Source organism: Melospiza melodia, chromosome 2 (genome assembly GCF_035770615.1).
Source record: "Melospiza melodia melodia isolate bMelMel2 chromosome 2, bMelMel2.pri, whole genome shotgun sequence".
Classification (NCBI taxonomy): domain Eukaryota; kingdom Metazoa; phylum Chordata; class Aves; order Passeriformes; family Passerellidae; genus Melospiza; species Melospiza melodia.
The window spans coordinates 121,934,545-122,044,157 of record NC_086195.1 but is presented as its reverse complement, the minus strand read 5'-3'; the positions used below and the strand labels follow the sequence as shown (position 1 = coordinate 122,044,157).

Sequence of the window (109,613 nt, the reverse complement as noted above, 5' to 3'; positions counted from 1 at the left end):
TCGTGCAAAATATGCTTTACCCTCAAAAATTACTGAGGCAGGATTTGTATTTGTTACAATAAAATTGCATTTCAGAGGAGTTAACTGTTAACTACATTGTCATTTAATTATGTCAAACACTATGCTGAACCTTTCAACAAGTACTTTCAAGAAAATTATTGGTTAATGTAGCTATTTAAGTGAAACATTTTCACCTTTTTTAACTAAGAAGAAAGAAAGCACCTCTTTTCACAGTAACGTCTGTATTTATTTTTGTGGAGAAGGGTGATGTTTTTCTCTCTTTTCAAAACTTTTGTGGTTGGACTTTACTGTGAATACATTTGAAAGCTGCCCTTAATGCCGTTCCTTACTTCAGAACTAATTGCTTCATTGTGTAAACATTCCTGACACACAAATAAAATCAAGGGTCTTTTGCATGTCATCTGCAAACCAGGCACAGGAGCTAATGGAAGAGCTGCTGTTTCTAGCCTCGGAGATAGATGGGCCTTTTTTGCGTGACTCACCACTGCTTTTATTACAGAGAATTTATTTCTGTTCAAATTACTCTAACATGCAAACCTAGCATCACTATTTCAGAGTTTATAGCACAGCTGTTTATAATAGATTGTCCTATTAAACAGAAAGTTAACTCCAGTATGCATCCAAAATGTAGAAAACAAAACAAAACCACAAAAATAATGTATCAGGGAAGCATCATAAAATGCTATTTCTACTTGGAGGACCAAGCACCACATCTTCTGCCAAGTAGAAATGAAGCAGTTGCTTCTCCTGCAAGCATTACCTCAGCCTCTTCTGGACAGATAGGCTTTTATCCATATCTCCATCTTCATGAGTCACTGTATAAACTGTTTGGCTGCCCTAAGCTGGACTCAAGAGCGAGAAATGCAAAGAGCAGGTGTCAGCACACAGTGGGAAGCACAGCGCTCAGCTCCACAGTCAGCTTCCTAGAGGCACTGCCCCTCATATCAGGAGGGCAGTGACCAGCGGGGTCCCTTGGCAAGTGCCTCACCAGAGCCTCTCCAGACCAGAGGGACACAGCTCCTCAGACAGACCCTGCTACCAGTCGTGGCTGGACCAAAAGCAGTCAAGGAATTCACGGTTTATCTCGGTTAAAAGAAAATCAGTAGATGGCACTGCCCTGGGCAGCATCTGGAATTAACGACGTGGCAACAACAGGCAGTTAAGTGTTTCAGCTCCTGTGTGGAGGAGATTTTCACCCAGCCTCTCCACCAGACACTCCAAAACCAGGTGATCTGAGGTGATCTGAGGTGAGTGAAGAAGGACTGAGTGATTGTCAGTGATTGTCTCCCATCTCAAGTCACCAGGCCTTAAGTATTTCTAATGGTTTCACATCTTTCAAGAGATCTTAGTCATGCAATGATTGCATTGTTTGAATCAGTTTATTCTAGTCATGACAGGACACATCCCAATTTTCCCAGCTCTCTCATTAATGCTTAATGCCTCAATTCAGCCATCAATCCCCACTCAGCAGAACGATTCAGCTAAGTACATATTTAAATTTAAGCACATTCTTAAATGCTTTGCTGAAATGAAGCAGTCTTACAAACATGCTGACATGCTTTGCTGAATTGGATTTTCATACATACAAGAATTCACATGCTGTAGGCACTTGGGAAAGGAGCCTTCCTCTTCCTCATGTGCATTCATGTCCGAGTGCCTGGCTTGTGAAGGACACAGCGTTCTGTAATGTTAAAGCATTGGGTTTGTTTGGTTCTTTCAAGTGGTCTATTTCAAACTAAAGCTTAAAAGGTACCTATGACTGAAGATCTCTGCTCATAGTAAACTGATCAGATTTAGGTAATGCCTGATCATTGACATTATTCAGATCTCAAAGGAGGGGGAAAAGGAGTAAACTTTCACACAGATGTAATTTTGTCTCTGGCAGGCCAACTAGTAGAGATAAAAAACAAACAAACAAAAAACCAAACAAATGCCAAACTAATAAAATCTACTGACACAGTACATAAAATGTACTGACATTTGATTTCTCGAACTGGGATATTTGCCTTTGTCCAATGGAATTCTTTCAACTTTTTGTATGGAAAAGTTAATAATACGTTGCTCCAGGATTCAGTTTGGCGGGTGTGAGGGAAGGATTCTTATTTTTGACTTTCCTTTTCAAGCTCTTTTACCCATTCCTTCCTACATGAGAATGAATATACCCTCCAGCAGCTCTAGGGGAAACATACAATTTCTTATAGACACATGTTTATTGCTGCTAGTAGTGGTGGAAGCTGTAGTAGACTCGCTTGCTTTAATGACTGTTTCATACATACTTTTGCTTAAGTATTAAAAAATCTTATAAAGCACTTGTTTTTAAAATTTCTGAGAGATGTTTTTAAAATTTCTGAGAGATGTTAGCACTTGCCTTTACAAGACAGCTGTCACCAGCAAGAGCTCTTACATAATCTGTTTACCTTACAAGGCATCCAAATCTCCCAAGGTATCCAAATCTTCTCTTGAATATGGGATGGGGGAGCTGAGGGCAGACAGCAATCTGAACGGGCAATTTTGTGCTAAAGACACTCCTTACAACGTTTTGGAGATTACCTCAAAGTTTGGTTTAAATTTGTCCTAGTTATGGGTGAAAGTCAGAGGAAGGAAGCTTTTTTTGTACACCTTTTAATTAGTTCAACCATACTCCTAATTTTATTCCAAATCTTTTTTCAGTCAAAGCACATGTTCATTATATACTCTGTAATTTTATGCAAGGAGTATGTCCATGACAGCAATAAAGAGCTTTGCAGCTTTCAGCTTATGCAAGAATAAAGACTTACTACAGCTTGACCTAATCTATATCCACCAGTCCTATCTGACTGGTTTAAGCTGAAGAAACTGATTTCAGGTTTTCAACCAAATTCTTCTAACAGCCTGGCATTTAAAGTCAGAATCTCGAATCTCCCTTCTCTCCCACTCACTCTCCCTCCTGCCAAAAAAAAAAAAAAAAAAAAGGAAAAAAAACAAAAAGCACATGTTAAAATTATCTGAATTATTGGAGAGGTGAAGAGTCATTTTTGGAAAAAAATGGGAAAGCCCTAATGAAATAAAAGTGTGTCAAGGCCTCAACAGCACACAGATCTGTCTATCTCATTATCTGCAAACTGGGCAGGAAAAATGCTGTGACCTAATTGGTATCTCTCAAGCCATGGACAGTAACTGGACAGGTTTTTTTGTGCAGCATTTGCTTCTTTTCACCAAAACCTTTCTGAGTATGAGGTGCTGTCCAGTGACTTTCTGATCTGTATCATTTCCCCTATTTCAGTCTGTTACCACAGTAATATTCTATTTATCATTCTTCAGTTTTAGCTAAGTTGTAGATGGTTTTTTGGGATTTTTCCTGCTAAGGTGTTTTTGGACCTAGGGAACTTCCCTATGTAGAGTTTCAGACAGCCCCAAAAAGTCAGTTGTTGGTGACGAACTAAGAGCAGGACTCAGAAGCACATGCAAACACATAAGCAAGCCATGTGTTGGAAACTGGAGATGAGGTTTCCTCTTCCTTAGGTGCATGGGCACTGCTCTGAGTGCAGAAGGGACAGGCACACCTGAACTGGCAGTGAGTGTCCTGGGCAGCACCTGCTGCCAGAGCTGCTGCAGAAGCTCCAGCAGTATTCATATGGCAACACCACACAAGCCTCACAGCTCTGCAGTATCACTGTTGTTAGTTCTTGCAACAGCTACTCCAACCTGAAAAGCTTTTGCTCTCCAGTATTTGCAGGAGTATTTGCTGTCTAAATGTCCCACAGAGGAGGTCAGTAGACTGCAGACAAACAAAATCAAGACCAAAACCTGCAGCTACTGAGGGAAGCTCCCACAATCAGCCATTAAGCACAGTTATAGATGGCAGACTGGGCTGGTTACAATGCATATACTGACACTAACTGTGCTTTTGGCAGACAGCATTTTCAAGGCTTTGGTTCAGGGGCCCTTGTGTGAGCATCATCTTCCCATGGGCTTCTCAACACAGCATGAGGCTTCACAGATTCAAAGCAACCTGTACCATACATGACATCTGTGTGCACTGCTCCTCAAAAACAAGGTACATCAAGGGACCAGAAAACCAGTAACCTGCCACTTTAAATTCCCTTTCCTGGCGTCGTGCTCCCTACCCCCACTTTAATACTGCTGTCTACCAACGTGTAGGCTTTGGTCATACTGTCATAAGGAAGGAAGCAAGCCAGTCTGTGTCACACATGGGGATTTCAGGAAGCTAATTAACAGGAGGGAGCTGTGGGAGTTTCTGAGAAGCTGAGCTCTGATGTAACCCAAAGCCATGGACTAGTACGCTTTTAGATGCTCCAGCCATACATAATTTATGTTTGTCAGTCACATGGCAGCAAAGCTCATTTTGCATAATGGATACTTGTGATGGAAAAGTGCTTACAGGGTTTCAGCAGAGGAGACAGACCTTTCATCTATCTGTATCAAAGAGAAATTAAACAATTATGGGAGTTTGCAGCATCCCTGTTGAAAACTCTGAAAGAAATGCTTTAAAGATGTGCAAAACCTTGTAGGATGGCACTTGTGATCACAGAATCATACAATGGCCTGGTTGGAAAGGAATGGAATCAAATCATAGAATGGCCTGGTTGGAAGGGACCATAAAGATCATTGAGTCCCAACGTGCCCTGCCACGGGCAGACCTTCCACCAGACCAGGCTGCTCAAAGCCCCATCTAACCCGGCCTTGAACACTTCCAGGAACGGAGAATCCACAGCTTCTCTGGGCAACCTGGGCCAGTGCCTCGCACCCTCACAGTAAAGAATTTTTTCCTAATACATAATCCAAACCTACGCTTAGGTTGAAGCTATTCCCTCTTCTCCTGCCACTAGGTGATATTCAGAAGTAGCGCCGCACGATCGGCTTTCCGATTTGGACAGAATTCCTTCTCTCGCCTGCAGTTCCTACAAAAAAACCAAACCCATCAGGCGGCGGAGCAGCGGGCGGGTGCCGGGAACGCCGCGTGGCGCCCGCCCGAGCTCTCCGCAGGGCGCGGACAGCGCTGCGGGGCCGTGCGGGGCCGTGCGGGGCGGGAGGGGCGCGGACAGCGCTGCGGGGCCGTGCGGGCCGGGCCGGGCCGGAAGGGGCGCGGACAGCGCTGCGGGGCCGTGCGGGGCCGTGCGGGGCGGGAGGGGCGCGGACAGCGCTGCTGGGCCCTGCGGGGCGGGAGGGGCGGGACGGGCCGGGACGGGCGCGGACAGCGCTGCGGGGCCGTGCGGGCCGTTCGGGGCGGGAGGGGCGCGGACAGCGCTGCGGGGCCGTGCGGGCCGTTCGGGGCGGGAGGGGCGCGGACAGCGCTGCGGGGCCGCGCGGCAGGGTCGCTGGGCCGCGCGGGGCGGGCGTTACCGCCGTCCGTTACCCGCCGGCCCCGCACGCCCCGGCCCCGGCCCCGGCCCCACCATCGCGGTCCCAATGGAGGACGCGGAGCCGCAGCCCGTCCCGGAGCCGGCCGACATGGCTTACTTCGGCCCCACCTCCCTCACGTACCTCCCCGTCCTGCAGTGGTGGGTGCTGGCCCTGCCCGCCGCCCGGGGCTGAGCGTGGAGCGGGGAGGCGGCGCGGCTGGCTGGGCTGGCCCGGGGGGCTGGCAGGAGCTGCCTCCCACGGGGAGTGCAGGAGTCCCGCTTTGAACTCTTCTCGAGGTTTCGTAGGGCAGGAGTGTGGCTTGCTGCAAAGGCCCCGTCATCATGGTGATGCATAAACGGTACCAAGCAAGCAGGGAAATTTCCCCAAAAGACCACCTAGTGCCTCGAGCCTTGGTGATACAGAGGTGGTTTGACATGGGGGAAACGGGACTTTGTCCCAGCCTGCCCGCTGGCTGGGATCCGGCCCCCGGCAGCCATCCATCCATCCATCCATCCATCCATCCATCCATCCATCCATCCATCCATCCATCCATCCATCCATCCATCCATCCATCCATCCATCCATCCATCCATCCACGTGCTGGGATGGCTGCCGCGGGAGGATCCCCCCTCCGGCTCCACCACGTACTCCGCTGCCTGGTGGGCTCCTGGAGCACACAGGTGGCTGCGAGCAGGTGGCACACGGGCACTCGGGGTGATGCTGGATGTTCGACATTCTCCAAGGTTATTTTTTCTTGAGCAGAAGGTCGAACTCTTTAATGAGACATTTTGTGTAGTGGAGGAAGGTTGACACAATTGTTTTCTTGGGCTTTGAGAAGAGCATCATCTGCCATGTAACAGCCACAGAGAAACCAGGATTACTTTGCTTGTCTCCCCAAGCACAAATGAGTCCTGCTCCTAAATAATGTTAAAGTGAAACAGTAACAGCACATACAAACTTTTAACTCATCAGCAAGTGATCCTAAATAATTTTACTCCCCCCATCAGTCATACCTGAGCAGTGGGAGTTAGTCTGTGTTTTCCCTGGGATATAGATACCACTGCTCCCATTTTGAAAAGACTGAAGGAAGAGATTCCTGCAAGGTCATTCATCCAACAGGTCTGAGACACAGCATAAAACTGAATCATAAGCAATCCTTGAAAGAATGAACTAATGATTCTTTTCATCATGACAACTTTCATTTCATGTTTGGAAAAATTTTGAATGTTCAGCTTCATTTTACAGTTGGTGCATTTCCAGCAGCAAACCAGATTTTGCTCTAGAAATGCTTTAACAGCAGATTTGCCAACCTGTATGATGGCCTGGCTGCTAAAAGTTCAAATAGAACAGGTGGCAAACTCTAAACATTTGCAGTCTATGTGAGGTCCTAAAATCAACAGGATAAAAAACCCTTCAAAATGTGTGGATAGACAGTAGATGAATGGAGGAGGTCTTTCCCCCTGTGCTTTTTCTTTAACCTCTACCTTTCTGCCTTACCACACTTTCATTTTTATTTTTTTGTCTTTTTTTTCACAGTTTTGTTTTGATGCATGCCATAAAAACTCAGGTTTTGAACACCTTGCGGCTAATAAGCAAGAAGAGGAGTGCTGTGCTCTTTTCTGTGCAGATTGCTTTCCTGATAGAAATATTTTTGCATTATGTGTCAGCACTAAGAAGGTGTTTGACTTATTATTTCAAAAAGACTGGCAGCTTAATAGACAAAAAAAAAATCACGAAATGGATTTCCCAAATACTTTGTTGCTAAGTAGTTAAATGCTGAGGAAAAACTATTGGCAGAAACCAGCTACTGGAGCATGAATTAATTTCTGATGCACTTCCAATGATTCTTGTGATGTTATATTAAGGATGAATCTGAACTTAATATTAATCTCCTCTGAGACTGCTCAATTGTGAAGAGTTTTGAGATGCTCTAGAAGAAAAAGCACTTCTGCCTGCTGGAAAGCAGGACGCTTATGTAGAATGAATTTCATTTACCTTTTAGCCTTTTAGATGATGGGAAACGCCCTATTAGAGCAGCAGATCCCCTGTCCTTGGGTGCAGGTTCCTTCTCAGGTGTAGCCATGAAGCCTTTGCTGCTGGATGGTGGGGCTGGAGGTGGTGAGGAGCTGGCAGGGAGCCCAGCAGAGCCTCTTGGGTTGTTGGGTGAGGAGATGTCTTCAAGGAGGTGTAGGTGAGGCTTTTGGGGGTCTTTTGCTAGGGAGAAGGAAAGCTGGGGGAAGCAGATAGCATTCTTAGTGGAAAGAGGGGAGGAGGCACAAATAACAGTGAGGTAAACATCATCAGCTTCTTGCTCAGTCTGTTCTAGCAAGCCAGTTTGCTGTAGACCTTCTCCACTGTCTTCTGACAAAGCAACTAAGATAAACAGCTGGGGTGCCTGAAGTGAGGGTACTAAAGCAGAGGATGCTGACTTGAAGTCCAGCTGACTTATCACACCTGGTGAATTGAAAAGTCTGCTTCCCCAATGAGCTCAATTGTCAGTAAGGACACAGTGAGTAACTGGCACTGTGCTGCGCAGGCATTCAGCTGATAAATTAATTAAATATGCATAAATAATTTGCTAGAAGGGAAACAGAGTCAGAGCAAGAAAGCGCCGTGATACGAGCAGTGTGTCATGCCTTGAAAATTAATCCCTCTGCCCCTTTGATTCAGCTCTGCTCCCATATTTGTACTGTAGCCTGTTATCTTCTGACATCAAAACCATTGGCATTATTTTACAATTAAAGATCATTTTTTTCCTGGTGAAAGTAATACTTAGGCTAATAAGTAACCAAGTTTGCATTTCCCTTACCTTATTCACATGAGTAGTTGCATTTACATGACTGTGACCATTCTGATTAGTAGGATGAATCAGGGAATTGACAAAAGGATGGATGTTTAAACAGCTAAGCCTGTTTCAGTCCTGGCAGTTCTGTTATATAGTAACTGTGAATTAAAACTCTGTTCTCCTATTAAACTTGTCCTAAAATCATGAAAACAGAATGTGGTCCTTTATAGTTTGTGCACTCCGTCCCAGAACACCATATTTAACATTTTAGGTGAAAAAAATGCTCATATTATTATTTTTGGTATAATGGATACCCTTCTATTTAGAAGACTGAAGTTAGATTCTTTGATATAACAACATTTTGCATATGAGAAATTCTAATTCTGTCTGTATTGGTGTTAATGTTATAATGGTATTACTAAGTTGTATTGTTTTAATTTAAAAATTATGAGAACTAGTTAATTTCTTAGCAGAATCTCACATGACCTCTTAGATGTTGAAAACAAGGAAAATAGGGCTTTAAAAGTTAGAAATAAACAGAGAGTATACATGTCCATATATATATGAAAAAGTAATTTGTTTCCCAGGATACAGAATAACACAAAGGAAGTAGCTCTTTTTGATTCTATGCTTCTATAAAATCAGAATGACTGTTACAGAGTTCACTGAAAATCTAATAACTATAAAAATCTAACAATTCTTTCTTCTAACTCTGACATAAACCAACTAATGATTTTTGTTTTAAAGGCTAGCTGATAATTTCTATTTGTGTGGAGGATGCACTGTACCCTGCCGGCTACTATATGAGCTGTATATTGAAACCTGCAATCCAGATTTCAAGATTCAAGTACATCCATCCACCTTTGGAAAGGTACAAGGTAGATAGGATATACAAGATAAGAAGTAGGGATGCCTAAAGAGAAAGCCTGATCATCAATTTTACACACTGCATATCAAAAGACATTAAATAACAAGGAACAATGAATATGTAATGAATTATGCTTTTGTGTTTTCTAATGCGTTTCTGCTAAGCATTCATGTAGATGCATTTCTACCAAAAGAAAGGGTATTGTTTGGGTTGCAGTTTATTTTCTTAAGGGAACTGGTGCATGATACACTAGCAAAGATTTCTTTTGCCAATATATTTTAGAAAGTTTTACAGTTTTCTTTTTTTAACAGCAGAAAGTTATGCAACTCATTCCAAGGAGATGATTCTTCTGTCTTTAAAAGACACCTTTGGTTGTTACATAATTTTATACTTTCCCTTTTCAGTATACTTGAGGAGATTTTGCTCCAAACATACCCCAAAAAGTTGCTACAGAATCATCCAAGCAAAACAAATGCAGGTGTAGAACTGAATCTCCTTCTAACAGTTCCACTTTTCTATTACATAGAGGTTGATATAACCCATGGAACAACTGACACTTAGAAATCCAAATTGCAGTCAACACCATAGCTATTCAAACTTTTTTAACAAATTAAGGAAGATATTGTGATTATTTGTTTAAGACTCCTTATTCAGACTTCAGAATTTCCTATTTTATATGGCTAACTTTCTGTTAATTTCCATAGTAAGAGCTACTAAGCATTGTTTTAACACAAGCCCAAAATAATTTAAGTACAAGTTGTACCTGAAGTCAGTTTCATTTGTATAGCTAACCCCATTCTATGAATCATTTATCTCGATTCAGTTGAATCTAATTCTTTTACTGGATAAGTTAAATCACTTTTGCTGAAAATTAATATTTGAGTGAATGATCCAGTGTAATTTATTACCACAGCTTAATGGATCATCGCCCATCAGCTAAGACCATGGATAGAATTTGCCTGGTTCAGCATAGACATTGGCCATGAAGCTTGTCACCTTAAAAGTCTCTAGGTAGCCACTGGAGAGAAATAAGTAGCTACACTACACATTTCCTCACACTAAATGAGTCAGCTCAGACAGCCCAGATGAAAGGGGCCTCTGCCCTGCCATTTGTTTTTCCCATTGACTGCAGTGAGTATCTTAGACTCCTCTGCCTTGTAGCCATGTAGATGAGATTAATGCTCCTCCTGTACCCTCCCAGTGCTCCAGCACGGCTGAGTTACCACCTGTAAGCCAAGCCTTGGTGTGGGTTACCTTAATGTGCTTGACTTTTAAGCTGGGACAGGCACAGATGAAGTGTGAATCTGGTCACATGGGAGAGCTGAGCCAGCCAGAGCTGCTGTGGGCTGGTGCTTGCAGCTATTTTGCTCACAGCCTCAACCAACCCAGTGCATTGCAGTGCAAGTTGGCACATCTCAAAGCAGCAACCCAGTGCATTACAGTGCAAGCTGGCACATCTCAAAGCAGCAAGCTGGGCTGCGGCTCCCCAGTGCCTTGAAATGGTGTGGCTGGCTTTCTGCAGCAAGAGAATGGACCTTGTAGCAAGAAGATGAGTAGAGCAGGAGCTGCAGCAATCCTGGTTTAACCTGAGTGCATGTGTAATCACTTGCCACAGCTTATAATGGGCTGAGCTATTAATAATTTACCAAGCTGTAGTAACCTGACTGTGCTCCATGTGTGTGGACTACAAGGGCTTTTGCAGCCCAGCCCCATGTGGATCAAACTATGGTGGTTGAAGGCACTGCTAGTCTCATCTGCCCTGTCCCTCGGCCCAAATCCATCACTGTCTCTGTAAGGAATGGCAGTCTGAGGAAGGATATGTCTTGTGCCACAAAAACCCCAGTTTCATAGGCTGCTCTTTTAGAAAAATGGGATTATGCTAAGCTATCACCTTGAGAAAGGGAGCAGCTGGGGTGGGTGCATGCAGAAACATGCAATGAACAGGTCAATCATAAACCCTAGAGGTGCATGTTGATGGGTTCTTTATCAGGCCTTTGGACCAACAGCACACTGTGCAGAGTGCAAGCTTTGTGCTGCTGAGTGGAGACTCTCCTTGTTCCCCACTAACACAGAGTAAATCCTCTGTTCCTGCTATATTGGGAATATTAGAGTGTCCTGGGTTAGTCCTGGACCCAGGTGTCCTGAGTTAGTCTCTGTTAGTCTCAGGACAGCTCATGCAGAATAATCGTAGTGAAGTGGATTATAACCCTGACAGTATCTAATTACTCTGTAGAGCCCAGCCTTGGCAGATGCTGCATGACCTCAGTTCACACCACCACAGTGGTCAAAAGGTTGCTTTGCAGCTTGATGATTCTTGTCCTTTTAAGACAGATAAGTCTGGCCCTATCCTGTCAGTACACCTTCCAAGAGTATGTGGATAGGTGAAGCCTTGTGTAAGTCCTTCTTTAATGAGTAAGGCTTGAAGGTCTGGCAGAGTGTGGGACCATCAGGGCACCTTCAGGTTCCCCCAGCTGGTTGATCCTGCCCTGGCTGCAGGGGGTCTCGGTGTGAGCACTGTTTTCTAGTTTTAATAGTTAATAGTGCATAGTTAATAGTTTTAATAGTGCAAACTATTAAAAAATTCTTACCTGAGAGAGGTAATCCTTTAAATTATTAAGCCTTGGATCCACAAATGCCTGATTGAGTTTAGTTCAACAGTTACCATTTGAGAGGTATGTAAGAACAGGTAGCCTGGAAATTATGAAAAGCAAACAAAGTGATTAAAGACAAAAAAGTGTGCCAGATACATTTTTGGATCTTTGAATGAATTTGCCAAGTATTTTTAATTTTCTGTTTGTTTATACAGCTTATTCAGTTAGTTTTTCCAGGCCTGGTGACAAGAAAGCGAACCACAGCAGGGAGCATCAGGTACTGGGTTTTTGTCCTTTCTTTGAAAATGTTATTTATAACTATTCTAATAAAATTTTAAAGTAAGTAACTTAGCAGCCCCAGCACTGTAGTATGGCAGCTGAATTGTTGATTGCAAGTCTGTAACACAACCCAAGATCCAGAGTAATTCATGGTGTAACCAAGGACATTAAAATAAAGTTAATTCCATGAAAACCACCAGATCAGATCTGTTTTGGTAAGGCATGAATTCCAGATTGGATTGCTTTTTAAATGACCTTAGTGCTCCAATTTGTATTGGCCATTAACAGCATGGTTTGCATGAAACATTTGCCAGACATCACAGCCTTACTGAGAGCTCTTCAGACACTGCATCTCTGGGCCTGGAAAGACTGGCCCTGGGATGCACAGGGGTGGTGATTAATGATTAATTATTAATGATTAATGTCTATATCGTGCTTTTTGTCCCTGCACACATCCATGGAGTGACCCAGCACATACTGATGGTCAATGGAGATATTGTACAGTTTCAAACCATTTAAATCAGACAGCTTCAGGTCCTCCTCCAAAATGTCCTTTCTTTTCCCTTCCCTCTCTTCTAGAGCACAGAGAGTTTTGTGATTTTTCATATCCAAAGTTATACTTGCACACTGAATATCCAGACTAGGAAAAGAGATGTTTTAATCTCGTTGAGGCTGAATAATTTTACAAGCATTTTGTGTAGCTGTCAAGTATGGGCTTTGAGAACAACATGCCCTGACTTGTCTCCACAAGTCTGGACTTGCATTCAGCTTGAGCCAAGAGAGCCTTGTGGGTTTTGGGGAGTGCCTCTCCTCAGACACTCGTAGGCTCCTGCCCACAGCAGGCAGGGATTGGGATGGTGTTTGGTGGCCTCCATGCTCTCTGCTGCCGTCAGCAGGGGGTTCCCTGCTCTGGCTGCAGGTGCCCCAAAGCAGGCGCCGCTCCCCTGGCCCGCAGCTGGCAGCACCCTGGGAGCAGAGGTGGTGCCTCTGTTTCTCACTGCGCTCAGATAAATCTTACACAAGGTCTGGCAGTTTGCTTGAGTTTTAGCTTGCCATGACACTGATGGGCCATCCAGTCACTGAGCTGCTGTGAATGGCCGAGGAACAGCTGCACTAAGCCCTTCAAATTCCGCGGGGATATGGGGACCTCTGCCTGCTAAGTCTGTTTCCTGACTTCACTAACTGTCCTGTACAAATCTGAGGCACTCCATTCACTGGCTTAAGTTTTATTTCATTTAGAAGAGGGTATTACTGCAGGGCAAAAACTGTTAAAGGGAGTTTGGAAAAAGCTTGTGTAATTATTTACTGTTTGGGAAAATAAACATTCAACAGAATTTAAAAGACAAATATTGCTTTTCCTACTTCATCTTTTCTTGATTAAACAATATGATCATCTGCTTTCAAAAAAGGATTATGAATTTGCTGACTTATTGAAAATCATACAGTTAATATTTTTTTAATTTTCTAGATATCATTATGATGGCATAGCTATCAAGAAGGAGTCTTCCTTTTATGCACGTTTTTGCTGTCTTCTGTATGAACAAAATTATCTCAGGTTTGTTTTTAAAAATGTTGTAATCAAAAAATGACACGACTGTCTATATGTTTTCTATCCATGGAAATCTGTAAATCTTCTGTTGAACACTGACAATAGCATTATGTTTTTCTTCTCTTTATAAACACTGTGAAAGTGCTGTGCCATTAAGTGCTGTGCCCTGATAGACAAGCTGCGTTTTGGAAACAGACACTGCCTAATTAGACTTCCAAAAATTGGACGTTTTAGCCACATAGATCTTAAGAGCTGGAACTCATGCTGAACCTAAAAGAAAAGCTTAATATGTTAAGACTCTAAATGGGAGCTCAAAAAAACCCATATTGAAATGGCTTCTTGACATTCTATCACCTTCCTCATTAAACAGCAGGCTGGAGAAATGTATTACATTATAAATGACTGTGCTGTTTTGAAGAGTCCTACACACAATCTTGTTATCTGGGGTTTTACTGCTTGAAACAGTACTTCAAAAATACTTCATTCACTTGCTTTTAAAATATCAGATTTTAAAATCACCTCTTGTAAGAGAACATCAATAAGAAAATGTGTAAGACAATTAAAAATGGATTGCAAAACTTAAAAGATAAAGTCCTAAAATGAATGTAAGACACTATGGTAGGTTAAAGGGTAGACAGGAGCATATTGTGGGCAGGAGAGGAAGAATTCTCATGGTTGAACTCATGGTTCAGATAAACAAACTACAGGCTTGAATTTCTTCCCCCCCAAAAAAGAAAAAATAAAAGAAGAAAAAACGCTGCCATTCTGCAGCAGTTTTACTCTCATTTATACTGAAGAAAAAAATTAGGTGCAGTTTGTGCCTTGGACTTTGAAGACCAGGTTTGTATCCTCATTCTTACAGTCTTGTACATTAGTTTAGTGTGTATATATGGAGATACATCATTGTTCTGTGGCATGAATGCTAGGGGCATACAAATCACTCTATAAGGACCCAGATATCCGGTGATGCTGAAACTGTTTCAGTGATATTTTGTATAATATTTACTTAATTGAGTGCATGCTTTGGAAGAACATGGAAAAATTACACCCATAGGTTTGTTGCCTTTCTTCACAGGTTTTATGGCAGGTAATGTTGCAGAAGTCCATAGAGGGACAAGGATAAATGTTGAGACAGGACAGAGGATCAGGTTCTGTAGATGATTGACTGGCAGTCTGTTGTTGTGAGACTAAACAAATTATTCATAGGAATTTGAGGCTGGTTTCTCATGTCACACTTACTGAAGGGGGATATCCTTCACTTCCTCTGTACCCAGTACCCAGAACAGGCCTAAGGTTTCACATCCACAATGAGGAAAGGTCTTGTCCACTGTTTAAGGGATACTGCGGGTCTCTGGCTAAGTTTCTGCTGGTCTTTCCTTTTCATGGAAAGAAAGGTGTTTCCCTGCAGCATCACTTAAAAATAGCAATTTTGATGGGCATAAAAGGAAAGCTGATTGCTCTGGCCATATGAGAGCTGAAAGAGAACAGAATGATTTGAACTGTTGCTCTTTTTTTCCTCCCAGTGTAGAAACATGAGAGAAAAAATGATAAAGTAGGAGGAACCCAAGAAGCAATGTTAGCTGAGTTTGGGGCAGGTGCAGAACGGAGGACTTCAGCCACTGCTGGGAGACAGACACAGCACATCTGCCAGCAGAGCTTCTGTCTTTGTCCCTCCTCATGGAAATGAGCCATCTCCTCTGTGGGCTGGGGAACACCCTGCAGGTCCTGTTAACCACAGGGGAGCTGCTGCCCTGGCTGCTCCAGGCCTCCTCCTCCTCCTCCAGCAGCTGCAGGGGTGCCTGCCCAGACACTACTCCTAAAAAACTGTGTTTAATTTGGCCAGGGCAAGGAATAGGATGTGCAATGCAGGGAAAGGACTGACATCAACCAGCCACCTACTGATCTGATTTTGGCTCTTAAGATAAACACCTGTCCTGTTGAGAAAGGCTGAGGGCTGGTGTTCCTCAGCCTGGAGAAGAGAAAGCTCCAGGGAGGCCTTAAAGCACCTTCCAATACCTAAAGGGAGCCAACAGGAGAGCTGGGGAAAGACTTTGTACTGAAAAAGGGTAGGCTTTGGTTGGATATTAGGAACAAATTCTTTATAATGAGGGTGGTGAGGCACTGGAACAGGTTGCCCAGAGAAGCTGTGGATCCCCATCCTTGGAATTGTTCAAGGCCAGGCTGGATGGGGCTCTGAGCAACCTGCTCTAGTGGAAGGTGTCCCTGCCCTTATCAGTTGGACTGGATAACCCTTGACAGTCCCTTACAAACCAAACTACTGTATGATTCTGTAACTATGCAGATTAAAAGAAACCCCCAAAATATAAAGATCATATTCAGAATAAGATCATATTTCTAGTGGCAGTAGAAAAGTCTCTTAACTACAAAATTACCTTGTCCGATGCTTCCTTCATTAAACACAATTTTAAGAAGACACTAAAATGTTGAGGCAAGCCAGACAGCTGAAATTAGAACAGCTTCCATTCTAAATTCAGCTGTCCCAAGCCAACATGCAGGCCCACAACACCTGGGCAGATGGGTGTCACAATTACTTCTTAGTGTCTCATATAGCACAGCAGGAGAAAACAGAGAGAAAGCAATAGAAAAGCACAAAATGCAGCCGGAGGAGGATGAGTAGCACGACTCTGAAAGAAATAATTAGGTCACATACTAAAAAAACATCTGCTTCAATCAAATAAGTGAGTTAGTTTCCATTTGGGTGGAGTTTTGTAAATTTTTTGCAATTAAGTAATGAAGGCAATAACTCATCTTTGCTGTCCTATCAGTAGGGCTCAGTACTTTTTGAAATCACCAATAATTTTTCATGATCCAATAAAACTGATAAAACCAGCATTGGAAAAGTCTACATTGTTTTTTACTTAAAAAATTGAAATTTAGAAAAAGTAATTAAAACTTGATGACTCTTTTACCTGCAAGAAGAAATTATGTTCTTATATAAGCAATCATATGTGTAAACACAGCAGGGTGTTTGACCTGTAATGTCAATTTTTGAGAGTGTATTTGTGTGGAAATTTCCAAATCAGAGTGAAGAAGATTTATGATGTAGCATTTCAGTGCAGTCCAGTGCCAGTCTGCTGTCCAGACCCCTCTAATGGGATAACTTCTCTGGCTTGTTGCCACTTGCCTCAGGCAGAGGCTGGGGGTATCTGTTTCACTGGGGAAGGTGTCCTAAACAGCTACTGTGCCCTCCCATGCCTGAATAAATTCCAACATGCAGATGCTTTTTCTGTCACACCTACCAGCCAGGAAAGTGCATCCCTGAGCCCAGCTGAGAGACCACAGCATCCATCGGTCTGTGGAATGGCAAGGAAAAGAATGGCTCCAAAATTGTGGACTATTTCTAGTTACTGCAAAGGATATTTCTTGACCATGATAGCCAGCAAGTGACATGGTGCTGGTAGTGAGGAACTAGGCTTCTGAAGGACCTGACAGCCTGGGAGCTGTGCTTGTGGCTGTCACAGAAAGGGCAGTAGGATTATAATGGTTTGCCTTTAAATACAAAGAAGGTGCTTGTATTTTGATGGTGAGTGGGACCTTGGATGTGTCAGGGTTGGAACATATCCACATAAGGGCTGATGAGGATGGTCTGACACAGCACCTGTGATTCATTTAGAAATCTTCAATGCTTTGAAGATATGTGTACTACTGCTCTGATGATGGTGCCATGAAAATAGTGTAAATATATGCAGCTGTAGTCAATGAGGTCCACAAATGTATTGCAGACATGAGGGAATATGATTTGTATTACAACAGAATGTGTTCCCTCTTGGAATGGGAGCTTTGAGGACAAGCCCTCCCTGCAATGGTACCTGGTCTGGCTCAGAGTACAGCAGCGTTTAAAAAATGTCATTGAATTCTGGTTCTGTAAGAGCTGGTTTTTTCATTCTAGTAATAGGCAAGGTTTAGGCTCCTGACTGGCTAGTGAAGCAAACGTACTAATTTTTCATTTAAAAAAATTATTTTGCTTCTAGCAAATTAACTTTTCTAATCTCTGTGTAATCTGACAGTCAACAGCATGCACATTCACCTTCCCTTCTTTCATTTTTCTTTTGTTCTTCCCATTTGCATCTCTGTCATTCTTTATTTCATCCCCATTGTTGTATTTCCCATTTTAGCTTTAGTTCCCACACCATAGCATCACCCAAACTCTGCAAGAGAAATGGTGAAACTCCTTGTGATTTTTTTGTCTCCCATTTTCCCCTTCTCCCACCCACCTCCTCTTTTGTGTGTTCTGTGTGTACCCAGGCACTGCTCTCCGGGGGAAGCGAGCATCTCTGATGTGCAGCTAAGCACCAGGTGAGTCCCAGCCCCTGTGGTAACAGTGGGAGGGCACAGAGCTGTTTGCCAGGGTTCCATAGGGATTTGCCCCTAACCAGCACCGAGCTCCTGGCTGGCTGCTGGGGCACTCCCTGTCTGTCCTGGGTGTCCCTGTGTCAGGGGCTGGGAGCCAGGCTGCCCAGGGAGCCGAGGCACTGGAGGCGAGCCGTGCTGATCCCTGTTGCCATAGCAGCAGCAGCAGAAGATACAGCTGGCTGCCTTCTCAGGGAGAGCAGAGATGGAAAATATTCATTAATTTTATTTCACAGGCTTTAGAAATCTTTAGGAAGGACCTGTTTGAAAGAAGTGTTATGAAACATCTCTGCTTACATGTGTTTGCTTTGTCCAGTCACCACTTCTAAAATGTTTGGGCAAAAGAGTCACCAGCTCTACCAAACATACTCAGCATGGATGTGGTGCCCTGTGTTGGGCAGCCAAATTGGTGGCTTTGCTGGAGCACAGTTTTCATGACAGAGTAGGGCAGAGGGAAAGGGGGTAAGGGCAGTCCTGTGGATGGCAGAGAGTGCAGAGGAAGCATTTCAGTGGCTGGAGTTTGCAGGAGGATAAGTTGTTGCACTTGTCCCCTGTCCCTTCAGGGTGTATGGTGGTAGCCTGGTTTGTAATGCATCCCAGCAGTGAAACGCAGCAGCCAGGTTCTGATCAGACAGCCTGCCACCCTTCCAGCCAGCCGAGTCCAGCAGGAGCCTTGAGTCTGAAATGCTTTCATGGACACTGAGCAGGGGTCAGCAGCAGATGGAGGCTTGACTGGAGACATCCAGTTTTTACTGGCAACATTGCCTCTGCCTCTGCTGCCATCAGCCTCAACAAAAGAGGCAGGGGGAGAGCTAGGAGACAGCCCAGCAAGAAAGCAGCCTGTTGTGCCTGCTTTCAGCAGCAAGCCAGTGGTCAAACCTTCACAGGTCTGGGTAAATTCTGGCTGTGTGGAACACCACGGGCAACTTGAAAAGTAAATGGGAAGCAGTCAGAAACAAAATGCCATCTAAACTTATGTGTGATGCAGAAAATGTAATAACTGTGAAACCTAAGCAACAGGATTATAATGTTTTTGTTATTTTCATATTTGTAATAGTTATTACCATTCCAAACCAACTGCAACTAGAAATACAGACCCATGGTTCTGGTGCAAGAAGTTCAAAGACTGCACTTTTTAACAATCAATTGTCTTTAAAATTAATGGTTCAGTTTAATCTTAAAATTCAGAATTCAGAAAAATTGGTCCCAGATTTGCTAGAAAATCACGGGATTACCAAATAACAGGAAAGGGAGCAGGGTTTGTTTCCCAAATACAATTCTCCAATCGAGTGTAGTCTATCCAGTTTGAGCTCATTTTCTTGCTAAATACAGAATGAATCAGTGAGCTTTTGAATGTTTGCTTTTTTCTGTTATTTATTTTGTCACAGTAGAAGTTCCTGGAGTTCTGAAAATGCAGCTGATTACAAGAAGAATAGACAAAAAAAGGGAACAGTGAGTTTCAGATACCTTAGACATAACAAAATGTCTATCTGTGTGTTTAATTACAACTTCTATCTAATATGTTCCGGTGAAATACAGCTAGCCCATCTTCCTCAAAATAATCTTGGTCTGTGTAATCTCACTACATGCTTAGTTCCCTCACTCCTATTTCATCCAATAGCTAAATATTTTTGTTGTCTTAACGTCAGCTCAGATAATTTTTTCTGTACTGAGAGCAGAAATTGTGGCTGACAGATGAGGTTTTGAATATTAGGGGAGTTAGTGGGGCACAGCCTTGCTTGCCTGAGGCCCACAGTAGCAGACCCTCCTGCTGTTGAGAAAGTGTCTTTCCAACATGTCCTTTCTTACTCAACGGCGACATCAGCGTGCTCGGAGTTTATTGTCATGAGAAGTATTTAAATACTGGGAAATTATTAAGAAAAAAGAGCACAATCCCTGCCCGCAGAAAAGGGCAGATGCAAAACTAACCTGTGGCAGTTCTCCCCTCAGCAAGCTGCCATGGGATGACCTGACACCAGGCTTGTTGGATGTCAGCCCGCAGAGCATGAGCAACAAACTTGTGTGGACAAAGTGAGGAAGGCATGAGAGGCTGGATGTGTGACTGACTTCCACCGAGTGCTCGGGTGCAGTCATGAGTGCTGTGGCAAGGACAGCCGGTGGGAAATGTCCTGTCAGCCCCACAGCTGCAGCCTTGCGCAGAGGGTTACAAGTGTGACACAAATGCTACAGAAAATATATATGGATGATATGTATAGAATTAAATATTTACTGGTTTTGAACAGAAATTCATGTACAGTTTAGGATTTAAACATTTAGGCAGTCCTTCTTATTTTTTTCACCCACCTCTATTTCCTAAAAAAAGACAAGCATTTCTCTAAAGAAATGCATCTTATTATAAAATCATGTCCTACAACTTCAAGAAAATACTTAACACCTTTAACCAAACAGACAAAGTAATTGCAATCTTTTTTTTTTTAATTGTCCAAAATAAATTCTGATGCATCAAGAGTAAGAATTTGCAGTATTATCCATCTGTCATTTATCTGAAGACTGAACAAGAGACTTTTCATTACCTTTCTCCTGATTTCAACCAGTTCTTCTTTGGAGAACAAGCACAAAGTGAGACATACCCCTATGAACTGGTACGTTGAAAGTGCACAGCCATAAAACAAGTTAGCTCTTTTCCTGTGAGATCATTTTGTACCCTCTTTTTGGTAACAGATTGCACTGCTTGCCAATGACTACTACAACTATTGTCAAGTTATTTTACAAATGGTGAGAGAGACCAAGCTTGACAAGGTATGCTTCTTCTTTAATACCATTTACTCTTGACAACAGCAAACAGCTGTAAGGGCAAAATTGTGACTGTGTATCCTACTTGATGGTTTGAGCCAAGGTAGATGATGATTTATGGACAAAAGGAGCATTCAGTCAAGTTATTTTAAAATTCTGAGTTAACACAACATGCTCCAAGAATCTGAGTTTGTACACATATCCTGAGCCCTCCTGGCACATGTATAAGTCTGACCTGAGCACATTACAATAGCCATGGATACATATCTTTAACTACATCCTCATATCCATGGCACAATTCTTTGTTTCTTCCCTCTTTTGTACACTGCCTGGTGAGGTTCAGCTTGTTGCTGCTTCCCCAACTTGCTTCCACTTCCACTGGAGGCCAGCCAGGATGGGCCAGGCAAAGAGCCCATCTCCACAGCCATTCCTTTGCTGCTGTGTCTGTGTGTTGCCTTATTGAATCATACTTCACAAGTGTAAAATCAGTGAAAATTCATAAAGGGCTTTGTGTGACAGGTGGAAGATTGTATCATGTCATTCTGGACATCTCTGCAGCCTGAAAGAATAGAACTGATGTGCCTGCCAGATGTGTGCCAGCTGTTAAAAAGCTATGATAGGTATCTATTCAAGGTACTGCACACACATTTCCTTGTTGTAGCTATGCTATTGTGTGTTTGTCTCTTTTTGGTAGCTCTAAGGAGAAGGGCCCTCTCTTTCTTTTATGCTGTACAATGGGATTTTTGTTTATTCCTCAACTCTTATCTTTCTGCTTCCTCTGAGACAGCCTGGTATGGGTTTTGGTTTTGAAAGGAGACAGTAGAATTTGGGATGACTTTCATTTTTCTCCTATATATTAATTTGTAAGTTCCTAATATCAGTGGACTGTGCTGTTATAAATGTGGTCTGTGGTTCTGGCATGAGGTTATGTGACTGAAATTTCAACTGATGATGATTTTTCAGATTATGAGAGTTACTTTTCCTTTGAGAACACTACTGCATTTCTCAGTGACCTTCCACATAGAAATATGCAGTTTTCTGATAAAAATAATTTGCTTATTTCCAGCAGGTCATTAAGTATGGTCTAGAAATTAATTCAGGTAGCAACATTTACTCTTAGGATCTTTGACCTTCTGCTAAAAAGTTAGCTTAGCTCTTGCTTATTTGGAAGAAAAAATGTGTTTCTTTACACTTACATTTAAATTATCAATATAATTTTATTTCATGCTGCTGTAAATATCTGTGGTACACCAGTCAAGTGCAGCAGCATGAATTTGTATTCTAGGAGTTGGAGAACATCCTACTTCCTGATTTCCTGGAGGAGGTGCCTGCACAACATATAGACTCAATCAGATCATTCAGTGAAAATGTTAAATGTTGGATGCTTAATCCTTTGGGAGGTTTTCCATTACTGCTCCAAACATCCAAGTCTAATGGTAGGTTTGAGTAGGAGAGATATTTTCAAAAATAATCTTTGGTTAAACTGCAGAGAAGATTGTATTACAAAACTCTTAAATTATTTTAAAAAAATTTAGCTGATGTAACAGTGATAGTAGCAACAATTAGAGTTATCTGGGATACAGTTAAAAATAAATGGTCTTGCATAATGTGTGAGAACAAACTTAAGCCTAAAGTATTCCTAGTTCATTGAAATTGAAATGTACTGAAATTGAAATGTACTTAAAGGAGCATTCAGTCAAGTTATTTTAAAATTCCGAATTCCGAAGTCTCTTGCCATGATTGCTTTGGCCATGTAGATGACCAATAATATGCAGCATGCCCTGTGAAACTCAGATATTATTGGGTCTCTTCCTCTTACAAGTAACTTTATGCTGATAAATTAATTAATGGCTGTAGCAGTCCAATATAAAAGGAAAAAATCCATAATCCCATAGGGAAAATATGACTGATATTAGAAGATGTTTGGAAAAAATCTGTTCTCTACAAAGCTGTGGTATATGTGTGTGTTTGTAAATACCTACACACACACACACACATATTTATACCTATTAAGCTGAAGATTCTGCCTAAAACATGATGCTGCTTCGTGGATCATTGAGTGAAGACCAACTCCCCAGAGGTAAAGCAGGGCTCCTGTGCAGGCAAAAGTTTGTGTTAGGATTCATATGCTCAGTATTGCAGACAGACTTAATTTTGCCATTTCTTACATTTGAATGCTTGACAGAGCATTAATTAGGAAGTATTAAATGAAAATAATAAAATATTGAAAGACTTTTTCCTGCACATCATGGATTAATAGATTCACAGTGAAGGAAGAGAGGTGAGCTGGGCAGCTTCTCTTTGCAAGCTTTGACTGCAAGGGTCCCCAGCCCATCCCATATTGCTGGCTCAGTGCCCCAGCTGTGCCCTCCATTACCCTCCAAATCTCCCCTAGGGAACTACCTTCTAACTTAAAATATGTCTTCACTAATATATTTTAGACTGTAAAATATTAATGATGTGAAACATCTGTCTCTTCTTCTTTAACAGAAGCGAAAGAGTTTGTAAAAAGGCTCAGGAGACAGACAGACCTTTGCAACATGGTCAAGGTATGTTCCAGAATTCATGGAAAAAAGAGCCATGAATGTCATTCCTGTGAGCTGTTTGCACTATTTTTGACATGCTGCATTGGAGAACAAGTGCACAGCGTGGATGTTCTTAACTGTACACTGACATGTCATGCTCACACTCCTTCCCATCTCTTCCCTCACTGTTAAGCATGCTGAGGGGACATTTTCCTCACTCTGGATCCTTCTGAAAGCCTCTGAGGTGTAGTTGATGGCAGCCCATGGAGAGGAGAACACAGTAGTTCTGTGTCAGATGACAGCTTCCAGTTTCTTTGCCCATCCATGCCAAAGTCAGTCAAGAGCACATGCTGGAGCATTCCTTCCATTGGTGCCCTTGGATCCTCCCAAATCTTTGGGTTTTGAGGTGGTCTGGGCTATAGCAGAAAAAGGAAGGTCACAAATAGGGAAGAAAGCAAAAGAGAACAGGGGATATATTCTCTCCTTCAAACATGTGAAAGTTTTTTTTACATTTTTCCAACATGCCATCTGATTTGAATCATTACTCTAATGGAAGAAGGGAAGCAGGGAGAAAATAAATGAGGGAGGAAGGGAGGGACAGAAGGAACTGCAGATTCTTGGACCACTAAATGTAGCTTTTCTTTATGGGGAAACTTCATCACCAGCAGCATACCAATACTCCCTCCTCTTACTTAAAAAAAAGAGTAAAAAATAAAAAGCACAGACATGTATAAAGGTGACTACCCACACAAAAAGTTGACTTCCACGAAGTACCGAGCACTCACAGTTTCCACTAACTGCAGCAGCCCTTGGAGATACTCATACCTGAAAATCTCAGCTTTATGTGCTTCTAAACAGGGCTTCTTATGCATTGAAGAGCAAGATCCAGCAAGATCATGAGTGTCACCTATTCCCAGACATTTGTATTTGATTTGCATACTTCAAATCACCCTTCTTGTTTTCAAGCCATGATGTCAAAGGGCTGGTTGTAGCTCTTTCAGTCTTCCTTCCCTATTCTTAATGTGTGGGAAAGCTGCAGAGTCAAAACTGGATTTACACCCTCAAGATTTAAGGCAAGAGAATTTCAGCAATTGGGGGAAATTCTTTAGAAGAAGCCTCTGGGTGCTCTACATCCCTTTTGCACTGTTTAACCCACACAAATTGAACACAGCAGACTGAGAATCAGGGTCAAATTTATACTTCTAGCTCTCACAAGAAAAAGTTTGTACCTTCTCTAGAGCCTCTTCAAAATAAGAGAAAAGTAAAAGAGTTTACTGCACTTGATATTTTGGGGTAGTAAGTTTCAAGGTATAATTATTTGTTGTATGAAAAAATACTTTCTTTCATTATTTTAAAATTCCTACTCTTCTTCAAGCAATGCTTCCCACAGACCTGCATCACATCCTGCCTCAGTTATTTCTCTCTGAAAGTCAAGTTTATCTCACCTTCTCACACAGGAGTAATTTGTTATTTCTAATCAACCTGCTCAGTTTTCTGTCTAAAATGCATCTGGAATTTCAACTAAAGACTGATGGTCAGAGCAGGCAAGAGTGCTCCTGATGAGAAGTGCTACAGAGGCACTGTGCAACCTCTGAACACTGTAACCACATCATTCCTTGTAGAGCACTTCACAATAATTCAGCCATCTGGTGAGAAAGTAAGAACAATTTTGGCAGGGTCAACATTCAAAAGAAAAAAAGTAACTTTCCCACCATGTGTAGATAAAGCAGGCTGACAGCTGCTACTACCTGGACATGTAGAAATAATTAGAGCATAAAAAGGTGCAAATTCCCTGTGAGAAAAGGACGTAAATGTGATGCTTGTCATTTTCTGGGGCTGATTCCTGCCTCTGGTAAGTTGTATTTGAATGTTGAGAGGGCTGGCTCTCAGTCATTTTGGAGAATCATATTTAATATAGTGAAATCCAATGGCTGAAGGGATCAGTCCAAAGTGTTGGGTATGGAGTCAGGTATTAGCAGCCTACTGAAGGTGCTGCCCTGGTAGTTCCCAGCCCTTGGGTCATGTGTTCTTTTTGCAGGCTCTTTTTCTGTCCCTGAAAGCTCCAAGTCAAATAAGAAGAATGCCTTTGTCTCTAACTTCTATGAAGGAGATTGCTAAGTGAGAATCAGATTGAGTTTGGTATTTAAAAAAAAAGTTAGCAGAGTGATGAAATACAGCTTTATTGATAATTTTTGCAAAGAAATGGTCAGCTGCATTTGTTGCTGCTTGTGAGGTCATGTTAAGCACCTGGTAAATGGGATTTGTTAAAACATGTATGAATTCTGAAGTCTTCTGGAATTTTACAAACCATATTTTTCCTCTGAAAAGCCCAACTGGATAAGAGTTATTTACAGAAAAGCCTGAAGTCCAAAAAAAGCTTTAGAATCTTACTGATTTCAGTATGAAAGACTAAACATATTTGTTAACAAAATTTAATGGATTCAGATTTAGTTTCCTTGACTGTTTTCATCATTTCATCAAGAATCTTAGTGACTATTGTGTGATATTAGCAACTAATTTTAAAAAGTGAAGAGATTATGATAAATGTTAGTCTGAAAATTGTTTGCAATATCTCTGCAATACTTTTTTAGACAAATATGAAGACAGATTTATTCACAAATGACTCATAAGCAGATAAATGGGATAAAAACCAACTAATACTGTTTTAACTAATACTGTATTTCTAATGTTATATTTACTCTCTCAAAGGCTTGAGCAATTTGAGAAAACTTGCAACAATTAAATTGCAACATAAATTAAGGACAGATAACACTGAAGGAAAGTCATCCCTGATACACCATTCCATGCTTTAGACAAAATATCATTATTTATTGTAATTATAATAACTCTAGGCAAAGCCAATTGCCCAGGCAATTGCCCAGATAATTCAAGTATGTTAGCTTTGTCTGCTCCATCACAGACAACACAGAGCATCATTGAAAAGGACTTGTCCCAGAACAAAACTCTCTTGAAGACAACTTCAGATTTATCTCCTTTGATCCTATAGCCCCCCACACCCCCAATTTGGAGCCTGGTCATATGAAGTCTAGTATTGAATAAGGGAAGCTTTCCTTCTTCAATTCCCTTATTTGGCTGAGTTATGGGCTTGAGAAAATGAAAGGCATTAACTGTTTTTTTATTCTGTCCAGACAGTAAGAGCACTCTTGAACAACAACAGCACAGTCACTGTTCTGCGGTCAGGCTTGCATGCCATCTTCAATGAGAAATCTCTGGATGTGACCAAAGACCTCTTTCAAGAGAAGTTTAGGAATCCAAAGAAGCGGCAGAAAAACATACAATTAAAATGTAATTAATTGTTGCTATTTATTGTCTTTCCTCTTAAGCACTAGGTTGTCACTGTTAGAGGTCCAGCATTTCCTCTTGTTTATTCATGACATCTGCCTTACTGGCATTTACAGTCTTCCTGTAACCTGAAGGGCTAGAAAAGAGACAATAAAATTGAGAATCGAGCATGAGGTAAAATCCTCCCAACTTTAAAGTTTAAGAATGAAAGGCTTTTGGTTCTGACTCTCTTAAAGCTTTTTGTGACAGCAGGAGTGGAGTTTGTGTTACTGAATTATGTATTTCCTAGAAGGTTGACAAGCAGGGATATTTTTTCATGCTTTGTTTTGACAGGAAATATGTTTTCAATGATTGCATTTTCCTCTGTTATTAGTTGAAGCGCACAGAATAATTTCTTGTGGCCAGATTTTGAAATGCCGTATGCTGAACTGGACAAGGCCTTTTAGCTTTTGTGTCCTTTTGCTGTATTGTGGCCTGTGGGATCAATGTGGAGCTGTAAACAATAAAATACACAGTTTGTGTGCAGCCATGACATAATGATTTGACATATTAATGAAAAGGAATAGAACAGCAACTTAATTTTTAGATTAATTTTCTGCCATTTAAAATATTAGGAAGAGATAGGCAAGTTGGACTAGGCTGTGCACAGAACTATCCAGGGGAACCTCAGCTCTTTGTGCCTGGTCCACTCGTGCACTGACAAGGGATTTGTCACAAATCCCTTGTCAGTGCCTTCTTTGACTGCTTTTAGTAAGAATAATAACTTGCCTTTTTCACAGAACCGTCAGGATAACAATTTCAATAATATGTATATACATATTAAACCCAAAACCACTGCATAGAACACTCAGTACATTTTTCTGTTATATTATTGATTTTCTTGGTCTTCCCAAGGTGGTTTTATTGAATTCTCTGTTTTCACTGCTTTTCCAAACTGTCATCTATAATAAACAAGGTTTCACTGAACTTATCCATATGCTTTCTTGAAGGGAGAGGCCTCAGTTAGAAGGATATAAAGTCAGGGAGGTGCAATTTACCTTTAGGCATTGGGTGGTAGGTGCCAAACTTTTGGGCCAACAATTGCACTGATATGTGGCAGCATTATCCATATTTATGTTGGTCTACAGAATATTCTGCATTTTCTGCTTTGTTTTCAAAATTTTTTCTCCCTTCAACAGTGAGACCAAGATTTTTTTTCTCAATCACATAAAATCTCAGATAAATAAGTTAGTATTGCCACTAACCAAATTCCAGCTTTCTCTGTGGAACTGTTTTTTCTTGCCACCTTTGCCATGATGACTAGGTCAGTGCACTTATGCTGGAAATGGAAATACACATGAATTCTGACTGATTTCAAAGTAGGGTACTATTCCTCACTAAAGAAATTGTATATTAATCAAAATGCTAGAAACAGATGTCTTAATCTATTTTAAAGTAAAGATAAAAGAAAAAAAAAAAGCTTAAAACTGCAGAAACAAACCAAAAGGCAGACCAATCACTTCAAGTAATGATCTCCCTTCTGTATTTCACAGGTTTGAAGAACTTCATTTCTTCACTGGCATCTTCCACAGATATTCGGGATCTCCTGAGCTGTTTGTCTTCAGATCTCCAGACTTTTGTTATTAAGGTATAAAATTAATAATTTCAGAATAGGAGGAGGGACCACATAATTTATCCTGCTACAAGCTGACTGTCACTAGTCTGCAGGAGGTACATGGCACACTAGCAACCTGACCAGACTGCAGATTTGCATAAATACAATTTGTGCATGCTGTGGAAAAGGGGAGAATTAATTGACATACAAAAATTCCATCTGTGCAAACAACTACAAGCATATTTCTGTGCACATATCCACTCTAGTCATTTCAGTATCTGCTCTGATTTCATATACACATATTATCATAGCCCCTAATAAACCAAAATTCAGAAGTAATATGTTGGTATAAATGAAGAACATTTCATGGTTCCTTAGATCCTTGTTTCACCAAGCTGTTGACTTTTAGCAAGTACTAAGAACTTCTAGCAGAAAGTCTCTAGCTCTTGTGAAAGATTCAAGTATGACCATCCTCACATATGCACCTTTCAATAGATTACCAATTCTACCACCCCTCCTCCTTCACTGACTCACAATTTGTGTCACTGTGTTGGTACTGCTGCATTTGGTTGGTTACCATAACTTTAACTTGGGTTTGGGTGGTACTTAGAGTTTGGGGTTGTTTTCTCCCTTCTGAAGAAGCAGAGTAAGCTGTGTTCCCTTGGCTTAATTATTTACTCTTATTTTTTTCTTTTTAAATGAAGACTAGTACTTTGCAATTCTGTAGTGCCTCCATCTTACATAAGCCTCAACTACATGATGGGATGGTATAGAGAAGATGGAGTGGGACTCTTTCTGAGGGTTCATAGTTATAGGCCATAAGGCAATAGACACAAGTTGCAGCAAAGAAAATTTCCAATAGATACAATGAAAAAAAAATTACCCTTAGAATAATTAAGCATATGAAGGGGTTACCTGGAAAGTCTGTGGAATCTTTATCCAGTAGATATTCAGAACTTGGCTGGACAAGGCCTGAACTAAGCTGGCCATGCTTTGGACATCAGAATAGGTAATATCCAAAGATGTCTTTCAACCTAAGACATTTTAGGATTCTAATAGAAAAAAATGCTTGTTGCTTTTTTCACCTTTGTATGCAGTTTGTACAGGGAAAATGGTCTGACACACAGAAGGGAATTCCTTTAACCAACTTTATCATAAACCAATTTTTTTCTTTATCTGCAGCCAAGCAAGAGTAAAGAGGCATTTAAAGAGCAGGCATCAGATTTTATGTTGAAATGGAACCTCCTACTGAGCAATGTAGGCAAGATTCTGACTATCAACAGGACAGACAGTTTTGGTAAATAGGATCTTTGTGACTCTAATTTGATATGCCCTATTTTGACCTGAGATAGCAGAGGCAACAGATCCAAAAGTACCTAAAGGGGGCAATGAGGGCTGGTGATGTAATGACAGGACAATGGGGAATGGCTTTAAACTGAAAGAGAGCAGGTATGGACCGGATATTAGGAAGGAATTCTCTACAGTGAGGGCGGTGAGGCATCAGAACACGTTGCCCAGAGAAGCTGTGGATGCCCCATCACTGGATGTGTTCAAGGTCAGGTTGGATGGGGCTTTGAGCAACCTTTGGAAACTGTATGGTGGGGGTTGGCACTAGATGGTCTTTAAGGTCCCTGCCAGTCCAAACTGCTCTGCACTTCTGTGATTCTATGATTTTAACTGATATAAATGCACACAACATTTAATAGAGGCATCTCTTCTCCTGCTCCTTCCCTTTCATCACCATTTTCCGGGTGATGTGGCTAGAGAAGTCAGGGAATTGAAGTGATTACCACGTTTTGACCAAACCAGCTCTCTGAGCAAAACTCTAGGATGAGCATAAGAGAGGGAGACTAGGAGCATGAAGCTGTAGATGGCAGGAAAGCCAGAACTCCCTCTTTTGGCAGAAGTTGTACTTTGTGGGGAAAAGGGAACTGCAGCCTGAGGTGAGAGCCTCTGCTTTCCCTCCATAAAAGAGGTGCACACCACAGCAAAATGGTTTGATGGAGATCTTGGGCCACTAATATTCCAAACCATAAGCATCCCAGACATCTCAAGTGATAGCTCTGAGCTCCCCAGGTTCTTTGTGTATAATACAGCCAGAGCAGAAACACTGCAATAACTAGTTGCCAAAAAAGCAGCTAGTTCCTCTGACAACAGATATATGCTCCTCTTACTTAATGTCTTACACTGACATAAGTTCTTGTCTAGCCAGCAGCACACCTGTTGAAGGTATTGAACTGACTGAAAAGTAGCCTGAAAATAGCCTAAAAAACTGACTGAAAATTAGCTGGGTTGTTTTTCTTTCCATCTTAGGGCTCTAAGGCACTTAGGACTCTGAGTTGTCAAACATCAAATCCATCATACACCAGTGCAAGGTGGGAGAAGGGAAGGAGCTGTGCAGTTGTGTTCACTCCAAGAGGCTTGAAGTGATACAAATATGTCTTAAATCAGTCCAATCTCTACCCTAACTGCCTTTCTTTTCACTTGTAACACCTTGCAAAGGTGCCACTTCTGCAGAAATGTATTGTCTCCTGTGAGTTGCATCTAATCCCAAACTGTATTAAATGCCTTTTAGATTTTCAAAGGAGCAACTTCATATTTTTAACTTATCTGTTGGATGCAGCTTCATACAAATAGCCAAAGAAAACCTCATTATTTTCTTTGAAATGCTCCTTGAAAACCATGGTTTCATGAGTTTGCTAAAAATATGTAACAAAGGGGTATATCAAAGTTGCTGCCTTTTGTGTTGTTCAGTATTCTTACCCCATTAATGCCTGTGCTTGTCCATGTATGAACACACTCTTCTTCTGCATCAAGCTGCTGCCTTTTGCCTTCTGTTTGCTTGTAAACTGTCTGGAGCAGGATCAGAGTTTTGTTCTGTGTCTGCAGGGAACATAACACAGTAGGGTCCCTCGTCCCTCAGCTGCTGCATTACAGCAAGGGTAAAACAATCAGTCCTTTCTCTCTCTCCAGAGGAGTTCTGCACAAAACTCTCCAATGTCATATGCAGTATTTTTGGCAATGAATAAACTGAGAATGCATTCCAAGAACTGCACTGGAAGTATAATGTTTATTGAAATCCCCCATGATGATGAAATCCTCTTCCGTCTTTCCACCACAAGAAGAGTTTAATGAATTGCCTCCCTGTTCTGCCGTTGTGTTGATGGATGGGATTCAATGGATGGAGCACATCTCTTGGTCTGCTGAGGCTTCGTTAAACTAATTACAAATTACATTTTTACCCATTTTATGACAGTTTTCCTACTACAATAACACTAAAATTGCATTTATTTCAAATATGAGAGAGTTAAAAATATTTTTTAATATTTTGCTGTGATGCTTCAATAATGTGGCTATTATTATCTTTCTTTGCTCCTTAAGATGGTGTATTTGATCTATCAATGTCCCTTTTTTTTTTTTTTTTTTTTTTTTTTTTTGCATGTTTCTATTCCTTTAGGACACTGAGTTTTAGCAGACAGGCTGAAGCAGTTCTGTTAACAAGCCATCTGGTGTAAAAGTTCTGTACTTGGGAACATTGCTTTCCAGAAATGTCTTTAATCTCAGCATTTCTTCAAAATATGAACTATGTAGCATCCACACTGAGGAAACACAATTACCTGGGAAAATGTGTGTCATGTTAATCCAGTAACCAAAACAAATCTTGCTTCTGACTTGACCTCTTGCCTTCTAGCTTGCCACATGCAGCAGACATAATACACTGGCATCTTCACACCTCTCAATTTGGGATTGGCTTTCACCCTTTTCCAGCCCGGCCCCACTTGGGGGTGCCCAGGTGAGATCAGAGGAGCCCTGCAGTTATCCCTGCTGTAGGGCAGCAGGGAGCAGGTGTGCTGGAGCATCCAGGGCTAATGGGAGCTCTACAGCTCCTTCAGCTTCGTCTCCTTTCCAGAAAATGTGTCTCTACACGCCTCCCTCACAGCGTTTCATGTCAGCTCACACACCTCTGCTGCCTTCCAAGGCATTCAAGGATGCACTTCCAAGCCATGGGGAGTGAGTAGTGAGCTGTGTATTCCTCTTCTGCAACAAATTGCTTCAGCTTGGTTCCTCTTGAGAACTGTGTTCCTCTGGATTATCCCAAAAGACAACTGGAGTGGTAGCTTTGGCTTCATGCTTACTCTTAGAGAATATATTGAAAACACCTGTAAGACTGTTAGAAACATTCTTGAACTACTATTAAAAAATCAATATAGTTTCAACTCTAACTATAAAAATCCCTTTCCTTGTTCCATAGGTAAACAAGCACTTCCTCCTAGCTTAAGGATCCTCAAAAGGATGAACAGCAAAAGCAGCAGCTTCTTAGACACATATAACATCAAAAGAATATTTTTCATTTTTAAGGATCTGTAAACTGTGGTCATTAATATAAATTGTGATCTCTCCTTGTTAATGTCGATATAAACTAGTTTGTGGGATGCAGAGCTTGATGAATTCTTATGCAGATTTATGGCATGGAAGATCTAGTTTTTACTGTAAGGGCTTTCAACCAAGGTATGATTCAAAAGTCAATGGCCTCAGTGAGTCCTTCTGGCCTTTTATCACTTATGGTCCAAGCTGCAAGGTGGGCCATTTAATGTCATAGATATACACACACAGATGTCTGTAGGAGGTTTCACTTGGGAAGAGGTGGAATGATTTATCTGTCTGAGGGGAGAATGGGGATAATATGTGGTTATTGATAAGCCTTGTCGTAGAAGTGAGTGGGGAGGAGGAACTTGAACAGGAAAGTGAATGAACACAACTTTCCTCTCTAGTTAAATAAGGGAAAAAAATTTTGCATATATTTTAAACTGCTGTTTAAAAATAGCAGTGGTGCTTATTTTTCTGGGATATTTGGAAGTACATAATTTTGTAAGTACTGTTTGATGAGTGCTAGTCCATTACTTTGTCTAGCCTATTACTATAATGAAGCCCTTCAAAAAAGAACACATCATAAAGATATGCAAATGCAGAGGTTGTCATAATTATCTTTGTTTTTCTTAAAACCTAGGATCCTGGCTTTTGTTGAATATGCTACTTGTTGATTTTGCGGCTCACATTTTCCAGTCCTATATAGAAGAGGAGAAGGAAGAAGGAAATGCCTTGGTTGCAAAGCAAAATGAGGTCCCTGTTCTGTGTGTTTATGAGCCCAGCCATCTCTCAGCCTGTTTTGCTGAGGAGGAACCTCAAGCCAGCGCTCCACAGACAGCTCTTGTGATGCAGAACCAGAATAACTTTGCATTAAGCAATGCTTTCCAGAGTTCTGAGTTGTTTGGTGAACACAGCCACTGCCAGCAAGGTGAAATTAACATTAACTTAAAAGAAAATGATGGGGAAAATGTTATAAATTGGGCAAATTAGGACAGATTGGGAGGTGTGTGGCTGATTGGGGTATTTTCTGCATGTAAAGTAGAACTAATGAAATCCAGGTTTGCATGGAGCTGTGTCCAATGTCATGGAAACCTCAACTCACAAAGCGTCCTCCACATCCTGCTCCCATCCCACAGTGATACCAATGGATTGTAATCTCAACATCACCCACCTCCTCAGCACCATAGGTTCCTGGTTCTTTCCTTAGGTTTCCAGCAGACATCAGGAGCTCCTTCTGATTCCCCAAGTGTTGTCTAAGGAAGAGCAGCGCTGTTCTGGTGGGTTGGGAGCAGGCCATAGGCTAGCTGACAAACAGACTGCATATATTTATCAATCAAAAATGAGAGGGCACAGTGTGGTCTTTCCTCACTTTTGGAAGCACTGAGAGGCTCTCTTCCCTCCAATTATCTGTTACTTTTATCAAAAGATATGAAATATCTTCAGAAATATGAAATCCTTGAGACCCTTCTGCTCTTGATTTTCTTGCAGTCAGTCCACTGCTCCAAACTCACTAGCATAAGGTGTGACATACAGGTAGAAAACAAGATAAACTCTAAGTCTTCTAGAATACAAGGCTAAATACAAGAACACATGGGAATATGGATCAAGCCTCTGTGGTTAATGCAAGTGATGAATTAGACATTCAGCTCTTTTCATATTTCTCTTCCATGCAGTAAGAGCACTTGTCTCATGTCTCAGAGAACATTGTGTTTTCCAGAAAACTGAAAGAAAAATGTTAATGGCACCAAGACTCACAGAGAAAACTAGGTTTTTTGGGTGGCACTACTATAGTTATTCCCAAGAGGTAGTCAGTTTCCATTCACTAGCACAGGAGTGGAAATTGACTGTTTTAAAAACATCTTTATTAATTATAAGGCCCTGTAAGGGACCCTAATTTTTTTAAAGTATGCTAAGACTAGTCCAGCAAAGAAAATTGGAGGAGAGAAAGCAGTCACACAGAGGACAAACCAAGAATGATTTATACACGTGATGGCTGTGTTTGTCAGCTTTTGTTATTTTTCTAATTGTAAAATAAAGACCCATCCTGCCATACTACCTTTATATAAAAATGTAAACTGTGCTAGGTGCTGACAATTTGCAAGAGAGCTCTAAATCAGTGATGGCTAGAAATGAGGAAATGAACCACTAGAAATTTTATTCAATATCTGCCCATGTCCTGTGCTCTTCTCTTCACTGTGCTACTTTTTGTATGTCCCATGCCCATTGCAATGCTTTTTGCAGGGGTCATCAGACAAGGGCTTGACCCAGCTTTGGTCTGTGGAAGTGATATACTTATAAATATGTACCAGTTTTGAATTTTTTGTACCTGATCACAAGAACAGAGCAAGGCTGATTAGAGAGAGGGATGAGGAATCATCCCTTTCAGAATAAGAGGGGAAGAGTGTAAAATGTGAAATGAGGAGTATGAGGACTTGGGAGAAGGTGTGCATGAGGGAAGGACACAGTGAACGACTAAGAAAGTGTAGGAGTTGAGGCATCAAATAACCCAACAAATGATGGATTCTACCAGTCCATGTGCAAGATGCTAATCACTGGGATGAAAAAGATATTCTAGCAAGCACTTGTTATGTTGTGGTTGAAGTGTTTACAGTTTGTGATGGAGTTGGAAAATGTGAACCTGCAGCTCAAAAGGGCTCGGGAGCTGTGAGAGAGTGAGTGAGCACTTTTGCCTGCTCATGTTCTTCAGACGAGTGCTGCTCCCACCTTGACCATTGCAGATTCTTTCTTTTGTATATCCACACTGATGCCACAGGTTGCTGAAAAACACAGCTGCCAAAAGCATCTCTGTCACCCACTGCTTTGTTTGTATTGTCATCTCTGTAGTTCCTCTGACTAGATTTCCATTGCATGAGGATTTTTGTTCTGTGACTTTTGACCACTAAAAGTCATCATTATGCTTCCCAGGAACCATCTGTCCCTGCTCTTGCCTAATCCCCCTTTGGGCACAGATACCCCATTCTGTTGGGTATCTCAGCAGCCATAGCAGCATCCACCAGCCACACTGCTGTTTCCTGGACCACATTTCTGCTGCCTGACATATTGCTCAGGTTTATTTCATAATTTTTGCTTTTAATTCCTTCACCTTAGGCGGGCTTGGCAGGTTTCTGTAACCCAGAGCTTTTCATCAGTTCCCATCCTCCACTCCATCCATTGCCAGCATCACCCAACCTCCGTGGTTTTTAATCTTGCTCCACAAGGCATTTCTATGCCTTCTCTACAGCCTGTTATGCTGTGGAAAAAAAAAATCTGTTCATCACACCTCCCCACTCAGCTCATTGAAATCAGTGCTAACCACTTGGTCTTGCTACAAAACCCTGGAAAAATATGAGGGAAGACTGGTAACACGAATCAGAAAAGAATCTCCCAACCTTACCCTGATATCAGCAGCACCAATATGTGTGGCTTAGCAGATCCTTTCCTGATCTTTTAGTTGTCACCTTTATTCTTCCTCTTCCTTCTCCATCTGTTTCTAGTCTTCCATTCCTAGTTGATGCTGAATATAAATTAGACTCCTCAGCAGGGACACCATCTTTTCCCATTTATTATGAACAGTGCAGTCCATTTATGAATCTTATCTTTAAATATAGTTTAAATAATTAATACATAGAATTAATAAATAGAGTTAATACTCTTGAAAACAGAATACATTCCAGGTTGGTGGCAACTCCTGAGGAAAACATTGGTTTTATATGAAAAAAAAAACGCAGAGGGCAGGGGGCAAGATAGTAGAAGATTTGTACACACTGGCTTAGCAGGGAAGTGTGGCAGATGAAACGCCATAGAGCCAAACACACATAGTATGAACTTAAAATTGATGAAACCAGTGGCAGGAACAGAGATGCTCTGAATAAGCCATAATCTATAAAAGTGCAGTTCAGAGAGAATTGGCCAGATCTTTATTCCTTATCACAGAGCTTGCAGTTGCTTTCTCTCAGCATGAATAGCTTTTTTTTTCATCTAGAAAATCTCATTCTAGGTTTCTGCTTTTTTTTTCACTTGTTACCAAATTAAAATCCTATTAAGCAGCACACCTGCAGTGGGTTCATCTGCAGAGCACTGTGCTGTAGCTTTTAATCCAATTCCACACCTTGTAACATACAATATACTGCAAACCTGGGCACGAAGAAACTGAGGGTATGCTATTCCTAGCTCTGTTGCCAGAGAGCAAATCAAACACTTTGGTTTGTTAAAAAGGGAGAAAAAATAGGACATAGTTAACTACTTGACTTGTAGGAATGGTAAGTGTTCATCTGAGAGGTCTGTATAAGCCAGGATACAGAGATCAAGTGAAATCATTAACTAAAATGATCAAAAAATGAGAGCAAAAACATGACCCTGCTTGAATTCAGTGTCAAAACTTCTGCTGACTTTAAGAAAGCCAGAATTTCAGCATGAAAAAGCAGTCCCCATCAGGGGAGAGGCTGAGACTGTGTGTCAGCTGTGAGCCCTTCTATTCATTTTCAAAACAAATAAAGTGTGAATGATGTATTCAAAGGGGATATGCCCTTCTGCCAGACCTTTGCCACCCTATGATGAACCCCAATGTGTGCTTCCTCTTGTTGGGTTTATTTGATGTAAAATAAGGCTGGATATCTATAAAATAGCTCAGGTTCAGCAACTAAGAGTAGAGAAGACTTTTTTGTTCAATGAAGGGAGAAACAAATGATTTACAATTCCTACAGTCAAAACATTTCCATGTTTCTTTTCTAATTTTCAGCACATCCAGAAAATTTAGGAAGAGAAAATTATTATATCATGTACTAAGTTGGATCTTCAAGTTGGAAAGGAAACATTTCTTACTCAAAAAGATGAAATTATATTTCTCTGCCTCCAATGAACTGCAAATCTTCAGAGAAAAGCATCCTGGCTGTAGCATTCTATATGATATGCCATTCTTACTTTTTGATAAAGTTTAAGAAACACTGTTTTCATTCTCTTATACTAAAGAGCTTTCTTTTTTTAAGACAAAATGCAAAACTGGGCCGGCAATGCAATTATTTTAAGTTGTCATGTGATTTGATTTGGATTATTTGAATAAATCTTCAGATGATAAAGGTGAAGTACTCGTGGCTTGATTTTATGTATTTCTTGTATATTTCTGTTGTCAGTAAAGCTGAAGACCTACCTGAGGTAATCATGGTAAATTATCTGGAAGCTGCAGTATGAATGAATGACTCTGTGTTAATGCTGCTTTGTGTCTATGGTGTTTAATTAAAAATTTATATTTATTGAATATAAAACCTAGCACTAATTCCTGTCTTTAGAAATTCCTGCTTTGTTTACCATTTCTGCAGGATAAAAGACTCAGTATCTCACATATAATTCTATTAACCAAAATAAAATAGGCTGTATAGAATGTTACTATTTTATTATGTTAAAAGCTAGGTTGTTTGGGCTTGTTCTGTAACTAAAGTACAAGCAAAGACATTTATAAAGAGAAACCCTGGCATAAATTCATTGAAAATTGTAAATACAAATGATGAGATTTGTATCTTGCATGCATCAGATTGTGTGAGGAAATTCCCTGAAACACCATGGAAATGGGGGTTTTAGCTATTTCTGAAGAGCATGCCTGCAGTGAGTTGTCTGTGCCTGGTTGCTATTTCAAGAAGGGACAACTGCTTCAATATTTTAAGAAGGGACGTATCCTGAATCAGAGAAAAGCACTTGTCAGGAGCTTGGGAAGCTTTCACTCATTTTGGGTTTGGAAATCTACATTGATTTGCCACTTGCATCTCCATTCCTCTGTCTCAGCTCAAGCTCTGTCTGAAGTGGGAATCATTTTTCAAAAGTGTGGTATTGCAGCAGATGTAGACAGGGCCATGTGCTAAATGAAAAGGTAGTCATGTATTCAGCTCTGCAGAAAAGATTAAGAGTTTGGTGCCAAAATTATATTTTCTTGGGAAGTATCTTCACAATCAGAAAAAAAATTAGGGTCTTAAGGCCCATTATACCCATTTCTACTATTCCTTAGGTTTTATAGTGGAGGAAAAAAAGGGAACAGGGAGTGTAGGAAAAAATAAGCTAAAAATACTCAGTATTCTCCGGTCCACTTTTATTTATAAGAGTTTAGATTCTAGATTAGATATACCTGTTCTCATGGCACAATTAGGCAGAAGTTGTATCAGTAGACTGATCATCTATTCTTCACAGATATGAAAAAGTAAGATGTACCTTAGAACATCTTTTAGATGTACCTGAGAACCTTCAGACAGGCAAAGGTTTCTGAGAGATTCTACTGATTCTGAGAGATGCTACTGAACCCATGTTCCTGAAATAATTTGCATTAATGCAATGGAAGTTTACAAGCATATGTTTTAAAGAATTACAGCTTTGCATTGCCATATTGATGAGGTCTACTGCCAAGAAAGGAACTGTATACACATGTGCCTTTATTAAATTGGGCTATTGATATAAACTCATATACATGCAAATCTTTAGCTAATTAAAACCTTGCCTGGAAGACGTTTAATAGCAGCTCCCTGGATTTGCATATCAAAACTGCATCCTCACAAGCACCAAACTAATGCTGCCTGCCACCCCGGCCTTGGGGCCTTGCTGTGACTTGACCCCAGTGCCCAAAGGAAGCTTTCCCTGCAACGGGAGGGTTCACACGGACACTCTCCCTCGTGGATAGTCTCCTCTTTAATAAACGGAGAGGTCGTACCGCCTCTGCCCGGACAACTCTATCTTCTTGGCTTTGTGGTGCGCGCAGAGAACTGAATACGTGAGATACCTGCCGGACCGTGCGCCTGAACCAGGGGCTCCAGCGGGCTCCCAGGAGCCGCGCAAGGGACACGGGCAGGGTTACCCCGCAGGGAGCTGCGCGTGGGCTGGGACCCGGCAGGGGCTCCGGGCCGGGGGCAGGGCACCGAGGCGTGACGCGACTGCGGGGCCGTCGGGAGCGGCCACGGCCGCCGCGCGCGGGGCGGGGGCGCTGCGGGAGGCGGCGGCGGCCGCGGGAGGGCGCGGCGGGAGCGGCGCTGCGGGCGCTGCCGCAGAAGATGTCGGCGCGGCGGCCGTGGCCGTGCTGGCTGCTGCCGGCGCTGCTGTGCGGCGGCGCGGGGGGGTACGTGGTGGTCAGCTCGGTGTCGTGGCCGCTGCCCGAGGCGGGGGCGGCGGCGGACGAGCTGCACAGCTCCTCCACGGAGGAGGCGCTGCCCGCGCTGCTGGAGGAGGCGGGCGGCCTGTGGAAGCAGAGCTACCCGGCCTCGGCGTACCGCGAGGATGCGGCGCTGGGCCCGGGGCCGGCGGCGCGGCGGCCGGGGCAGGGGCAGGGCGCCGCCCCGTCCAGGATGTTCTCCTACCGGCGGGAGGGCGCCGCGGCGCCGGGCCGGGCCGGGACCGCCCGCTTCCTCGCCCGACACAACGCCTGGGGCTTCGTGGCGACGCGGGCCGCCCGAGGAAAGGTACGGAGCCCGCGGCGGCCGCGGCACCCGGTACCCGCCCCACCACGGAGCGGCGCAAACTGCGGAGGAGAGAGAAATCGTGCTCGGAGCTCAGGCAGGGAGGATGCACGCGAAAACCGCACCAGAGAGACACCTAAAATAGCAAAATGTCAAGGCCAGAAAGCAGAGCTGCATCGCAGGGTTTGGAAAGGGGCTGTTTCAGGAGGATGAGGAGGAGAAGGAGGAGAGCCTGCTGGGCTACCACAAAATCTGCCCGTCCGTCCAGCTATACCAGCTTAAGGGAGGATTTCTCTGTCAGGAACAATAAACAAAATAGCTGGGCTGCTATTGGGGTCATTCTTTTCTTCAGCTTTAAAATATTTCCTTTTTTAAAGTGAAACGTTCGGAAGAGACACAGCATCCAGTACCACTCAGACAAAAGGGGGGAAAAGAGAAATTAAAAAAAAAAATTAAAAATACATTCTTAACTTTCTGTTGAAAGTATTCACAGATTAATTAGCTTGTGATTTTGAATTAAATTTAGAAGCACGTAAGTCTTCAGAAAGCTCGGCTGAGTTAGTGGCAGTTAATGTTATTGTGAAATACAAAGTAACAGATTGACAAAAAGATACTACTAAATTAATTTGTAGGCAGACAGAAAAGGCCTGTAATTCTACATCAGCTTTTGGAAATCCTATTAAACCATATGATCGTAACTCTTGGTTTATGCTCTCACCAGAAACCCTCAGTGGAATTATAGCCGTAATATAGTCTGCAGTTATCTGCCTCCAGACAGAACACAGAAGTAATACAGAAAAATCTGATTCATAATAAAATTTGAAATTTGGAGGGTGGTGTTTGCTGCTTTGAATGCTGAACTATGCTGCCTGTGATCACAATTATTTTTGAGAATCCAGAGTAACATTAACCTTGCATGACAGACTGAATATTTTAAGCAATAGGAACACATCCTGCAATATTACTGAGAGCTTCTTTTTAAATCGTAACTCTTAATAATAAACAAGGATTTGTATTTTCTAAGTTTTGTAATATCATTAAAGCATTATTTCTAAGGGAAGCCAACAAAGACCATTTATAAGCGCTATAAGCATTAAAATTTTAAAGGCATATAAACATTAAAAATCAGAAAGTATGCTACCCAGGTAACAACTTCATCCAGGATTTTCTTACTAACTATTCATATTTAATTTGATTTTGTTGTAAAAGATTTAATGTATTGACAGATAATTTTACTGTTTAACATTTAATAAACCATGATGAAAAAATATCTGAACACATGAAAAAAGGAGCAATTAACTGAATATCTGTCATTGCTATTTATTATGGGATGAAAAGCATAGTAGGAGTATATGTCATTCTGAAGCATATTAATGAGTGTCACTACTGGGCAAGGACATTTTGCATGCATTATAACCACTGTGTGTACATAGGGCAGTGTATGGGAGAAAATATTTTTGAAAACTTGGCTCCTTGGTGTCCCTTCTCTGCCATGAGAGGAGGTTCTACTTAGGCTGGCTTGGTAGTTGAGACACACCCCCCCATCACGAACTTGATGTTCCTGCCCAGGAAGCTGAGCTGATGTCCAGTTTGACTTCAAACACAACTCTAACTCAAATGCTTTCTTGTTTTTGCAAACCGATGCAATCACACTGCAAGTCAAAACTAAAAGAGGAGGCACTATTAGAGTAAAAAGCAGGCTAAATAAGGCTCTGTATCCTTTTGGGTTTAAGGAAAGATACCAGCAGTGGTTTAGAATAAATATTTCCTGGCATGAATGGCAGCAAAAAAAGAAATTCATGCACTTAAATATTTTTAATTTGGTAGTTCCTTTAAGCTTAGTGTAAGAGAAGATGTTCCTGACAGTGTCATGGACAGGACCAGAGAGAAGAAATAAAAGAGAGATCTGTTTTCATAGAAGCATGACAGATCTAAATTAGAAGAAATGCTCTCATGATGATAGCAGAAAGTGGGAGCAATGGGGCTGGCTGTCCTCTCTGCTAGAGCCCTTGAGGGAATCCCCCCCTTGAGAGCTGTCTATGTGCAAAGAGGTAACCAGCTGCTTATTTGGATTTTGCAGATCCAAGGTATGCCCTACGGGAACTGTTTACTTCTCAGCGATGGTCCCATCAATAACAGCACTGGAATCCCTTTCTTTTACGTGACACCAAAGGACAACACTGTGACAGACCTTCTGAAGAATCCCATGGCTTCTCTGACCCTTCCAGAGGCAGATGGAAATTTCTGCAGGTAAGTTTTATCTGCCTCCTACCACCTTCAGTGAGAACAGAGACCTCAGAGCAAATGCTGGGTCCCCACCTTCAATGTCCTGCATTTATTTTTGACTCTCAGAATCAGCTACATTGGTTGGGGGTTTTTTGGATTTTTTTTCCTAGTAAATTCCCCTGGTAAAGCATAGTAGAGAAAAGCAGATGTGTCACTGAAGTATATTGTAGCATCAACAGCTGGAGTGGCTTTCAGCTTGAACATTAACATACCTAAATTTTAATCTCTTCTTGGATGTGCCTACGTAAAATCTAGGTGTTCAAGATCCTATAATAGTCTATAGTTATCTAGCCAATAAAATCCACAGAGTTTTAGAGGCTATCCAATTCACATCTTCCCTCTGCTGAAAACTCTGGTGGCCCTGTTAAATGCCTTGACAGGGCTCCAGCTCTCTGGGTTCTGTAAGAGGATCTCAGGCCTATGACATTCTGTCTGATTTCCACCCCTTCAGAGAATATGATGGAATGTGATATCTTTGCAACTTTTTTACACCTTGTATATCACGAACAGTCAGTAAATGACCCCCCAAACAGAGAAATCCACGTCTGAGGTTTAGCAATCTACATCCAATCCCCAGTGCTTCTCTCCAGAGACAGCAGTGAGTTGACTTCTTCTTAATCATATCGTAGAATCTTAGATGGCCTGTGACAGTGGTCACAGGGGTTTTCAGGTGAAGACGAGAATGTTGACTCCATGTTCAGAAGGCTTGATTTATTATTTTATGATATATATATTACATTATAACTATACTAAAAAGAAAAAGAAGGACAGATTTCCTCAGAAGCTAGCTAACCTAAGAATAGAAAAGAATGAATAACAAAGATCTGTGTCTTGGACAGAGAGAGAGACCCAGCTCTGCCATGAGTGGTCACTAAATCAAAACATCCACACAAGACCAATCACGGACCCACCTGTTGCATTCCACAGCCGCAGATAACCATTGTTTGCATTTTGTCTCTGAGGCCTCTTAGCTTCTCAGAAGGAAAAATCCTAAAGAAAAGGATTTTCACAAATGATGTCTGCGACAATGGCCCTTACGGTTTCTTCCAACACAAGCCATTCTGTCATTCTAAGTCCAACCCCCTGCCACAGACAGGGACACTTTCCACTATGCCAGGTTGCTCAAAGCTGCACCCAGCCTGGCCTTGGGCACTTCCCAGGATGGAGCATCCACAGCTTCTCTGGACAACCTGCTCCAGGGTCCCATCACCCTCACAGCAAAGAATTATTTCCTATCATCTAACCAAAACCTACTCACTCTCTTTTAGTTCAAATCCATTATCCCTACATGCCCTTGTGAGAAGTCCCTCCCCAGCTTCCTTGCAGGCTCCCTTTAGGTACTGGAAGTTTGCTTATAAGGTCTCCCTGGAGCCTTCTCCAGGCTGAACAACCCAAAATGCTCAGCCTGTGTTTGTATGAGAGGTGCTCCAACCCTATGATCATCTTCATGGCCTCCTCTGGACTTGCTCCAACAGCTCCATTCCATTCTTTGCATATAATGAATAACTTCAGATCCCCAAAGCCTTACATGTGTAAAATATATCTATGTAACCTCAAAGATGACTCAATTTCCCCCTCCATTTTTGTCTCCTTGAAAAAGACATATCTCTACCATATGTTTGTTTACAGTCAATCATGTGGCAAACTTGGCTGGGTCAGCCTTGTGTGAAGTGTTATTTACAAAGGCCTCTTTACGAGACGAGGTACATGACACCGAAATTGTGTCAGACAGAACTCTGTTACCAAAGCAGGTCTTAGCTGACATTCCAAGCAGAGAGAGAGAGAGAACTGGTAAGAACAGACTCCTTCAGAAAGAAATGGCATTAACAGTTTTTATTCCACCTTAAGGTCATCTTTGGGGAAGGAGAGGTTTTATCTTAAGACTAGATTTCCCCAGCTGAGGATTGCCTTGAGTATCATCCCAGCTCTCAAGCCTGCTAGCTGAGAAGAACCCTGGGAAAAGCAGGGAATGGCAAATATAAAACATTACTGTTCCACTTATCTGTATTTGTGTTCAGAATATATTGTTTTCTAGAGAGTTATATGGTGGAAAAATGAAATGTTTCGTAGTCTGAAGCAGTACAAGTAATTTCAGGCTGACATCCTGTTCACAAGGAATAGAAATCATGGCTTCCTCTTACAATGTCAAACACCTAACAGGAAACTGCTATCACCAACATTTGTTAAGGTAATTCAGTCTTGAATGCTTGAGGAGGTCAGTGAACTAGTGAAGTTAACACTGGAATGATTCTGCTTATTGCTTAAATATTTTCATTAAATTTCATTTTTTATTAATAATTTAGAAAATAAACATATCCGTTCTTTCACTGCAGGCTTAATGGCACTTATTCCTGCTTTCTGAGCTTTTTCATTCAGTCTAATAGTTAACTTACTATCCAGACCAAGTGCTTAAAAATGTATTTTAAGTCCTATGTCCTACTACCTAATGCCCTATTTTCAGAGGCCCAAGACTCAGAGCAGCTTCCATTGATGATGTGTTAATGTTGAGCACTTCTGAAAACCACACACCCACTTAGGCACTTAAGTGTGGCCTTTGATCCCTAACTTTAAACAGCCACTCTTGAAAGTCTTTGCCTCTTATGGCTTAGCAACATCACTGTCCTATTTACCTGTTTGGGAAGTGCCAATTCACAACAAAAGAGAAATGCTGCATGATATTACAGAAATATGAAATCCGTATACACCGCAAACCTTTGAGGATATTTATTCGATGTCTTTTTATTACATCACTATTAATTTCCAAATCCCTACTCTTTTGATCAGTATCCCACATATTTGGTGCTGCTTGTTTTGCAGGCAGGGAACCCTGGATTCTGTCACCTGACTCTCCCATCCCCTCTGCAGCCTGAGACTGGGCTCTCTGGTGAGAAGAGCTCTCTGGGCCAAGAAGCTAAACCTGGATTTCCAAAACAGCTTAGTCCAAACTAATTACCATTTGCCACATCCCTGCTCTCCCTCCCTACCACCAGTCATGTGCTACCCTGCCCCCCATCACTTCTGGGTTTGCCTCAGCCTGAGCTGAAACATAAATGTGAAGAAAATTATCCTGACAGCAAGAATAAGTTTTTCTGCTGATCCTTCTTCTTTTCATCCTGTGGCCAGTACTGCTCCTGGCCTTGGAATCCCATCCCCACCCTCCAGCTGACCATATGGTGGGCCTATTTTTGCTCAGCAACCCAGTGGAAACCTCTTGGTTTGTTGTTTTTTTTTTTCTGGATGAGATTTCTACTGTCTTAGTGACTTGAATCAGCTCTTCAAGAGCCAGAAAAGAACAAAGGAGAGGCGAAAGGAAAAGAGAAGGTGGTGGAAAATAGAATATTCTCACTTTAGCATGTAACCATACTCCAAAAATTGAGCTTACTACTGAATTGAGTACACAGGTTCAGAGTTTGATCACTGTTCCATGCATTATTTATTTTACCTTCAGTTTCTTTTTCATTATTTCTGAAGTTCTCATCTGGAACAGATGTTGGCTTGCATTAGTGCAAAGACAAGCAATACAGACAATGAAAAGCTGTGTCTTTACATGAGCTACAGTTTTTGTTTTTGGTGGTATGAAAATGTGAGCAAGCTTTGAGGCTGTCTCTCAGCAAGAAAGGGTATAGGCAATGGAGTTTACCTTTCTTCTCTCCCCTTCCCCTATAACCAGGGTCAGAAATTAATGTATATATTAAACTAGGAAACCATGAGTGATTTTTGCATTTGAAAGCAGCACCCTCTGAAATGGCAGCCCAGCACAGCACCCCACTGTTACCCCTCTCAAAGGGCCTCTGTGAGCAGTGTGACACTGAAGAAAACAGCAAGGTGTCCAGGCCCTACTGCCAGTGCTGGGGGTGGCCTGTCCCCAGCTTCAGTGTGCACTTGACCAGCTGAGATAGACAGGCTGTGCCATGCAAACAGCACGCAGCAGCCTCAGTGCAGAGCTTTATGTGATGGCTCAAGTTTGGTGCAGCAAAAGTCTTCTTTACTAGCACTGTATGAGAGGCAAGACCTTTCCCTCTGTGAGACCTCAGGTCCTGCTAGTATTAAAATGGTATCTGTGAGGTCTTCTTGGCAAAGGAAAGTGTCATTCTTGTCAGACATTCTCTTCAATTGCATCAATAATTGTTTTGGTTTCAAAATAATTATGTAAAATAGCTAAATGAGTAATATTCTATGTGAGAAAGTTCATGTCCTTGCATACTGGCAATGCATTTGTAGCTTGGTTTCACGTGGAACTTCATTAGAATTCCATTATTAATCTACTCTGAGTTGCAAGAATCAAAATAAATGTGAGAGCTGATCGGTGCCTGTAGCCAATGCTCCTGGGAGTATTTGGCACTCTCCTGAAAAATGCTTCTGACCTATTGCATGCAAAAGAAATCTCTGGCCTTTAGAAAGAAAACATAGCTGACATTTCAATGTCTTCGTGTACCTAATGAGTTTCAAGTGACTTGTGTACACCAATTTGATATTAAATTTATTTAGTAGCAAATTTCATTTGTTTTGTTTCAGAACAGACTCAAGTTCCAAACCCCGACAGTGAATATTTTCCCTTTCAAGGATGTGAGGAATACAGACTGGCCTTTATGGTGCTCCAGCCTCAATATTTAATCAGCTGGAGAGAAAATTTGAAAACCCTAAACTAATAAGAAAAATAACATTTAATATTGAAAGAAAGAGAGCTGCAATGCATCTGACTAGGCACTAATTGCAAGACATTTTAGTATTGCAGCTACAGTTTGGATTCCTCATCTCTGACCTAGAGATTACCATTTCCCAGAGGGAGATGGGCTGCCCCTCTCTGAGAAGGCTCTGATGGCCAGGATAGAGACAGCATTTGTTAGTAACTACACAGCATTTTATCTGAAGGCTGATAAATGGATAGTAGAGGCAAGAAAAATTAAATGGTTCAGGGCTATAAATAGACTGGTATGTCTATGCCACTGACAAGCTGAAAAGATTGAGTTCCATTCGTGCAGCTTTCAGAGGGAGCAAGACCAAGCCCGACATTAAAGCATAGAGCAGCTATTGTTCTAAACACATTTCACAACACACAGGCTGCTCAGAGGATTCCTCTTTCCAAGTAAGCTCCTCAGTCTGCCTCATTACAGCTGCAGCCTGGAAAACAGGCAATTAATTTTAAACGTGTGTCACCTCCTTGACATCAGGTTCAGCGCATTCACAGGGACACACTGCAGCTTTCTTAGAGAAGGAGTGGTTACATGGCTGCCATGAACTGGTTTTCATACAAGGGAAAAGCAGCGAGCTTTGGAGTCAGTCCACCTTCGGTTTTTTTCCTGCTATTAGTTCAGGATGGTGTTTCAAATCCACACTGCAGACCATGAGTGATTTTCATGAATTCACATTCCCCTCCTGATTTATGATCTCCATCAGAGCCGTTTTACCCACCATGCTCATCTGGTGCTGGAAGTAGCAGATTGGCATGATCAGGCAGATGTCTTCAGTGGACATAAGCTGACTCTGTAGGTTTCCTAAATGCTGCATGGAAAATGTTGGCAGGAAGTGCTGAGCCACCAAGCCATGGGAAGTAAAGAGGAATTTTGTGGGTCTGGGTTCCTGCTATGTGGTGGATCAGCAGCATGCACAAATATCCAGCTTCATTCCCTGGGCAATTCTGGGGCACAATAAAGCTGCCATGGGTGGAAGGCACAACCTTTGAGATATCATATGGCCACTCAACACTCAACTCCTGCTAGGTTTGTAGATCCTGTTGTTAATACAAGGATTAATATAACAAAGAAATCTGGTACTGTACCTTCACACAATGAGAAATTACGCATGCAGAAGACAAAGGCTGAATTCAGACATCCATTATTTTTTGAGATCCACCTCCTGATTCTGTGGCACAGATATATTTCTAGTTCTGGTATTTATATTGGCCCTTTTTAGTCATATGCAAATAATTATGTCAGTAGTTGTTCCTAAAAATCTGTACTTAAAAAAATCTGTATTTCAAAAAAATTTAAAATGCATGTACCAAATTAGAAAGTCAAACATGAAACCTTCTATCATCATGACCCAATGCACACAATACAGCTCTAAATTACTGTTTTCCCGTATTCTTAAATAGCCAACTTCCTAAAATCCCTTTTCTAGTGAAATAGCGTTTCTCTGATTCTGTTTACAGAAATAGTTCATGCTGTGATTCTTTTTTTTCTGCATGAATTGTCTATGGTTAAACTATATAAAAGCTTCCTGTCTGAAACACAGAGTTCAGCTGAAGAAATGCAGATGTTATTGTCAATGGAGAGAGGCAAACAGACTGGCTTCACATAACACATTGTAATTAAACCATTTTACAAAGGATTATCTTCTAGAAAGAATGAAATTATTTAAAACACATTAACTATTATTAACATTATCACATTAAATACATTAACATATTAAAACACATATACTAGGAGCACAGGCTCACTTAGATGAATAGAATAGCCACTACACCAATACACTTTAGCTCCCTGACTTGACTTCAGATTCAGAACAGAAGACTTCTTCCAAAAGCAAAGATGTTCTAACTAACTTTGCTGGCTCCCAAACAGGGCTGTTAGAGAAATTCTTGTGAAAATCAGAGCAGGGCAGATCTGCCTAGCCATATCCGGTTGAAGGCCAGCAACAGCTTTTCAGATTATGAAATTGCTTTCAGTGGAGATTTTGTTTGACGTTCATGCCATGCAGATTAGCAGCACCAATACATTCTTTCTGCTTCAGAGACTCTGGTAGTTAGTGGTGAACAGATGAAATGAATGAGAAGTGCAACTTACTTTTCAAAATTAATCACATTTATGAATCAAAATTATATGCCCTTTACAGTAATTCTCTAAGGAATGAACATTCCCTCCCTTCCTTTTTGTAGATTTTAGGGGACAAAAATCCTATGATGCATTTTATATAGCAGAAAATAACTGCCTTTTCACCTTGTGCCCAGTTTGAGGCCACGTGAAGAGGAGCCCGGTGCAGGGTATGACAGAGTCACCTACCTTGCATCCATGGGAGGTGACAGGCATGAGCTGTGTCAGCAGCCAGTCCCCATCTCCTAATTACATAGGTTTTCACGACTGCTACCATTATAGGAGAGCTTAGAATGTGTGGAAGCAATCATTGCCTTTATGCCACTCATGAGCTGTGTGCTTTAAAGTAGGAAAAAATGTAGGGAAATTGTTTTCTGGGGCTTTCTTCTTGGATTTCTGTCTCTTCTTTTCTGCAATAGGAGAAAGCTCTTTCTTTCCCAACTTCTTTTCTCTTCAACTCTGAAGAAGTAGAGGGATAAGAACAGTGATTTCTCACATGGCAGTGAGAAATGTGTTCAGGGGACATATGTGTATCCTCCCAGGGAGGATGGAAGGTCTTGTTTCACTGGGGAGTGGAGGAGAAGGATGTCAGCTCCTTTGTGGGAAAAGAAGTCTGGGAAAGAAGAAAAAGAGAAGAATTCCTCTGCATAGACCCCTGCTTTCACACCCATACTGGAACAGTACTTAACCCTCCTGCCTTTCTCCTGCCAGTTCCACTTCTTGGGAGTACCTGGCTTTCCTTCCTAAGTGCCTTCCAAACTTTTAATTTGCTTTTCCTGTTGATCTGTGGCAGATCAGTGCCACCTCACTAATGGATTGCAGAGGCTGAGAATGAAGATAATACTCAGGGATACTTTGGTCAGAAACCAGGAGACAGACCACCATCAGTCAAAGCAGAGATCTCAGCTGTGAAAGGGAATCCTAACCAATTCCCAACATCATCATCTTATGTGCCAATATAACCACAGCAGCTTGAAGTATAAGTTCATAACACCTAGACTTGGATAGTTGCTGCATAAAAACCTTCTAATTAAACTGCAAGAGATGGCTAGTGCAGTAAACAATTTAATGAGTAGGTGGCACTCTTTACTCTGAGCCACTCTTGAACCAGGACCCAGAAACTGCGGAAGTGTTACACAGTAAAGTAAGTGGGACACGGTCATTAGCAGTGTGCTCTGCAGCATTGCATTTCTGTTGGGAAATACTTTTTACTTGGATGCTGGCCTCTCCTTAAGCTCAGTAAAGCTGGCACCTTTGTAGGTGATATCTTCTCACACACTTGGAAGAAAACTGCCTGGACTGGGTCAAACTCTGCATACCTACTTTGCTCACTGTAAGCAGAGGAACAGCAACAATCAATTTTCTGTCTTCACAGATCAGATGAATAATTAAGATGATATCTCTTAATGCACTGTTTTCTCATAAAATGCATAAGCTGAATCTTCTTCCATTTTAATCTGGCCTTCCTAATTTTTTGCAACAAAACCTATGTATTTGAAATAAGCATGAAAAAAAAAGAATGTGTTCTCTATTGCTTGGTTTTGTTTCACAGTTACCTGCTTTCTCTTTCCCTCAGTTCATATTTTACCATGGCATTCATGAAGTCCTCTCTATGGAGACAGAGGGCTTGATTCTGGTAAAGACAAACCACCTGAGAAACCACCTTGGGTTTCCTCAACAGAGCAACAGTGTCACCATCTCTACCCCTGACTCTGCCTCCCCCTCACACCCAGTCAGCAGCACACAAACGTTACATAAAGCTGCTCCTCTGCATCTACTTGTTCTGGTGCCAGCAAAGATGAGAGCAACTCAGGGACTGAGAGCTGAATATGTATTTATACAGAGGCAAGAAATGTCTATTAAATGCATGATTTGACCTCTACAAATAAAAATGAGGAATGTTTAAGTAAATTATTTATTATCTTTAGTAAAAATATGACATAAATCCCTGACTATATCACCTTGCTCCAAGGAAGCAAATCCTGCATTTGTATTAGTTGTGCTGGCAACAACACTGAAAACTGAAGACCCATTCACAACATTTAGAAGTGGTAGCTGTAAGTTTAGTGGGTTTTAATGGTTTAAGAAGTATAAAAGTAATCAAACATCATTAGGGAAATACTATGCCAAAAAAAGAAATGCAGAAGCAGATTCACTTCAGAATATGAAGGGTTTCTTTGAAAAAGAAAATATTAATGCTAATGTCAGATTAGAATACGAGGTTCCAAGATTTCCTGAAACAAAAAACCTATGATAAGAGGCAGAACTGAAGGCAAAACCAAGAAAGCAATAACAGTGTGCTGAACTCAGATGTATCATTGCCCTGTTCAGCTCTTCCAAAACTTCACCTAACACAATCTCAACAAATAATTTGTTTGAGTCTTTTCCCAGGAAAACAAACTGACCCTCCAGAATATTATTCCAATATGCAGAATTCAGATTGAATAATTTTTACTGAGAAGATAGTATTATGTGTGTCAATTAGTGTAGCACCTTCATGAGAATGTACAGAAAACTGTAAACAAGAAGAAACCAGGGTGGAAAAAATCAAAACATAAAAAAACCTATTCAAGCTATGGATGCACAGTGTGTAGGCTTTGTTGCCAGCCAAATATGTGGAGAGCAGGTTTTCATGTCAACTGTGGAAGAGTCACATCAGACACTACTCCTATTAGGCAAAACTTTCTCAGCAAAGGCAGGCAGGGTTCACTGCTTAACCACAGCTACATCAGCTCTATTGCCTACTCAAAATCAAATATTATGCTTTCAGAATAAACATGGACTTGCACAAAAACACCAAATAATTGTAATCTGAGTAGGTCAGATGAAAACTTCTCACTGCTCCTGATTACATCCAAAATCACCTCAATCTGCTCTGTGAAACACAGACATATTTTTATAACAATCTCTTTCAAAATCCTCTTTTTAAGTAATTAACCACGCATTACCTAGGAGCTGTGTGCAAGAAGGACACTTGCAAATATTCCTGCTTTTCCTGGCTCTTCAGTTGTTCTATGATACTGTTTGGCTGTGGAGGAAATTGTATCATATATTCAAGTGCACAGTTGTTTTAAAGCAATTTTCTGAACTCAATTTCTGAATACGTAAACATATGCAGAGGGCTTTGGATACAGTATTAGGATTAAGCATAAAAGATAACAATAGATCAGGAGATTGCTTCAAATGGACTTGAACACTTCACCATCCAGGGCAAGAGCGTGAATGTGCACTGCCCTGGCTGCTGCACACACAGACCCTCAGCTGACACCCTCTGCATGTAGGATTGGCTCCTTTCTCTTCAGCTGTATTCACTGTATTTGCCTTTATTTATTTGTGTTTTGGGGGGTGAGCATCTCACAGGGCCATGGATGATGGGCAGCCACACAACATCCAAAGCCCCTACAAAAGAAACCCCAAGAGCTACAGGTGTCCCTGGGGCATGGAGCTGTGTTCCTTAGGGAACCCCAGGAGCTATGGGTGTCCCTGGGGCATGGAGCTGTGTTCCTTAGGGAACCCCAGGAGCTATGGGTGTCCCTGGGGCATGGAGCTGTGCTCCTTAGGGAACCCCAGGAGCTATGGGTGTCCCTGGGGCATGGAACTGTGCTCCTTAGGGAACCCCAGGAGCTATGGGTGTCCCTGGGGCATGGAGCTGTGCTCCTTAGGGAACCCCAGGAGCTATGGGTGTCCCTGGAGCTGTGTTCCTTAGGGAAAGAGCACTTTCAGGACACTGGAACCCAGACATGAAGTGGCATCTTCAGCAGGCAGTAGGAGTCAGTGCTGAGGATCTAGGGTGTACCAAGGTGATCAGGTAGACAAGTTTGTACTCTGCATACACACTGATAGAAATAAACCCAAGTGCCTGGGCAGAGAATGCAGATTTTTGAGTTCTCAGAACACCACTTCTATAACTTAAAAGATTTTAGTACAGAAAATTAGACCATTATAAGTTGATGTGGACAAAAAGTTTGAGCCTGATCTTTGGCCTTGACCCTTCCTCCCATCAGTAAGCATAGGAGACGAAAACAAGTGGAATTTGTCCAAAAGTTGTTAAACTGAAAATCCCCTTCAGACAACTGCTGCTCCAGACTGAACATGTCACTGAAATAGTGTCCCTGAGATGATGTGACTGCAAATGGCACTTTGGGGGTCAGGCTGCAGACAGTGGCAAGTGTTTATCGGACACAGTCAAGTATCAATCAGCCTCTTGTACTTCCTTACATATCTCTGCTCATGACCCTCTTTAGAAAAGCAGCTATTTTATCTAGTGAGCTACACAGTCTCTCATAACCATCTGTGGAGAATCTGCAGGTGTTAAATTAGCTGCAGGAGGATGCCCATATGTTTCCTGCATACACTAGACACACATTGAGAAATATAACCAAAAATGAAGCCATTGCAGATTGCACACACTTAAGGCTAAAGGGCTCAAGCCAAGATCTTTAAGTAAAAATGTACATGGATGAGATGTAATTTTCTGTGATTAAGACCCAGCAAAGAAGAAATGCAGCTTTCATTTCCTAATGTAGTTTCTTGGGCTGATATGGGAACATGGTTCCCTGAGACACTGAGCAGTCTCAAACTGCTGGCAACAGGACTTTGGGCTGCTCAGTATTTGCCAGGATCAAGCCTTTGCATTCATTTCAGACACTATTGTTTTTTGCAATTGGTAGATTTAGTTATGATTTATATCCTTGTATTGTATATGTCAGAGTCAGCAATTGTATTGAAGTTACTAATGGGGACTTATTTATCATTACTATATACAAAGAGCCAAAAAGTAGCAAATACCTTCCCTGGCTTGGTCTGAAGGCAATTGGAGAACTTTTCTATTTGGTATAAAACACTTGAAAAATGGGTTAAAAATGAACAAGGATTGATTTTCTAGGATAAACACAATGAAAAGACCTTATGTTTTACATACAGATAGACATATTCATACTCTTTTCTGTAGGCATAGACACAGACTAACTATCTCACTACTTCTTCTCAGAATCCTGAATATAGGGCTGTACATCTGCCTGGGAATACTGCCATTTTCACATTTTTTTACAATCCAATATATACTAATCCAATTTTTGTGAGTATAAATTAAGATTAATCAATCTTAATCTGCTGTCTACAGCAGAGCTATGTGTCAGTTGAGTGCTCCTTCCAGACTTCCCCCCTCCACCAAACAGTATAGCTGGGAGTAGAGAATACCCTCAAGGCTTGACAAAGCTTTTTATATGTGAGCAAGAGTCCACACTTCTCCAAAAACCCTTAAGAAAGCAAGCAAGCTGTTACTCATGAGCAATTTTCTCTGTGCACAGAAAAAACGTGATTGATCCAGAGGATCCAAGGTGCGCCAGGCTGACTCTCACGGGACAGATGGTCATGGTGCCTCCAGAGGAAGTAGAATTTGCCAAGCAAGCAATGTTTTCCAGGTCTGTATCTAACATACACATAGAAGAGAGCAACCCATGGGTTTGAGAGAAATACACAAATGTGGCCTTTTGGTACAGAAAATCTGAGAAATAACAAGCCTGACCTTTGCTTTGGGGCCATGAATCATGCTGGCTTCTGTGTGGCTTGGAATGACAGACCTTTTAACTCTTGAGGAAATTAAATATGGAAATGCAATTAGTTAGAGTTGGACTCTGGTAAGGCACATGTCTTATAATCTGGGGATTATGAAGATATGTCACCTGGTTCCAAGGAGAGATTCCATAATTCCATGGTGTATTTGTTATCTTTAAAGATTCTACCCCACTTTATGACAGGTAGAGGACTCAGAGACAGAGCAGAGGTCTGCTGCCTTTGGGTTTACAAACATTTTCAGGGTGGAGCTTACCAGTTTAATTACATCTCCTAACGTCCCAGCTGCTTCAAAGCCATAGTACTGACTGAACAGTCTCCTTTGAACAGATGCAAGCATAACCCAGATGTGTAGCACACACACAGGGTGTGCCCCCATGCCCTTCAGTGGGTTTCCAGAATTACAGCATGAAAAGCCTAAACCTTACCTGGAGCACACACCTCCCACACAGGCTGCCAGGGATTGTCCTCGAGGTGCACCTTGCCTGGTCAATCAAATACTGCTGGGAAACTGGGATGAGCTTGGATCCAAAACAGCCCAGAGATGATATTCCTTCTGATCTACAGGATGGGGTCAGGGTGGGACTCTGTCAGTGTGTGCCACCAATAGCAAAAATGGGACCATGAACAGATGGAGCCACATTGACACCCAAGCCTTCTTTACAAACTTCGCAGGAATTAGATTTCCATGTGATCCAGAGTCTACCAGCACCTCAGCAGAGGATGCTCTGCTGTCAGGGTGCAAGAGTCAGAATGATAAAGTGAGGGCTGTTGGGGCACATCCAGTGCCAGCAGCATCTGATGCCACTTACCAACCCCAGAATCATACGTGCTCAAAGGGACAACTCAGAAAATGGTAGGAAACACCATTTTCCCAAGGAGAGGGAAACCAAGAGGTTGCCAAACCAAGCACCTCTGCTGAAGGGTCCTCTGCAGGAGCAGAGGGCAGTGAGCCAACCCTGCCCAGACTTGCAGCACTTCCCACCCATGTTCCTGTGAACACTGACTTGAACTGTGGTATCCACTCTGTGCATCACTGCTGAGCTTCCCACAGCTACACCTGCTGGGGTTTGGGGAGCAGACATCTGCACCCAGTCAGGGAGAATCTTTGTGACCTAGCTGTAAGGGAGACCAGAGAAATGAGAGAAAAATACAGGATGAGAAGGCTGTCGGAGGTGACAGCTTGCAGAGACAATGCTCTGCCCAGTTTTATTAGCCCTCCCTCTGTACCACAATTGCTACCAAAGATGTAGTATTTTTCAGGATGCTCTTTCCTTTAAACAGATACAAGCACAACCCTGACATACATTCAAAGAGTCTTCCCTAACTATTTTTCACTTACTCAGAGACCAAACAACATCTATGTTTAGAGACAGAGTTCTGCAGTGGGGGAAGGTGGTGAAGGCTGGCTGCCTGAGTGGCAGTTCTCCCCTGACTGGGGTGAGGAAGATCATAAAGCTTACAGCAAGGAAGGGCCAAAAAGATGAATGGTGGTTCTCATATCTCAGGTTTCACTCTAGTTGAGCACACCAGGCTGAAGATAAAAGCAGACTATGCATATGTTTTGGCACATCTTCTAATATTTTTTTTTTGCTTTTCTTTGTCCCTCCAGGCACCCAGTGGTAAGAAAGTGGCCTCGTAGCTATGAGTGGTTCTTCATGAAAATGAACATTGAACACATCTGGCTTCAAAGCTGGTATGGAGAAGTTTCTCCCATTGCAGTAGAAGAGTATTTAAAAGCAGTTCCAAATAAGGGATGATTGAATGGGCTTTGAGATAAAAATCTCCTGAGTTTCCTTTCCAAACACTTTTAAAATTTCATGGTAGATGGTTTCTTTACAGTGAAATTTTTCTTCTTCTCCCAAAAGGCTTTAAAATAGCCCTGTGTCACATGGAGTGGAGTGAAAATAAATCAACACAGACTTTCAAATTATAAAGGAGAGGTGGATATTAGCCCTACCCTGCAATGTACAGACTTGTCATTTCAAGCAGGCAATGCGTCATCTGAAATGCTGTTTTTAAAACGCTTTGTATCTGTTTGTTTTGACTTCTATTGCTGTGCACCCACAGGGAAACTACACTATGTGCTAAATATAATGTTCTGAATTGCAGAAAATGCAAATTGCCTACTCAGAACCCTCTATGCATTGTGGAGGTATTACTGTTGCTTGGTCTCTCTTGATTTGTAAGTACTATAAGAGAAATTTAATAGCGGCAAATTTGGGTATTTAAGTTTAAAAACAAATTATTTGCTAAAGCTGTCCTCATTTGCTAACTTCTCTTTTCTATATGTGCTTTTCCCTAATTAGATAGTTTGCTGTTTCACTTGGAAATTGAGTAAAACTTCTCTCTTTAGCAGAAAAAAATGCAATCAGTTCAAAAAACACAGCTCCATATAACTTGTCTCTGACACAAAGCTGGTTAAACACATTAAAGGCCAAAATCAAATCAGCCCCACAAGGATTATCTCAATACAAGTATAAACATTCTCCTAAGAAGAATTTAAGTAAATGTTCTCAGCTAGCCTGTTCCTGTTGAGACAGGGAAAGTATTTTTAATAGCCTGTAGTCCCAATTCTTTTTTGCCTCCCTGCTCCAGCCACTGCTTTATTTTTAACTGGTTTGTGCAACTGATTTTTTGTAAGCCCTCACTAACTCACTGAGGGGTGGAGTCTGTTCCTTAATTCTGTTTCCTCACCAAGATTTAAAGGGCTGATTCACGCATTTATTTTTTGAAGAAGCTCAAAGTTGGTAGGTATTTCAGGTCATGAAAACTGCTTTTCTTGGTGTGGAAAGTGCAAACTTTGTTGCAAACACATTATGTGTGGGCTTCTCATGTGGTAATACTAAAAGACTTCAAAGGTATTTTAATTACTATCAGCTCTTTCTCTAGATGTCCTCCTGGTAAACTTATTCTGCAGTTCTTAAGGGTATCACAGAAAGAAAATTCCCATGGCTAACCAAGTCACCAGACAGTTTGAAAATTATGTGGCTGCTCTCCCTGTTACATTAGGAAGGAGACACATTGAGATGGGGTTTATGTGCCTGTGGGAAAGGTCTTCCAGCATCCTTGGGAGAGCACCTGAGCTCTGGTCATCCACCTGCACCACATCTGGGCTGGGGAGGAGCCTGGGTGAGTGCCCTGAGCTTGCACAGGTTAATCCCTGGGCAGAGCTCAGAGGCACCTGCATGAGCTATGATCAGCTGGAAGCCAATTAAGTGTAGCTGAGCTTATTTTGGCTCGGGCATGGAGAGAGAGACAGCCATTCCCTGAAGAGCTGGGCACCGTGCTGGTGTAACTGCAAGGGGCCCCAGAGTGCCCAACTTAGCCCTAGGGCGAGTCCCAGCCCCCCAGGTATCACTACTATTCCTGATATTCTGTAAGAAGCCAAGGCAAATGAGGGGGGAAACCTTGTTTAGACACTCACTAAGCTTTTTTGTTCTTGTCTCATTGCCAGAGACTTTGTTAGCTGTGCAGATCTTTTGCCGAGGTAATTACACAAAAGGAGGAAGTGTCCTGCCTGAATCTATTTCCTTTTTTTTTTTTCTTGGCAGATGAGCTGCATTTTCACATTTGAGTTCGCCCCTTAATCTTGCATTGTGTAATACTGAAGCAAGATGGCCTGTTCTATACAGATTTATAGAATACCATCAAGTGAAAACCTCCTTGATTCCTATAATTTTGCCATGGAGATCTTTGTCCACTATGGATTTGATGACTTTGTCCATTAGGATTAATGGGATTTTAAAACTGTGTTCAACAGGAAGAATACCAGTCCTTGTAAGAGAATTTCAGAGGTGTAACATTCCTGTAAAAGTATAATTACATATTTCCTTATCCCAGTTCACCACTATTCCCAGAGAAACCTGAAACCCCCATTCTGCCCCCCACTCCTACATACACATAGATTAAGCAAATCCAGAGTACAATCTTAATGTTTAAACAAGCTGAAGAAGTGAGGAAGAATTTTAGAAGTGCTACTGTTACTATACTCCCAATTTCCCATTCACATCCCCTGGCAACAGTGACATGGTCCTATGTCCTATCCATTACCTTATTAACAAGCCTTGAAGCAGTAAGGGGTTGTGTCAAGAAGGTTAGAAGAGCTTTAATAGTTTAAGAAGTCAGTGTGTACTAAAAAAGGTTTTGAATTTACAACACACTACTTGTTATAGGCTGCCTCCCTGCACACACAGATTAATTGGAGTCCCTTCTGTATTGTAAAATGACACATTCATCAAGATGATTTTCTGTATGGACCTGCTGTGAGGCTCTTGACAGAACCTTAAAAATTGAAGTGCTTGTGACATGTAATGTGACAAAAGGGGCCCATGAAGAAATACTGTCTTATATCACCTGTTCTCATTTCATGCTTCTTTAACCCAAGGAATAACTACCATGTGAGTCCTTGAAAGTCTGCAGAAATTCATAGAAATTCATCAAAAATACGACCTGCAGATTTTGAGTGGAATTTTACAGACCAAAAAAAAGGGAGGTGACAGTAGTTTGCTTGTTTGAGCTTTATATTATTATTTATAGGCTAGTTTTAACTTTTCTTCAAACAGACAAATGTCTCAAGTAATATTGGTCATCATGTGGTAAGTGGTGTTTATTGAAGCTTTTAACCCAGAGTTTTATCTCAAATACAACAATAAAAACTTCCTTAAGACTGTAGAGTCTGATTTTGCTTCAGTTCAATATCAAAAATCCCATTTATTTATTGAGCTTTAATTACTGGATCAAACAAGCATTTTTTAAAATCTTGATAAGCTCTTCTGTATTTATTAAGCATTTCAACTAGCTGATGTGTAATTTCCATGTGTTCTGTATTTTCCCTATTTCTGTAGCTTCACAAAAAAAAAAGGCTGTGCAACATGGTTAAAATTTTACCTGTGGTATTGGAATATTTAAAAGATGTATTTAGTAATTTCTGTATATTTGAAAAAAGAAAAATGATGTTGAAAAGTTGAGTTCTCACTTCTTGCTAATTTGGGCAAAAGAAATGCAGGTGCAGGATTTAGGCACAGATATTTTGAACTGGTGTTCTTATTTAATCAAAGAATGTTGTTTCTGATGAAATTTTCATCACTTCAGTGGTTGAAATGCAACCTGACTCATTTCTGGATGTGTATTGCAATTTGCAATGTACTTTGATTTCTAAAAATATTGAAAGTTGTTAACAAAATGGCCATGAAGACATGTAAATAAAACAAATTTCAAAGCAGAAACTGTATAAGGATATTCTTCAGTATAGCATTTGCCAGAGTAACTCACATTGTGCAAACAATCATTACAATTTCTGTCTGATCTGAACATCTGTTTTGGTTTTTTCTCCCTGTGTTTTCCTGGACCAAGTTAATTTCTCTCAAAATATTTGTGGGAACTGAGACTCCAATTTGCCTTTTCTCTAGGGAGAAAAGTCTAGTCAAGCACCTATCGTTCCTTCATCTTCTCATTTATTGTGTTCTTTGCTTTCACTGTGGCACTTAAATGTCACTCTTAAAGTTCACTCTTCTTTTTTGCATGTAGGAACTGAGCACTCATCTCTTCAGTGTGCATTAATAGTGTTTTGGAAGTTTCCTCAGTGCTATTTCTTCCCTTGCCAGCCCAGCTCTTACAAGTTCTTGTTACAGCTTGTTCTCTCCGCTTTCCTCTGATGCATTTTCTTAAGCCAAGTCTGACAATTTACCTTCTCATCTTGTTTTCTTATACCATCTCCTTTCAACAAAATTCAAGCTCTCATACTAAAATTCATATCCAATAAAGAATAGAATAGAATAGAATAGAATAGAATAGAATAGAATAGAATAGAATAGAATAGAATAGAATAGAATAGAATAGAATAGAATAGAATAGAATAGAATAGAATAGAATAGAATAGAAGCCTATGTTAGGATCAAATAACAGCCTGTGTTTCCTATTTACACTTTAAATCTTTCTCTTGCCACTAGTTGGACTGCATTTACTGTAAGAACTGTGACCACAGTTCCCTACCCTACACAAATCTCAGTCAACACTAGCTTCTTATTTCCAGTAATCTGTATTTTTAAAAGAACACTTCCTGCAGCTGGTTTCTTCCTTTTTACTTACTGTTTTTACATTTAACTCATTTCTGGAGTGATGTTGATTCTGACTAAACTATGTGTCTTTAATTTACTTACAAAAAAACAACCAAACAAAAATCAAAACAAAACAAAAAATCAACAAACCCCAACCAAACCCTAATTTGAACATTTTTGGAATCACTGAAGTACTTTGAGATTTTAATCTTCTTTTTGCTAAATACGGAATTTGTGCTTCTTCCAAATTGTGTTGCTTGTCATCGTTCAATAAAGCTCACCTTTTACCTGCCTTTTCACTGCTACCACCTCCACATGCCCTCTCCCATCTAACATCTTGCTAGATGCTCCTGTTTCCTTCTCCTCTTTTCCCTAACTTTTTACATTAACTCTAATTTTTCTATCTTCTTCCCTCAGCTTCTAAGTTCTCCACAGCCCGTTCCACATTACTTTGTCTGCTCAGTCTCGTCTGTCTTCTTGATTTTGCTACTTTAATCTTCTTGTCACTATGCTCAGTGCCTTTGGAGAGGATCCTAACACTGACAAGTCTTATTTTGGGAGAATGCTAGAGAGTAGCTTCAAGGAATACTTTGGGTTTGAAGGTATTTGTTTCTTTGTTCGTTGAAACACTGCCTCTGGAACAGAAATGGGAACATATTGGCCTTGATGCTGACACAGAACAGGGCAGTTCATCAAGCTCGTGGCTTTTCCCTGTGATATCTTCTGCACAAATTACTCCAGGCTCTATTAGGCCCTGCCTGTGTCAGCAACCACAACATATAATCATGATTAGGAAGGACATCAACAAAGTTTGACAATGTTGTTCGACAACATAGGTAACAGTGCAGGAGCACACAGCTGTTGTCTTCTGAAGGAAAACAACCACTCAAAAAAGGCTGGTAGCTGGTGGAAGCAAGTGATTCGTTTTAAAAGCTGGGAAAAGATACAGATGAGTTCCATGAAAAAAACAGGGGAGACTCTGTGTTTATTCAAGAAGAGGCATATGTCAAATACTCCTATTTAAGGGAAAATAAGTCCATAGAACGATCATGTCTATTCGGTACTTTAATACCTTAATTGTAGTTTTCCCTCCAGACACGGTACAGACCCTGTCACCATTTTTCATGGCTCTGGAACGAATGTTCATTTCCCTCAGCACGGGCACCGTGTGTATCTGGCCGCGCGTAGCTCCGTTCCCTTTCCCCGGCATGTCTGTGCACCGCTGTGTTCTTTGCTGGCTTCCGGCCACCTCTTGTTCCCTTGTGTCCTTGCTTCTGGCGCTCCAGCCTCCCTCCACGCCTCAGGAAGCCATGCTGCACCCTCGAATAGGGCGAGGTGTGCCCCGGAGGGTGCGGTGGTGACTCATGCAGCTTGACGCGTGTGTCACTGCCGGGGCTGCTGTGCCGGACCCGGGGCCGCCCCATGGCGGGGTCCGAGGCCGAGCAGCCCCCGAGGGCTCGGTGGCGGGGGCAGGCGGGTGCGGGCAGGGGCAGTGGCCGTTCCGGGCAGGAGCCGCCTCAGGGTGATCCCCTTGGGCACCGGTTGCGTGCAGGAGGCCGGGGCCGAGCTGTGCTTCTTAAACAGCCCCAGCAGAGCGGGGGCAATGGCCACCCTGGCGTGTATTAGAAATAGAGTGGCCAGTAGGGCTGGGGAAGTAATTCTCTTCTTGTACTCAGCACTGGTGAGGGCACGCCTCGACGCTGTGTCCAGTTCTGGGCCCCTCAATTCAAGGATATGGAGGTGATGGAATTGGTCCAGAGAAGGGCAGTGGAGCTGGTGAAGGGGCCGGAGCACACGTCCCATAAGAAGCAGCTGTGGAAGCCTGGTTTGTTTAGCCTGGAGAAAAGGAGGCTCAGGGTAGACGTTGCCATTCTACAACCACATGAAAGGAGGCTGTAGCCAGATGGGGGTCGGCCTCTTCTCCCAGGCAACCAGCGACAGTACGGGAAGACACAGCCTCAAGTTGCACCAGGGTAGGTTCAGGTTGGATACTAGGAGGAATTTCTTTACAGAAAAGGTGTAAAACATTGAAGTGAGCTGCTCAGGGAAGCGGTGGAGTCACCTGGCCTAGGAGTGTTTAAGGAAAGACTAGACGTGGGACTGAGTGCCATGGTCTAGCCGACATGGCGGTGCTCGATCACATGTTGAATTCGATTATCTCAGAGGTCTTTTCCAACCCAATTGATTTCAGACTCCGTCGCTGACGCCGGGGCGGCCCCAAGCCCCGCACCGCCATTCGCCCCGCCCGCCTACCTAGTGTGCCGCCCCCCCCTCTCCCGGCATGCCGCGGGGCGGGGCGGCCTGGCCCGGCCCCCTGCTCGCCCTCAGCCGCGGCGGGCGGGCTCCGCCCCGGGCGGCACCGCGGGTACCTGCGCGGCGCGGGGCGGCCGCGGGGCACAGTGCGCCGACGGCGGTGGTGGCCGAGCGACCTGCGCACGCTTCTCCTGTCCGCGGCGGGGGCGGCCGGGCCATGGTGCGTCGCGCCCGGCTGGCGCTGGTGGCGGCGGCGCTGGTGGCGCTGGGGGTGCCGCCGCCGCCGTGCGCGGGCGCCCGGGCGCTGGAGTGGTACACGGCGTGGGTGAGCACGGCCTACGTGGAGCCGCTCAGCAACCGCACGGTGCACGGCAGCACGGAGAGCGGCCGCTACGGGGACAGCTCGCCCAAGGAGAGCGCTCGGGGCCATGTGGGCATTCCCCGCGGCGCCTCGCCCCGCCACATGGAGGGCTGCGCCCCCGACACCGACTACGACGTGCCGCTGCCTCCCGGTGGCCGCGGGACCCCCGAGGGCGACCCACCGACCTGGATCGCCCTGGTGGCCCGCGGCGGCTGCACTTTCAAGGACAAGGTCACCAACGCGGCGCGGAAGCGGGCGGCCGCTGTGGTCATCTACAACGAGGCCCGGTTCGGCAACAGCACCGTCTCCATGTCCCACCTGGGTGAGCTCCCCGCGCCCGCCGAGGGGTCCGGGGGATCGCTTTGTCTAACGCCGGCCCGCATCGCTGATGCGGCTCTGCGCGGTGAGGAGTGGGGATGTAGGGAGGCAGAAATCCCTGTAAAAACGGTACAGAAAACCGGGATTTTGTTTTCTCTTTCTGTAAGCCACGCTAGGGAAAAAGCCGGGACCGTCTTCTGTCTCCCAAGTTACGGGCCGGTGTCAGGGAGGAAATGCGGCACAGCCATCGGGACCGGCAGCCGTGTGGCACGCTGGGGTGGGAGGCTTGGATTTCCTTTAGCGGCACCTTCTTGCCTGGTACCCTCTGGCAGAATGGCTCCAGCCGTCACAGGTAGGCCGCTTTCTGCAGGCCGTGTGGAAACGCAGCAGATATCCCGGAGATGCCTTCAGGTGCTTTTGAAGGTACAGCTGTAGCTATTTGAAGATAGCTTTAGAACAGGCTTTGTTGTATTAGCCTCATCGTCCTCTCCTGCGCAGGTCTGTTGCGAGTGAGAGCGGTAAGCATCAGGTAATTCTTAAACGCTCGCAAATGCATTAGGAAAACTGAATCCTGGAGAAGGATGTTGGCTTGTCTCAGCGTACCACTCTTGCTGTGTAGCCTGCAGAAAGGTTCTGTGATTTTTGCTGAGATAGGAATCCAGATGTTTTGTCACCACAGTCCCCGCTTGGGCTATGACACAAAAGACTTGCTGAGTTTTTATGGTTATGACAATATTAAATGCTTAAATCAAGAGGTGAAAAAAGCCTTAAAACTTGGCAGTTAAATCTATTTGCTTTTGTAGATTTTTGAAAAACTAGGAGGTCCTCAGAGGAGGATATGAAGACAAGGCAAACTAAGTAAAAAATTCTGTCAATATGTGCTTGACATGGTTTTGCTACAATGAGTTTATTAGTGCCCGGACTCTCATTGCTAGTTGTGAGGAAGGGAAGGGCCAGGGACTTGGGTGAAGTAAAGCCATAATGTGATTCTAAAGGAAACAAACTTGTTTTCCTAGTGTAGTAAGCTGAACATCTCAGCTAGGGAGCTGTTGCTGTATTGCACGTGTGATTTATCTATTGGAAAACACATCTCTCCTCTTGGGATACCCAGTGGCACCAGTTAGGGGGTTAGAATCATGATTATTGTTCTTAGTCTGCTGCTTGCTTGAGATCAGCCTGGCCCATTTCGTATTCTTAGTTCACTGTGAACGTGGAGGTGAGATGGTAGATAAAATGAACCTTTGGTTTTGATCTTAGGTGGTGATTAAGATACTTTGTTGTGTAATACTGCTTTCATCCGAAACAGTTTCTTTTTGTGTTTTCACCCTATATTGGCCGATCAGTACAAATTTTTTTTCCTCATTCTTCTCTATTCCCCATTGTAACATCTCATAAATATTATTTGCTCTTTTGTTTAATTTTTTTCTGCTTCTCCCATTTTGCTTATTTTACAATTTAAAAAAAAATTCCCTTTTCTGCTGTCATCTTTGTGCTACAGAAGACCTTCTTGGGCTTAATACTCAGTTTTGGACTTCACAGTGCAGTTACATCTGCCAGTGGTGTAAAGAGAAGTGCTCTCTGACTGCTTGTTGGGTTTTTTTTTCCCTGAATTGGCAGAATGGTGCTGATGAAAGTTCCACCTATGTAGAGAGTGTGATCTAGTATAGTGCAATGTACAATAATTTAGTATAGTACAAATGTACAATAATACATTTGTATTTGTACTGACTTCATAAATGCAGGTTGGACCTTAGGATTGTTTGAATGGGATTATAATATATTGCAATATAATTACGAGCTGTGATGTAGTCATAAATGCTTGTTTCATGGCTGACACTTTCAGACATGCAAATGTTTAAACACTTTCAGTGCACTTTGGGAATAAAGGGAAGAGGTGCTGTTGGTGTTTTAAGTCTTAGGTTATTTGAAGGGAGATGATGGAATGGTCTATGGAAGACTGGCAGGGAAGATTGTGTGAAGTAAAGCTATAGTTAACAGGATCTACATTTTCATTTCTGTGAAGGGATTTGTGAACTGGCACATAAGGAAGCAAGCTTTCCTTCTGGGAGGAGTGCTGAGGATAAATACTCTGGGAAATCTGCAGTGCAGTTACCAAGGAGTGGAGTTACATGCATAAGTAAAATCCGCTTAATGCGTTTGCAATTAGTGGCTCTGAAAATGATGTGAGGTGGAACAGTGGTTATGGCTGGTAGAGATGCAGCCCAAATTATGTGAAGGTGATAGACAGCTTTTGTGATCTCAGTGCCATCTTTTCATTCTCCTCCTGGAAAACCTGCACTTTGAATTTTCTGGGATGTATGTGATACATGTGTGCTATTTTTTGGTTGTCTTTTGGTGTTTTTAGGCATGTTTCACCCTGAGTTAAAAGAAAGGTTTTTGATTAGGTGAAGAAATGATTTCTTATAGCTAGTGTCGAAGTATTTAAAAAAGGACAAATGTTCCAAATAATCTGTGTTTTTCCCCTTGTAATCTTCATGAGTGCAGTGAGTGGGGATTCTAACTAAAGTTTTGGAATAAGAGAGTCGAGAATTTCAATGTGTAGCCTTGAAATTCTGCCCCTTCTTCCAAAAGAAAGTTCTGCAAATGTGACTCTACTGATGCATCTCATTTCAAGCCTTTGCTCTCTGTCCAAATTACATTGTTCAAAATGCTGGATGACTCCTCTCCTCGAGGAAAGTAATAGTGACACAATTTCATGTGTGGCTGAGAAGATTTTTCCATTGGAAACCTCTCATTTTACCCAAATTACTTGAGCAGTTGCACTTCATTTACTGAATCTGAACGACATAAATTCAGACTTCAGTTTCACAGACTTGGCAGGCAGTCCTAACCCTGTTCATTTTTGGTGATGATGGTGAACTTAATACAATACAGAAGCTTCAAATTGCTTTCCAAAGCCAAAATAAATATTGCACCTAAATATTAGCTGGGAGTGGGTTGGAGAGGAATCTGGAGAGGCAAAGTGTGGAGTGTTGTAGAGACCAGACTAAGGCGAGCCAGAGGCTCAGTTCTGGTTCAGAAGTTGTGGGGAGCAGAGGTATATTGCAATGGAAAGAAAACAGGGTCTTCTGGCTCTGTAGTTTTCCTGTTATACTTCATGCTGGGCACCCAACCATCTCTGTGTCCCCCCCAAGCTAGGAATTGGTGGTCCTGACCAGAACACGTTACCTTATTGTATGGAATGAAATGAGGTTTTGCTTGACACGCAGGGATGGGAGGCAGTGGCTGTAATAGTCTGAGGTAGGTCTGGATTAGGACTTTAATTCATGGTTTGTGGATTTAAGGGAAGCTTGGGACTTAATTTGAGTGTATGACTGGCTACATAATGAAAATGGTCTCTGATTTGCCAACATACATCCAACTAGTTCTTTCCTCCATTGTCATGTTTTTTTTAATGCACAATGTATTGGACAAAACAGATGTAAATTACCTTGTGCTCATGATTCTGTAAGTCCTTGGCATCTCCAAAGCAGCAGAGTTAGAGTTTTTTTGGCATGTAGTTCAACTCTTTGTTACACTGCTTGCGGCACTACGCAGGATTCTCAAATGGTGCATAATCTCTGTATTACTGCTGTTTTCTGCTGAAAGTTTCTGCTACTGGAACTGCTGAAAGGACAGTGGCTAACTTTAGTAACACATGACTGTATGATGTTGAGCTAGTAATGCTGTTCTGAAGAAACAGGAGTAACTGCTTCTATCTGTCTTGTAGGTAAATGCATATGTGTTGGAACTCAGGTGGAAAGAGTATGTGTACCAGTGGTTAAAAATCCTCCTTGAGGCAGGTGAAAATACAACATGAACCAGGGATTAGGTGAGATGAGTTTGGGGGAGATGGTTAAGACAAAGCTTGTTATGAGATTGTTAAGAGTACTGTTAGCATTTGTTTGGAACAGGGGCTAAAAAGAATATTTGGTGTTAGCTGTGGCAGTATTAGTAGAGTGCCTATGTTTAAATAAAGCAATGGACTGATCTTAAACATTTTTACTAAGATGGTGGAACTCTGGGAGCTTTCTGACGTTGCTCAGGAGGACAAAAAGAAGGGTGTGTCTGTGATCAGTTTCCGGATGACAGAAAAATATTTTCTTCATCTCTAAGCATGAATGGGAATAAATGTAGTTTGGTGTGCCTGCAATAAGCATCTGTACCTGTCCTACTTCTTCCTCATCAGTAGAGTTCTGGTTTTCTTTTGCAAGAAAATACTGGGAGCCATAGCAGTAAAACTGTCTGCAATGGCAGGAAACATACCTTCATCTTCAGACTTCCAAATTTGCCCATTTTTGCAAGTATCCCAAGGATCTGCCAGCCCTGATAATGTTAAAAAGCACAGACCAAATTTTAAGTGGACCAAATTTCACTGAAGCATCAATCAAATCTAGAAAAAAATTGTTTACTCTAGCAGAGTAAAGATGTGATTATTTATTGTAAAACTAGGAGGTTATAGAAAGGCAAAGCCAATACAACACGCTTTGAGTAAAGGCATATATGTGACACTTGAAGTTTTCTTTATAAATGTGATTTGAGGTGTCTGAGTTGTGTGGCAGTTGAAGAAGTTGATGGAATGACTCACCATCATTTCAGTCTTTGAATAATGAGTTTCAGAACAGCAGGCTAAAATTAGCAAGGAATGAGTTAAAACCCTTAGTGTTACAGGCTGCTCAGGGCAACTGCTTCTCTGGGACTGCTCTTGTTCCTTTTGTAATCATGGATTGCAATTATTCTTCTCTTCTTCCCCTTCTGTCTCATGACCTTCAAGGCTTCTGTGTTTAGTTGCATGCATTTTATATGGCAGGTTCATCACCAAATCTTTAAAACTGTTAAAATACTTTTAATGGGTATTTATTTTAAAATGTTAATTTGAAAAGTGGAAGGTTCACACTGTCTAGCAGCTATTGTGCAAAAGTAGCCTGACTTTCATTTCAAGGAAATAACTGTCTGATAGTTGGGCATTCTGGTGACAAAGCAGAGGAGGACTATACTTATTGTTGTGGGGATTTTTAAATACTTCATCATTAGAAGTAGTGCAGAGAATGAAGTGCAAGATTAAACTGATTTAAGATTTCAGGACTGAGGTGGGAATTTACTGATTAAAAATCCAGGCTGCCTCTAATCTTGAAATTTCCTTTTTTTCCTTAAGCTTGGATGAAACCACATAAATCTTTCCAACACATTGGTACCGCTCCCTGGCCATCCTTAGGCACCCCTCCTGTTATTTGTAACTCTTAAAATTGATGAAGGACAGGGGACCTAATTTCTTGATTTAGGTATGGGGATAGCAGTTCTTAGCAATGTAAGATAAATTCCCACTTTCATATGTTTTTCTCTTGCTAACTCCTTGTGGAGTTGTGCAGGGTCAGAGAGCAGAGAGTGTTTCACACTCCTCTCTGAGTTTCATGAGGCTCTCTGGTGCTTTTGGTGTAACTGTAACTCTGTTATGAAAAAACCCACTTTTTTGCTGGGTCTGGATCTGGCAGACACAGGTGTAATGGTTCTGGGATGGTTGTGTGAAGGTGAAGTTGAGAAGGGAGGTTTCTTCAGCTAATGCCTGGAACCTTTAGTTTTCATCTAGACCTAACTATATATGCCTTATGGGGGGAAGAGTTCTACATACACAAGTGAAACTTCTGCAAACTTCTTGGTAGCAGAGTGGCCAGACTGAAAAGCTGTCACAGCCTGACAGCTTTTTTTCCTTCCTCAAATAAATGAATTTGGTTTAAATAGTTCAGGCAAATAACTTTGTCTTAGTAGGCAGAGGTGGCTGAGGCCAGAATGCAGCTTTGAGTTTTGAAAATCCCCATTTGATGTGATGCTATAAATAAGGAAGCCATTTCTTCTGGCATAGCTTCTCTGTAAGGAATCTAACACAGCCAGAAGGAAAAAAGGCTTTAACCCTTCATGGGGAGGTTTTGTTGCAGGTAGGTAGTCTTTTGTGAATCTAGAAAAGGTAGCTGTAACATTACAACTTTAGATTTTCAGCTAGGAAAACCCCTTTCTATTTCTTCCTTTCTCTCTGAATCAAGACTAGTCTCACTTTTTCTCAGAGGTAGGAGAGCAAAGTATGAAGCTGTGACTTATCAAGGTGGCAGCAGTGTTGGTACACACAAAGAACTATTCAAATAGAAATAGAACAGTGAAAATGTGGCACTTTAAATAGGTACATTTGTTTGTAATTTGTTTTGTAATACTTGGGCTAGCTATTTCTGAGAATACTGGGTATTTTTTTTCTTCCAGAAAAAAAATGGAATAAAACACTAGTCACAGAGGCCTTTGGATTTTGCTAGTTGGTCTTGGTAGTATCTTACTAATTTTGGTGGCAGCGTGTTGCCTAAAGGTTTTGGTTTTTTTTTTTTTGAAATTAGGTTTCTTTCACATGAATTGAGAGCTCTAGACTTCTAATAAATTAGAAAAATCCTTTTGTTCACTGCCCCCAAAAGAGTCACAAAGTATTTCTTGACAAGTCCTTGTCATGAAGTCTCATTACATTTTGAATATTTAGTATTAAAGAATCTGTAAGTATTTCAATGTTTAAAATGATTTCTTATTCACTTTATTATTCAATATTTGAATATTTTTCTCTTTTGTTTATATATCCAGTGTAATTGGGCTATAGATTCAGATTCAAACTAAATTGAAGTGTCTCACTGTGATGCTCACATACTGTCTCCATCTGCAACTAAAATTCCCACTCTGACAAATGAAAGACCAGCTGTTCCTGAGCTGCAAGCTAGGACTGAAACTGCTTTGAGATGGCTTGTGTGTGACTCGTGTGGTTTTTTGCATGGTTCCACATCTTACCTCGCTGTGGAATGATGACTATAGGCCTTGAATAGTTAAGATGCATCTGTTGAGCTTCATCTTGTGTTTGAGAGTTTTGGAAAGTAAGTAAAGGATTCTTTATCGATAAACTTTCTATCAGTTCTGCTATGTCTGAAAATAAGCACAGGAGGCTTTCCTATAACTTTTCTTGCTGATCTTAACTGAAGAGGCCAAATTACCCTCAAGCAAGAACACCTACATTTTTACTGTGACTACTGACATTTTTTCTCTTTTTATTCCCTCCCACAGGAACAGGAAATACAGTGGTGATAATGGTTGGCTATCCAAAAGGAATAGAGATACTAGAGCCAGTCCGAAGAGGGATTCCAGTGACAATGAGCATTGTTGTTGGCACACGACACGTGCAGGAATACATTAGTGGGCAGTCAGTTGTGTTTGTAGCCATTGCCTTCATCACCATGATGATTATATCCCTTGCCTGGCTCATCTTTTACTACATACAGCGTTTCCTCTATACGGGATCACAGTTTGGAAACCAGGTAAATGGAGCTAATGGCACTTTAGAGTATTTACCTCCTTCTTGTGTCAAATCAGTTGCCTAACTCTGATTGTTTATTGGAGTGTTCTTGAAGATCTGTGCCTTCTTCCTATTTTGCTAACTGTGAATGCTGCTCAGCAACAGTCAGTAAGGCTAATAAGCACTATGCTAATTGGCATCACAAGTTTGACTAGTTATAATTATTAGATGCTCATATGAAGTAATGAGAAATACATTTAGCCACTTGTCAACAACAGCTTTTTATGTGATTTGTCACCTAACTGAACTTCCTTCCTTTTGGCATGAAAAGTTATTTTCATTCTTCCGTAATTTTCATTTTGAAAGTACTAACTTCACTAACCAGACTTTTTTAATGGAAGGAGACCATGGTAAGTTTTTCTTTTTTAATTTTCTTATAAAACCCACAAGTTCTTCAGGGTAGAATTTTTAGTTCTAAAGTTTTCATAAAACTACTTTTGGTACTTGTAATTCTACAACTCCACAGTAGAGTTATTGAATTACAGCAGCCTAGAAGGTGTATGTGTGGTGAGATTCAGCTCACTTGGGCTACTCAAGGTACTGAGAACAGTGAAAGCACTGAGGAGGTTTGGAAGGAGTAATTCTGCTCCTTATTTGCCCTTCTCACATTTTTGTACTTAGAAGAAAAAAAAAGCCAGCTTTACTTTTTTTTCCCTGAGGAAAGTACTTCATCATAGAACCGCTTAGGCTGGAAGGGACATTTGGACTCCTACAATCAAGAGAGCAACTTATATGGAGTTGTTGAGGATGCAAATCCATCTGAATTTTGGAAATACCTTAGACTGGTACTTACCTCTGCTTTTCAGCTACTGCAGATAGGTTCCTCCATGATCAGCAGCTCTACCGTTTGCAGGTTGTTTTTTTTTTTAGCCTCAGTTCAGGAAAAAATATTGCTTCAACTAGTGCTTAGCATGTGGACTTCTCCTGCCTTTTCCTTGATGATGTAAATTCTAGCTTTGGGGGAGGAAGGAAGGGATTTGTGTTCACTTTCATAAGTCTGAACTCTGTTTAGGACTTAGAGGACACTTCTAGGAAAATACTTAATTTCTCTTTTCAATAACTGAGGATAACACACAGGACTTCTGTATTGGTTAACCTTGTGGTCTCCCTGAAATTTTGGTTTCCTAGAGTCTTTTTTACTAAGCTTTAAATCTTAGCATTTACTTTCTGACAATACTTTTGGGAAAAGAAAATTTTTGAGAGGCATTTATAGAAAAGGGATGTGTTTCTGTGTTGTAATGGTTGCTTGGTGAAGAAAGTTGCTTCTTCCTGTTGCCTTTTAAATAGTTCACACAGAGGAAACTTCGTGTGCTTTATGAAGCATCATGTTGTGTACTTTAGTTTTAAGGATGTGAATGTGATGTTTCTAAGAAACTTGTGCTACAGACTCTTAATAGAATTTTGCTATTGTCATCCAAATGCCAGTAGATTTTGCCAGTGCTTGTCATCTGAATGCCTCTTAAACAAATGAAACTGTCTAGCATTAGGATGTTATGCCCTTTTCTCAATTCTTTCTCTTCTAAAGTAGCCATCAAAAATAAAAATGATGCAAAGTTGGAAAGTTTTGACTATATTAGTAGAGATGTATCATTAAGAGTCTTAAAGGAATTTTGGAAATAAAAAGCCACTTTCTAACACAAATACTGTTTTGCTTGGCTTATGGACTCAATTACAACTAAAACTTGTGTGTTAAATATGTTGTGCTTTAAAGCAAGCTGCAGTGTAACTGCTAACTGAAGATGGGTATCTTAAGATTTATTCTAATATCAGTTTAGCACTAAAATTATAGAAGATCGTCTTGGTACTGAAGATGAAAACAGGACTGTGCAGAAAACCCTGAAGAGGTGAAATAGGCTTCTGCTGCTGGTTTTGTCCATTTGTGGGAGACCTTTCAGGCTACTCATCTTTAACACCATAAAAATTTTAAAAAATCACAATTTTCAGAGCTATACATTTGTGAAATTATATATGTCATCATAATTCTTACAGAGTGCCATTGTGGGTCTGGGGTTTTTATTCCTTTGTGCTATTTCTTTACTGAGGGCTGCTGCTAGACAGGTCAGCATCTGTCAACTGGGAGTGTTTAGTTTCTCAGTTCCTTGCAGTAGCTAGCATTTTGTCTTGGATTACAGTACTGCTTTCTTATCTTGCTTCCCCTCTAAGCATAATTATACTGCATGGAAGTCCAGTATGGTGCATCATGTCTGTAAAGCCTTTCTTGTCACCTCCTTTGCGTAATGTGTCCTTTGAGTGCAAAGCTTTGTCCAGTGCAGGAGACAGTGTTTAACTGAGTGGAAGTATTAATAGCTACAAGCAGCCTTTTGACCTGGTGGTCAGCTGTAGGCTGCCTGGCAGGATTCCACCTTCTCCCAGGCTGCTGCAAAAGGCACGGTGTGCTTGCTCATGGGCTTGCCTAACTGGAAGGTCTGGTTACGTGGCTGTTGCTACAGCTCTGCTTGCCTCTGAAGCCTGCACGGGTTTGAGCTTTGCTGTGTGGGAAGGGCCTTAGTGCCGGCAGGGCAGTCGGGGTGCGGGACCGTGACCGCCGGAGTGCTGGGCTAACCCGCGCGGCTGGGGCTGCTCCCGCCAGCAGGGCGCTCACACAGCCTCTGGGCTGCAGCTTACTGCTGCCTGCAAGTGTTTATAAACTAATTCATCGCCCAGAGGTCAATTCGGTTTTCTACATGCATTTAGAAGACTCAGTAATCCACCTGGAAAGTATTTAAAAACTTGGAAATATAATTCCTGAAACTACTGTCTATACTAACACTTAAAATCTTATTTCAAGGGGCATAGAAAAGAAACCAAGAGAGCCATCAGCCAGCTTCAGTTGCATACAGTGAAACGTGGAGAAAAGGTAATTCAGTGTCTCTGGTTATTGCTGTAAGTTTTAAAATGGTTGTAATGTTTTCAAAGAATTTAAACTAAAATTAGCACAACGTAATTGCACTGTGACATACAATTCTAGGCTTATGTCAGGGCCTGCGCTTAAAAGGCAGAATTTAAAATGAAGGAGTCAAATTTGAACTACTCATGAAATTAAGGCTACTTTGTTGCAAATAATACCTGGTTATCCAGAATGATAGGGGACTGGTACTGTAGAGATGAGGAAACATTTGTTATCTTTTCAGCACTTGAAAACATCAACAAGTGGATTGCAAAATACTTCCTCACAGTTCTTAGAGCTGATGTAATGTTCTGTGTTCTTAAAAGAACATTCATCACCTTATTGATTAGAAGGCCGTAAAAATATAAAAAGCTTTTAAAAATAAAACACTTGTTTCATCTTTTGACATATAATATGTTAAGGAGCTGTGTAGGCTTAACCTGAAGCAGAAATTTTTTAAAATATATTTCTATGTTATGAAATATAGCTAATCTAAAAATTAAAGCAATTTTCAGGAAGTTGGCTTTGACAGCATATGGCCTTAACTCAGCTATATTAGAATAACTGAAGTAGAAAAGCCAACATTTTGAAAGAAAATATTTTAGTTGGAGTTTCAGGAGTGCTGATCCTAGATGCAAAATTAGCTTCTGACTAGATTTCTGCTGCTACATAGGAATTTTTTCCCCCTCAACCCTTGTTTTACTTGATGAGTTTTTATTTAAGGACTGATTTATTTGGAGGTGAAAAACAAGGATTAGGTTATTTTTAAGTCTATGAATAAAATCAAAGTGAGAAAGGACATTGATATGTAAAAACTTTAAAAGAAGGAGTCTAGCAGAAGCTGTTCTGTTCAGGTCATGTGCTACAGAGGATATGTCCTTCATTTAGTAAATCAGTTTTGAAACTTAAAAAAATGTAAAAGGATCTTTGAACTTCCTTGCCTTTTCCTTCTATGCTTTCAACATGCTTAAATAGTTTTACAAATATTTCTTACTTTTTATTAGATTATTTTTTGATGGAGTTTAGCATATATTTCAAGCTGTGAACAGAGGGATATTCATACTTCAATTCATACAATAGTGACATTACAGATCAAGAAAGACAGACTTGAACCCAAACTTGTGTGAAGCACTATCAAAGCACAATGTCAGCGTAGGAAGAAAGGGACATAGAAGGCTCATGATGTATGTTAAAAACCACACAGAAGATGTTAAGAGCTTTTAAAATTGATGTTCAGTAAGATCCTCCAAATAAGATTTGTATTGTGTGATTTTTGCATTATACAGGGAGTTCCTTCCAATGAATAGAGCCTTGACTAAAGTAAATAAAATGGGGGAATTTGTTGTTACACCTTATGCTGATTGTTCCTATGAGTGCCACATTCATTAAGAAGAGTAGAATGAGATAAGGTTAGAATCTCTGTTAAAATAGAGCTTTTGTGTGTGGTAGGTCTCATTAATTTGAATGATTTGAAATCAACCTGCTATCAGCAAATTTATGTAACTTACTGATGCAGAGGTATTTTTGTGAACTAGTATAAATTTGTCTGGACATTTGTCCTGTCTTACTCTGTAAATGTACATTTTTTCTTTAAATATTTCCTTTCAGACATTTAAAAAGAGTCTGTTTCTTTTGTTGTGATGCAGTACAGTTATCCCCACTTGAGGCTGAGATATTTAACTAAAAATAGGTCATATATTAAAAGTGTATTTACTAGCATGTAGATTTTTCCTGAGAAGCTTATGGGATTATTGTAAAATGGACACTCATTTGAGGATGTGCTACATATGGTGTGCTTGGATTTTGCCTCTTGTACAGAATGAAAGATAACTTGTTATAGAATAAGCACTTAACTTCGCTTACATAAAAAAACAGTCTTAATGTGATTTATTTGGGAATTTAAGGCATTAATTGTGTAAATTGATAGCGTGCAAAGGAGGGAAATATTGGCCTTGAACTTTAAAGTTTCCTTGCAGAACTAATTAGTTTAAATGTTTGTGTTGAAACTGAAGTACTTTAGTAAGTTGTAAATCAAAAATACTAATTTTTTGGGGGATGAAAGCAGAGGAGTTTTCCCACTGTCTGTTCTTCTAATACTTAGAATTTATGCAGCCCAATTAAAATTGGATTATTTTTCTTGTATTTGGAGCTATCCATCATATTTACACTGCAACTCTAAGCATGGCTTCAAGAAGACAGTGAGACCTGTTAGAAAAGATATTTAACCCTTAGATAAAAGTAGAAGTGGGGAAATTATGTTCTGTCTAGTGTGAACTTGGAGGAAGATTTTAAACCCAAATTGCATACTTGTGTTCTCTTCTGGCTATGAAGGAATATCTGCTAGGATGTGGTAGAAGAAGGAAAAAGGTGAAGAAGAGGTTTGTGGCATTCAACCCCCAAAATCTCTTCCTGCTCTTGGAAATCTTTGGGGACTGCTAATTCAGGATTAGATTGCACACTTTGATTTGTGCTGATCTCTTAAAGTGTTTTCATCTTATAGCAACCTTCAGCTGAAACATTCCTGTGCTGCCATGAACAAAGCCAATGTGTGAGACTTATTGAGTTACTTAGGATGCTATGTATAGTTATTTAAATTAGAAAATCTGGGTTTGACTGCTTATAGTATTTGATAATTTGATCAAATCACCTCTTGATAAAATCTCAAATTAAATGAGGTAGATTTTTTTTATTTGCTATACCCTTTGATATATTTTGCATTCTTTGAAGCTAGCTATTACATAAAGCTTGTTCTGTAATGAGTGTGAATGTTATACACTTAAATGTGTTGTCATATTTAGGGTTTAGATGTTGATGTGGAAAACTGTGCTGTGTGTATTGAGAACTACAAACTGAAGGACACTGTCCGAATTCTGCCATGCAAGTAAGTTGTCATAGTTATCCTTTACTCTTTAGCATGTTTTTCTGAAGAAATGGGATGAATTTCATATAAATTCTTCTGAACCTCTGGTGCCAGAGCTGAAGCTGCAATTTGTATGGCCTGTTAAACGTTGAAGGGCACTGTGAGACCTTGTAGCACTTCATATGTATGTGGGGACAAGGGAGCAATTGGGATAACTGTAGGGGTGAAGTAGAGCTTGCTTAAATTAGAGCTGCACACTGTTGAACTGATACCTGCATGGTGTCTTTGTGGTTATTAGCATCTCCTCTTCAGAAAGCTGGCATGAACCAAAGGTTTCCAGAAACATGTCTGTACTAGTAAATTGAGCAGCAGCTAATTGTCAAGATTATAAAGGAAAGGTTTATTTTTAATGTGTTAACTTGCGCACTGTTTGAAGGAGGGATGTGTGGCTTTCATGATCAGTTCTAAAGAGCATTTCTTTTCTTTAGGCACATCTTCCATAGAACATGCATTGATCCTTGGCTTTTGGACCACCGAACGTGTCCAATGTGTAAACTTGATGTTATCAAAGCTCTGGGATACTGGGTATGTTGCACACTACTTTAATCTTCAAAGTAGAAGTACAGTCTAGGAAGCAAACTTCATGTAACTGTTCAGAATGAGAGCAGCTGTTATTTGACAAGACTTGAGAAGCTGGGCAAAGATGCAAAGAGTAATTGAATGAGAACCAGAAAATAAGGGAATTTTATGGGCAAGAGCTTAAATATATTGAGCAGCTTATGAGTCTTCTTTGATAACCAGTATTTTCTATCTCCAGCTGATGATGTTAAGGAATTTGAAGCAGAGGTGATGCTGTTTGCTCAGGCTGCAAAAATATAACTGAATTAAATAAATCTAGAACATATATTTGATGTTGTTGAGAATGTGATTCAGAGGCAGAAGTTATAGTTTTTCTACATAGAATGTTTGTATACTTCTACATATGCCCCATGATTTATCCCTGTAAATGAGCTGGTACTTAAAACCTTCCTAAAGACATTCACCAGTAATTGGTTAAGTAGAGAAAATGATGTGCTCTCATTTCTTTCTGACAGCACCAGAAAAGAGAGATGAAGACACATGCGGTAGGTTACTCAGTCACTGTTGACAAATAGTCTTGAGTTCCACTAAAATGCTATAGGCAAGAATATACCTCTCTTATCTCCTACTGATCTGCAGAGATCTCTAGAAAACAGAGATGGCTTTTTGCTTTCAGGGCCTTTCCTTTCATACACTAGGTCTGTGTTTTGACTACCTTTTCTCTTACTTCATTGCAGAGACTTACCAGATCTGTGGAAGAATGTTAGGAGTTACTATTTTGTTTTGGTAAATGGGGCTAATACTCTTGCTATGTAATATGTATATACCAGATTTTGATGCTTCTGTGCGTTAAGTCAAACTTTACCTGGGAGTTGCAATCTCATTGTCATGTGGAATAGCTATTGCTGCTTTAAGATTGTTATATTAGCAGCTTGGTTTCTGCACACATGGAATTCTTGGGGTTGATGTATCTTGTGTTATATGCAGAAGGACTTATCTTTTTGAATACAGGCTGGAAACTGAAATACTGACACCTTCAGAATAATTATATTCCCTGAATTTGTGCTGTTGCAGAGGATACTGGTACTAAGCCCAACCAGGAGCAGTAATAACTCCTCTGCTTTTTGGCTAAAATGATTTTTGGAAAGCAGATTGAATGGGATTATGTTAAATAGAGAATCCAGTTCATTTTTCTAATGAAATGAGGCAAATGGATCCTGTGTTTGCATCAGTTGTTCAAGTCTCACTGAAGCTAATAATGTGGGAAACCATTCAGGAATTTTCTTTGAGCTTAGTTTTCAGTTTGATCCAGGTTGCCCAGTCTAGTCTGTGGAGCGATTGCCTGAATTTTTTACTGATGTGAAGAAAAGAAGTGCAAAGAGCAAGGCAGCTTCTCTCAGCACTGTGCTCTTAACCTACAGAAAATAATGTGCAGCCTTATAGAAATATACTAAACCTTCTGCAGAGAGGCTCAAGGCTCAGTTCAGTTATGGACAACAAATACTTCAGATGCTTTCACGTTTTTAAAGGCTTGAAGTAGAAAAAAGTCACTAAGTCCTATGATGTGGCTTTTGTAAAGAGCAGACTTCAGTGATGTAGTTCTTCATTATGCTATTTTTATGAGAGAAAGAACTGCATTTCAGCATGTCTGACTGATTTTGTAGAGCATTACTTAATTTTGTAGTTTCAGTTCTTATTTAACTGTTTAAGTTTTGGAAACTAAATCATTAATGCCCCCTCCCGTCTGCAAATGTAAAGATTGTGTTCAATTGTATCACGTCTGTAGCTCATTAAAATTCAGTATGTTTTAAATTATGCTGATTTGATGCTAAAGAAAGAATCAGCCCAGAATTTCTTAAATTTTAAGATGGGCCTTTGCTAGTTGTTTGAAGAAGGAAAAAATACTTGCTAGTAAGCAAAAAGAATAGCTATTTAAACTGCAATATAATTGCTTATGTATAATTAACATCAGCATATCTATGGCAATGAAGGTAGTCTGTTTAATTGTAGAAACAGAACTGTATGTATAGAACTTTGATCCATTCTGAAAATTAATTCAGAGTTGTATAGCTTGTGCTATACTATAGGTGAAATAGATCCCTTTGCCTGTGATGCAGATGTTGCATTCCTGTAAAGTGACAAGCCAGTATTTTTGGAACAGACTTAAAGTTAGGTTGGAGATAGAGGAGGACAGAATTTGGTTCTGATGTAAATGTTTGTTCAACCTAGTAAAAAAAAAACCTGGCCAACTACTATAGTGAAAAAACAGGTCTTGGAGACTTCTGCAAACTCAAAGAATCAATAGGTTTCCTTGGTGGGGACTTTGTATGTGCTGAGCCTGCTCCTAGCCTTCAGCAATACTGTTGCTACAGTGTTGAAGTAATCCATCCAAAAGGCTGACTGTGTGGACTTTTCCTGTTTCTGCTCTTGGCTTTGTGGTGGCTTTGGAGAAATGGCTTCTCTTTTGGTTGGATTTCCTTCTTGCAGTCAGACAATAACCTTGAAAGTGGACAATATCAACACTATTCCCAGGAGTGCACATGTAATAGCTAAAAAATGGTCTTTTTTCCAATAAGGTGAGGTTACAAAAGGTGACACAGAAGAATGTTGAAGTCTGATGGTAGGCATAAGTGACAGTTAAATATGTTTACTTTTGAAGGGGGACCCTGAAGATGTACTTGAAGTTCCAATACCTGAATCCATAAGTGGCAGCGTTTCAGTCGGAAGTCTGAGTATTGCTTTGCAAGATGATGACAGAAACGAAGTGAGCGAATTGTCAGCTTCCTCCACTAATGAGTCTGTATTGCAGTGTACCAGCTTAAAAGAGGATGCAGGGGAAACCACAGCATTGCTTGGTAAGTAATGCAGTGTTTCACTGCACAAATCTTAGCACTAGGCATTGCATTAGAAGCCCTTCTCTAGCTGGTGTGAGCAGTTAGTACTGCAGTGCAGAGCAGACTGAGTGGTGTCACTACTGGTCCTCAAAAAATACAAGCAGATTTTCAGGGAACTCTGTCAAGCAGCAAATAACTGGACTTAGGGGAAAGAAAGATGTAAGCAGTGTCTTGAGAGGATTACCCAGAGAATCTCAAGAACCTGAGGTATATATGAGTATGACGTTTTTAGCCAGGGTATGGATTAATGTAACAGATAAATTGTTTTTTGTTTTACCATTTTAATATGCTTTTTCTTTTAATTCCTGGTTTCTAGATGTGGATGCCAGTAATAACCGGCATGGAGAACATCTATCTAATGGAAATTCCCACTGAACTGCTTCATGGAAGATATCTTGAATAGACTGTTGAAGAACTATTATTTTTTATTTAATTAGTATGGACTTTTGTCTAGTGAACAGAAAAAATAACAATGTAAATTATTTTACCTTTCAAACTTTTCTAGCTGGTGTTCCAAAAGGGCTAATAACTAAGAATTTTGTACACAGGAGGATTTTATAAAATCTCCTCTGGATGTCTCATCCTAAAAAAAAATGCAATAACCCTTTTTCTGTAAGCATTGTTGCAATGTCATTGTGTTCCAGAGGGCTGTAACAAAGATGAAGACTAGGCAGTGAAAATAATGTAGACTGTGTAATGGTTAAATATTTTGGATGCACTATTTACATTCAGTATGTACACATGAAGAACACTTACAACCTACGACTATTAAAATGTTCTGAAAGTTCTGAACTGTTGTAATTGGAGATGAATATTCTCAGAAAAGACATTAACCTTGAAGGAATCAAATAACTTAATGGATATGCTGCATATCCTTTTCTTGTGATGGAAAAATTGCTGGTTGCAACATGTAACAAATACTTATTCTATCTTGTAATGTGTTCTACTCAGAGTGGATGCTGAGAAAAGGAAACCTCTGTCTTGCTAGCTTTCTATACTGAATTTGGCAGTAATAGGTTGTGCTAGGTGGTCTTCACGTGCTGAGCATGTAGACATTTAGTATATGCACACTGGTTACCTCTTTCAATCTTCAAACAGAGGTAAAGGGCTAAATATGGCTAAAATATATTTATTAGTCTATTTATAAGAATTTACATAATTTCTTCTTGCTCCTGTTCCCATCCTGACCCACTTTATGTACAAATGGAAATGGTTTCTTAAGAAATACAAAGGTTGGGTTTGTTTTGCTTTTATTTTCCTTTGCATAGAGATGCTGGAATTCTCTTGGATATTCCACATTAGGAGTTTTGACTGGGTTTGCCATTAGCTTTTATTCCTTTCTTTTAGATTAGCAGTACTGTGCCTTATAGTAAAACACTTAAGAAATCTGAAGCATCTGAGAGTAAATATAAACCCTGGCATTTCCCATTATGACCTCTTATTCAAATATTTATATACTGTAAGTGGTATAAGGAATTGCTAAACTGTTTTGTAAAGAAATGTGTATATTTAAAACATTACTTAAGGGTGTTAAGTGAATTGTTTAGGATTTTAGCATTGTCATATTATAAATAATATGCTACATTCCTCAGTTTTCTTTTGTAAAGCTGTTGCTACAGATTGCTTAAAACAGTGTCTTTCACTAGACATTTGTTTTAGAGTGCATTTTGTTTTTAAAATGTATATTTGGAATGTTTTTAAGAAAATATGCAATTCTTTTTCTAACTTACATTGAGCTTCAATAGAAGCAATAACTTTTTTTTTTATTTTAAAATGAATGTTCCAGAAATGACAGAGGGGAAGATATAATCTGAACTTCTACTTTGCAGAGCAGATGTTTCACCCTAAATTTCCTTCAGAAAAATTCCTGTTAATGCCTACTTTAAAAAAATCTGCCTCTTCCCTGTAGGAGTATAACTTTTAGGTTTACTGGAAAACTGTCAGGTTGTAGTTCTGATGTCACCAGCAGGTGCAAGTTTTTGTGATGCCTTTATCTTACAAGAAGCACATGAGAATGGAATATGACTGACCAGCCATCTCCAAAACTGAACAAATGCATAAACAACCCACAACTAAAGCAGACAATGTGTAGGGACACTTACGTCTCCAAAAGAAGCTTATCAGCATTTCCAGAACTGCCTTTTTAACTATCTCTTCAATATTAAAACTAAGTCTTCTCCCTCTTCTTTAACACAAAACTGAACATTGATGTAGTAAATGTTGAGAGGGTTTAAATTCTAGCTCAAGGAGGAACCAAAAGAGAAGTTATCAAGAGAAGTGTTGTCAGTCTGTGGATTGTGTCTTGCTGATACCTACAGCACAGTATTCATTCTGGAGAGGAGAATTGTGGTAAGTACTTGAGCTTTTATGTAATACCTATAAAACCAAAAGCTTTTCTTAAGAATTAAATCTGAGATCTGGCAGAAAGATGGAAGAAAAGCTAAGGAACCTGCAAACTGAAAAGTGTGCTTATAAAATCTGGTGCATGCTGACTTAAAAAAATATCCAAGTGTGAAGACTCCTGAGGTCTGTTTCACATGCTGGCACTGCACCTGTTTCATTTCAGTCATTCACAAAAATAGTTACAGTTGTTTCAGTCAAATAGGTTTGCACATAGTTGATCTTTGGTACAGTTAAGTGTGGTGGGGCCAGCTGTGCTGCTGAGGAGTGATGACAAAAGGCCGAATTGCAGTGCCTCCAGCAAGCAGTTTGCTCTCCTTGGAAGCACAATGACAAAACTCATCCGAAGCGAATCATTAGTCTGACCTCAGTCAAAGAGCTGACATGCATTAGTAAAAAGAGAGGTGGGATGAAAGGTACAGGGCAGGAAAAAGACAACCCAGAGAGCTTAAAACAGTAGCAAGAGAAGCTTAGAATCAAGAAGCGTAGGACCTGCTGTTCCAGCTCATCTGTTATGTTGAGTAAACGGGTGTGGGCTGCTGTGGGTAAATACAGGTGCACAGACTTTGCTAATCTGGATCCCCACTATTGGATCAAACTGGTATTGCTAGTTTCTAACACTTAACCTACCAAAAGCTTGTATGAAGATCAGAACTAATGAGTGATTTTTTTCACCCTCTCACTCCTTTTTGTAGGGTAGGTGCCTCCTGACTTGCTTCTCTTCCATTTGGGGAAGCTATAATCTGCCTCTGCTGCTTCAGCCATATCCTGCCTAGTGTGGGAGCTGCAGCTGTGTGTGTTGTGGGCTCCTGCTGCCTCCCCCCGCCCTCATCACTTTTCTCTTCCTAGCTGCACAGTTTACATAAAACATGCAGGAACTTGTCTTGGACACTTCTGTCCCTTTGTTAGATTTTGCTGTAATTAGGCAGAGTGCTGCTTATTGGAGGCATTCCTGTGGTATCATTATACAAAAATCTAAATTGCAGAGCTCACAGGAAGTCTAAAGCCCCTCAATGGTGATCCTGAATAAATCACTTGGGAAAAATCCCTAGCAGGACTAGGGGATGCTGATTTTTGTTAGTGTTGTGTTAATTGGTATGGCTTTGCTACTGCTGCTCTTTCTGTTAGGGAGAAATTTAGTGAAGTGATTTAATTTTTTTTTTTTTTTTTTACCAAGGGAGCTATGAACATGTTAAAATGAGTTGCTGTCTTGAAGAAAAAACTGGAGGCCCCTCTTTGTTTAGAAATTTTAGTTTATTAATAATAATCTACATATGAGAAACTGGAAAAAACTTGGTAGTAAATAATTGTCTAAACTGTCTTTCAGACTTGATAGCAAGCAAAAATGAACCATAGACATTTCAGATCTAAAAGCATGTTCATGGTTTAATTACTTGCAGTACCAACTTAACTGGAAAGTCTGGATTTTCTTTTACTAATGACTGCTAGACTGGATTCTTCTTTGGCTCTAAGCAGCTCTTGGAGGAGATTCTTGGCATGTACTAGACAAGTTTGATAGGATAGCAGTAACTCCTTTTCCCTGCCTCTTACCCCCCACATTGCATGTGAATGTAGTCCAGTAGCCTGTTGCCAGTAATTAGGACTAGATTTTGGAGGTCTACTGGAGGAGTTGTAGGATAATTTGCCTACAGTGGAAATGCCTTTAATCCACGCTGACTTAATAAAGTGCATACCAGTATATTCCTGCCAAAGCTGACCTGTTGGGAATTCTGGTCCTCTTTAGGTTGTAACTGGCACAGAGAAACACCATTGCACCTTTGTCAAGTGTTGCAAAGCTGTTTTTTAATTACCTATTGGTTTGGGAATGGTCATTCAGGTTTTTTGGCCATCCTGCAAGATTCCTCTACAACCAGCCTGTTGTAGTTGGGCAGAGTCCAATGAGACTGTCCCCTTGGGTAAGTTAAAAGGATGCAGTTTTACAATAGGGCCATGGTGGAATTACAGTTCCTGGAATGGAGTATGTCAACTTAATTTTTTTTTAACTGAATGCCTGTAAAAAATTGTAACATGTCTTTAAGACTGATCTTTACTGGATGTGCTCTTTTCTCTCACAGGTGATATGTGAAGATTTAAGAATTGGAATTGATTAAAAGTGCACAAATCAAGCTGAAGGCTTTTGGTTTTGTTCAGTATGGGTCCTGATCTCTCCTCAGATATCCTACTGTATTGCAAAACTTAAGAAAGTTTTTAAAATAGAATGCCTTTATAATTGCATGTTATTTGTGTGAAGAGTGCATTGCCTGAGACTGTCCATTATACTTCCATGGAACCTCAAGTTCCTTTTCACCATCTGAAACATGGTAATGTTACTGCATTTTTAAATGGGCATATTCTTAATTCAGAAGAGTAGAGTAAGTTTCCATCATTTTGTTAGTCTGAAGCTTAACTCCAAAACTTTGAAGCCACCTACTTCTACTATAAACATATACCTGCAGAGAACTATTTGAATTTGCTAGTCTGTAAAAAACTATTCACAGCAGTCTTTTATTGTAACCTTGAACTAATTTGGTTGCATTGTTTGGATTAAGCACTTGTCTTTTCCATTGTGTATGTACAGTTGTAAGAATGTCAAGTTATGCATTGTTGTTGTAACTTAATGGCTAAAAGCTCAAATTCCATAATAAATTATACAGACCTTTTAAAAGCAATGTCTGATAAGGTGGAGGGTTTTGTGTTCTGTGGTACACTTAGGATATGGATCTGAAACACACCCCACTAGCAGAGCACAAAACAAGAGTAACTTGGTGCTGGGTAGCTATGGGGGAGCCCCTTTCAGCATGTGGTGCTCTCCCCATGTCACCAGTACCTGGCAGGGCTGGGCTAACCCTGGCTGGCTCCTTTGTGAGGAGGGGAAAAATTGATGGAAGAACAAGATAAGTCAAGGTAAGAAACAGTTACCAATTGCCATCACAGGCACAAGAGATGTGACTGTGAGACTGATGGAGATTACTTTGAAATGGCAATAAATTAGTTTGAGAGTAGGGTAGTAGAGGACTAAAACTACCCCTGTGTAAGCTGACACTTCTGTCTTCCATGGTGGCAGGATTGGGGTGGTGGGGGGGATGAGCCTGTTACAGGTGATCGCTGCTGTTCCCTCCTCACCCTTTGGCCCTGCTCCATCCTGAGCTCATTCCAAGGAGTTCTGCAGTTCTTTAGGAACTCCTTCAGCGTGGATCTTCTCCATCAGGTATGGACCACTCCAGGGTTATCACTGAGCTGCCACCAGCCTGGCTGAGGGGCTCTGCTGTGCCAGCTTGTCCTGGCTGGGCCTGGAACAGGGCAGCCTTCTTCTCACAAAGGCCACCCTGCACTTCCCCAGTACCACAGGACTCTGAAATGAATATGGCTCAGGCATATCTATGATAAAATCATAAAATTTCTTGGTAAGTCCCTAATCCATGGATTTGTCACAGAACTAGAAAAATTACATGTATCTGTGTAACTCAAGCAAATACAGTGAAGATGCAGAACAGCTAGACTTTGGCTGTAATATCATAGTAGCACTATACTGGTCTATGACACTAGTCTAAAATGTATGTATGTGTAGCAGTACCCCTCTTAAACACAATTATAGTCAAATTTGGCTTCAGCTTTAGTAGATAGAAAACATTAAGGTATGATTTTAAACCTGCTTGTGCTCTAAGCGTTGCCACTAAAAATGCCTGATAGCAAATATATTGGGTTTGGAAGTAATGTCAAGAATTAGAACACATCTGAAATAAGTGTTACTTTATACTTTACTTTTACTTTTTTTTACACTTTAACTGGAAAGCTGCACAAGTCTAAGCCCTAGTGACTACAGAACATTTCTTGCAGGACTTTTTACTGAAAGACTGTATTAAATGAGACAAGAGACTGCAAATCCTATCAATCCAAGCACTTTCACATCCTAAATTCCTTGGAAAGAAAAAGCCAAAAGACTGTATTTACTTTGCATTATTGATGTTGCAGTTCCTAAAAATCTGAGAAGCAGATGCAGATTTAAAACAACTTTCATTTAGCAAGCAGTATTAAATTAGAACTTGTTACTTTCCAAGTTACTTTCCTTTTCAATCTCAGGGCTTAAATATAACAGCAGGTACTCTGCTATCAGCTTAAAATTATAGTTTAGCAGACTTGCTCCCCGGTTTCCCCAATAGCTGGGATCTAACACGAAAGCCACTCTGTCTCTGTGCTCTAGAAGGAAGAGGCTGTTTAATTTTGGAATATACACAGCAACTGACTTCTGAATTTGCACAGTGATAAGTGACTGGAATTCTTTTGATTTTTATGGAAGAAATGTGACCCTCTTTCCTAAGTGAAAGATTTTTACAAGCATGTAAGGTATGGTATTTCAACTGCTGCTGGCATGATTCTGAAAATACTCAGTGGTCTTGATAGGAGAGAATATTTCTGTGAGCCTACAACACCCAACTTCATTTCTGCCTTGTGAACATAAGCCTGTAGCTGTTTCTCTATATCAAGACAGACTTTCCCTTACTCACTAGAACACATTGTTAGGAGTTCTATCCAGCTCCTAGAAGGTCGTACACAGTGAACAAAAGGTAAAACAAGGAACTAACTTACCTTGATACAAGTTGACTTCAGTTATATACAAGTAATTTTGGACCCAAAGACAGCGAGTGCCAGATTAATACCTAAATTTTCTGTGAATGCTAAGTATCCTTTACATTATCTCTGGAACTAGAGCCTGAATTTCAGGATATGTATATAACATACAAATTTTAGCCATAGTGAAAAACAGTGTAAGGCCTAACACATTTCACAAAATCAAACATGTATCAGAAAAAGCCTTATTTATTGTTCAAATGCATAAAATGCTATTTATAATGTAATTAACATAATACATAATTAATCCAGGGATTTAAGTTTAAAATGTACAATTAATTGGTATAGAACACTAGCAAGAGGGTTTTTTTTGCCACTGACAGTCACTTTATTTTGATGCTTTTGTTTCTGACGGATTTTCCCCAGTGTCCAGTGTCTTCAGCAATCTGAAAAGGCCAGCTGCTTCTCGTATCCGACTGAACTCAATGCAGAATGCTTGCACTTCTATAAACAAGTCCTGTACATTAATAATTTTGTTTCTGATTAAAGACTGAAGAAAGACACAAACAAGACGGACCAGGCGGTTCTGAAACATAAGAGAGATGGTTTAATAATCTAAATAAATGTTTGCAACCAAGTCAGTTAAAGGACTGTTGTTCCTCAGCAGTACTAGTGAGGTGCTTTAGCTTCAGCAGTTATTGTGTTCCCAAGCTTTGTACATGCTGCCCCTTCTCTTCCATTTCCCACACTACTATATTTAAAATATTGACAGCTTTATAGTTCTTGTACTTCTGGATGCAGGAGCCTTCTCAGGATTAATCCCATGCACAAATGAAGCACCAGATCTACCCATCCACCATACTTAGCTTATTACATAATAATCTCTGAATAAAGGCAAAGAAGACATAAAAGCTGAAGATGATGTCAACATTTGAGTCTTGTTTAGTCTTATTTTCTACAATAGTGCCATAAAGAAAATTGAACAAGTTTCACATCTTAAAATCTCTTATGACCACATCATCAAGGAACTCCAGATAGGAAGTGACATCAACCAAACTGATTCCAAACTTCCTTCATGGACTGTGCTCTGTTGCTGAATCAGCAGCCCTTTTGCTGCTAACCCTTTTGCTCTATGTTAGAAGTAAAAAATTCCAGGGACACCTAATCCAAGAACTCATGGCTCATTTCCTGCCTGATCCAGAGAAAAAGACAGGATCTTAAAAGCGTTCCTCATTCTTAAGAGCTACTTAGGTAACACCTTGAAGAGCAGATGGGAATTGCAAGTGAAAGCTTAGGAACTGGCACTTTAAATCTGTCATACATAGATCCAGTCACCAACCATCTGTTTAACACAGAGCACATTCTTCCCCAAGGACAAAACCATGTCTTTATCACTAAAGTGCTCTCATACTTCACATTGTGAAAAAGACTTGAACCCAAACCTTTCTCTAAAAGCACTTATGTATGTGAACAATGTTTATCAGACAGAACTAAGGGATATGACAGATTAAGTGTCTAAAGCATTTCAGATTATTTGACACTGAAAATCAGGTAGCAGCTATTTTTCCAGGAACTGATCTTACTACTGCAAAATTTGCTACTTGTAATGAGACAATTCAGAGACTAAACAACTTATTTCCTTCATTGTGATCAAAAGATATCACATGCTTTCTCTGCAACACAAATTAGTTACATGATTAATTTTAATAATCCAGGAGCATGAAACTCAGCAAAAGAACAAATGCAAGATTACTGGCTGACTCCCAGTCTCTGAGGATCATTTCCAACAGTAATTTTGTACCATGCTTTTTAAACAAAACATCTTGTGTCTCAGCTGCTGTGAGGCCCCATACACATTAAAAAATGTTAGATCTCAAGCTCTGCATGCTGCTTAGTAATCAGTGTATGTTCCTTGACCCTCAGAGCTCTTTTTTTGTTCCCTGTGTGCCTGAAGCACAGCTGGTCTGTGCCCTCAGCAGCCCCTCTGAGCACAGTGTCCCATTCTGGGCATATTCTCAGCTGCAGCCCAAATCTGCTGCTATTTTCCTACTCCACTACCAAATGTAATAGGCAGAGCTACTCAGCAGGTCACAGATCAAGTTACCCATGTGTGTCTGGCAGAACCACAAAGCAGAGAAGCATCAGCAGCCACCAAAAGACAACACATGGTCAGTCATCATCAGAATGGGATTGAGAACGAGATGGGAGGATTGCTGCTGTCTAAAACCACATTGCAACCCTATCCTGTGCACTGCACACAGCTTTCATTTCTGTAGCTGAAGGATACAATAGAGCTGGAGAAGGTACTAGAGTACACCAAAAAAGCTTAATGGGAAAGGAACAGTTGTCTTGCTGCAAGAAATTCAGGACACTGCAGTCCTTCAGTTTCAAGAGGAAAAAGCTAAGGCAGGACTTGGGATGCAAAAAGCCTTGGAGAAACTGAACACAGAAATGTTTTTCACCAATGACATACCCAAGAAAAGTTCTACTGGGCACGTGGTGAAACCAACAGATCAGTTTAGGAGAGAAGGAAGTACCTCCCACAGCATGTGGAAAACACTGAATCCCACAAGCGTGTAAACCTCCTCAGGTTTCCCCTGACCCTCCCTAGCCAGGGATCCTTGGAGTGGCTACAACTTCCTCAGTACCAGCATGCAAGTATGACAGGCTTGGAAAGCAGAGAGTGTTAGGAGAAAAAAAAAAGTGCCTTTGAAATAAAAAAAGCAGTAAAACAGAGGAACTTGATGCTATCAGCCTTATTAAAATCATAGCACATATTTCACAGAGCAATATATGGGATACTTTTTCCTAACCAATTTATCGAAGCACTCACCTGCATATATTTGTCTTTAATCTGTTCACAGGTGGAGATACAATTGGAGATATAAAGATGAATAAATTCAGGTGGGAGATCAACTGCAGTAGTAAGCCTGTTCAAATAAAATATATTCAGTGGTTTATGAAGCCATAAATCTAGTGTTTCTGTGGCAAAACAAATCATATCAGTTAGACCTGTTATATGAGTTTATTCCCAGTTCTGTAATACAGAACTGATTTTTCACAGCTTCCAGATGTGTTTCTTCTCATTTAAATTTCTAAATTAAGAGTAAAACTTTTTTAAATTCTGACAGTACAGCAGCTAAGTTAGACTGGTTTCTAGTACATCTGACATTTGAGTTGCCACTGTTAACTGAAAGAGCAATACAGCTCTCTTAAGGCACCAACATGCACTAAATGGAGAACTGCCACAAGGTTACAACACATTCTGACCAAAGTAACTCAAATCAATCCTACTTCAAATAGTGAAATGGGGACAACAGGGAAAAAGGTGAAGGTTTAAGTTTCAATTTTTTGTCTTATTTCCCTTAACAATCACTGTCTCCCCCTGTTTGCACTGACAGTCACTTTGCAGTTTGAGGGAAGTTGTTCCTGTGGTAGCTATGCTGTGGGAGAGCCACATGCCTGACTGGTGGTGTACTCTCCTGGACACAGGTAAAAGCTCTACTCTCACCACTCTTTCTCCATGTTGCAATCATTAGCTCCACTTCAGGGCAGTAACTGCTGCCAGTCTGCACCAGTAGGGGGGCATTTATTTTGGAACTGTTTCTTTAATCAGAAGATATTTAAGGTGCAATTCAACTCTGCTTCAAAGGGACTGCTGATTGAGACTTTTTTGGTAGCTCACATTCAGTAATTACCAAGAAATGGAAGAAACTAGTGGGGGAGATGTATTTCTGTAAATTTGTGGGAATTAGCTGTCTGAAAAGTATTCCCATTTAAAGGGCTAGCATTCTGTTAAGAAAATGGGTGGTACCTATCTGCAGAAATTATTCTCAATGAAAACAGAACATGAACCTACAGCAGGGCAGCTGTTTAACAACAGCACCTTTTGTTCATTTAAGCTGCATCAAGAATACAAATTGCAATTAAGCAGATTAGGCATGTGGCATTAACTGTTTGTGAAGGATTCTCACAATAAATGCCCTTTGTCCCACTGTAGTCTTTTATCTCTCACACTGACATGCCTCAAGAAGGATCAAAATAACATTTCCAGATATCCTGATAAAACAGAACTGCTCATTTTACACACTCAGCGAAACCTTACTAGATTTGAGATTGTACTCACCGATTTACAACTTCCATTGAATGTAAGGACATGTCCATGTTGACCAAGACAGAAAAATACTCTGTTATTTGACTAGACTGCATTAGTTTCAGCAGCATTTCTATAGCTACTAAGGGATTGTTTTCAACCAGGTCTGGCAATTTAGCAGGAGTGAGACCGATATGGTAAACAAGCTTGGGGTCCTTTTCCAGTTCTCCAAGGAGCTGTGAAGAAGAAAAAAATCCTTATTTGATTTTTCTCAACTATTCATGTTACTGCTTGAAAAAACTGTTATAACACATCTAAGATCCAAGAGAATGATAGCCCTCGAGATTTAGGCTTCTCTATTGAAAAGCACTGAGGGCTACTTTAAAATTTTTACTTTAAGTCTTTAAAGACTTAAAGTGTGTCCATAAAACTAATGCATTTAGGAGACTTTCATCCGTGGATGGCAAAGAAGAGACTTAAAAAAATCCATGATGATTTTTTTTGATGAAAAAAAAAAGAAAGAAAAGTTTCAGCCTCCTTTAGTTTCCTGTCCAGTAGAAGGAAATCTCGATTTCAAGTTCACTTGGCAGAAGGAATAGTGCAAATAAAGCTAATTTTATAGTGCCAGCATAATGATTATGAAAAAAGCCCACTGAAATCAGGGGTAATACTATCAAATTGAGGGGAAAAAATGTTGTTGATATTTCTGAAGTAATTATTTATCAAAAACTTTTACAGAAGCACAAACAACTTAGTTATACAAAGATTTTTCCATGCAAAAACATGTTAGTGCCACTCCTGTTCACCTGTAGCTACATCAAGTCAATGGTATGAACATTATTTTCCTTATTCAGACAAACCCAAGTCAAAATTTTTGGATTTTTACTATTTAAAGTTTTCTGAATGCAAACACAGATCAATTAAAGTGCTCAAACTTTTATAAAACACAGCAGTTAATAGCTTCTTAGAGAATCATTTTAGACAGGAAAGCACATCATCCTTACCTGTGTTTGCTGTGGGGAAGTCAAAGGACTTTTAAAAGCTTTTGCCATTATTCTTTTTATCTCAACTCCAGTGCTGTTCTTAACACACATTGACTTATCCCACTGAATTGTGTGATCTGGTTCAATGGGATTTAGCCATGCCAATTCATCCTCACATATGTGGAGTGGAGGTGGTGGTCGGATAAACTCTGGTCGAAAGTGACCTAAAAAGGCAACAATAGGAGAGTTTTTCTTAAGCTTTGGGGATTCAGTTCTGTATCAGTAAAAAAGAAGACACCCCAAAAGCCCCTATTTCTTTAAGCTATTATAACACTGAGAACAGCATTATAATCCTATTTGCCTCCCAGAAAAAAATTTATTTCTGATTTTTAGTGATACCATTGCATCCACCTGTTTTTCTTCTTGATTCAGATCACTGTGTTCCTGATACTGTGGTCGTTTTCCCTTCCACAGTAACAGCTTCCTTGGGAAGTGCTACGAGCCAATGCAGATCTCAGTGCAGGGACTAGTGTCTTGTTCAACAGATGACATGGGGAAGGGCTTGAAGACAAGTCCGCAAATGTGAACACTAGAATCTGATCTAGAAACAACCTGATGCAATTTTGCACTTCCATTCACCTTAATTTCCATTTCATGCCTTGAAAATATTTCTGAATTCCATTACATTTTATCTGAATTATAATAACACAGTATGTAGTGAGTTACAGAAACAAAGATGTGAAAATGCACCTACTTTCTATAGGAGGCTTTAGTCCACTCACTAATGCTTCTGTGATCTGGGAAGCAACAGAGCTGTCAAAACCAGAGTTGGAAGAATCTGGGTCAGGATCGCTGAGAATGCTGGGGAAGCTGGCCTTGCTCTGTGTTGGCAACTCAGACTGACGTTCTGAAAGAGGAATATTAAACCATAAAATTGGAACAGAGATGCCCAGAATACAAAAAGCAGTGAGAAACAAGCAGCTTTAGAAAAGAATTGGCTTTAAAAAAACTGAACAGATAATATCAACATGAAATTTAGTACAGTTGGGCAGTCAGCAGTCTGAGTGCCAGCTGACAGGCAAGCACAGAGGGTATGCAGCAAGGAGAAAGAAGAAATAGATGTTAATCTTAAATGTAGTCTTGGCTTTAGAACAGGCACGTAACTGATGTAATCTACATCTACAAGCAGCACATTAGTAGGTTCCCATGCTACTCCTCGCAGGGTTCATGTGCTGTATCTGGTTTGTAATCACTTCTCAGAGAAGGGAAGTGAAAGATCTACACGGATCCATTTACAGACCTGCTGGTCATACTAGATAATGGTCATACTAGACCTGAAGTCAGCTATTCAAATTTACGTATTTCTGTGGCATTGCCTGAGCTCCTGGTACATTTGCTGTCAAGCCAGAACCAGTGCTTTAGTGGTAAACAATGGAGTTTTAATGGTTACATGATTCTACAGACATCATCATTAAAGCAAACCTGAAAGGAGCTAAAATCATCCCATTAGAGGTCAAATTACAAAGCATAAACAAGTTACAGAAAAACAACATTAAGGCTAGTGTATATACAGCTGAAGACTTAAACAAAAGGGAAATATGGACCTCACTGCTTGTATGATCAGATTTTTATGTGCCCTTCTCTCAATAATCTATTGCTCTTCTGTATCTGGAAACTTAATGGCTGATCTTCTGTGTTCTCTGTACTATTTTGAGAGATCCTGCTTTCCATTGCTTTGGCAAAGAAAACTCCAAAGGACAAAAAGCAGAAAAACCCCCACTACAGAATACCACTTAACATTCCTCTCCCCACCCTGTTAACAGAGAACACTAAGCAGCAGATTATGCCTTAAGCAATCTGAAGTCCAAAACTGCTGGTATCACAGAAGAAATCCCTTGAAGAAGTTCCATATGAAACTGAACACCACTCAATTTCCTGGCTAATTGAGTGAGTGCTGTTATATTTTGTGTACCCTAACACTTCTAAGCAAAGTGTGCTGGCTCCTTTTTATGCGATCACGTTGACCCTTTCCAGCTGCCCACACACACAAACTATTTCATATGACTCCAAACAAAACTGCAAGGGATGCCCAAAACTGTGAGACAAGAGCATCATGAGAACAAAGTTGTTAATATTTCTGGCTTTCTGTCCTCCTTTATCCAACTACTTCAGATAATGCAAACATGTGCATATATGCTCACTGAAGCACCACAGCAGGGTATATTTTTCTATTAAAGGCAACAACTACAATACTTTTAATCTTAAAAAAATCCCCATTTTAAAGGCAAAGTCCGAATGAGATGGTTTATAAAACATATTTTCTACTTCAGCAACTATTTCAAACTTCATCCCATGAGTATTTTCATTTAGCCCCTGAACAGAAGGGTTGATTTAACAAAAGAAGTACAGGAGTGGGGAAGAGGCATTGGGTGTCCTTTTTTTATCTTTTCATCAATAGCCTAGGACTTAAATCCATCAGTCAGTAAATCATGGATTTGTTAGTAACCTCATAATCTGAAATTGCTGGTGACGTTAGATAAGATGGTTACTGATATCTCACTTCACTGATTTGAGAAGCCTGGCTGAGCCCTCAGTTGTATGCATTGAAGCTCAGAAGTTCAACCTCACTGCTTCAAGAATAAGGGCTGAATCAACAGCTTCAGGTAAGCAGAAGTAAGAATTACAACACGGTGATTTAACAGAAACTAATACAGCATCTTCAACTAATACATTTACATTTTACAAAACTAACCTGAAAACAAAAAGGTTTTTTTAGGGAGCTTATTATTTTATTTTTACAGGTAAAAAGAAAGTTTCTTTGATTCTTAAATAAAGCTTGACAATGTATTAAAATGTATTCAATGTATTACTTTCATCCAGGTCAATTACTCCCCCATCAAATAGGGCTTAGCAGACAAACACTGAGGAACACTTTGCCAGGAGACCCATCCCAGCAACTAGGAGAAAATTACTTTTTTGATACAGTAGCACACCAGGTGAACAAACACATATTGTAGGGCAGTACCAACATTTGAATTAGCTCTCTGCAGACCAAAGGGAAAAGAGAACAGAACAAAAGTTAATACTCATGCCCAAGATGCTCGATTCCAGCATTCTTTTTTTTTTTTTTATTTGTTTGTTTGGTTTTTTTGGGGGGTGGTGGTGGAAAAACCTTAAACCAAAAAAGAAAATCAAAACCAGAAAATCCACCTTAAGAGCTGCAAATAAACTGTCACAGTGAGCTTAGATTCAGAGGATAAGTGTTTTTATTTTTTTTACAAAAAAAGGATTGGGAGAGATAAACTGATAGAAAAAATTGAATGCTTTCTGAATTATTTCATTTGAGTTTGCAAGTATGTGCTAAAGCAAGTAAAAATCATCCTGCTCTGAGCAACTCTAAACTCATATGAAGGACCATACTTCTGAAGAGCTACCAAGTGTTACAGCTGTGCCATTCTGTACATCCTGGGGAAAGGGTGTAAACAAAACACCTCAAACATTGCATCTTAGTGTCATCCTGCACGAGCTTCATCCTGCATATTGAATCATCAGGAGAAATATACTGAAGACTAGTGAAAAAATCATAGGCTCTCCAAAACACAACAAAGAGAAGAAGCATCATGATTTGAAAACAAGTAAAAGATGTATATTGTAAGAAAGTGATTAGAAAGCAGACAGTTATTTTGGGGACCTACAGCAAGAATTCTGAGAAAGACAGCACAGAGCTTTTTCAGATGCAGCTGCTTTTGTTACATAACTTCCACAACTGCTTGTAAGCAACTGTGCACTTTCACTGGATTATGTAAACAATAATAAAAATTTTATACAAGCACCATTAATGTCTTTGTATTCTACTTTCAGCCATCATTATCTTCTATTTTAAAATAAAGCATGTGGCCTAGAGCACACATTCACCCAACCACAGTTTTGAGGTTGCCCAGAGAAGCTGTGGATCCCCATCCATGGAAATGTCCAAGTCCAGGCTGGACGGGGCCTTGAGCAACCTGGTCTGTTGGAAGTGTCCAGTCTACAGTGGGTGAAGGAGGAAGTAGATGATTCTTATGGTCTTTTCCAGCCCAACAGATTCTGTGATTCAATTATTTCATCTTTAATGAGAACAAACTATTCAGAAGGCAAACAATACCAAGGGGAAAACAAATAAAAGCACCTTGAGGTTTCTTAAGGCATCACATATGCCTTGCACTAAAAACAACAAGTTATCCGAGCAAAATTTTAATTTGCTAAGCTATTCCACAAAATGCAGACAGGATGAACATAAGAAGGACCAGAAAAGTTTGTCTCACCCACAATGGCATGTTAGGGTGTTCAATTTGCATTTTCAAATTACTCTGGAAATAGCAGCTAAGCAGGACCCCACAAGATATTAGTTAGTGAACAAGGGACAGTATACCACAGCTTTACCAGTCAATGTCAGAGTCCACAGAGAAAAAAAAAAAAAAAAAAAAAAAAAAGACAAAAAAGACAACACCAAGATACAAGTGCAGGACACAGAAAATTTAAATGGTGCCCAACCTCAGAGCAATAAATCACATTGCACAGATACAGAACTGGGATGGTCAGTTTTTAAGCAAGCAGGTCTACTGCAACATACCAAGGGAAAAAGGATTTTTTTGTTTTTAGACTGGTTCCTTGTTCCCAACAATATATGATATTTCGTCTTCACTCCAGATGTGACATGAACAGTCATGTCCCTCCTTCTGTTCTTCTGTCAAAGGATAAGCATCACACTGCTTTTCTTTTCAATCTAGTAAAACTGGATCTCTTCCCAACTGTTGAGCTAACACCAAGGCCTAACTTTGCAATAATCTAAAGATATAATAGTAACACTCAATTTTCCAGGTACAGCTGAAGTACTGGCATGTAACAGTAGTATTACAGTTATGCTGGTTCTCTCATAAAAGAAATACTGCAAAGGGTGAAAAGGGATGAAAATACAAAAAATAATCACCCACAAATAACTAAAGTAAACAAATGAAAAAACCCACCAAAAACATCCCTCTCGAAAAACCCATCCCTAAAAAAACCACAAACTGTCATAGCTTTAGATTAAAATCTTCCTATACTTGCAAAATATTCTTGTATTTAAGGCAATTATATATATGCTTCAAAAATTACTTGTTAAGGAGGAGAAAAGAGTTAGGATGTAATCTCTGCCTGAAGTTTCTTTAAGTGCTTGAGCACAGGTTTGAAGACCTTAAAGCACAGCTTAAACTTTTCCATACTGAGGACAGACAGGTGTTTCCCAGGTAGCCCACAGCCACGTTCCAATGAGAGCTTCCACCCCCAAGGGCAGCACAGGGACAAGCCTTCCTCACCTGCTAGTGCCAGCTGCAGCCCACTGATGTCCACTGACTGGGCCATGTTCCCCACATCCATGGCAGCAATCTGCCGAGGAGTCTTCTTGAACAGCTCTCTAGGAGGGGCCAACATCAGTTGTGAAAGGAAGAATTTTTCTGGAGGAGTTATGGGAGGTAAGAAGCCTGTGGAGACACAATAAAAAACAATCCACGCTTTTTAATGTGGGAGCATTAACAGTGTCCATGCTCTTCCTGTATAATAAGCAAAACTAAGAGAAACTGATCTGTTATTTACAGCAAGGTAGGTGCAGCTGGAGAGTCTGTGCTGTGTGACACATACAGAACTGTTTTAATGCAAAATACAGCCTATGTGATCAGTGTTATACAGCTGATGCTAAGTCACTCATACTAGTTCATTCACACAATTTCCCATCCAGACAAAAAGTGAGCTATTTAGTGTGACCTGAATTTACAGAATTAGAGAATGACCTGGGTTGGAAAGGACCTGAAAGACCATCTAGTTCCCACCCCCGGCCACGGGCAGGGACACCTGTTCCTAGGCCAGGTTGCTCTGAGCTCCATCCAGCCTGGCCTTGAACGCTTGCAGGGATGGGGCACCCACACCTTCTCTGGAGCCTGTTCCAGTGCTCCAGCCCTCTAACCAACTTGGTGGTCCTCCCTGTAGTCTCTCCAACAGGTTATTTTTTTTAAAAAGAGATTTACTCAACACTGGTAGTGTCATATTCACTGAAGAGGAAAAAAGCGTTTCACTCTCATGTATTTCTCTCCAACAGTTTTGTTTCACAGCTTTAAGGCTGTCAGAAGCCTCCAATCACCTCCAGCTTTTTGTGACGGCTTTCTCCCCAAAAATTCCGTGTTATCACAGACTCAATTAGGCTGAAAAAGATCTCCGAGATCATCGAGTCTGATCTATGACTGAACACCACCATGTCAACTACACCAGGGCACTGAGCGCCACGTCCAATCTTTCCTTAAACACTTCCAGGGATAGTGAGTGACTCTGCCACCTCCCTGGGCAGCCCCCTCCAATGTCTAATCACCCTTTTTGTGAAGAACTCCCTAATCCAACCTAAAGCTCCCGTGGCTCCGTTTTACTCTATGTCCTCTTGTCCTGTCGCTGGTTGATCGGGAGGCCGGCCCCCACCTGGCTACAGCCTCCTCCCTTCAGGCGGCTGCAGAGAGCGAAAAGCCGCCGAGCCTGCTCTTCTCCAGGCTAAAGATCCCCAGCCCCCTGGGGCAGCTGCAGAGCGCTATGAGGTCCCAGCAAGCGGCCCGGCTGACCCAAGCCCAGAGGCGCCGGCCGTGCGGGTTCCCCGCCGCTCTGTCCAGGAGGGCTCCGGTGCCGCCCGGCCGGGCCCGCTCCCCGCCGCCCCGGACACACCTGAGAGCGGGGTGCGCTCCGCCTCGTCGCCGCCGCGCTCGGGCGCGGGGTTGAGGAGGTGGGCGAAGACGGCGGCGAAGGGGTTGGCGGCGAGGGGCTCGGTGCGGTACATCTCCCACAGGAGGTAGAGCGCGGTGAGGCGCTGCGCGGGGCTGGGCAGGAGGTCGGGCTGCTGCAGCAGCAGGACGAGCACGGAGCCCAGCCGGAAGTGCTCGGCCTTCCCGAAGTAGTGGTGGAAGGCGCTGGAGAGCCCCTCGAAGGTGCTGCCGCCCGCCTCCTCCGACACGATGCTCAGCAGGCTCGACAGCTCCTTCGGCGACAGGCTCATCCTGCCGCCCGCCGCCGCCTCGCCCGCCTCCGCCGCCCCCTGCGTGCCGGGCGCCGGGCTGCCCCCGCCCCCGGGCATCCGACCGCGACCGCCGCCGCTCCGGCCTCGGCGCTCCCCGCCGGCCGCGCTTTACGGCGCTGCCGCGAAAGGCGCCGGGGGCGTTCCGGCCCGGGCTGCGGGGCGGCGCGCGCGCGGCCGGGGGGGGCCGCGATTGGTCGGAGCCGCCCGGCGGGGGCGGGGCATCGGTCCGGGCAGCGGCCGCGCGCGCTCCCGCGGGGGCCGGCAGGGGGCGCGCGGCGCCGTGCCCGTGCCGGGCGGGGGCAGCGCCATGGCGGCGGCGGCGGGGGCGCGCCGGGAACCTGCGCATCCCCGGCCGGGGCTGCTGCCGGCCTGCGCCGCCCGGGCCCGCGCTGCCTCCCGCGCCCCGCCCGGCTGCGGGCCGGGGGAGTTCTCTGGGCCGAGGAACACCTCGTGGCCGCGCCGTTTAACGGCGGAGCAGTTACGCCATGGACTGGGCCCATTGAAGGGTCTGGAGCACAAGTTCTGTGAGGGGCTGCTGGGGCTGCTGGGGCTGTTGGACCTGGAGAAAAGGAGGCTCAGCGGGGATCTTAACACTCTACAACCGCCTGAAAGGAGGTTGTGTCGGGTGGGGTCAGGCTGTTCTCCCAGGTAACCAGCGGCAGGACAAGAGGACACCGCCTCAGGATGCACAAGGGGAAGTTTAGGTTGGACATTAGGGATTTCCTCACAAAAGGTGTGATGAGACATTGGAATGGGCTGCCCAGGGAGGTGGCAGTGTCACTATCCCTGGAAGTGTTTAAGGAAAGACTGGAAGTGGCCTTTGGTGCTCCAGTGTAGTTGACAAAGTGATGAGCAGTCACAGGTTGGACTCTGATCTCAGAAATCTTTTCCAGTCTAATTGATTCTGTGATTCTGAAGGGCTGATGTTCATCTGTATCTTCCATGGTCCAGTGCAGTTGAGAATACCCACTTTGCTGCAGCAGAGCAGGAGGGTGGTGAGCTGCAGTAATGTGTCTGGGAGTCAGGGATTGAAGCACATCCCTGTGAAGTGTGATGATCTGTTTCATTGGCTTATCCTCTGGAAGTGCATCTCATGGGACAGCAAGTCACTGCCTTAATCTGAAGAAGTGCTGAGATCATGGCCTGAAGGAAGGGCTTTCTGTGGAATGTGCTGAGAGGAGAAGAGCTTAGAAAGTCCTGAGAGCAGGCACTGATCCTTCTAGCAGCAGTACTCCTCCCAAGACACCCAGCCCTAAGGATCTTGGCTTTCCAGACAGCAATGTATGTGTAAGAGATGGGATTCTGTTTCTAAAGTAACATAAATTGAAGGCTTGTGTTCCACGTACAGACCAAGTAATGGAGATGTTCCCTATTTCACATTTCTGATGGCAAAGAAACCCAGATCCCAGAGGTGTGAAGGATTCATGTACATACAGAGCTGTTAAAAAAGGATGGGTCTGTGAGGAAAACAAGGTCTACAGCCAGGTGAGGCAAGATCTGAAAGCCTTGTTGATAAAGCAGTTACCAGCGAAGTCTGCTTGCAACATACCCTGCTAGAAGAGTTAAAGCAGGTGGAAGAGGATGCCAGTGAGCTCCCTGACCTGGCCAGGGCATTCAAGGAAATAAAGCATTATTTGGAAGTTTAGGCCAATTTAGAGTTTACTAACAACTGCAACAAGGACTTTAACGGTAAGATTTAGGAAGAAGATGAAAGCATTGCAAATAGCTGAGGAAGTAAACTATGTATGTGTGTGGTAGAGATAGATGGAAGACTTGGGAGAGCACAGGCCTCAGACCAACCAGCAGGTTTTCTGTTTCAGGTGTGCTGACAAAAGTCACACTTGTTCATTTTTGGCATGAAGTTTATGGTTAGAAATTATTGCATCTGAAGTTGTGCCTTATATTGAGGGATGGCTTGCTGGATGGATTAGCACCCAAACAAACCTTTGATGCTTTTATCCAGGTGGTCTTTTGTGTACAGCCTGCTCCTAATAACAAACTGCTGAAGACAGCACAGTTAAAAGAAGAAACATATTTAGAAAGAGAAATCTGCTGCTTCTTTTCCTATAGATTTCAGAATCATAATTTAGTCTTTGATATTGTACTTACTGGAATAATGGATGCAGAACTGCAGAAATGGACTTTAGAGAAATAAAAAGTTTTCCTGATGACTGAGAGAGCAAGAATAATGTATTACTCATATGTGGTCACTAATGCAGCCATATGAAAGCATTCAATGCAAAATAAAAGGTTTCATCAGAACAGGAAAGCTAACAGTTTAGAAGATGGAATGCTTATTAGGAAGTGGGGTGGGTGGACCCAAGCATCAGTTGACAAAGGGAATTTGGAAGTCACAAAGATTTTAAAACAGATCACCAGTTCATGGTAGGAAAAATCTGAATCTAAAAAAAAAAAAAAAAGATGAGGGTAAAATGCTTTTGGGACAGAAAGTGTAGTAAGCAAAATAAATGTTTCTGTGACTGCACAGGGCACTGTATTTTGTGTACACGTGAGTGTGTTGGACATTCTTGGGCTCAAAACTTGTGTAATGAAGAAGCAAGAGTGTGTGGTGCTAGTGCAGACTCAAATAAAAGGAGTTCTTGGCTGGATCTGAAATGGATTGCATTACTCTCAGGGAGGAAGGCTGGGACCCCAGCTCCCTTGGTGGGCCAGGGGGGTCAATTCTACAGGAGATGCCCCAATGCAGCACAGTCTCATGGTATGAAAGGAAGACTTCAGTTTTCTCCCTTTACAGAGCTACACCTCTGGGAGCAAGCTGAGCATATTCCATTCTTTCAGATGGCCTATGGAATAGCTTCTAAATGGTCAATACAAGCAGATAATACACCTGTTATTTTTCATGCTTGACTTTAAGGGAGAACCTCAGTAAAAATCATATTTGAGTTCCTAAAGAGGGATAAAGAGATTGAGGCTGTACTTAAATTCCTGATTCTCAGCCCCCCTGTGTAACCCTGTCCTGTTGGCTCAAACATGGTAATACATATCAGCCCAGACACAGAGATCGCAGACTAAAAGTGACACAGGCAATCTAGTTTGGCAGGTTACCCTTTGCGAATACAAATAAGCTTTAAAAATGATTTGGCTGTTAGAATGCAATTGGTGTAGTATTTGAAAGAACGTCAGCTTTTGATGAATTGTAATTGTTACTGGAAAATTAGATTCACAACCGAAGGAGAGCAGAATCAGATATGATTTCCTGAGCTAAGGGCAAGGCTATGCAATTTAACTGTAGGAGTTCTCTTTCCTTCTTAAAATTTATTAGGTTATTGACTATTGTGTTTTGTATTGTTTACTGTTGTATTTTAGATGACGCAAAAGAAACACAGACTACATTGCAGGTACTATAAAAATAATCCTAATGAAGGATGGATGGAAAAAGACAACATTTGGAAGAAGCAATAAAAGTATTAAAGTATTTTAGTTTCTTCTAGCAAACAGGCTGAATGCTCAGGAAACAACTCCCAACAGCCTATCTTTTATCCCCACAGTTCATTTAGGAAGGACACAGTAGGAAGGAATTAAATCACACCTTAAAGTCAAAGGATGAGTTAAAGCACTTCCATATTGTTCTGTTTATTCTCCTGAGAATTCTCTCTTGGACACAAATTCCTTTCCATAGTAATTAAAGTGACCCATCCTGTCCACAGTGTATTTTAAATAGCAGCATATCTGAGAAAGGAAGGAGAAGATGCATTTTGTATACATCTCTTCATGTGTGTCTTTCTAGCAACAGTTAGATGTTTTCTCCCTAGTTCATCTTTTCAATTCAAAATACAAGACAGGACCACCAATACAGAAACAGATTTTGTTATTTCTGGAGTAATCAACAATATTGGCATGCTAACAATGCCTAAAAGTCTTCCTGAGTAACTGTATGAGAACACATCTTCACTTGTTAGTCAGCTCTCTAAGCTGCCAAGGTTTCTTGGATACAGCTTGAAAAGCACTTAAGAAACACCAAAAATATCATTGCATGAATGGCTTCATAAGTGCTGAATACTGAGTGGGTTAGAAATAAACATGGTCATTGCTGAATTCTTTAACTACTGTGAGTTTTAGTGATGTCTCTGCATTCAAGCCACACATGATCACACCTGTAAATTAATGTTAGTCCACTCTCTTGATTCTTTGACTTTTGGATGTTCCCAGAAGAGGCAGAGCTTTGGCCCTGTTAGATTAATGGTGAAAATAAATGCCCAGTGGGACATATTGGCACATAAAAGGAGCATACAGTATAGCTATTTGCATATGTGTCTTTGGATAGGCTCTTCTTCTGACAAGGAAACCCTGTATTGATTGCTCAGAAACACTTTTTTCTCCAAAAACCAAAAGCAAAATAATATTTTCATTTGTCCTTTTTTTCTTGCTCTTTTTTTCAGACCGGATTTCTTTTTTTTAAATCTATTTGTAATTTAAAAATATCTAAGCATATGTTATGTGTAGAAACATTCAGTCTGTGCATTGCTCGGGAAGTCTTCACTGTGAACTTTAATTTGAGCACTCAGCATTTTTAATTTGAGCTATGCAATTGCATATCTGATACAAATGGAACTATTTCCGTTCCCTGGCTCCATGACTTGATTTATGCCTTATGGTTCTGTTTTCATCCAAAATCAATTCCAGTAGGATCTTTACCTATGCAGATAAAATTACAGGAGGAAGTGCTTTATGTTTAAGCTACAAATTTGAAATCCACCTTCTGAAAAAATATTCAATAATTCTGAGCTGATTAGAAAGCTCTTATCCAGGAAGTGGCAGATTCAGGTTTTCTTCATCTCCCTACAGGGATTTAAACTCCAGCCCAGATTATGGCTATTAGGAGTAGAGGGGAGTGTTTATCTCCTTTGGTTAAGGTTATTTTGCTTTGTTTACAGGCATTAAAGATTCACCATAAGAGGAAGGGAGAAAAAGCAGGATCTGATGGATTTAATGGAGTGTGACATTCAGGATGGTGGGTGGTCTGTGTTGTAGTCCTGCTCCAGGAACAAGGCAAATGTGCACTATAGCAATCAGGTGTAAAAGCATAAAAATACATGTGTGAAGGGACTAGAAATCTGTTGCCCCTCTTGCCCACTTAAATTCCCAGTCATTGGGAGAGTCACTTCTTCCCAGGCTTCTTTCTCTTCAGAAAGAAAATTAAAAAATATAGTAAGGAATCTCTCTTAGTCTCATATGCATACTTTCATATGGTAATATACTTTCAGTGTAAATGTGTGTACAGCTTCACACGTTTGCCTGTATCCTGAGTTCCATATCATTCATTTTCTCATGTTCATGTATGTTTCTAACACCCAGTGAGCTCTTTCAAGGGCTTTCTATCCCAGTGCCTACAAAGTTTCTCTTTCGCCTCTTAATTTCCTTTTAAGTATGTTGCACATTCTCAAAGTGCAACATACTTGTTATTCAGTCTTGTTATTCATCCCATCTCCTGGTTTATCCTGAAAGCTTTTAAATGTGTTTTAATGATGCATAACAGCAATATAATGAGCCTAATAGCATGCTATTGATTTTCATTTGAAACACTGACATTTGAACATTTCAATAGCCTTTTAACAGTGTGTATATTTAATGTGATTCAAAGACAAGGCAAATGCAACACAATATGTCTCTACTAAAAAAAGTCCCATTCTCTATTTCCTGACCCTCTTTCCTCCCTCTTCTGCAATCTTTTTGGCAATCAGCCACATTGGAAATATATAATTTTTAGTGTTTTAAAAAAAGTAATAATACTACTAATAATTTTATTTTCTCATACCGTATGAGAAAATAAAAGGGGAAACCACAAAATTTCAGTATTCAGGCACAGCTTTGCTTATCTGTTCTGATCACAATGAAGATATTAATGATCCACATCCAGTGAGTGCTGCCAGAGAATGCAATGAGTTAGCTCTGGAGTGAACTGCCCAAGGATGCCCTCTAGACAGTTCTCACGCTCACTTGGTGAACTAACAAACACAAAGAGAAAAATGCCATCAGCAAACACACACATCAGCATAAGATAGCAGCTGCCTTTTGATGAATAACTCAGTAGTTAAATCATATGAAGAGCTTTGTTTCCAGGAGAGGTTTCTGAGAAGCCAACAAGCGAGATGTGAAGCAACCATACACTGTCCTGACCACCCTGTGTGTGTGGCTACCTGGACATAAAACTAACAGCAGCATTGCCTGGCTTTACTGGCAATATGTTTTCCTAGTGTTATGTGTAAATACCTTCATTTTCCAGTACTGTGACATATTTTTTTTCAGAGAGTGTTTATCAAAAATGAATACAGGTCAAGCTTACGTCATCACACCTTTCCCTTCTGTCTTTTCACAGCATCATTCATTTTCTTTGCCCATCAGTCATCTGCACAGCACCATAAATGTGCATGACGCTGTCAAGATTTTAGGAAATACAACTTCTGCTCTGTGGGTTGGTTGAACATAAGGTAATACATAAAGAAAGAGAGAAAAGCAAAGGACCAGGGAAACAAGGAAGGCCTGTGCTTTTGTGAGGTCTTCAGTTTGCTTGCCTTCCCAGTGTATATCTTTTGGTTTTCTAGCCACATCAAATAAGAGGATCATCTGACAAGTCATGACTCAGACCTCATTGCAATTGCATATAATTAGACAGGGGTTTTGCTATCAAGCTTGAAAAAAATCAGCTGCTTTCATTATCATTTGGTTCAGATGTTTTTTCAATCCTGTGGTTTTCTTTCAAGAAGATGATGCAAGTAAGATCAGGAGCAAATTTTCTGAGACTATGTAAGTGATTTTGATGTCTGAGATGCTTTTTGAATTATTAGTAATTCAACAATGCACCTTAGACTGAAATTACGATACAAAATTTTCAGAGGTTACCTAAAAATTTAAAACTGTTTATCAAATAAGGTACCTAAGACAGGCATATTCATGTTTTGTTGTTAAAATGTAAGTTAAGCTCTATTTCTGCCCATACCAGAGACTATTCTAACTAGAAAAAGAAATTAACAAGAAAACCATCTTAGTGTACCTTGCACAGGTGGTGATATTAGTAAGTAACTCTGCTAAAAGCTGTGGAGTGGGGCATGGATATTAAACCAGTCAGAGAAGAAATCTCTTATGCATATAGTTGAAAACAGAAGAAATTACTGTTACTTTTTATTTAAGATAAGTCACATGAACAGTCTCCAGAAGAAACTAATTCTCTTGGCTGAGGGTGGAGGGATTGTAGAATGATGACCTCAGACATCTCATTTTTGACCTCTAAGTTAGGAGATCAGTCTCATCCCCTGGAGAAGCAAGATCAAGTTTGACAGCAAGGTGAGGTTTAACTCCTGGTCAGAGCGCCAGTCATACCTGCAGGCAAGGTATTCACTCCGTTTCTAATTTTCCAATGCTGTGTTGCATCCCTTTTCCCCAGACTGTGCTGGTTTTTCATATTTAAACATAAATTCTCCAGGATGAGGACTGCCTCTAGTGACAGTCCTCAGTACAGCAATTTCTGGAACTGTAATTGCAGCATCCCTGCAATGGAAATTCTGGCATGCCTCAGGAAGAAGGGGCTTCTATGCATAGGCAGTTGAAGCAAAAACAAATGGGCAATGGAAAACCAAAGGGGTTGTACAATACAAAAGCTTCTTTCTGCCCACCTGCCCTGGGGGAAGTCTCCTGTGGCTCCTACTTGTTGGCACTTGTGTCTTGCAACAATGAGAATTTCTAGAGGATGTGGAACTACTTTGTTCCTTGTCTATTAAGTATGACTATAAAAGCCCAAGTTCTCAGTGCTGCCAGTTCAGTGAAACTGAAAGGTAGTAAATTCAAATCTCATAAACGAAAAGCATTTTATATACAGCATGCTTATAAAGAATTTACTACTACAGACTGTAACAGAGGCCATGGTTGTAAGGAGGCCTATGACATTTTCAAAGATAACAAAATATCTAGAGTCAATTCAGGAAAGGAGAAATTTAGAAGGTGCATAAGTTCTTCTTCATCTTACACAATCTGTTAATGATGGATGAGACCTTTTTGGGGATTATTTTCTCTGTTGTAACTTGTCTTGGTCACCATGAGACAGGAATTTCTAGACCATAAATCTGAACAAATATAGCAATTTCTGTGTTGCTCACTTACACCCGAGAGAATCTGCTGACCATAAAGTGCACCAAGGGCTTGATCTAAAGCACATCATCCATCACTGATGCAGTAAAGCTGCATGCATTCTGAGGGGCTCTGAAAAATTACCCAATGGGCAGTTGGTTTGCAGGGCAGAGATTGTACTCTTGGGTAGTGTGGCATTGGTGTACAAGGCCCTGCATTCATTGCTCTGCTCTCATTTGCCTAAAAGAATCTCAGATTGTGCAACTCACGCACCTCCTGCTCTTCCTTTTAATTCTTTGCTCAAAATCCAGTGCAAACTTCCTCTCTCATCCTGACTATTTATAAGTATACATAGAAACAAATGTTTTGTAAAGATGTAAGAGACATTCTTCTTTATTCCCGGGGGCAAATAAAACCTTTTATTTTTAGTCCAGTTTCCTAAGGAAATGAGACTGATGCAATCACATTGTCTATTTGTCTGTCTATCAAATTGGCCCCCTTCCCCCCTTCCCTCCCCCATCAGCTTCTCACCATTAATTTCTTTCAGCCAGATCTGAAAGAAACGCAAAATTCTTTCAAAAGTGTTAAATGCACACGAGTTTTATGAAAATCAGTGGGTGGGCCAGAGGAGAGATCTTATCAGTTCCCTCATGGGAGAAGCCAGTTCTGGCTGAATTCAGTGGGTGGGCAGCAAAGGGCTGTCACCTTAGGCATAGCTGTAACACCACATGATGCCCATCGTCCCCTGAAGGTAGAAGAACTGGAATCACTGGGCTGGGAGTTCAGAGGTACTTCTGGAGAGGCTCTCCTGGGTACTTGGCAGTATTTCAGGGGTGGGGAGACAGAGGTGTGACATCCTTGATTTCTCTTGCTGTCCCTCTCTGTCTCCAAAGATTGACATTCTTAACTGATGCTCTCACTGAAGGTGTTGAAGGTGCAGAGTGCTGTTAATACAAATGTTTCAGAACACATAGACTTCCAAACAAGTTTGAAGGCTGAGCAATTTTGCCTTCAGCAACTGAATTAATTTTGCAAATATTTAATATATAATTAAACCTTCTTTTCCTATCAGGTGATCCATCCTCACCATATAACTTTACATGCCAGGATAGAAGATGATGGTGAGGTGGGTAAAATAAAGAAATAATAGGTAGAGTCTTTCTATTTGTAAATATACTGTCAGAAATAAGCTGAGTCCCTTCTCCAAAAGGGAAACCCTAGATTTCTTCAGGATCCTTGTTTCATGCTCTATGCATCCCATGCTTGTGTCCATAAATGTTTCCCTGTGATCAGCCACCATCTGCAGATCTGTGTCCCTGGATGACAGTTGTTGTTGCTGCATTTCTTGCAGAGATCACACCAAGGACAGACACATGCAGTCAGTGTAGCTGGAGAAGTGCACTCTCTCAGCCAGCTACTATTTCACATGTATTAGCTGCCGGAGCCTGTGGTTTGGCATCAGCACAAACTTCTTCCTATCACAGCATTAGAAGTTGTCTAATCAAAACAAAAATGGTTACCTAAGCCTGTCACAGCCACCTCCTGGTTAGCAGTGGTGACCTGTTTGTGCACCAGGTCCTGTCTCTGTTTTTTTACAGCAGTTTTGAGTCAAAGGAAGCTCTTCAGAGGACTCCAAGAGGTCAGAGTTCCCTATGCAATAACTCTGTAGCTGCTGCTTATCACCCCTGCTCTAGATCTTGATGCAGTTTCACAACCCTGCAGCACCAGAAACCTCAACTGGCAAGGCCTGATGTAAACAACAGCTGTCAACATTCAGCAGCGTAAGCAGCATCATTTCTTTGCCAGGACCCATCACTGTCAAGTAAGGGTTAAAAAAGACCACTGCTGAAATGCCCTTCATGGTCAGAGCCTTGTGTGTGCATCCTTCTGAAATAACATCACAGTCCAAAACAGGAACAGCTCTTTCAATGGTGCAGGATCCATGCCTGGGCAGCAGCTGGAGAGGACAGGAGAGAAAAAGCTGAATCAGAAGTACTTTATTTTTAGTAGTTTAATAGTGGACTAGGATAGTTTGTGAGCTGGAGTTGAGGAAAAACAAACACATCTTTCCACAGCACATGGTTAAAACATTTCCTTAGGTATTCCATGTTGGTGATAATTTGAAGTCCTAGCCACCCTCCCAGAACTCCTCATGTGGACTTGCATCTGTAACTGTGAATTAAATGTGTGCATTTGGGCATGTTTGGTTTGTCTGGATATCCACATCCACATATGTAAGCCAGGGTAAATCTTACAGCAAGAAATGGGCAGAAGTATAACTTGGCAAAACTTGTGTGGCAGAACTGAAAGCAAATCATCAAGTTTGCCAAGTCCCAGGGCTGCTTTGCAGCGAGAAAAGGGCAAAGCAATAACACTACCACCTT

General features: G+C 41.2%; 4 protein-coding genes and 1 non-coding gene across 6 annotated transcripts; 4 read left to right on the top strand and 1 right to left on the bottom strand.

The window, feature by feature from the left end:
* Positions 1–5,430: 5,430 nt before the first annotated feature.
* Positions 5,431–37,136, top strand: RFX8 (regulatory factor X8). The gene is made up of 16 exons (XM_063150523.1): positions 5,431–5,522; positions 8,897–9,020; positions 11,824–11,885; positions 13,356–13,442; positions 17,703–17,753; positions 19,196–19,259; positions 20,276–20,410; positions 20,490–20,567; positions 21,081–21,194; positions 21,847–21,997; positions 23,052–23,110; positions 26,236–26,392; positions 27,922–28,016; positions 29,166–29,280; positions 32,992–33,279; positions 37,090–37,136. The coding sequence occupies exons 1-16, from the start codon at positions 5,431–5,433 to the stop codon at positions 37,134–37,136; spliced, it is 1,719 nt and encodes a 572-aa protein (XP_063006593.1).
* Positions 37,137–39,376: 2,240 nt separating this feature from the next.
* On the top strand, positions 39,377–59,678 carry CREG2 (cellular repressor of E1A stimulated genes 2). Its single transcript, XM_063149804.1, has 4 exons — positions 39,377–39,781; positions 41,859–42,028; positions 54,186–54,299; positions 56,063–59,678. Exons 1-4 carry the CDS (start codon positions 39,377–39,379, stop codon positions 56,208–56,210), a joined length of 837 nt encoding a protein of 278 aa, XP_063005874.1. The 3' UTR covers positions 56,211–59,678.
* Positions 59,679–62,964: 3,286 nt separating this feature from the next.
* On the top strand, positions 62,965–85,098 carry RNF149 (ring finger protein 149). 2 transcript variants are annotated; one of them, XM_063149802.1, is made up of 9 exons: positions 62,980–63,445; positions 70,525–70,775; positions 73,602–73,670; positions 76,499–76,581; positions 77,049–77,145; positions 77,655–77,684; positions 79,799–79,994; positions 80,350–82,382; positions 84,509–85,098. In XM_063149802.1, exons 1-8 carry the CDS (start codon positions 62,980–62,982, stop codon positions 80,406–80,408), a joined length of 1,251 nt encoding a protein of 416 aa, XP_063005872.1. In that variant the 3' UTR covers positions 80,409–82,382; positions 84,509–85,098. The 2 variants fall into 2 exon arrangements, with proteins under 2 accessions (XP_063005873.1, XP_063005872.1); XM_063149803.1 differs by lacking the exon at positions 77,655–77,684 and having other exon boundaries at positions 62,965–63,445.
* Positions 82,693–82,805, top strand: LOC134415298 (small nucleolar RNA SNORD89). The gene has a single exon (XR_010027031.1). It is a non-coding gene; the product is annotated as a small nucleolar RNA SNORD89 (small nucleolar RNA).
* Positions 85,099–87,233: 2,135 nt separating the features above from the next.
* Positions 87,234–99,204, bottom strand: CNOT11 (CCR4-NOT transcription complex subunit 11). Its single transcript, XM_063149801.1, has 7 exons — positions 98,799–99,204; positions 97,415–97,579; positions 92,833–92,985; positions 92,100–92,302; positions 91,129–91,331; positions 89,836–89,932; positions 87,234–87,588 (listed from the first exon to the last, which is right to left on the bottom strand). The coding sequence occupies exons 1-7, from the start codon at positions 99,202–99,204 to the stop codon at positions 87,391–87,393; spliced, it is 1,425 nt and encodes a 474-aa protein (XP_063005871.1). The 3' UTR covers positions 87,234–87,390.
* Between the last annotated feature and the right edge of the window lie 10,409 nt (positions 99,205–109,613).

Coding starts and splice junctions, on each gene's coding strand:
- CREG2 (XM_063149804.1), top strand. CDS start 39,377: ATGTCGGCGCGGCGGCCGTGGCCGTGCTGGCTGCTGCCGGCGCTGCTG. Junction 42,029..54,185: donor GCAGATGGAAATTTCTGCAG/GTAAGTTTTATC, acceptor CTCTGTGCACAG/AAAAAACGTGATTGATCCAG. Junction 54,300..56,062: donor AAGCAAGCAATGTTTTCCAG/GTCTGTATCTAA, acceptor TTGTCCCTCCAG/GCACCCAGTGGTAAGAAAGT.
- RNF149 (XM_063149802.1), top strand. CDS start 62,980: ATGGTGCGTCGCGCCCGGCTGGCGCTGGTGGCGGCGGCGCTGGTGGCG. Junction 73,671..76,498: donor CAGTGAAACGTGGAGAAAAG/GTAATTCAGTGT, acceptor TGTCATATTTAG/GGTTTAGATGTTGATGTGGA. Junction 76,582..77,048: donor GTCCGAATTCTGCCATGCAA/GTAAGTTGTCAT, acceptor TCTTTTCTTTAG/GCACATCTTCCATAGAACAT.
- RFX8 (XM_063150523.1), top strand. CDS start 5,431: ATGGAGGACGCGGAGCCGCAGCCCGTCCCGGAGCCGGCCGACATGGCT. Junction 20,411..20,489: donor AGACATACCCCTATGAACTG/GTACGTTGAAAG, acceptor TTTTGGTAACAG/ATTGCACTGCTTGCCAATGA. Junction 20,568..21,080: donor GAGAGACCAAGCTTGACAAG/GTATGCTTCTTC, acceptor TTTGTGTGACAG/GTGGAAGATTGTATCATGTC.
- CNOT11 (XM_063149801.1), bottom strand. CDS start 99,204: ATGCCCGGGGGCGGGGGCAGCCCGGCGCCCGGCACGCAGGGGGCGGCG. Junction 92,303..92,832: donor ACTAAAGCCTCCTATAGAAA/GTAGGTGCATTT, acceptor TTGCCTTTTTAG/GTCACTTTCGACCAGAGTTT. Junction 87,589..89,835: donor TTAAAGACAAATATATGCAG/GTGAGTGCTTCG, acceptor CTTATGTTTCAG/AACCGCCTGGTCCGTCTTGT.